We start from the raw sequence: 144,179 nt of genomic DNA, 5'->3' as shown, positions 1-144,179 counted from the left end.
AGAAGTACCAGCCAGTACTTACTTGTAAGTAGTAGTAGCAGCAGCAGCAGGACACAGTTGAAAGTAAGAGGTGAAAACATTAGTACTTGGCAGGGAAAATCAAAGGCAGCTCTGTGTAGTCTCAGCTTTAGCTCTCCAGTTAAAGTGCTACTTCCTCTAACTTCTGCCTACCCCAGAATCATGAGTGCTGACCACACCCACTGAGGGGCAGCCTACTTCCCAGGGTGTCTGACCACCAGTGATTCCCCAGTTAGTACTGCTAATCTAGTTACATCAGAGAATGTTCCTGTTCTGTGTCATGTCACACTAGACACATCCTGCAGGCACTCTGACGATTATCACATGAAATCAACAAAGAGGAAGCAGTATTTCAGAGAAAGACAAGTGTTAGTCATGACAAGAGGAGAGAGTCTTCTAATATCTCAGATAAAATAGCCTGAGATGGTCCATGTACAAACCCAGCTGGTTACCAGGGAACAAAAATATAAACATGTCACTCATGTATTCATGCACTCAGCTCAGTCTCCATCAATCAAGCCTGTGACTAATGTTCTTGAAGCACGTGCTTTGAGCTATGCACTGGACTGGGAGCTAAAGCAATGAAGCTGGGCATAGTGATGCACACCTTTAATCTTAGCTGCTGGAAGGCAGAGGCAGGAGGATCTCTGACTTTAAGGCCAGCCTGGTCACAGAGCAAGCCCCAGGACAGTCTACACAGAGAAACCTGGCCTGGCTAAACAAACAAACAATAAATAAATAAATAAAGCTGTGAATTTATATTCCTTATTTTTATATTTATAGATTACTTCGATACCACTTAAGAGCCCAGTTATCATCCTTGGTCTAATATACTTTATAATCTATAAGCTCATTGTATCTAACTTTCCTTGTCTATAATGGTATTATGAGGCAAGGAAATTATCAAGAAACCATTACAAGTGGTGCATGCTTATAATTCCAGCACTCAGGAGGCTGAGTTAGGAAGATTACTAAGTATGGGGCCAGCCTGGGCAGCATAGCATGCCCTCTGTTAATGATACCAAAGAAGTTGTGTCAGTAATATATGCAAAGCTTGGCAATCATTCTGACTTTGACCTTCAAACTTTCAAAATCTTCCATTAGGTAAACACATACTTCTTTGAGCAATGTTTCTTGCCCACTATGTGGACAGAGCTGAGTAGACCTCAATATTCCATCCTATCTCTGTTCCCCTGGAGGAAAGGGGAACTTTGAACGTGAATTGTCATAATGTGTTACATTCCAGCCATGTTGTTTATGACCAAGGTACCAAGTCACACACCAGCATGCTCAGCCATTGAAGAGTGGCGTTTATCTAGACACCTTCAAAACCAAAGCTTTCCAACAGAGAAAAGTCAGCTCACAGACTTGGTGATTTCGGAAAGCCCTGTGCATTTTTGCTGCATTAGCCCTTCCTGGCCCTGTCACTCACCTTTGTGCCTTAGATGCATTTAATCTAAATCTCTAACTTGTTCAGTGTGTGAAGTTCCACAGCAGCATGGGATGAGGACTACTCAAGGGATGCTGCTTACTCTCTCATGTTATAGACAAAAGAGACTCAAGGAGAATGACTGGTCCCAAGGCACGTGTTTAGCAATTTAGAGTAAGAACAAGCCCCCCCCACACACACACACACAGCCCTAGACTTGCACTGTAAACTATGTTACATGAATTTAATGTCTTTACTATCAACTGCTACTAACAACTTACAAAATGCATTCCTGTATAATGAAGAGAGGATTACCTGAGGCTGAGGGCCATATTACTATGCAAGGCCTTGGGGGAAGGCTCCCAGATCACCAGCCTGCAGTTCTGTGTCCTCCATTCAGTGGCAGTCCCTAGAGCTGAGACCAACTTGTACTGCTTTGTCTTGCTTAGCTTTGTTTTCTTTGACATGAGGTCTGATATAATCTAGGATGACCTGGAACTCTCTATGTAGCCCAGGCTGGCCTCAAACGTCTCATCCTCCTTGTCTCTACTGCCCAAGTACTAGTGTTATACATACATTCCATCATGCCCATTTCTGTGAGTAGCTCTGTAAAACACTGCTGTGTGTGTGTGTGTGTGTGTGTGTGTGTGTGTGTGTGTGTGTTTTTTAATTTGTTGAAGTGCAGACATGAAAGAGTCTGTAAAGGTCCACCTAATCCTTTTTCTGTTTGTGAGTAAGGGACTCATTTCTGAATTTTTTTAAACTTCTTAATGGGTTTCTTCGTTATGTTAAAATACAAAATCAGCATCATAAATGACTATATTTAGCAATAAACAACACGAGGGTGGAAAAAACATAAATACAATAAAGCTCTCTGTGGAGATACTTTATAGTTTCCACAGAACAGAAACTGAAATAATCTGTTAAACAACTAGTCAAAATTACAATCCTTGAGGGCGTTTGCCTAAAGCAGATACTCAATACTTTATTGAGTTATTTATTAAAAAAAAAAAAACGTAAATAATATTTACTTCCTTTTCTTTTTGGTGTTGTTTTCAATTTTATTCACTTATTTTTTTGGTACTGAGTGCGGACATGAAGATCAGAGGATGGCCTGTGGAGTCAGTTCTCTCCTTCCGCCATGTGAGTCCCAGCGATCCAACTCAGGTCTTTTGGCTTGGTGGTAATTTACCCAGTGAGCTATCTCCCAGACCCTAGTCCATTTTACTGTAATGATACTCAGACGAAGCAACGTAAAGAAAATAGTTATACCTAGGACAGTTTGGAGGCTCAAAGTCATGGCGTCAGTATTGGCTCAGCTCTGGGAGGACCTCACGGAGATTGGCATCTTGATGGTGGGAAGGTGTGCAAGAGGGAGAGATCACGTGGTGAAGCAGCAAGCCAGGCGAGGAGGCTGGCTTGCTCTCTGTGTAACAGTCACCTCTCAAGAGCTAAGTCAAGTTCCTGTAATAACTACTTTCAGTCCCCCTAAGGATGGTGTCCTCCCTGGGACCTGCTCAGTTTCTCCTTGGCTTCCTCTGCTGAAGGGCCTCATCATCTTTCAAATATGTAAACTACGGAAGAACAAACAGCATCCAAGCCAGCTACATGTTCAAGTGGATAAAAGTTACAGGAATATGAAAATTTTACATTAGGAGCTTTGTTCTCACCCCACCCCCCATGCCTAGCAACCCTTTAGACTCATAATTTCCTCAAGTCTCTGGAAACATACAAAAAAGGGAAAACATATTCTTACCCCTTTTCATTTTAAAATTTTGTTAAGTGTGTGTGTGAGAGAGAGATAAAGCGACAGCAAGAAAGAGAGAGATACAGGGGACACACAGAGAGAAAGAGAGAAGGGGAGGGAGTGTCAGACAGAGGTGGTGGAGGGGACATCAGCAGCTTGTCAATGTCCAGAGGTCAGAGGACACTCCCAGGAGTTGGTTATCTGCTTCCACTCTGGGTTCCAGGGACTGAACCTGGATTGTCAGGGTCGCACAGAAGTCACTTTGAACCACTGAACTGCCTCACCCTTTGCTCATTTAGACAAAATGGTATATCACAGACTTCTTATTCCTTGTATCTTTTGTCTTTTATTTGCTAAAGTAATTTTTAAAAGTCATAGTCATGTTATGCCACCCTCTCAGACTTCAATGTGCATCTACTTCCAAAGGAAATCTTTCTGTGTAACCATGATACCACTGCTACTCAAAATGAATAAAATCGTTGATGATTTTCTACACCTCATATATTAGACTATAACCAATTCTCCTATCTCAAAAATATTACTTAATTGTGTTTTGATCCAGACTCAGACACAGTGTCCACATGCAGCCAGGTGCTGTACTGAAGTCTCTTTTAATTGACAGGCTTCCCTTCAGTTCCCAGTCACTGGCTGGTTCTCTAAACCGGTTCTCTGTGAAATGCTCTGCATTCTGGGCTTGTCTGCTCCCTTGTGCTATCATGTACTCTAGTTCCTGTTTCTGTTACAATTCCTGCAAGGGAGATTTAGCTCTAGAGGTTTGCTGAGCTTCAGGTTGATTTTTTTTTTAATGCTTTACACTTGCTCTGCATTTGATATTGCAACACAACTACCTGGTTGCTGCACATCTGGAGATGCCGCATGGGTCAGTCCACAGCTTTCAGTTTTAGCACTAGGTTCTGAAAACCTCTGTCTCCTGTAGTGCAGTCTCATCTCTTGCTACAGACACATAGATTCCACTGAATGAAAATAAACTGAGCATGGTGGTTCATGCCATGAGTTTAAGATCACCTTGGGCTACATCATGAATTCTAAACCAGCATGAGGTACTGAATGAAATCCTGCCTCAAACAGGGGAAAGGAGAGAAGAGAGACACAGCTCAGTGCTAGAGTGCTGTCCTACTTGATCCCACTATTATATGATGAATGGTGGCCTACAGATGTAAAGCTGTAATCCTAGCTGGGCAGTGGTGGCGCACGCCTTTAATCCCTGCACTCGGGAGGCAGAGGCAGGTGGATCTCTGTGAGTTTGAGGCCAGCCTTATGTACAGAGTGAGTTCCAGAACAGAGGGTTGCACAGAGAAATACTGAGCTTGGGGGGAAAAAACCCAACCTGTAATTCCAGCACTCAGAAAGGTAAAGGAGGATCAGAAGTTCAAGGTCACCCTCTGCTACATAGTAAGTTCAAGGCCAGCTTGAACTACATGAAACCTGTCTAAAAATAAAAGATTTAATTTTTTGAAATTCATACTTCAAATCTGTCTTCATTTGTAGAGGAAATCAGAAAAGACCCACTCATAAACAATGATTCTGTAACTATGGGCTGTGTATGGGAGTTGTTGTTTTGAAAACAGTCTTTGGCCGGGCGGTGGTGGCCTTTAATTCCAGCACTCGGGAGGCAGAGCCAGGCAGATCTCTGTGAGTTCGAGGCCAGCCTGGGCTACCAAGTGAGTAGGAAAGGTGCAAAGCTACACAGAGAAACCCTGTCTCGAAAAACCAAAAAAAAAAAAAAAAAAAAAAAAGAAAACAGTCTTTGAATGGGTGTTGGATACTTAAGCCTTTTATAATTTATATATTCTAAATTGTGTCATAAACTGGGCAAGATAGATTGTGGACTCAAGGCTAGCCTCCGCTACATAGTGAAGCCCTGTCTCAAAAAGCTGAAAGAAAGGAATGCTGTGTCATTAATGTTGAGAGTCAGCTGGTGCATGCTGGCTATAATTAGATGAAGGATAGGGACTCTGCTACAGATTAAGTATGAGTTTCTGTTTACCTCTTAATTACCAGGGAAATGGGCAGAAAACCTCAGACTTCTGAAATAGCCTCCAAACTTCAAATGAAAATACTAGAGTATCTATAGTTTGGATTACACAATAATAAATAAGTGCCACTTGATAGAATTCATAAGGTGGATGTTACAGAATTTTACCCAGTTCAGGAGACAGGGAAACAGATCTAAAATGACACATCTCAAGAGAAAAACATATAAAGGACCAACAGATAAATGAAAGAAAAATGTTCAACACCATTGATGAGAGAAATGCCAGTCAAAATCACAAAGAGATGGCATCTCATTATAGCTATTTAAAAACTACTAAGTGAATGCTGAGAAGAGTGGAGAGAAGGAAACCTTTGCAAACTGTTGGTGGGAAAGTAAGTTAGTATAGTCATACAGAAGGAAGTGTGCAGGTTCCTCAAAAACTTAAAGAGAACTACTGCATGATCCAGCTATTCCACTATGGGGTATACACTCAAAGGAAATGTAATAGATATTTCAGAGAGAAATCTGCACACCCTTGTTATTCTAAAACTTGTCACAATAACTAAGAAATGGAAACAGGCTAAATATCTATTAACTGATGGATGAAGAAAATTACATTTGTATACACCATGGAATGCTAAGTCCTTGCCATTTGCAGCACTGTGGATGGGATTGGAGATCATTGTGCTAAGTGAAATAAACCAGGTACAGAATGGCAAATACTGCATCTCTCTCTCTAGGTAGAATCTAACAATGCTGACAGTAGAAGCTGAGAATAGAGTGGGGGTTACCAGAAGCTACAGAGAGAAAGGGGAGAGGCTGGCCAGTAGGTCCTATGTTATGGTTGGGCAGGAGTAAGAAGCTTGGGTGTGTTGCTGCACATAGGCTGGCTGGAGATGATGGAGATGTACAGTATATCTCAAAAGTTAGAAGGGAAGATTGTTTAATGTCTTCACCATAAAGAAATGATAAATGACCTAGGCATGGTGGTGTATACATATAACACCAGAACTTCAGAAGCTAAGGCAGGAGAATTCAAGTCTAGTATGGCTACATAACAAAAACTTGTCTCAAAGGAGGCATGAAAAAAGAGAGAGAAAATTAAAATCAAAACCAAACCAAACTTTATAATCAACAACAGCAAAATGAATATTTGAACACTGAGAGAGAGAGAGGAAAAAAGAGAGACAGACAGAGACAGAAAGACAGAAACAGAGAGACAGAGAACAAAATGAAAAAGGGGGAAAGGAAGCCAGACATGACAGTGCAGGTCTGAAATCCTAGTTACTTGGGAGGTGAAAATTGCAAGTTCAAGGCCAGCATGAGTAATTTAGTGAGACCCTGTCTCAAAATAAAGAGTTTAAAAAGAAAAAGAGGTCTAGTGGAGAGCTCAGTGGTAGAGTGCTTGCCTAGCATACATGAGGACCAAGGTTCAATCATCTAATTCATAATACCACCACTTCCCCCACGCCCCAAAGATGAAATTATGTGTGAAGAGTGATATTTTGATTTAAATATTAAAATATCTTAAGGCATACCATAAATATGTAGGGCTCTTATGTGTCAGTTTAAAAAAAGTAGAAGTTTTAAAGTGTCTTTTTTTTTTAATTGCAGGACAAGACTAGGGATGTAGCTTGGTGGCAAAGTGTTTGCCTAAGGCAAACCAAAGACCATGAGTTTGCTCCTCAGCATCATCAAAAAGTAAGTGAATGAATAAATAGAAGTACATAAATAAATGTAAATTTCAGGAACAGTGGATGCTGGGAAGCAAAAAAAAAAAAAAAAAAAAAAAAAAAAAAAAAAAAAAAAAAATCTCCTAAAGAACCAGAAAGGAAGAAGGCTTTGAGATTCAGGAACCTGCTGTGATGGTTATTTTTTATTGCCAACATGATGGGATTTAGAAGTACCATAGAAACAAACCTTTGAGTGTTCTGTAAGAGAACACTTAGATTAGAATAACAGAGGTGGGAGGATGCATCATAAATGTAGGCAGCACTATGCCATGGATGGGATCCCATACCGGACAAAAAGAAGAATGCAATCTGAGCACCAGCATTCACTTCTCTCTGCTTCCTGTGAATGTAATGAGACAAGCTGCCATGATTTCCCTGCAGTGCTGGACTGTACCCTCAGAAGGAGCTAAAATAAACATTTTCCTCTTTAGGTTGTGTTTTGTCAGGTATTTTATTGCACCACCACCACCCCAGACACTAATGTGACCGTCTTGCCAAATCAATGTGGATATTGGAGTAGAGCTGTAGCGAGGTTGGTAAAGTGCTTGCCTGGCATGGATGAAGTCCTGGGTTTTATCCCAAGTGTCCAATAAACCAAGAACATGCTTGAAATTCCAGCACTTAGGAAGTAGAGGAAGGAGTATAAGAATTCTAGGCTAGTCTAGTATACACGAGACCATGTCTCAAATAACAAAAAATAAAACAAAAAAAAAAACAAAATGAATTATGTATTCTTGTTCTTAAAAGAGGAAGAAGTGTTGTGTGCTTCACAAGGATTTGAATGTCACAACATTAAGGAGATGATAAAGAGCTTTTGTATTTGTAGTTTTTATATCTGGTAATTATGAATGGATGATAGAGGGATTAAGCTTTAGGTCATATACAAGAGTACTTAGCACCCTCTCCAGTGCCCTTTACCCAGAAGCACAGAAAACAGAGGCCCAATTGTCTTCTTAGCCGTCATATTCACTGGTCAAGAAGCTTGAACGAGAAGAAAATCCTATCTGTTAAAGCAAATTCCTCATCACGGAGATGAGAGGGCTGTGGACAAAAAACCTCTCACCAGCTCACTCAGACTCCAGCCATTCAGCTACAAAGGATGAAAAGTGTCCACTGGTGAGAACATTCTGATGAGCTGTGACTCACTGTGGGAAATCCTGTTTATCATCTCATCTTGAAAATGGAGGTCCCACTGTTGCCCACAGAGGCTGTGCAGACGGGAAGTGGTATGGCTTGTTCTTTATACTGTTCTCTAGTACATCTCTCTTCTTTCTGCCAACTTACTAACAGTTTTATAGGTTCAGATAGCTAAGTTCTCATTCTCTTCAGTTCACAGACACACTCACCATCAGTCAGTCCTGTTGAGGTAACTTTTATGCTTCTACTACTACTTCTGGTCTTCATTCCTGCCCTGTGTGCTCATTTTTCTCTGATCAAAGACATCGACTTTACAAGACCATGCTTAGGTGCTTTCCAGAGTACCTAATCCACTTTACATTGGCAGCAAGAATTCTTCTGATACTTCATGTCTTTGCCAAAATCTTCTCGTCAGACAATAGTTTTCCAATAAAAGGACTGGACAATGATTTCACAATAAGGCTTTAAGTTTTTAAATTTGTTTAACGAAAACTATAACAGAATGTTGCATAAATACAAATTTATGGACTATTCAATACCCATAAAGCAATATTCAAGTAATCTGGACTCAAAAATACGGCCACTCTGCTAAAGTACATTTGATGCCTCACTCCAAGTCATCTGTTCTTTCCTGACCATGACACTTTGCTTCTATGCGTAAGTATTATCCTTGATATTGCAATGCAATTTTCTAGTGATAAATTGGTTTGTTGGTTTTCTTTTTTTTGGCAGTCTTATATATCCCATCCAGGCTGGCCTCTAATGCCCTATGTACCCTAAGATGACCTTGAACTTCTCTTTCCTCCACCTCCCCAGTGCTTAGATTACAGATATGTGCCACCAAACCAGTGCTGGGGATCAAAGCCAGGGCTTTTAGCATGCTACACTATCACTCCACCAACTGTGCACCTCACCAGCCCTCAGTCTTTTTTCCAAGTTTCACTACTTACCTATGAATCTCAAGATTATGCATATAGTTCTTCGTGGTTTTCAGCAGTTTATGAATGAAATCATATGAACTGTGGTGTTTTGTCATCTATTTATCTGGACAGTGTATCTGTAAGATCCTCCCTGGCTCCTTGTAGGTTGTTTGTTATTGAAAGGTTTTTCTGGGAACAGATATACCTCATATTCTCTTGATTTTCTTCCTTTTTGAGAATTTCATTCCAGAATTTCATACAATGGAATATGACGATATCTGTTCCCCATTTTCCCTTTCCAACTTCCTCATATCTTCACCAAGCCTCCTTCACAACTTCACGGGGCTTTTATTTGATAACCCATTTAGTCCAGTTAGTGCTGTCCTTATCTGCAGGGGTATAAGGCCATCCACTGGAAAACGTACTCGTTCCATCCATGGAAAACTTACTAGTGGTCACATCTCCCAAAAAGTTGATAGTTCCTCTCTCAGTTATCAACTGCCAGAGACTACTGTAAGGAGTGGAAACTGAGGTCATCTGCCCCATCTATGGTGTGATTTTGGCTGACTTGATCTTGTGTAGGTCTTTTTACAGGTCCCCACTGATGCTGTAAATCCATGACTACACAGCCACCTCATGTCCAGAAGACAGCACCCCATACAACACTCCTCCCCGTCTTCCCACTGTTACATTCTTTCTGTCCCTTCTTCTGAAATGTTTCCTGATCCCTGGGTGGGGAGCAGTCGTTAATATAGATGTCATGCCAGGAATCCACAAGGATGACCCCACCTTAGACTGCTAGCAGTAGTCGAGAGGGTGTACTCCAGTAACCAGATTGGTGAATACCCTAAACTGTCATCATAGAGCCTTCATCCAGTTACTGATGGAAGCAGATGCAGAGATCCTTGGCCAGGTGCCAGGCCAAGCTCCAGGAGTCCAATCAATAGAAAGAGGAGGGGTTTTACGAGTAAGGGACATTGAGATCATGATGGGAAAACGTACAGAGATGGCCAGCCAAACCAGTGGAAACCCATGAACTGTGGACCAATAGCTGTGGAGCCCCACTGGACTAGGCCCTCTGGATACATGAACATGAGACAGTTGTTTAGCTTGAACTGTTTAGGGGTCCCCCAGGCAGTGGGATCAGGATCTGTCCCTGGTGCATAAGCTGGCTTTTTGGAGCCTAGTGCCTAAGGTGTAACACCTTGCACAGCCTTGGTGCAGCAGGGAGGGGCTTGGACCTGCCTCAACTGAATGTACCAGGCTCTGCTGACTCCCCATGGGAGTCCTTGCCTTGGAGGAGGTGGGAATGGGGGGAGGTTTGAGGAGGAAGGCTGGGGGGTGGGAAGAGGGAGGAGGTGGGGATCTGTGGTTGGTATGTAAAATGAATAGAAAATTTCATCATCATCATAATAATAATAATAATACAGACATCCTGTTTACAGCTGAGCACTCAGTCTCTCATTCTCATCATTCTGACCCTGTTATACATCTTTCCATTTGACCGCGGCCCACTGCAAAAACATGCTCCTCTGACCAAGGTTGAGAGCAGCCGGGGTCTGTCGGCACCAGGACCTAGGCTAGGCAGATGGGGCCACTCTATTTTTTTGAAGCACAGTTGGGAGTTTATTAAGAGGTTTTAATAGGTTTTAAGTGCTAGGGTTAAGATCTGAAAGGTGTTCAGGAAGAAACTAAGGCACACTCCTGAACATGGGTGTGGACTTCTCAAAAGAGTTGTCCCTTCTGTTTTAGAAGTTTCATTTTCATTTCAGTTACATGCACTGCCACTCTGGACATTCTCATAGATAAATGCTGATATTTGTGAGTTCTTGAAATGTTTTAATAAAAGAGTAAATAGATCAGAGGGCACAAAAACCTGGAATCTTGTTATCCAGTGTTCAGTTAGTTAGTTTCCAAGGTTCTCACCAATAGCATGTAGAATATATTTTGCTGGTGGCATAGTACACACCTGTAATCCAAACAGGGAAACTGAAGAAGGAACATAATTTGAGGACAGTCTGGGTTACAACACAATACACTGTCTCAAGAAAAAAAAAATTACAAATCTTTTTAAGCTGTGGTATTGCCAAGATTGGCTTTTCTATTTGTGGTTTCTATATATGGCTTTTCTCAAGCTGGTAAGGATGTGGGAACATGCCATGTGACTTTAACTTGTATGTACCTAGTTACTAACAAGCACCTCTTGTTTATACAGCATTTGAATTTAATTTTAGAGAAATACTTGTTCAAGTCCTTTACCCACTCTGTTGAGTTTCTGTGTGTTTCATACTAATAAAAATAATTTATAACTTTTCGATGTTAGTCCTCTACTGATTTCATCTGTTGTTTCCCCCATGCTGTAGCATTTGACTGTATCATTTGTGAACACAATCTCTCTCTCTCTCTCTCTCTCTCTCTCTCTCTCTCTCTCTCTCTCTCTCTCTCTCTCCCTCCCTCCCTCCCTCCCTCCCTCCCTCCCTCCCTCCCTCTCTCTCTCTCTCTCTCTCTCTCTCTCTCTCAATTGTATATTAGTGGTTTGCCTGCACATATGTATGTACACTTTGTACATGCCTAGTACCTGTAGAGGTCAGAAGGTATCCGACGCCCTGGAACTAGAGTTACTAACGGTTGTCAGCCACCATGTTGGTGCTGGGAACAGAACCAGGATCATCTAGTGCAAAAAGTGCTTTTAACGGCTGAGACATCTCTCCATCTTCTGAACACAATTTAACTTTGTTGTAATGAAATGGACCAATCTTTCCTCTTGTAAATAGTACATTTTTGTATTTTATTTTAGTATTTCTTCCCTTATTCAGAGGTCTTAAAAAATATTTGCCTATATTAGTTCAAAAACTTGGCTGATATGAGAAGGAGCAAGGATGGTGGCCTGAAGCATCCTAAGACCAGCTGGCTTCTCAGTCCAGTTGAGCTGACCCCACACGTTAAGTCTGAGGACAACTTTTAGGAGTTAGTTCTCTCTTTCCACCGTCTGGGGCCCAGGTACTGAATTCAGGTAGTCAGGTTAGTGGAAAGCACCTTTTCCTGCTGAGTCACCTATCCCAACTGTGACTTTTTTATATATAAAAGTGTAAATTACATTTGCTTCAATAAAAAAAAAATAAAAACATGTTTTGACTCTATTTATATTTAGGTTGATTTTTTAAAATATTAGGAAAATGTATTCTCTATAAAATTTAACTGTTTCTAGGTATTTTTCTAGGTCTCCCATATTATTGAAGCTATTTTACGTAGTATGATATTTACACTTTTGTATTTTGGTTGATGGAAAGCTGTAATAGTATTTTTTTTTAACATTTCTGCGACAATTGGTCAATGTTTACTAATCCATTATCTTTAGAATACATAAAATTGTTTATGCTGAGGATTATTTTCTGTTATGTAGTGATAACTTAGTTTCTTCTTTTTCAGTATTTTATTTCTTATACTTTGCTGGTTAGGGAATCTAATACACACTTGAAGCTTTGATAGCAGGCATCCTTATTTTATTTCTGTTCTCAAAACAAAGGTCTCAGGATTTCACCTTGAATGTAAAACATACTACACATTTTTGTTTTATTTTGCTTTTTTTTTTTTTCAGAGCTGAGGACTGAACCCAGGGCCTTGCGCTTGCTAGGCAAGCGTTCTACCACTGAGCTAAATCCCCAACCCCTTTGTTTTTGTTTTTAAGAGCTACTGTTTATTAAGGAAATTTCCTTCTGTTCTTGATATGTGAGTTGTTTTTCTTTTTTATCAATGGATACTAAATTTCACAGATGCCTTTCACATTTATTGTGAAAAGTGGTTTTTCTTCCAAAATCCATTATTTGGCAGGTTACATTAATTCTCTATTCTACATTGTTTAGGTAAGGGCAAATTGGCCATAAAAGTTCTTTTTGAAAAAAACGTATTACTGGTTTCAGTTTAATATTTTACTTATACTAGCTTTATAAGAATTGGGAAATGTTTTGCTTTTCTACCCTCTTGACAGTCTACAAAAAAATTAAAACTGTTTTATTCTTTGTGTATATACACACAAGCACATGTTGAGGTCTGTTTATACTGGCAATGTTTATCAGGCTCATTTGGCACAGAAGCTATCTGAACTTGAAGGATTCTTTCTAAGATCTTCACTTCTGGTTCATTTTTCTTAATCCTTAAAGAACTGTTGGGATTTCCTATCAGTACTGATAATTTCCTAAGAATCTGCCCACTTTTTCTAAATTTTCAAATGCATTAGGATAAAGTTGTCTAACTTTTGTTATTACTACCTATAATAATGTCCCCTCTTTTGTTTCTATTATTTGTGCGTCCCTTCTATTTTTATTTATTTATTTTTTTTTTTTTTTGCCCATCCTCAAAAATATTGCCTTCAGGCCCCATGCACAAGCCCCACCTAGCCGCTGGAGCACCCACAAGCCCTTTCAGATCAAATGCTCTGCACACAGGCCGAGTTTGCCTGAAGCCTGGGTTACTGCTTGGGGCCAAATGGGTTTCAAAAGGAATTAGGGTGAGTGCTGTCTTTCACTGTCGGCATTGTACTCTGGGATAACTACTGTGATTACCTGGGTTAATGAAAATGAGCTTCCAAGGACACTAATAAAACAAATCAATAACACACAGCTGACAAGTAGTAGGGCCCAAATTCTAAAACTCAAAGTTGTTTTTGTGTGCTATACTTTGTTTTTTGAGGTAATGTCTTGCAAGGCAGGCCACCTTAGTCTGGAAATGCACCCTCTTACCCACGTCACCCTCCAGAATCTGAGGTCTCAGGTGTTAGCCACTACTCCCAGCTGCAGGATGGGTGTGTTTCAAGAGTCATCCTGACTCAACAGATATCAACCAGATGTGTAAAGACCAAATTCAGTTCTGAATAAGTGAGCAGCAGTTCATAAGCTGTGCCTCTAGGTTTCATTTTGGCCCTCACTACAGCTGGCCCTACACTTAAGTAAGACTGCCACTTATTGGTAGAATCATCACATTACAGTCTGAAGCCAGTTCTTAAATCTTTAATTTGAAGAAAACAAATGATAGAGAAATTATACTTGCGTGGAAGTATACTCTCCCCCATAAATATATCCAAGCACTTGCAAATGAAAAACATAAACAGAAGCTGAGTGTGGTGACATCTGCCTGGAAGGCAAACACTCGGGAGGCTGAAGCAGCAGGATCACCGAAAGGTTGAGGCCAGTCTTGTCTACCATGTGTACCAGGCCAGCCAGGGCTACACAGGAAGACCCTGTCTCAAAATACCAAAAAAATAAACACAGCAAAACTTTGAAAAAGAGAGTGTGGGAAGGATATTAGCTGACATCCAGAGCTTTCTAAGTACTACTGTGTATTACACTGTAGGTATAAAGATTTTGTCTTTTTTTTTTTTTTTTCTTTTGGTTGTTGTTGTTTTCCAAGACAGGGTTTCTCCGTGTAACCTTAGCTGGCCTGGAACTCGCTCTGTAGACCAGGGTGGCCTTGAACTCAGATTTGCCTGCCTCTACCTCCCCTCTGAGCGCTGGGATTAAAGGTATCTACCACTACCACCTAACTTTTTTTTTTCTTTTTGATTCTTATTTCTGTAGCATATTTATTACTATTATCAGTGTGTGTGATGTATGTAGAAGTCAAAGGACAACTTTCGGAGCCCATTCTTTCCCTCTACAAGAATTCTGTGCAAGCACCTTTATGAACTGAGTCATCCTACTGCCCCTACATTAGTATCTCTGTGATAACACTTTGGGATTTAAAATAAGCCCTGTGGCCCACTAGCCAAATCGAATCTACTGTCTGATTTTAAACCCCCCTCCCCACCTCAGTGTACTTTTATGTTCAAGTGGTTCAAAAACTCAAAATACTTCATAAAATGCTTGAATAAATGAAATTCAAATTTTACTATCTGTATTTTATTCCTACTGTTCATATATAAAAGTCGGATTAGAACATAGTGTTTTCATTTACCTATTGTCTGACTACTGTCAAGCTATAGGACCCAAGTATATGAAACAGAAATTGTATGGTCCTCAATGCCTAGAAACTGGATTTACAGTAAAAGTTTGCCACCACATGGAGAAAACAAGGAAGCAGTAAAAAGAACAGTACAAAACCACTTTGCCAATTTCTTACCCCACATAGATTCCAACCCAAGCAAACCATAAACTTTAAGCTTCAATTTTTAATGAGTCTTAAGAACACTATCTACCAAGAAGGGTTTTTAGATACAAACACCAACATCTTCTCAAGATACAGATGTCTTAACCAACACATCATGTCTTAGTATGTTCAAAAGAAGCTATTCTTTGAATCCACAAATGCTTCCTCTTTAGTCTAGGGTCATGTGGTATTTCCAAGCAGGGATTTCAGGTTTAAAAATTGGAATAGCTCTATTGACATACATGATTTAATATTATGACAGATTAGAGGACTGAGAATGAAGTTCAGAGCTTTGACTGTAAAACAGAATACCTACTTCCTTTTTTGTTTTGTTTTCCAAGACAAGGTTTCTCTTTGTAACAGCCCTGGCTGCCCTGGTACTTGCTTTGTAGACTAGGCTGGCTTCAAACTCAGAGATTCCCCTGCCTCTGCCTCCTGAGTGATGGGATTAAAGGTGTGCATGTGGTAGTTTGAATGTTAATTGGCCCCCATAATCTCATAGGGAGTGGCACTATTAGGAGGTCTGGTTTTGTTGGAGTGCATATGGCCTTGTTGGGTTAAGTGTGTCACTGCAGGGGGGTGCTGAGGTTTCCTAAACTCAGGATACTGCCCAGTGTCTCAGATCACTCCTATTGCTTGCAAGATGTAGGACTCTCAGCTACTTCTCCAGCACTATGTCTGCCTGCATGCCATGTCCCACTATGATAATGGACTGAACCTCTGAATTGTAAGTGAACCACCCCAATTAAATGTTTTCATTTGAGTTGCCTGGTCATGGTGTCTCTTCATAGCAACAGAAAACCCAAGACAGTGTGCCACCACCACCCGGCATGAAATACCTCTTTTCTAACCTGATCTTATTTTGTCACTTATTAGTTGCATGACCTTGGTTAAGTCAAGCTCTCTGAACCTCTACTTCTTCGTCTTAAATGAGTGAAAATGGGTTGAGTTGTGGATAACTTTGTCATCAGAACAGTGCTACAAACATATGTGTTTGCAAAAGACAATGTGGGCAAAGTGTTCTGAGCTTCCAAGGCTATGTTGGAAGCAAGACCCTTCTAGGGTGCTACAAAGGCTAAGTGACTAAGATACAATCTTACCAAACACATACCAGAAAAAAAAAAAAAAAAAAAAAAGGTTGAGACGGAACAGCTGCTCAATAGCAGTATCTACTTGAGGAAAGCCTATATTCATTTGTGAAGGCAAAAAATGTACATTTCTCATAGCATTGGACCATAACCATTTCAAATTGAGCTCTGCCAGCTCCAGGGCTAATACAACCTTGACAGAATATTTTTGCTCAAACCAGAGGCCAAGAGAGAAATTTTAAGTGGTTACGTGGAAAACCAAATGTATTATATCTATGGATGTGTTTTAATTTGAGGTTATGTCAGAATCACATCTTGTTCATATTTCAAGAGTTTTTGGTTCAGGTATGGCATGAGAAACTTCGAATTTCTAATAGGTCCCCAAGAGAAGTTATGTTACAGATCCAGTTAGATTTTGAAAGTAACATTAAGACAGTAACAGGCAGGCAGCCTTTGATAACAAAGCTACCTTTTAAGACCTTGGTTCAAGAGGGAAGAGTTAGAAGAGAGTGCAAAAATAAAAATCAGCTCTCCAAAGAATTCTCTTGTTTATATAAAATCAAATTAGCTAAGAAATAGAGCTCATGAAAGACCTACCCCTCACTGTCATTCAAAGCAAGGACTCAAACTTAACTTTTGTCATCTTAAGTAGAACATAGACACATGGCCTCACAAAGCTGCATGGCACTGTTTGGGGAAATGTGGTATATGGCTGGCCAGCTACATCTCAGCAACATATCCCAAAAGAAAACAAGACTATTTGGTAAACATTTAGCAGTTTCTATTACTAAACCTTTTTTCTGCAAGCTTCCAGATTTAAGACTAAGCTGAGATCAGCTCTAAAGGAGTAATGTAGGGGCTGGACAGTTGGCTCAGTGGTTCAAAGTATGTACTGCTCTTGTACAGGACCTGTTCGCTTTTCAGCACCCACAGAAATGGCTTACAAGCGCCTTCACTCCAGCTCCAGAGAAGCCAACACCCCTTTAGCCTCTGCAGGTACTGCACTCACAGTCACAAAGACAGATGGGAATGGGGAGTTAAAAACAAAAGAAACGTATAGTTAGCACATAGATATCTTAATGACTAAAATGAAAGAATAAACTTAAGTCACCAAAGACTGATTACCTGACTTGGGGGAGGGAGAGCCCCTAACAAATATTCTATGGAAGATAAGGAGGAAAAGAGCTGTGATACTGAGTGTGCAGGAACAGTCATCAGGAAAATAAAGTTCCTGTGTGTTTTGATATGTCTAAATATTCTATAATTTCACATGTACAGTTTAGTTTGATGGCCTTTATTAGTCTTAAAGCAAATAACTTTTTTCCCAAGAATAACAGTTCAATATTACTTCAAATCTTTATTCCAACTCCAAAAATAAGACTATCCCATACAATAGCAAACATTCTGCTTTTTCATGGTCATTACTCAAATATACTTTGCCTATGCTTACTGTTAAATTGCCACGTACAGCATTTCAATTGAAAAAAGTCCCTTTATATTTTTAGTTATACCTCTTAAGATTGCCCAAGAGAAAATAAACTAATATATGATGCTACTCACTAAAAGAAAAAAAGAAATACTCTTCACGGTCTTTCATTCATTTCATCAACTAGGACACATAAGGCAGCATCTTTTTCTATAATCTGGTCCCTCCTGTGACCTGAGTTTTCTCTTTGTTGTTCATTCTGTCCAGTACAATTGCTGTTATCATCAGTGTCCATTGGCTCAGTTTTAACTCTCATCCCTGCTTCCGAATGGGGCAAATCATCAGGCAAAGAAGCCAAGCAATTTTGAATCATTTCAATTACTCGTTCCAGGTGTTTCTGAAACCTCTCAGCTGTTTCAAGACGTTGACGTTTCTGGACCTCCATCATGACTCTCAAGGTCTCTCTTGCTTGGTGGGGTCGATATTCGTTTATAAGATGATGCACATGCACGAAAAGCAGCTTAAGATCTTCTAGCTTCTCTTCTCGTTTTATACTCCCAGGGCTCCTTATTAAGATATCTAAAAGGTCCAAGAAATTAATCAGTATAGACATATTGAGTTTTCTCAGTTCTTTCTTGTGATCAAATTGCATAGGATGAAGCCGTTCAATGCCCTGACTTTCCAAAGGGCGAATGATAAGATCATCACATTGGAACTGGTTGCCAAACATCATGTAACTGTCTTTAATTGGAGGAGGAGGCTTGGGAGCTAAGCCTTCTTGAATATTTTCATCTGTATATTCCTTGATGTACTGCATTGGAGGTGGGGGAAGTGCGCTCACTTGCTGTGGTTCACCCATCGTAGACAATCAGGAACCTAAAGAAACAGAGCACAGATTCAGAACAGAATATAAAACCCCACCCCGACCCCATTAGTGACTTCAGGGCATGTTCTTCCTTCTGACAGGACAGGATCCAGAACAAGATGATTTTAGATTTTAAAATTAACATTTACAAAAGGGAATGGCTATCAATTATTTTCTAATTAAGGATTATGTTAACACATATACTTTCCTTTATCTCCTTGATGCTTTCAATAGCAGTTAAATAAACAAAAGTCACATTTTTTTTTGTCTATAAAGAAAACCTGAGGGAACTGGAAGCTGGGGCAGCCCCCCATCAGCTGGGTGTCTGCTGAGGTAAAAGATAACATCCTACAGAAAGATGTGCAGGGTCTTGTTTCTGCTTTGTGCCTAGAATCTGTTGCCACCGCTCCCTGCCCAGGGGTGGGGGGGTTTGTTGGTGTAGCAGAGACATCCAGAGAGGCCACACCATTCCAGCAGAAGGCAGGCACCCATGACTACTGTAATGGTATTGGAAAAAAAGAACTTCCAGAGTACGAAAGACTGCCAACACCTGTCAATTTCTTAAAGATAGACCTGGGCAAAGTATACTGAAAATAAAGGGGTAGTGTGGGAAGGGGAGGCTCTTGTGGCGTTTGTCACTGTATCATGAAGCTTCACTGATGAGGAAAAAAAATTACCAACCTATGACCAGGGCGGCCTGGTCAACACCAACTTCGATGTTCAGAAGTTCACTGTGAATTCAGACCATATTATCTTCAAGCTTCCTGATGATGAGTATGGCTTGAAAATTGAGAACTTGCTGGCCAGTCAAGACAACAGGTATGCTAATTTCACCCTAAAGGGACAAGTGATCCTGGCAGAGGAGGAGGAAGTAAAGAGGAAAAAAAAGCAAAGCTATGGCTTTGTGGAAAAAGTAACAAGAAAAACTCCTAGTTAGGCTCACGGAACAGGGCAAAGAAAAGTGCAGAAAGCTACATTCCAAAGACTTCTGTCTTCCAGAAAGGTTTGCCCTAATGAGAGCACCAGGGTTACGATTCTAAAGGTTTCCAGTATGAAGGCAGGTTCTGTAACTGATAGTGGACACTGGCGAGTTCATTTTTACTGCAGAATCACCTTACATCATCCCATTTAAACCTCCTTAGTCACTGACTCCTCAGGTACTACATCCTCTTCACAATACCTGCTCTGGTCCCATGGCCTGCTGTCTCCTAGCTCTTGATTCTCTATTCACCCAAAGGACTGCAGGCTTTCATCAGATAGCCTGTTGCTTACCTGAGTCCAACTTAACTGCTGCAGTCCTCATGTTCACCGCAATGAAGATGACCACAAAGAGAGCCAGGAAACAACCTCTAGCATCTAGCAGACCCCAAGTCGAGGTATGCAAACTTCCTCTATGAAGGAAATTCTGAGAACACGGAGCAGTGTCACTTGGAAATCTTAATCTCTTCAAGTCTTTCTCATCTGTTAAAGGACACTCTTGTCTGCTAGATGTCATGTGATTACGAGTAAGGACATCTGTTCTGCTTGTTTAGAAAAGAGGGATGCTAGGGATAAGGACTCATGTGTTCTATGTAAGCTGACAAATGTAAAATATTGGAAGAAGGAATCGGCCAGCAGAGTCCACTACAGGTTTGGCAGAGGACTTTATTTACTGTTATTTTTAGATGTTTTTTGCTATTTTGAAAAAGGACCTAAACTGTGTAGGCACGGTGGTTTACGATATAACCCTAGTGATTGAGAAACGAGATAGCTGTGAGTTCAAGGCCAGTTTAGGGTACATAATGAGTTTTGAGTCAGCCTGTGCTAAAAATACTACCTTTAAAAACTAGTAAATATTTTAGAAGTATATGAAGTTGGGAGTGAGATATGGTGATTCAAGTGTGCAAGATATTAGAGGGGAAGGAGTGGGTATGACCAAAACACTGTGTGTGTGTGTGTGTGTGTGTGTGTGAGAGAGAGAGAGAGATAAAATTCTCAAAGAACAAAATATATACTCTAAAAACTAAGTGAAAGGGGTCTAGATTTGGGTTGCTTTTGTATGGCACATGATACATTATTTTTCATGTCTGGTTTTTTTTGGGTAGATATATATTGGAACCTACTCTGGGAAAGAGGACATTTATATGCAAATGTCATATGCCTCATTTACTACTCTTTCCCACAGTGAAACTACTTAATGGTGTTTATCAATCTCGTATCACAATCACTTTTGCTTTCTATTGTACACTAGTTTCCCAAACCAAACACCTAAAAACTATAAACTACCCTGTCTTGAAAAACCAAAAAAAAAAAAAAAAAAAAAACTCTAAACATTTTGACAAAAACAAAAAAACACCCAACATTGTTAAATTTCATAATTGTGTTACTATCGAAGGTTTCTGGAGGAAGCCCCATCTTAAGAATATGGTAGTTTTATTAACACATTAGCACTTTATATCCTTTCTAAATAATTTAAAACATAAACCCCAACACTGCAACATACATGGTCAAAATAACCTCTGCTTATTCCAATTTGATTTAAGTGTATTATCCTATGAGGAGATTCCTGAGTGTTTTTTCACACTAATAATCTGAGATCTGAGTTTCAAGCTACACCACCTTCCAACATCAACCAGGGCAAGTTCTGTACCATCAGTATTACACTTGGAGTATGTTAAATCTGAGGGCAGCCACTTCAAATTCTTCAGATTTTTAACTGTTTGGACATACCCTCACCCTATTTGCTTTTTCCCCCCCCCCCCCCTTTCTTTCCTCTTCCCTTAAGAATTTCAGTATGTACCTAAAACACTAATGTCCTCTTGCAACCACAGCCAAGTAGACACGGGGCCTAAATTTCATCCAGGGAGGGCTTTTGAAATTGAGGATCTGTGCTTCCCTTCCCCACGCCCACACTAACCCCGCCGTTTCCCAAAAGCTTCTAGTAAGTGACCCGCACGGCCATTTACACCGCCATTTACTTTTCATAACGACACAACTATTCCCAACTTAATTTTAGAGACAAGAAGCCAATTCCCAAAGTGCACAACTGGGTGCAGTAGATCAAAATGCTGGCAAATGGTACAACGGGAATTCTCACTCCGGGCTTTTTGTCTCTTTTGCGCCAAAGCACAAATCCCCGGACTTCACTTAGTCGGAAGCATCCCGGGAACAGCCCGCCACAGGGCGGGATCCGCCCATCACCGGTTTAAACCGAACTTTCCAAAGCCGCTGGAGGTCGTAATTTACGAACACTAGCAAAACCCGCACTTTCTAGTGCTCGCTTTCGGGGGTTGGGGGGGGATAAGGGGGGTGCGTCGCCAGCTCAGACACATGGTTCACGTGGTCCCCTGGAACTGGGGACGCCCTCCGAAAGCCGGCAAGACGGGAGACCCGGGTCCGCTCGAGTTTTCTCCCGCCTCCCCCCGGCCCCGCGCCCCCAGGTGGCTAGTCTCACTTTACCAGTGGCGCCGGGGCACGGTCCCGGCTAAGGCCACGGCAGTGTAAAAGCCGTCGGCGTGGGGACGAGACCTCGGGCCTCCCAACCTCCGGTCCCGCCCGTCCCGCTCGCGGGAAGCCCGGCGAGGGAGCGCTCGGCTCACCTTCGGCCTCCGGCCGGCTCCGCCGAGGGACGCGGGGGGCGGGAAAGGCGAGCCCGGGTTTCCCAGGCTGCACCGCGCGGGGCCTCGGCGCCCCACGCCCGGAGAGACGCAGCCGCGGGGGCGGAGAGAGACGCTCAGGCTGCGGTCGCCGCCCGCGGCCGCCCGCTCACCTCACCTCTTGCTTTTCCGGTAGCGACTTTTCCTCGGCGCAGCGGAAGCCCAAGTTCCGGTTGCCTTCTCAGGAAGAAGCCCCTGACGAGGGCTTTTAATTGGCTACCAAGGCTGTCCTATAACAGGTCTTGCTCCCGCCCTAAAGATAGTGCGCCTGCGCACTTCCGCGGCTCCCGCTTCCCGCGGGGTTATCTCAGGCATCTCCACCCCCCCACCCCCACCCCCACCCCCACCCCCAGGATTCCTAGGTCAGGTCGGCAGAGTTCCTCTTCGCACATTTTGTCAGTAAGAGAAAGTGCTACCTAATAATTCCATTCCTCGCCGCCCCCACTTTTAAATTAAAATTAAAAAGGAATCCACTTGCCGTATGTAAAAGTCAGAAAATACGGGTAAGCAGTATATTAAAATATCCCAGCAATGCCTACCTCACCATCAAAAATGCTTTTTAATTAAGATTAGACTCCATGATATACATATATATGTATATAAATATTTGCAAATATATGGAGATAATTGCGAAGCTGATTAAGAATAAAACCCTAAACCTCTGTTTCCCCTCTCCATTCACTTTTCATTTAGGAATTCAAAGATGTCTGTTACAGTTCTTCCACAAATTGACAAGTGAAAAAAATTAATTTGATGTAATTTTTTTAAATGGAGGGAGAGGGGGTTTTTCACTGTGTAGCCCAGGCTGGCCTCACACGTCCCTTCCCAGCCTCAGGAACGTACAGAAATGCACCATCAGGCCCAGCAAGAAAACTTTCCATTTAAGGTTTTGGTTTTGGCGTTTTCTGTCTGTTTTCTTCCCCCACAAGAATTGTTAACAAATGTCCAAATTCATGGGAGTCTTAAGGATGCACACTGCGTATTAAAAGTAAGATAAGAATGTTCTTCTGATAAAAACAGCTCTGCTTCACAAACAGGAATCTCCCAGTTTCTTTCTTTAAATATATGGAGAATTGCAGGCATAAAAGTAAAAGTGCAGTCTACTCGCCATCAACTTCAACAGTTACATGCTGAACATCATTTCATCTCTAGTCCAGTGTGCAGCTCCAGAAGGTAAGGGCTCTTTATTTCTTCATCCACTCATAGAATCATTATCTTCTTGAAAGTATATTCAGGGTCATTAAAGGAACGAAACTGATAGAATGAATGTATATATGATTTATTAGAGTGTCTCACAGGATGCAGTTCAAGTTATTATAACAATGGCTGTCTCATGCCTGAAAGGCTGAGAATCCTGCAGCTTCTCAAGTCCAAGAGGCGGGACATCTCAGCAGCCCTCGTCTGGCGCTGGAGGCCTGGAGGATACCTGGAGAGCTGCTGGTCTTCAAACTATGTGGGAATCCTAAAGAAATTTGGTTCTAATACTGGCAAAGGAATGATTCAACAGGATAGATAAAGTTGCCATTGAGAGTGAGGGCAAGCAACCAAAACACAGTTTCCTTTCTTCTTGTCCTTTTTATCTGGGCAGCTGCCAGAAAGTGCCATGCAGGCTTCCTGCTTCTGAAAATCTGATTAAGGAAATTCCTCACAGGAGTTTGGGTTTTAGTTGGTTTCAGATGCAATCAAGTTAATCACCAAGATTACCCATAACCCAACGATAAGTTAATAGGACTGGGGATGTAGCTCAGTTAGTAGGGAAATTGCTTAGAATACATGAAACTGTGGGGTCTGTCCCCAGCACTACATAAGCCAGACATGATGGCCCATGCCTGTAACCTCAGCACCTAGGGGGTCAAAACAGAAGGATCCAAAGTTCAGAAATTCAAGGTTATCTTCAGCTACATAGTTCAAAGCCAGCTTAGGCTGTGTGAGAACTTGTCTCAGAAAAGAAAGAAGGAAAAGAAAGAGAAAGAAAGAAAAAAGATTTTTCCAGTTTTTATAATCAACTACCACATCAATATTTTGATTCAGATTGTCTCTGGTTCCAATTAAGAGCTACCCTTTTCAAACTACTAATGCCTTTTAATTGGCTTGTAATCTTTACATTCTCCCCGCCCCATCTTGCCCCTCCATTAATAATTTGTTGAAGAAATTCATCCGTTGTTAGCATGCCTGAATCAAGTTTTTCTCCTGACACCGACATGTTCTGCACCAGAGACTTCCAGTGTTATTTCCAGTCCTCACTGTACTTCGTCTGTCAGCAGTACTTAGCATATTTGATCATTTAGATTACCCTAGGACTCAGTTGTGAAGACACTTCTCAGAAGCCATCCACGTGATGGTACATAGGTAATACCATGAAGACCCTGGAACCCCCTCCCCTCTATACGTCAGACCCTAGCAGACAGCTTGCCCCGATTGTATTGGATCTGTTTCCAAAAAGCTCCTCTTTTTTCCTCCAGTACACCACTGAAACCACCATACCAGCCTCTTGCATTAGTTTTATTTTAGTGTGTTTCAAATATGAGAAATTGTTACAGCTCCTGTGACTGTTGTCATTCTTTTTTTTTTTTTTTTTTTCTCGAGACAGGGTTTCTCTGTGTAGCTTTTGAAGCCTGTCCTCGAACTCATTTTGTAGACCAGGCTGGCCTCGAACTCACAGAGATCTGCCTGCCTCTACCTCCTGAGTGCTGGGATTAAAGGTGTGCGCCACCACCGCCCAGCTGCTGTTGTCATTCTTCATTACCTTGATTTCTGTAATAGCCTCCCAAATGATTTCTTTGCTTCCACTTTTTCCTTCCCCTATTCTGCTCCCCACACTGTTCTAAAGTAGAAGATTGAGCTTGTTCAAAATTCTCCAAGGAAGTTTTTTGTTTTGTTTTGTTTTGTTTTGTTTTTTGGTTTTTTTGAGACAGGGTTTCTCCGTGTAGTTTTGGTGCCTGTCCTGGACCTTGCTCTGTAGACCAGGCTGGCCTCACACTCACAGAGATCCTCCTGGCTCTGCCTCCTGAGTGCTGGGATTAAAGGCATACACCCGGGCCGCCCGGCTCCAAGGAAGTTTCTATAACATATAAAATGAAATCTAATGCCCCTACCATGGCCCAAACATTTTAAAATGTACTAAACATCCTTCCTAGGGCTTGCCATCAACTGAAATCATCTTTATGTGGCATATTTGTTTATTTTATTGTCTTCATCAGAATACAAGTTTATGAGCATAGAAACTTTTCCTGTTTCATTCACTGTTATATTGTCAGCACCTAGAACAATGTCTGAGATGGGTAAGTACTCAAGAAATATTTATTGAATAAATAACAAAATGACTCTGTCTCCTGTAACTTCAGGGGATCTATTCCATGATCACTAGTGAGTATCTGAAAGCACAGATAGTTCCTAACCCTGTATATACTATACAGTTTTATTATACCCACCGATAATAAAGTTTAATTTATAAATAAGTACAGTAAAATGAACCACAATAAAAGTACAGTAAAATGAACCACAATAACTAATGATGGAATAAAATAATTATAACAACATATATAATAAAATTTTGTGAATGTAGTCTCTATCATATCACTAATTCATCTATAGGAAATACTTTATGACTTCCCATTGACATATGTGAATAGCAAGATTGATTCCTCTTGCACTTTGGGGTCATTATTAAGTAAAGGAAAGGTTACTTGAGCACAAATGCAACAATAATGTAACAGAAAATCTGGTAACTGATGGTATCTACTGAGAGACGACAGGGCAGGTAGCATATATAGCATCTATACTCTGGACAAGGCGATAATTCACAACTCTAGCAGGCCAAAAGTGGACACTCTGTACCATTCTGTTCAAACTGGTGCACACTTTAAAACGTAAGTTTATGTCTGGAATTTTCCACTTAGTATCTTTATGTCATATTTGTCCATGAGCAATTGAAAGAAAACCTTAGATAAATGAGGACTGCTCTATGGACATCAGTTTCAAGTGAAGCTATAGTGATTTAACAGATAGACCACAGTCTACATAGCCATAGCTCTGCTGTGTGACATTACTTTCCTTCCAGTTTTTGCTATCATAATCACTGGACTATGTGCATCTCAGTTCACACTTGTTTTTGCACTCATTTTTTCCCCCACTGAGATAAATTTCTGGAAGTGGCCCAAAGTGCAAATGTCATACAGCTAGTGACATAACCAAGGTACACTGTTGGCCTCTTGATTCTCATGTTGGTGTTCTTTCCAGTAAAATACGAATGAGTAGTGGCTACAAAATCCATGTCATGAGAGAAGCTGGTGGAAATACGGGTGTAATAAACACTTATTTTAATCTGTGGTTGACTGAATTTGCAAGATCTGAATGGAAAATTTATGCCTTAAGTTTAACAAGGAATACAGTTATTCAACACATCTTTATGGTGTGTCCGTTATGCCAGGCACTGTTCTAGAAGGTGAAAGACATGTATCCAACCTTCTAATGGAGAGACAACAGGATGCAAACATAGGAACCTCAAATAGTGATAAGGGCTGTGGGGACACAGTAATGCAGACTAGTGCAATCATAGTGTGGGCTGAGGCCAGCTAGCTGCTTGGCAGAGGGTACTTAGGGGAGTGACAGATGGTGACCTTGGAAATCAGCGATGAATAGTGGAAAGAGGTGAATGTTGCAGAGGTAATGGAAACAGCAATTGGAACAACACTGAGGTCTCCATGATGGTCTTCAGTTGGAGTTTGAAAGGAACCTATCGAAACCTCTTGTAGCATGCACATTCCCCCCAACCACCCCCCATCACAGAGATAAGTGAATGTAATATACAAACCTTTGGGCTGTAATTGCTCTGCATCTTCAGTGTGCCCTTGTTAATTGTGGTTTTGCTTTGCCATTCCAATAGGTGAGCAGTGGTTTAATCTGCCATCATTTGGTGTTAGGAATCTTTTCATTCGTTATTTGTCAAATGCATCTTTTCTCCAGTGAGCTGCTTGAGTTTTTCTATCCTTTTTAAAAATTGGCTTGTCTTCTCTGTTGAGTTGTGTGAGTACACACACACACACACACACACACACACACACACACACACGGTATAATAAGTTGTTTATTGCATTTATGTCTCATAAATATTTTCTTAGAACTTATGACTGATCTTTTAACCTTCCTCATAGCTATCTTTTAAACGGCAAGAGTTCTTAGCTTCAGTGAAGTCCTAGCAATTCTTAGTTTTTAGATTTACTTATTTCATTATTTATATGTATGCGTGTTTTGCCTACATGTACGTGATGCACAACACATGCATGCCTGGTGCCCACAGAGGCCAGAAGAGGGTTTTGGACCCCCTGGGACTAGAGATACAGATGGTTGTGAGTCACCATGTGGGAGCTGGAAACCCAGCCCATATCATCTGCAAGAACAATAGACACTCTTAACAGCTGAGCCAACTCTCCAGCCCTGTCAATTATTTTCTTTCAAGGCTCATACTTTGTGCATCCTGTCCAAGAATCTTTGCTTAACCAAACATTGTGAGGGATTGTTCTTTATGATTTTAAGTGTTGCGTTGAGATTTCTAACTTTGGGCAGATTTATTTTCGTGTATAGTTTAGGTAAGAATCAAAGGTTCCATTTGTTTATTATTTTTGTGTATAAAAACCTAACTTTTCCAGCACTTCACTGACTTTGCTGGTATTATAGTACCATTGTTAGAAAGATGGGTTCATAAATAATAATCTGTGGGTTGTCAGTCAGTTACATTGTATTTTCAGCCTGCTAATCAGTCTCTGTAGAAGAATTGGAAGCTAGTAAATGAAAATAGTTGTTTTCAGTATCTGCTTGTTCATATCATGTACTGTATAGTATATATAGTACCATGTAGTATGTACATATGTATGCATATGCATTTGTATATATACATACATTCATATATATAACCTGAAAAATCATTGCTAATGAACTTTCCTCTGAGGTCTAAAGTATGGCTTCAGTCCCTAATAACCATTTGTTTTTGTTCCTGTTGCTGTTGCCTTATTGGTGTTAACAAACATCACTAACCACCTCAGCAAGCCAGACCTGGTACAGCCGTGGATGGGAAGGGCAGTTTGCTTTGCTCCTTACAGTTTTCTTACCAGCAGGGGGCAGCAGTAACAGCTCAGCTAAATTCCGGCTGCTGAGGGCTTCTGTTGCTAATCTCCTCTACTGTCTCCCACTTTCCATCTGTTACACACAGCACTGCCAGGCTGCTGTGTGCTTGGTGTTGATGTGCTATTCCTCACCCTCTGTTTGGATAACCAGGCTCTCTGGGTCTGTCCGCTGTCTGTCCTATAATAAACTTCAGTGAATCCCGAGTCGCCCATCTCACAGAGAAGTTGTTTTCTGGCTCTTCGGTTCCAAATGCAGGGAAACTGGAAAAGCTGGAAGTGCTTCTATACCACCACCATGGCCCCTGTGTTGTCTTCCGTCTCACTGCCCTTGTTTTTATTAAGTTGTGATTGTGCACCAGTTTTATTTCTACAGCTGGGGGTAAGTGGCTGGCCTACCTGGGCATGAATTAGCTCAGACAATCTTGGATGTAGCCACATAGCGTAGATAGCCAGTGTAGAATATTGTTTTGTTTTGAGATGGATATGGATAAAAGCGAAAGTAAGAAGAAAACACTTCCACGTGTCCCAGATAGGAGGTGCATACAAAGACGAGCTACCTGGACTCAGGGGAGGCAGAATTCGGATGTAGCTTGTTGATCACCATTCTTGAGGTTCTTGATTTAATCTCCAGCACAACCAAAAAGGGGGGCAAGGGACAATATTAAGACAAGTAATATTTTAATTAAAAATTCAAAAAGTAAAATTTAAGACAAAAACACTCATGATAGCCAAAATATGATCATTTTAAATAAGGGCGGGTTCCCTATATAGTCCAATGCCACCATTGAAAGGGAGCCTACACGACCCTTCCCATTTGAAGACTGGCATTATTCCCCAGATGGCAGGGGTGGCAGGGCTCTTAGGCTTTCAGAGTTTATGTACTGATCTTCTAGTGTTGAGTCATCAAGTATGTATCGCTCACCAAGTAAACAGAAGCCACTGTCCAGACCCGGTGATCCACCCACCACGAGGCCAGTGTTACCTCTCTGCAGTTCTCGGGAATCTTTACCCCTTTGATCCACTCTGCTTCAGGTCTTCAATGCAAGTTTTCAGAACCTGGTGTCTTGTGGACAAGGACAGATTTTATGATACAGACCCTTCAGTCTGTTTAGTCAATTCAGACTGTAGTCAGACTTTTCTTTGGGCCACCAGCTCACAAAAAAACGACATGGAGACTTATTATTAATTATGAAGACTCAGCCTATAGCTTAGGCTTGTTTCTAACTAGCTCTTATAATTTAATTAACCCATTTCTGTTCATCTACATGTTGCCATATGTCTCGTAGCTTTTACCTGTCTACCTGCATGTTCATTTCCCCTGCATCAGCTGGTGACTCCTTTCCTTCTGTATCTGCTTTTCTTTGTCTCCGTATTTTCCACCAACTGATTACCAGTTTGACCTCCTATGTCTATTAATGTGGATTGAGAAATTTCCTATTCAGTCAGGGTGGGGCAAAGTATGGAAAGTCCTGGCCTGAGATTCAGGAGACCAGAGTTTGGCTAATGTGATGGGCAACTTCAGGTGAGCCGTATCTCCTCTCGGTGAAATGAGACTGTCAGGCAAAGCCAGTCACCTGTAAGTCCAGGTGTCAACGGGGGCTTCCGATGCTCACCTCCTGCCTACTTTGAGCACTAGGAGCCTTACTTTCTCATTGAGATTTCATGATTTTAAAAGTCCTCTGATCACTAAAAGTCCTTGAGATTTGGTGTTGGCTCATTCCATTAGAACCTCCCTGTGTATGTGTTATTAATAACGGAAATACCGCAGTCTCAGAAACTTCATAGAGCCCTTGGAGAGTCACATCTGAAGGAGAGAAAAGCTGGCCTTCCCAGGATCCAAGGAAAAGGCACTGCAATTCTCTAACCAGCCTTCTCCTTGAATTGTATTTATTTATTTGTCCATTAATTTATTTATTAGCTATTTTCTCGGTGTTGAGGATTGAAGTCAGGGCCTTGCACATACTCAGTGAGCTAGCTATCTACCACGAAGCACATCCCTTACCTTAGACCAGAGGTTCTCAGCCTTTAATCCGGTTCCTCATGTTGTGGTGACCCCCAACCGTACAATTACTTCGTTGCTACTTCATAACTGTAATTTTGCTACTTTTATGAATCATAATGTAAAAAATCTAATATGCACTATATATGATATGTGACCTTCAAAAGGGGTCATGACCCACAGCTTGAAAACCGCTACCCTAGACTGTTTTGTGAAATAGTGTTAGGCTAACAACAAAACTGAGTAGAAAATGCCAAGTTCTACCAAATTCCTTCCTGGCACAAACAGAGAGCCTCCCCACCATCAGCATCCCGCCTCAGAATGGTACAGTTGATGCTAGTGAAGCAGCATATGTACATCATCATCAGCACTTAAAGTCCATAGTCCACTTCAGGTTCACACTTGGTGTTGGACATTCTGTGGGTTTTGACAAAATGTATAATGGCATATACCTACCCTAATACTCTAGAAAATAGTTTCCCTGTCCTAAAAATCCCCTGAACTCTACCAGTCATCCTTCCCTCCCCCCAAGTCCTTGGAATTCACTGACCTTTTTACTATCTGATTGATTTCCCCTTTCCTAAAATGTCATGTAGTTGGAGTCATTTTTAGTATTTTCTGGTAGTTTTCTTCTGCTTAATTTAAAATTCTTCCTCTTTTTTTTTTCTTTTTTACCATTTAATAAAGTTGCATCTTGGACCTACCTCATTACCCATTCAGCTGTGGGAGAGCATCCTACTTGCTTTCGGGTTTTAGAAATTATGGATGTGACTTCTGTAAGCCTCAGTCTCCAAGTTGTTATGCCAATCTAAGTTTTCATTTTGGTAAATACTAGTGAGTGTGATTGTTGGATCTCATGGCAAGAGTATCTTTAGCTTTTTAAAAAACAGCAACAACAACCACAAACCCCTGAACTGTCTTTCACAGTAACTGTACAATTTTAGCAACTCCAGTAGAACCACAGTCATATCTCCTTATTGTAACTTGATAATGCTGTAGACATTGACCATCTTTCCCTCTGCTTCTTTGTCTCCTGTGAATCTTTTTTGTTCGGGCATGTGGTCATTCTTTAGTCAGTGTGCTTAGTTTTTATTGTTCACTTATTTATTCAACTTTATTTATTGATAAACATGTGTATATGATGTGCGGGCGGGTGATTGCTCAGATACCACCGAGCACACATGGAGGTCAGAGGACAGCTTTGTGGAGTTGGGTCTCCTTCTGTGTTTCTGTGGGCTGCAGGGATGGAACTCAGGCCGGCAGACTTGCAGAGCAAACACCTTTACCTTTACCTGCTGAGCCATGTCACCCATCCTTACTGTTTGCTTTGAAGAGGTCTTTGAATATTTGAGGTAGCAACCTTTATCAGGTAAGTTTTTTTGCAAATTATTTATCCCACTCTGTAGCTTATCTTCATCTTTCAATGGTGTCTTTCATAGAACAGATGGGGTAGTTATTGTTGTTTTAATCAACACTGGCTCGTGTTTTCTGTGGGAGCCCACAAAGGTTTCCTAGTGAGATCTGAGCTTGCTTTACATAGCAGGGCTGCATTAGGGGATGGCTTGCCCACGAGTGTGGTTACCAGGTGTTTGGAATGTTCTGCACTTGGCTGTGCTGGGAGGAGGTCTTTTGCTCCACCCCTTAGCATTCCTTTACAATTCCTTTAGCAGAAACAGAAGAAACCAGTGGGTTTTGATCCAGGCCCTCATAAGGCTATCCTTTGTTTCTGTCTCTCTCCCTCTATATTTCTAGCTAAGTATTTCTCACTTCTCCCTCCTCAAGAGTACCTTGGGAGAAAAAGTGGGAGCAGGTGTCCCACAGTTTTCATGGATTATGTGTTTGTTGGTGATACACTTTCACATTTTACAGGCAGGGCTATGACTTGTTTTGCTCGGTTTTGTGATGGGTCAAGGTCTTTGGATGTCGAGTTGCTTCCGTTCATTGATAAGAGTATCCTGCCTCCAGTGAACTGCTTTTGCTTCTTTACCCAAGTTAGTCTTTTTCTGGGTTTGTTAACTGTTTCAACAATGATGCTTTGTGCTATTCCAATAATTGGTGATAAATCTTGAAATCTGGTACTGTTAACTGTTCAGCTTTACTTTCTCCCAGTATTGCATTGGATGCATTCTAGATTTTCTGGCCTTATCAACTTTAGAATCAGTTTGTCAGTATCCACACAGAAACCCCTAAATAAACTAGTTATTAAAATTGGAGACAATTGTAAGTAATTACATGAAGCCATTGCAGAAAGGTCCCTTGTATACCTTGTCCGATTTATCCTAAAGGCACATCTTGCAGAATGATAGTAGAGCACAATTATTACAGCCAGTGATATATTACAGTCAAGGTCCCTTTGCATCCCCTTTCATAGTGCCCTTTCATATTTCCATTTCCCACAGCTCCTGGCAACCACTAGCCTATTGGCCATTCCATAACATTGTATTTTGGGAACGTAGCATAAGTAGAACCAATCAGTATGTAACCTTTGGGGCTAGCTTTTCCAATGAGAACCGTTATCTGGAGAGTCAGGTAGGTTGTTTGATAGCATATTTCTTTGTGGCTGGGTATTATTTTATGACATGGATGTTAAGCGGATATTTTAACCACTGAAAGGTGTTATTCAGGGCTATTTTTTATTATGTGGAAAGCTGCCATAAACATTTGTATATAGATTTTCATATTGAGATACATTTTCATTTCTCAGGGAAAAATACCGAGGGGTGAAATTGCTATAAAACATTTACGTATTTGGTATTTAAGAAACTACTAAACCAGCCAGGCGGCGGTGGTGCCGCACACCTTTAATCCCAGCACTCAGGAGGCAGAGCCAGATGGATCTCTGGGAGTTTGAGGCCAGCCTGGTCTACAGAGCGAGATCCAGGACAGGCACCAAAAATACACAGAGAAACCCTGTCTCGAAAAAACAAAGACAAAAACAAAAACTACTAAACTGTTTTTCACAATGACTGTGCCTCTTTATATGCCCACTGTGAACAAATACAGATAACTGACATAATTTCTCCTGCTCTGCATCACTCTTTTGTATTTTTCCTACTTATTTATTATGTTTTACTTTAACTATTTTCATAGATACACAGAGTTATAACATTGTGGTTTTAATTAGCATTTCCCTAGAGGATTTTATGGATTTGTTTAATTTTTTTATTTATTCTTTGTGAACTTTTTTTTTTTTTTTTTTTTTTTTTTTTACCTTTTGCCCGTTTTTTGACTGGACTGTTTATTTTTAAAATACTTTTGTTTTTGATTGTGTAAGGGGATTGTGCATATGAGTGCAGTGCCCACAGAGGCCAGAAGAGGGCATCAGATCCCTTGAAGCTGGAGTTGGTGGTGGCTGTGAGCCATCTGATGTGAGTGCTGGGACCCAAACTCAGATTTCTCTCTTTGATCAGTGTGTGCTCTTAACTGATGAGCCATCTCTACAACCCCAAGCTGTTTTCTTAGTGCTGACATTTGATGGTTTTAAAATATAGAAACTGTTCCTCTGTGGGCTATTTGATTTACAATTATTATTATTTTTTGAGTTTTCCACTTGTTTTTATTTGGTTAATAAGATCATTCAAAGGACTAGTGTTTTTAATATTGAGGAAGTGCAGATGACTAGTTTGTTTTCCTTTATGGACTACAATTTTAACATCTCCTATGGTTTCTTCTTACATTTCTTATAATTTTGTTTTAAGTAAATCTTGAATAAGTCTTTGACTCACTTTGAGTGCCTTTTAATAAGGTTCGAGACTAAATCAGAATTTACATGTTCTTAGTTTGTTGCTATCCAGTACCATATGTTGAAAGGGCTCTTGAATTCCCATTGAATTGCTTTGGCACCTTTGTAAGAAATATGCCAGTCGTCTCTACATTAACATACTTCAGAGTTTTCCATTGTGTTCCATTCAGCATGGTGTGTATTCTTCCACTTAGGCCTTGGTGACTACCACTGTACAGTGTTTGAAATTCGGTAGACGTATCCCTAATACTTGGTTATTTTTATAGTTATTCTGCATAGTTGTGTTTATTTCTCATACATACACATTTTTTCATAATTTTGTCTCTACAAAATATCTTATTAGGGTTTTAACTAGTAGCACGTTATACCTGGAAATCACATTGGTAAAGACAGAAATGTTGAAACTTTGAATTCATAAACTGCATGTATCTGTCCATTGACTTAGAGCTTTTTCATTTTTTCCCTCAATGCTGTGTACAGGTTTTTTGATTTACAGGTAAATCTCTGTGTTTTATATTCCGTGAACTCAGTCAACTCACTTATCAGTTCTTGGAACTGTATTGTAAATACCTAGGGAGTTCCTGTATAGTGCTCGTGTTATCTCCACCTAAGGACAGTTCTGTTTCTTCCTTTTTCATCTGTATGTTTTTGATTTTATGTTATTAGAGCACTACCCACGACTCCTGACACTCTGCTGTGTAAATGTAATGAGTGGACATTCTTACTTTGCTCTTGATCTTAGAGAAGCATGGGCCTTCATCACTAAGTAAAATGTGAGCTCAAGTGTTTTGTGCTGTTTCATATTGAAGTTTTATTTCTGTTACATGGGATGTTTCATCGTGAAAAGGTGTTGAATTTTGTCATTTACTCTTTTTCACAGATTAATGTGACTATGGGGTTTTTTTTTCCCCGTAGCCTTTCTTTTTTTTTTTTTTTTTTTGTTTTGTTTTTTTTGAGACAGGGTTTCTCTGTGTAGCTTTGCAACTTTCCTGGATCTCGCTCTGTAGACCAGGCTGGCCTTGAACTCACAAAGATCCACCTGCCTCTGCCTCCCGAGTGCTGGGATTAAAGGCATGCGCCACCACCGCCTGTCTCCCGTAGCCTTTCCATGTGGTGATTATATCCATTGATTTAAGATATTTTTGGAATAAAACCCACTTGGTTGTAGTATATAATTATTTTATGCACGGTTGAATCCTATTTGCTACTATTTTGCTGGAGATCTGTGTCTGTACTCATGAGGGACATTAGTCCACAGTTCTCTTCTTTCTCCTCCTTTTTTCATCTTTAAAAATATTGTTTTACCTTTTTAGAAAAAATTTTTAATTTCATATGTATGAGTGTTTTGCCCACATGTATGTGTGTGCATCACATGCATCTCTATTGCCTGCAGAGGTCAGAAGAGGTGTCATATCCCCTGATACTGGAATTATGGATGGTTGTGAGCTGCCATGTGGATGCTGGAAACCAAACCCAGGTCTTCTACTAGAGCAACAAGAGCTTTTAACCACCGAGGCATCTCTCCAGCTCCTTTTCTACTTATTTGAGACAAGGTCTCACTGTGTATCTCTGTCCTTTAATTCAATGTCTTGATGCTCAGTCCCCGTGATGCCGTGCTTACATGTATGCATAACCGTGCCCAGCCCTTCTTATTAGTTTCTTTGGTTTTGGAATCAGAACATTACTAGCTTTATGAGATAAATGAACAAGTATTCTATCTTCTAGAAGACATTGTGTTAAGTTGCTCTTCCTCCCTTCTCTCCCCTCCATTCCTTCTCCCTTCTCCCTTAGCCTCCAGAGTATAGTGAGAAATCCATGGAGTCTATTTAAAGGGCAAAGAGATTTATTAAGAAAGGAAAACCCACAAGACTGAACAGAGGAATTGTTGCAGAGTCCTGGAAAATGAGAAGCAAGGTCCCATGCTGTTCTTCTGTGCCTAAGACTGTCCCAGCATCCAAGTGCCACGAGGGAGCAAAGAGAGCGTGCCTACGTGCATCTCAGGTCTTAAGGGTGGCCATGAGGCCACGCCCCAAGGGCATGTACTTCAAGGTCATATGCAAGTAGAGCAGTTACCTGCTGCATCTCTAGAGGTGGTGCTTCAAGATCATAGACAGAACAGCTATCCAATACATCTCCCCCTTTTGTCTGAATAAGAATAACTTAATATAAAACTATATACAATAGGAACAATTATCAAGTATTCCAGGAGAGGGGAAAGGTAATAACCTAAACAAAATTAGAAATACAACCAGCAAGAACAACATCAAACAAGAGACATATGCTAAAATCCATGATGTCCAGAACATAGGTAAATGGCATGTTACAGAGATTATTCCAATAGCTGTCCTATTCTAAAAAAAAATCTAACTTTAGTATCTGAAATGTTCTTAGCTAAGATATGAGAGGATCATAACTGTAATTATCTAGTCTTCAACACCATCAAAGATCTGAGAAGAAACATAATAATACCTGAGAAAACAGAAAAATGCAAGCAAGCAATTCCTCAAAATTTTGCAATAATAGACAGAGACAGCTGGCAGCCTGGACAGTCGCCTGAAGTTCTCAGCACCATTGGGGCATCTGTTTTGGCTGTAGGCCTAGAATATTTTCAGAAGCAGGAATTTTGAAAGACCATCTTACCCTGTCTTGGCAAAGTTCAGTAGTCACTTTTCCTTGTGTCCTGCTCATCCAGAAAGGACAACATTCATATTATTAGCATTTGAGGCAAGGGCAGTTCTTTGCCCAGTAGGCCATTTTGTGCCAGAAAGAAGACAAACTTCCAAATGGAGTGTCTTACAAGCCCAACATTCTCTCGATAGTGGATCTGTAAACAGATGTACGCTCAGGGTTTATTTCTTTTAGCTGGAGGTAGAATTCTCCATTGAAACCATCTTGATTAGGTTTGTTTTAGAGGGAGTTAAATTAAAATACCAGTTTAATATCTATCTTGTGTTTGTACATGTGTGAGAGTTTTTGTTCTTTGCAAAGACTGGTACACTTTATGGAAGTTCTGGAGCATCTGTGGGCTCTGCTTATAGAGTCCCCTTGGTATCTTTTTCATGTCCCCAGGGTCTGTGTGAGCATTTTTGGTTTCATCTGTGATACTAGCCATGTGAGTCTTTCTGGTTCTCTCTGTTCATTTCACTATAGGTTTGTCAATTTTACTTTCAAACAACCATCTCTTTAATCTGTTTTCTCATTTTCAATTTCATTGACTTTCTGCTTTTGTCATATTTCTTCTCTGTTTCAGCTTGTTTTTAATTTGATTGCTTTGGGGTTTTCTCTTAACCATTTTAGTCTCTGGATGAGAGCTTAAGTCACTTAATTGAGACTTCTGTCTTCTTTTGTATATGCAAAAGATGTGTACATTTGTCTCTACACTGGTTTAGCTATATTCCACAACTTTCAATATTATTTTTATTTTTAGATCTATGTATTTCTTATTTCCCTTTGGACTTCATGAAGACTGAAGATACAGCTCAGTTGTAGAATAAATTCAGTCTCTAGCACTAAAACAAACACACACAAAAACTGTACTTTAGACCTCCTTTAAGATTTTGGAGGGTTAGAACTGTACTGTTGTGATTTTTAATATTAGGAGTGTCTGGTTCCTATTAGCTTTCTGTTTGGTGTCTGACTTGGTTTCATTACAATCAGATAATATACAGTATAATTTCAACTCTCTTAGGTCCATTGAGGTTGTCTCTAAGGCTTAGAATATGAATATTTTAATATATGTTTTGTAACAACTTGAAAATAATGCATTTCTGCCAATGGTGAGTAGAGTGTTCAGAAAACACTACCTGGATCCTCTTGGTGGATAGTATCATTGATGTATCCTGTATACTTACCAATCTTTGTCTGGTTGTTCATTATATTGTTGAGAGAGCAATGTGGCACTACGGTTCTATATTCAACTACAACTGTGAATTTGTTTCTTTCAGTTCAATCAATGTTTCCTTCCCATTTTTGATACCTCTTCTGTTCGGTGAATACACTTGTATGATTGCTTTTTTTCATGGTCCCTTTAATGTCCCTCTGCCTTTTTTCCTCCTACCGTGTCTCACGATGTATCCCAATATGGCTTTGAACTCATGATTCCTTGTAACCTCAGCTTCCTGAATGCTGGAATCACAGGCACACATCACAATTTGATGTCTTTTTTTTTTGTTGTTTTTGTTTTTCGAGACAGGGTTTCTCTGTGTAGCTTTGTGCCTTTCCTGGAACTCACTTTGGAGACCAGGCTGGCCTCGAACTCACAGAGATCCGCCTGCCTCTGCCTCCCGAGTGCTGGGATTAAAGGCGTGCGCCACCACCGCCCGGCTGTTCTTTAATGTTTTCATAATATGGTTTTCATTCTTTTACCTTTAATATTTCTATGTCATCAGAAGTGAAGTGAGGGGTTTTTATAGACAGCATATACTTGGATCATGCTTTTTAAATAGGTATATGTAGAGTATTTATATTTGATAGAATTATTAATATGCCAGAACTTACATATGCCATTTTGTTTTTTTGTTTTCTGTGTTTTGTTTATAGTGTCTTTTTTCTGTTTTCCTGTGGATTATGTTAACATTTTCTAGAGTTTCATTTTGCTTTACCTATAATGTTTTAAATATATCTCTTTTGTAAGGAGTTGGTTTTTTTTCTTTTATTTATGTGCATGGCTGGGTTGGGGGTGTGTGTCTGTGAGTGCAGGTGCCTGTCAAGGCCAGAGGCACTTGACCTCACACGAGCTGGAGTTGTAGGGGTGTGAGCCACCTGACATGGGTTCCGAGAACAGAAGTCCAGCCATCGAGAAGGGCAGTAAGTGCTCCAGCTCAGCCATCCTGCCAGCCCCGGATTGACCTCTTTTCAAGCTCTTTTATGCTAGGAATGACGTGTATACATGTCTTTTCACAGTCTACTGGTGTCATTTCAATGGTTTAAGTAAAATATAGAGATCTTATGTCTTTTTATATCCCTCTTCTCTTCTTCACTTTACTATAATGACCTTAGATATTTCCTTTATAAACATTTAGAACCAATCAGAAAGTAAAATATTTTTTCCTGAAGGTGTCAAACACAATTTAGAAAAATCTTACAGAAGGAAAACCTATGTGTATTTTCCTTTGTTTTTGCTTACTGTAGTCTTCCATCTTCAAATATCTAGCCCCAAATATTTAAATAAATCATTTTGATCCCCTCAAACTCACTGTGTGTCTTAGTGTTCTGTCACTGTGAAGAGACATCATTTCCAAGGCAGCTTACAAAAGAAAGCATTTTTTTCCTTTTTTAAATTATTATTATTATTTTACATCCCGACTGCAGTTTCCCCTCCCTCCCCTCCTCACAGTCTCTCCCCCCACCTCCTCTCTGCCCCCCCCATCTACTACTCCTTTTCTCCATTTCTCTTCTGAAAAGGATAGGTCTGTCATGGATATCAAGCAAATATGGATATCAAGTTGCAGTAAGACCAGGCACCTCCCCTCCTATCAAGGCTTGACAAGGTGACCCAGGAAGAGGAAAGGGTCTCAAAAGCAGGCAAAAGAGTCAAAGACAGCCCCTGCTCCAGCTGTTAGGAGTCCCACAAGACCAAGCTACACAACTGTCACATATATGCAGAGGCCCTAGGTCAGTCCCGTGCAGGTTCCCTGGTTGTTGGTTCAGTCTCTGTGAACCCCTGTGAGCCCATATTAGTTGATTCTGTGAGTTTTCCTGTGGTGTCCTTGACCCCACAGAAGAAAGCATTTAATTAGCAGCTTGCTTCCAGTTTCAGAGGGCTAGTCCCTTATCATCATGGTGGGGAGCATGGTGGCAGACAGGAGGCATGGTGCTGGAGAAGTAGCTGAGAGCCCTACTTCCTGATCCACAAATGGAGAGAGGGAGAAACTGGATTTGGTGTGGCTTTTAAAACCTCAAAGCCACCTCTAGTGACACAGCTCCTCCAACAAAGCCACACACCTCCTAGTCCTTCTCAAATAAGTTCACCAACTGGAGACTAAGCATGAAAATATATACCTGTAGGGCCAGTCTCATTCAAACCACCTACTGTGTTCAAGTAGGATGACCTTGAACTTCTGATCTTCCTGTTTCTACCTCCCAGGTGTTGAGATTATTGGCCTGTGTCACCATCTTTCTGGATGAGTCTCTTCTCTCCTCCCTTCCCCTCCCTTCCCCTCCCCTCCCCTCCCTTCCCCTCCCCTCCCCTCCCCTCCCCTCTCTCTCTCTCTCTCTCTCTCTCTCTCTCTCTCTCTCTCTCTCTCTCTCCCTCTTTCTCTCTCTGTCTCTCCCACTCCCTCTCCCTCTCCTCCTCTCTCTCCCTCCCCCACCCTCCGCCACCTGGGGTGTGTGTCTGTGTGGTTTCCTTCAATTTAGAATGTCTTGCTGGGCAGCGGTGGTGCATGCCTTTTGTCCAAGCACTCAGGAGGCAGAGGCGGGTGAATCTCTTGAGGCCAGCTTGGTCTGCAGAAGTGAATTCCAGGACAGCCAGGGCTGCACAGAGAAACCTGTCTGGAAAAACAAAATAGAACAAAACAGAGAGGGGTGAGGAAGAGGAGGAGGAGGAGGAGGAGGAGGAGGAGGAGGAGGAGATGTCTTGATTTCATGTTCATTTCTGAGGGACAAATTTCTTGCAAAAAAGGTTGGATATTTTCAGTTGTTTTATTTCAGCATTTGAAAAATGTGTCACTTGTTTGTGTCTTCCACTGTTCCAGATGAGAAATTCATGACATGTGAATTTCTTTCTCTGTATGTGTATTGTCATTTTTCTCTAGCGGTATTCATTATTTTTATTTGTTTTTCAGAGCCTATGATTTGTCTGCATATATATATTATATTATATTATATTATATTATATTATATTATATTAATTATATTAACCCATTTTTATTCACTTAGCTAACCGGATCTGTAGATTCCTCTTTTATTACAGTTTAGAACTTTCAGCTGTTATTTCTTCTAGTATTTCTATAGCCTTCCCCTCTGCTCCCATTTCAGAACTCAGTGGCACAATGTTAGGTCTTCTGTTCCAGTTTCACAGGATCCTGAGGTCCTGCTCATGTTTCCAGTTTTCTCTGATTGTTCAGTCACATTATGTCTATTACTTTTTCTTTCGGTTCACTAATTATTCCCTCTCCTTTATTTGGTCTACTATGGAGCCCAGTGACAGCTTTTTTTTCAGCTATGGAATTTTTTACTATTTTAAAAATTGTGTGTGTGTGTGTGTGTGTGTGTGTGTGTGTGTGTGTGTGTGTGCTTGTAGGTAAACTTGGGTTCTCTGCAAGAGCAGTGAACTCTCTTAGCTGCTTGGCCTTCTCCCCAGCCTCCTTCACTGCTGTCATACTCCCACTTCTAAAGCTTCCACTTGGTTCTTCTCCTTTTCATATTTTATTTCTTTGCTGGAGATTTCTGTTTTTTCATTTGTCTCAAGAACTTTCCCAATTGCTTTGTTAAGGATACTTTAAAACACTTGTCAAACAATCTGACATCTCTGTCCTCTGGGTATTTTATAGATCTTTTCTTCATTTATCTATGGGCCTTCCCATTTCTTGGTTAAGATGTGTGATTTTTGGTTAAGACTGGGCATTATTGCACTGTGCTATGATACTGTAGATTTTATTCATACATCCTTTTAATGGACTTCCTGTGACACTATTCCAACAGGAAACTGGGAAGACCTCCTTATATTGCTGCACAAATCTCTATCTCCTCTTGGCCTCCGTTCACATTCCCAGATGTTGGGGCTTTTCATCACTGCTTGATGAAAGGCAAAGTTTCATATCCACAGTGATATGCTTTGTGTTTTTGGGAGTATAAGTCTAACTTGTCCATTTTTTTCTGGATGCCAATAGGATATTTGTTTCCTTCCTGTTTATATGTCTTTATGTTCTAAATTTTCCAAAGTACACATTATTTTGTAATAATAAAGTATAATTCGTTTTAAGATGTTTAAAACCAAAACCATGCAATTGATACTATATGTTTTCTAGCTATTTATTGGATTTCACAAGGTTAGTAGAGTTGAAAGGAGATGATTCCAACATGTTGCACTAATACAATATCAAAGGTTGCATTTGTAGGATGAATTGCTAAATAGTCTTATTAATAAAAGAACCTGGAGCCAGATATTGGGGCGAAAAACTGAGAGATCAGAGGAATAGGACAAGCCACAGCCAACCTCACCTCACCAACTCCTCAGCTTCCAAAGAGAGCTACTTCCTGTATACCCACACCTATATGCCTTTCTGTTCTGCCATCTCACTTCCTCTCTCCAACCAGCTACATCACTTCCTATCTATCTGTACAGACCGCCAGACCTCTATAGTTAGTGCTGGGATTAAAGGCGTGTTTCACCATGCCTGGACCTGTTCTCCAGTATGGCTTTGGACTCGCAGAGATCCTGGTAGATCTCTGCCTCATGAATGCTGGGATTAAAGGCTTGTGCTACCATTGCCTGACTTCTATGTTTAATATAGTGGTTGACCTTTTTCTCTGATCTTCAGATAAGCTTTATTGGGGTGCACAAAGAAAATATCACCATATGTATTCTCCAGGAAGCAGATTTGAGATGGAACTACAGGAAGGAAGTGCCATAGGACTAGTATCTCTGAAGGGGAAGTAGGTGTCAGTGCATCTTTGGAGGAATCTCTGGTAAGAGTAGAGCTTCTGTGGTTAGTCTCTGTGCATTCTCAATGCCCAAAGCTTCGTGCTTTATATCTTTAGTTCTTGATGCAAGCTCTAGGAAGACTTGGACTTTGGGTGAAGGAGTTCATGACAGCTGAAGCAGTTCCCAGACTTAGTGGAGGCTGATGGCTGTCACTGAGCAGTACTTATCTGCCACCAGCACAGGACCTTCACCGAAGGACTGTCTGGGTGCTGTGTGCATCCTTGTGTCCACCCCACATGGACACTTCTAATTATCTTTCAGAACATCCCTTGTACCTCCTCATTTTATATGCCCTACTGTGAGAGACAGAATGTGACACAGGCCAAGAATGAACTCCTTTCCCAATTGTTTCTCCTTACAACCACCATTGGTGGCCTTTATGAAGTGCAAATCCAATCAAGTCTCCCCAGTTTATAATGGATAGGTCAGTGGCTTCCCTTACATGGATCTTGAAGTTTTACATTGCCTGTCGCCTGCTTCTTTCTCCCCTCAGCATCTCTCCCAGTATTCTTACCCTGATAGCCGCCATGGCTCCCCTTCTGTACCTTGCCTGTGCAATGTTTTTAGCATGTTTCCTCTGCTTTAAGCATTCCATTCCATAGTTGGATATAGTGGTACATGCTTAAAATCTCAGCATTTAAGAGGCTGAGGTAAGACATTCATGACTTCCCAGCCACCCTGAACTACATAACAAGTTCCTGACCAGCTTGGTCAACACAGTGAGAACTGTCACAAAAAAACCATAGAAAAAGTAAATAAGGAGACACCTCTCCAACAGAACAGGTAAGTGATGTGATTGCTCTTGGCAAGAGATTGTGGTCCCGGCACTGGTGTGAGTATGCACTGTAAGTTTGGAACACTGCTCGGTATCAAGCTGCCTGTAGCCTCACTGCGCTTGCAGCAGAATTGCTGCCATGGTGATGCATACTGCCGCTGAGAATATCAGCCTTTATCTGATGGGGATTTAACTGATGGCCCCTTTGATATCTCTCTCCAGAGGAAGAGACCTGTTGCTTTGAAATACGTAGACGTTTGTGCATGTTTCTTGTGATGGCATACCAAGATAGAAGGGGAGATGCATAGAGGATAGGGACATGGCAGAACACGCTGTGGTGGGCAAGTCCCTGCCTCCATTTCACTTTGGTGGCATGCGTGTTACTTGTGGGCCTGCTTGGCATCCCTGCATACTGGGTAAAATACAGTCATGTTAAAGCAGCCCCACCCAAAAGCAGGAGCACCCAAAGCCAGAGGAGGACAAGGAGAAGAGACGGAGTCAGAGACCAAACTTTTGTCGCTAAGAAAGGTTAGCCTCTGTGGATCCGGGCCGTGAACTGAAGACTTGGAACAGACTCTCACTTTATCTTCTCCCTTTCCCTGTGTACCAGCCTCTGTTATTCCCCAGTGGCTCCTCCAAAGGCTTGCTCAGACCTTTAAAGTATGCCTCTCTCTTTCCATCTGTACCCGTTGTTGAAGGATCAACTCCAAAGCCACCTAGGTTTCCAGAATCTGTTGGCCTTTGAATGGTGAAAATCATGAGGAGGAACTTTTTGCAAGAACCCCCCAGTGCAGCCACTAAAGGCTCCCTGTATTTACTGCACAACTACCACTTCCCTTAGAATGCCTTGTCTCTCTCTACCTCCGTCTTTTAAAATTTAGATTTATTTTATTGTATGTGTGTATGAATCAGTAGTTCTCAACCTTCCTCATGCTGCAACCTTTTAATAATGCTGTGATGACTCCCCCAACCATAACATTATTTTGTTGCTACTTCATAACTGTAGTTTTGCTACTGTTATGAATCGTGATGTAAATATCTGTGTTTTCTGGTGGTCCAAGGTGACCCCTATGAAAGGGTCGTTTGAATCCCAAGGGTTTATGACTCACAGATTGAGAAGCGCTGCATTTGTACAGATGTGTATCTGTGTACCATGTAATGCCTTCAGAGGTCAGAAGAGGGTGTTAGAGCCACTAGAACTTGAGTTACAGATAGTCGTGAGCTGCTGTGTGAGTGCTTAGAGTCAAACCCAGGTCCACTTCAAGAACAAGTACTCCCAAAGCCATTTCTCCAGCCTCAACACATTTACTCTTCAGAGAAGATCCCCAGGTTTCCCTGGAAACCCAACTTCAACATGCAAACAATATGAGCACGCATGGGTTCCAAAATTTTTTCTCAAGTTCAGCTTTTATCGTCTTTTGTTAAGTATCTGATTTCATGTGGAATTCTGAGTATATCATTTGTTTAAAAATTAACAAAGCAGTTCTGTAGTGCATGTTTAAATTTTATAATGTTTGAATTTTATAATTTCATATATAACACAGCACTAAACTTTTGGAATTATTTGTATTGTATACGTAGTTTATATAGTTAATTAGTATACATTATTGTGGAGTATCCTGGTTCCTTTTTCTTTTCTTTCCTCTTTTTTTTTTCAATGCTATGGATTGATCCCAGGACTTCATTCATGCTAGACAAATGCCATACCTCTGAGCTATACTCTCAGGCCCATCTCGTCCCTTATAAATATATTGAAATAGTTTTCACCATATTATGACCATCCCTTTTTAATGTCACTGAAATTTTTTGTTTTATATGTATGAAAGAGAGATTTTGAAATAGTGTGTTTTGTCACAAAGCTGTCTACTACATTTACAAAGGGGATAAGTTTACATGGGTTCATCCTCTTGCTTAAGAGCTAGGATATTCTGTTGCTGAAAACTTCTGCATGTCTGTATCCTGAATTTTGTGTTTATCTTTTCTTTGTTTTTCCATATGTTTTCAGCACATCAGCTCCTCCAGGCATTGTTTGCTCTTTTTTTTTTTTATTTTAAAATGTATTTTATTTTATGTATATGGGTGTTTTGCCTGCATGTATGTCTGTGTATCACATGCATGCCTGGTGCCTACAGAGGTCAGAAGAGGGCATCAGATCACCTTGAACTAGAGTTACAAATGGTTGTGAGCTGCCATGTGGGTGCTGGGAATTGAACCCAAGTCTTCTGAAAGAGCAGCCAGTGCTCTTCACAGCTGGACCATCTCTCCAGCCTCTGCTCCTATTTTTAACTGTTCTACAGATGGAATCCCCTGTAAGCGATCTGTCTGAATTGTATTAGTCCACATTGTATAAAATTCATTCATGCTAGCATGAGTAGCTGCCATTTGTTTTCACTGTTGAAAAACAGGGCCCTGCAGCCATATAGCATGATTTATGAATCTTCCTGTTGATGAATGTTTGGGCTGTGTCCAGGGTCTTGTTATTACAGAGTGTTTTTCTACAAGCGTTTTTTTGGCTGGCTCCTGCTAAGTGTTTCTTAGAGTTTCTCCAGAGTGTGTATACATCAGAGGAAGGAGAACTGTTAACATCTCTTAGAGCAGGGGACAACAAGCTTTTTTCTCTAAAGGGCAAGATGGTAAATATTTAAACCCTGCAGTCTGTAGAGTCACTATGGAGCAACTCGGATCTTGCATGTTAACATGAAAACTGCCATAGAGAACACTGGCAATTCGTGTGTTCCAAACATTATTCAAGGCCAGGGAGATGACTCAGTCACTAAAGTGCTTGCTACACGAGCATGAGGAACTGAGTTTGGATCCCTAGCAAACACATTAAAATCTAGGCACTGAGACATGGGGATCCCTGAAGTCCATTGGCCTGCTAGTGTAGCTGAACAGATGAGCTTCAGTTTCAGTGTGACACACTATCTCAGAAAATAAGGTGGAGGAAGATTGAGGAAGACATCAAACTTCAGCACACACGCACGTGGACACACACACACACACACACACACACGCACGCACGCACGCACACACGCATGCACAAACTTGGTTCTTTTTAATAAAAAAAATCCAGTGCTCTGTGTTAGGTCTCAAACCCCAGGACGAATGGCTGAGGTGCCTATTTAGCATATCAAAGTGGACCTGGCTGCCAACTTTCTCCCAGCATCCCTCAGTCCCTACCTGTTATAGGATATGGCTGGCATACTGTACCCCTCACCTTAAACTTCTCCAGGCCAGCGGCTGGGCTGCCCTTCCCCTATATAATGCAGTCATTTTGGTTACCTGTCCTTTTTCTACCCTTTACCCTCTTGGCCTCTTGCTCCTGGCTCTCCCCTTTCTCCTCCTGCTTCTTACATGGCTCAGGGTCATGTTCACTCTGGACTCTCCCAGGTGACTCTGCCTCTTGCTATGCTCTCTCATATCCACAATAAACCCGCTCCTCCACCACACCTAGGAGCCGTCATGTCCTTCCTTTTTATTTCTTTTTTTCATTCAGTCTGCAAGGTTAACTCATCTGAACATGGCCTGCCAGTCCTACTCTAGATGAAACCTTAACTTTTCCTGCATTTTGCCCAAAAAATTCTTATGAGACTTCATGTATATAGGTTTTAAATGGGTATACCAATAAAAATTTTGCTAAAAATAATTTTTAAGCAAAATTTATTTTAGTTGTGGGTAGGTATGGTGTGTTGATGGAGAAATTTCCCTCAAAGGCTCATGCATTTGAACATTGGGTCTCTCATTGGTAGTGCTGTTTGGGAAGGTTGTAAAACTTGTAAGATAAGAGGTAGAGCGCTGCTTGAGAAAGTACATCACCAGGAGTGGGGATTTAAGAGGTCACAGCCTTGCCTCACTTTCTGCTCTCCCTCTCTTTGCTTCCTGTATGCAGATGAAGGAAGTGAACAGCTCCTGCTTCTGGTCCTACCACCTTCCTCTACCACCACCTGCTTCTTTGCCTTGATGGACTATCCTTCTGGAAAGATAAGCCAAAATAAACTCTCTTCTATAAGTTGGTTTCAGTCATGGTATTTCATCACAGCAACAGAAAAGTAACTAATACAGCATGTGAAACAAAACTAAGGATGTATGAAACACCTTCTGGAAACCTATGAGTTAGTAAGATCTTTTCCAAATGTAACTTTAAAAGGTATGAGTGGAATTGCCCTGCATCCGTGGACAATGTTGCTCCTAGAAGACAAAGGCTTTTTAATGTAAATCATAGGACAAGGCATAAAACTCTCTCCCTTCATGTCATTGGTCAGGGAAGTCCCAGAGGTCTCCTAAGTAACAGACTCTCACCATGGCCCTCAGTTGTCTTTCATAACTACGAGGTAAGACACCCTACTGCTCGCCACACTTTGGTTACAGGACATAGAGAAATCATTCTCAAAACTTCCTCCGTGCTGGCCATCTTTTCTAGCAGAAGGTGCTATACAGCAGCCTTGCTGGGAAAGAAAAGACACCCAGCACTGGATCCTGCATGCTACAGTAACTCACTTTCCAGGCAAGATGTGCACACTGCTGCAGTAGTTTCACCTAGGTTACAGAGTGACTAATTAATTCCTTTTTGGTTGGATTTGAGGCCTGATGCACAGGAGAGCTGTGGTAATTTGAGTGAGAATGGCCCCCATAGGCTCTTATGTTTGAATACTAAGTCCACAACTGGTAGAACTGTTGGGAAGAATTAGGAGGTGTGACCTTGTTGAAAGTATGTCCCGGCTTCAGGTTTCTAAAGACTCACGCCATCCGCAGTGTGCTTTCTCTTTCTTGTTTGTGGATCAGGACGTCACTGACTCAGCTGCTGTTCCAGGGCTGTGCTGCCTGTCTGTTGCCGTGCTCCCCACCATGACAGTGATGGACTCCTATCCCTCTGAAACTGTAAGTCCCACATAATCCCTTCCTTCTACAACTTTCCATGGTCATGGTGTTTTATGACAACAATAGACAAGTAACTATTCTCTCAAGAGTTTGGGAAATTGCTTGCTTGCATTTTCTGTTTTCTCAGATATTATTATTTTCCTTCTCAGATCTTTGATGGAGTTGAAGACTAGATAGTTACAGTTACAACCTTCTTGTATCTTAGCTAGAACGTATTAATACTAGAGTTAGAATCTTCAAGATAGAACAGCTTTTGGAGTAATCTTGGTAATTTGCCATTTACCTGTGTCCTGCACATTTCTGGACATTTAGCATGTCTTTCTTGTTTGATGTTATTCTTGTTGGTTGTAGTTCCATTTTTGTTTATGTTATTACCCTTTGTTTGATACTTGATACAAATACTTGATAATCACTGTACATAGTATGCATCAAGTTTAGAACCTTCTTATTTAGACAAAAAAAAGGAAAATGCCATGGTATTTGTTTTGCCCATGACCTTGGGCTACAGGGCTACTACAAACACAGAACTAGACCCAGTGCTCTATCTGCTGCAGAACATGTGTGCTTCTGGACATGGTTGAAGTTCCTAGCTCACACACCATGTGAGCTGCCTGGCCTACAGACTCCCCACACAGCTGCTGTGTGCAGGTGGTCACCCGAGCAGGAGTCAGGCAGTTCCTGGGGGGTTCTCGTGGGCTCTGCAGGGTGGAGAAACTCACCAGCAGCTGCCTCTGTGTGTGTGTGTGTGTGTGTGTGTGTGTGTGTGTGTGTGTGTGTGTGTTAGGGTTTAGTCACAAGAGTAGCCCCAGTGGCAGGTGGGGCTCAGATCCACATGGTTGGAACCAGGCGGCTCGGGGTGCTAGTGAGCACACATGCCTCTGAGCAGACCTGCTGCGGAGGCTGTGGGTAGGAGCCACAGGGAATGTGGGGTCTTAAAACGGAGAGGAAGAAGGGCCACATGCCCCTTCTCTTGATCATTTTAAGAGGTCACGTACAACAGCAGGAAGCACTGCCTCCTTTGGTCCCTATAGCTCAAGGTCGTGGGCTGAGTAAATACCACTACAGGTCCTAGGTCCTAGGGTAGAACCATGGCTGTTCACGCTGCTAAATAGCCTTCTCTATATTTATGTTCGTACCCGTAGACCGGGCCTTCTTTCAGAGGGCCTTCTCTGTCAGAGAAGCTTCTTTGTGCAGTGGGCAGCAGTCACTGCAGAGCTGCCCAGCTAGTTAAAATGCTCAGAATAGCAGACTGAGTGCTTAGCCCCAGATAGGACATCTATATCCAAGCCACCACTAGTGCTCAGGGAGCACTGTGTATGGAGAAGAGGAAACAATGTAGGATCTGGAGGATGAGGAAGAGTGCTGTGAAAGAGTGCTGTCTTCTGTCTTTACATTTGGAAACTCACAACAGCTGCGGTTACCTGCATAAGATCAAGCCACCCAACCTAAGGCATAGGTGGGTGATCTCCAGGCCTCATTCCTTGTTGAGGGGCTATGGGCGGCCGATAGGTGCTTGGAGAGGGAAGATTATTATGGTTGGAGGACGTGGCCACTGGTAGGTTTCCCATGCTCTAGGGGAGGATGGCCCCACACCCACACAGATATGGGCAGAACTAACTAAACTTCCCAGATTATATATTTTTTTTTAAAAAAGGTAAAGTTGAGAAAGTGACCTGTTGGGGAAGATATGGGGGACGTTGAAGATATTAGGGGCTAGATGTCATATTTCATTATTGTATAAATAGAAAACTCTCAGGAGAAAGGAAAAATTAAAACATTTAAAAAGTCCTTTGGAATACATTTAGTTTTACTGTTTATTAGAGAGTAAAGCAAATTTGCCTATCAATGAGATGCATGTAATACTTATTTTTACATAGAAATTAAATATTGGGCCTGGAGAGATGGCACAGTGCTTAAACTTGCCCTGCTTTTGCAAAAGACCTCTGTTTGGACCCCAGCACTCATGTTGGGTAGCTCACAACTGCACGAAACTCCATCTAGGAGGATTCAGTGCCTCTAGCCACCAAGTGTACCTGCACACATATGCACATACCTACACGTAGACACGCATGATTTAACATAATGAAAATGAATCTCTGAAAAGTCAAATCTTGACTGAATATTTGATACTGCAGGATATGGAACATTTTCAACATTTTTCAGACTCTACCAGTACTTTGATTTTATATGATCATTGCTCACATTGACACTTCACATAAATATATACTACAAAATGACAGAAATAAGTTCAGGGCTGTTTCAGAAATCATGGGAAATTGGTCCTGATCTCAAGCCAAAATACATTTAACAATTTTTTTTATATAAAACTCTTATCAGCAACTCAAATAGCACTTTTCAAAATCCTGCATGCTCACACAGTCCAGTCCTTATACACTGCTGCCTAAGGGTAGGAAATGACTAAAGGTCTTTGTTTTCTGTAATTAAACCGTTGTTATGAGAGCAGAAAATTGTCATAAAACCTCTTCAGTTCCTAGCTTACAGTAACCTTTAATCTGAGAGGTGTTTCAGATGCCTTTGACTGGTGTGGTGTGCTGTGACAGTGTGTGCACATTGTGGAATGTGTGAGTTGTGTGTTCAGAACCAAGGCTGCCCTGCCAAAGTCATCTCTGGTTCATGAATTCTGATTTTGAATTTTTGTTTTTGCAAATTCAGAAAAATCTAACTGTTGCCAATGATTTTGTTTGTTTGCTGCCCTGCATTTAGGATTTGCACCCACAGTTTAAGAAGCTTTGATTTAGATCATAGACTTCCCTATGCCAATTGCCTGGTAAGGCCACTGCATCTTCTTGCCCTGTCTTTCCTCAAATATGGACTAGACCAAATGTTCCCACTCACAAAGGGCCTTTTGGGAAGGCGAGGAGAATGGGTACATAGTTCCCCCAGAGGCCCATGAGACCAAAGACAGAAAGGGCCTAACGCTCTTGCTTCAGCCTTGGCTCATCTGAACCTGCAGATGGGAGGCTCTACCTCACTGGGAGCAGAAAATGTCAGTCACAGAAGCCACTGGGAAGTCTCCACCAGGGTGTGCAACAGGGAAGTGCAAACAGAAGACAGAATTCTTTTAGAATTATGTGACCTTTATTATTGAAACTGCCATTAGGGAAGCTGGTATTGGTTCCCTGGTACTGCTCTCCTGAGTCCTGATCTCTGTCGCAGCTTCCTGCTCTGGGATCTCATTAAACGCACTTGGCTTCAAAGATGATCCTCTCCATTGTCTCGGCGGTTACAGTACTGCTATACTCTACCTCCTTGCCTTTCTCCATCTTCGCCTCTACGTTGTGCTTCTCCACTTTCTTTGACACAATGCCTACCCCTCCTCTATTACGTGAGGAGATTGCTGTTTTTGAAGTAGGCCTTATTAGGAAGCTCTTCAAAAAAGAGCTAATCTTACTGGATTTCTTATTCCCAGACCCCGAGCTAGTTGTAGATTGGCTCTTCCTGGGTTTTTGAGCAGTCCTGGACTCACTCTTGTGAGTGGAGCCATGTCTCTTGCCCTTTAAGTTGCTGTGTGCTTTTCCTTTTTTGCTTTCTCTTTTTTTCCCGGGGCTGGAGACGGACCGGTGGGAAGATGATTTCCGGGTGGTCTTGTCCTTGCCTGTGCTTCGGTCCTTGCCTGTGCTTCGGTCCTTGCCTGTGCTTCGGTGACTTGTCCTGCGGTGATGGGAACTTTTCCTGCTGGGATTTCTGTCCTTCTTTTCTCGTCTCTCCCGTTTCTCCTTCTGGGGTTCAGAGCCAATGTGTGGAACCTTCTGGCTTCCATCCCTTTCGCACATGTAGCCTTCACTCTGCAAGGTCGACACCAGGGGAGCTTCGGGTTTGTCTGCAGCAGGCCCCTTGGTCGTCATGGTGCCTGCAAACACCACACTCAGGCTGCCCTCTGGGGTGACACTGGTAGCACCCCCTGCGGAAGTGGACTCTGAGGAGGAGCTGGCAGCTCCTGCCAAGACCAGGTCTGTACCTTCTGAGGATATGTTTGCCACAGCCGCTAAGGCCTTGCTGGATCCACTTCCTCCCGAATCTTTGCTGCCTGTGCCTGCCAGAGCTGTGGCTACCTGGCTTGAGGCCGGAGACCTGGTTGTTGCTATGCTTAAAGCACCCGAGGTCGAGCTTGCAGCTGTCCCTGCTTTTGCCGCACCTGCTGAGGGGCCTGTTATTACTCCTGCAGCCACTGTGCCGCCTACCGCCCCTGCTGCTGCCCCTTTGGCAGGTCCTCGTATACCAGCGGCTGCAGCAGCTGTCCTAGCTGGTGGTGTTCCCTCTCCTCCTGCAAATGCAGCAGAGGTGGCTCCTGACACATCTCGGAGCTTTTGACGCACAGAATCCTGATCCCCTTCTCCGTGGATGTCTGAGCCCTGTGCCGAGGGGAGGATAAACAGTGAAATAGAGGTGACGGAGAGGCCGGAATGCTCAGGTCCTCTCTCACCCTGAAGCTCGGTAACCCAAGGGCTTCTTATTAAAATCATCGTGTCTGAATTCCCATTTATTACAAGATCCCTTCCATTGCACTTTAGTCAATGGGCACTCAGTTTCACCTCAGCAATTCTAGGGCAAAAGGAAACACTTTCATAAAATGTATTTTCCACATTTGTGTTTGTCTTTGCAGGGCACGTTTCTACAAATGGAATTGTTGGGTCAGGGATACGCTAGACATGTTGATGGCCTTGGAACCAATTGTGCAAGTACACACATGGGGATTGTGCATATTTTTAAAAAAATCACATAATAGGCACAGGGTGACAGATCATGGCTCAAGGGAAGGGAGTTAAAAGTGTTCTGCACTAAAAAGCTGATCTCAGAAGTAGATTAGTGGTCCCCAGGACCTGGAAGGGCTACTGGGGAGCAGGAATGCAGAGAATATGGCTAATAGGTACAGTTAGATAAGAGGAGTAACTTCCTATGTCTTACATTCCTGAAGGATAACTGTAATTGACAACCATTAATCTTACTATCTCAATAACGAGTAGAGAAGATTTTTTTCCATATTCCTAGCACAAGGAAATGAGCAATATCTGGGGTGATAGACATGCCAACCACCCAAGTTTTATCAACACATATTAAATACAAGTATCAATATGCCACAGTATACCATATTAATATGTATAATTAATATATATCAATCAAAATTAAAAATGTAATTTGGTCAAGTATGATGGCACCGGCCAGCAATCTCAACACTTGAGAGGCTGAGGCAGGAGAATAGCTAATTCAAGGCCAGTCTAAGTTGGTTGAGTTCCAGGTCAGGCTGGGATACATCTCGAGATCTTGCATCCAAAATAAGAGAACATATATAATACATCCCCTTCATTTTATATATTATATAATTATATAATATTCCATAACAAATGAGGCTGAGTTGGTGTATAAAGAGTTTAAGACTGAAACATCAGGAAGTTGTAAGGTTCCCCTACAGTCTTGGATGTGAGGCAGAGTAATTGATAGTTCAGGTTTCTGACATTAAGCCTTATGAGACATTTCGGAGAAGTAGTCCAGCCTCCCAGAGTGATAGTTAAGTCTCTAGTGGTGGCACAGGACCTTTTCAAATATAGCACATTTCCCAGGTGGGCCTAAGAAAGCACCTACGTCTCTGCGGGACCTGCTCTGAAGCTCCCCACTCAGTTTGAGTCTTTAGAAGCTTACGAGTAGGCTTTTGTTGTCTCCAGGATAGATGTGTTACCAGTGTGAAGGGCCGGGCTACTGCTGCCGCTGTCTGTTGGTGGCCTCAGGAGATAGACAAGTTTTTCCCAGTAGCAAAAGAGGTCTTCTCGTGCATCAGAAGAGGGACACAGCTGCAGGTAAAAAGTCCGGCCTGTGGCGAGCTTCAGGCGCAGCTGCTGTTTCTCACGGTCATGAATGGAGATCTTGACAAACTTCAAAGGAAGCAGCCTGGTGAGCTCCAAAGTCTTTGAAGGCTTGCGACCTCTCCCCTTGATGAACCGGGCCCGTCTAGCATGTTCTTCACAGACTTTAGCTGGTCGGGCCAGCAGCATAACGTCAGGAAGTGGGAGGACTGGGCTGGTGGACGCGATGCACACAGTCACCATTCGGACGCGGTTATGGACATCAATCACCTCTCCTTTCTTGCTAATCTGGATAAAGTCACTTTCAAACATTGGTGCATACTTGAAAATATCATACTCTCCTCCCTTGTATAGTTGTCGCTGTAGGTTTCCCATGGAGGTGTTGAACACGCCCATGGATCGGTAGCTGTGGGCAGTGTAATAAGGTAACAAACATTCACTGCTCATGGTTCTCTTCATTCCAGGCATCGCTGCCAGCCACAAATCGTGTCCCCAAGAGAGGGAGAGAGTGAAGGCAATTGCCCATCTCCCAGCAAGGTTTCTGCCCACATCTCCTCACACCTCCACAGTTATGCTCTGCTGTCCTTTGTGACCTGTCACCAGCACACACCCCTTTGTCCTGGCCTCCAAGCAGTCATCATCTGCTCAAAGCAAGATCAGCAGCCTCCTCCGACCCCAGCCGCACCACCACCTTCACAGGGACCAGGCTGCACCCTGCCAGTGTACCTGTGGGTGCGCGGGACATTTTTAAAACTCAGACTGTCAGATGCTTCAGTTAAAAGCCAGTCTGCTTTAGTCAACATCGAGGACGTACATCTCCAGTTGTGTTGTTGGTCCTGTTATGACACTCTTCTAAGGACTGTCCCCCTTTTTCTTTGACTGAATGACTTCCTGGGGATGCAATCATAGTGGTGGGATGTAGTTTGCTAATGGCAGAACCCCATCTGGATTCTGATTCACCAAGGCCTCAGTGTATACCCACACAATCCTGGCAGGCTTTCAGGGATTGTTAAAGGAAGGGTCCCCAGCTACTCCTGTGACCTGTCAGAACCCGAGTTTTATCAATACAGCTTTCTTGACCACTTTCTTATTTGGGGAAAGTTAATTTTTCAAAGCCATAAGTTGCAGTGAGGAAACAAGGCTACAGATGATCTTGCTTGGGGTCAGAGTTCAGGGCTGGATTCTAAGCCAGTCTGGTAACTGCTATGAGAGCTTTCTCCATGTCAGGCTGTGAACCTGTCAGACTCCTGCTGTGCACACACAGAGAGGCATGGTGGTCAGCAGTGTGGGGGGTTGGGTCTCACTGGGGACCACAGGGATTCACAGGTACTTGAATCACAGATTTCCCGAAATGGTGTGCCTGCCCCTTCACCTTGATGCCTGCCTGATAAACCACTGGTGTTTGGGTTCTTTGAATGGTTTTTCAGAGAAATGGTAGCAAACATAGCTTTCTGGAGTTTCTTCTTTACTTGGCAGAAGGTGATGAAGCTAAAATCCCCCTCCTCCAGTTAGAAAAATACTTCTGAAATAAACCCACCCCACCCCCCACAGACAGCGATTACTGTGTAAAGATCTTGAAGTAAACTCAAGCCACAGAAAAGCCTTTGTTCTGTCCTACGTTCTCCTCAGTGCAGAGTGCACCGTAGCTTTTTAGTGACTGTGGACCTGGGTCTACTGAGGCTCACGCTTCCATGCACTTATGCAACAACAAAAAGTAATCAACAAGCATTTTGTTCATTATCAACAAGGGAAGGACATTAGAAAAAAATAAAGTTCTTTACCACAGAAGAACTAAAATGTGCTTTTTTCTAAAGATATTGAGTTACTTCTCCAAAAAGAGCAGCACAATGGCTTGTAAGGGAATAATGATTAAAAGTCAATAATACTGGATCTATTGACTAAGAAATAGTTTCTCTCCCCCTCCTCACACACTTTCTCCTACTTGGCCCCATCCCCATATGACGTACATTGTGTATTATACTATTACACATTATAAAATAAATACATACTCTCATAAGTACATCACAGATGACTTACTAAAATGAGAGATTTGTCTAGCATGTTTGAAACTCTGAGTTGGATCTCTAGCACTGAGAATTTTTATTATTTTTTAATTGAGACAGCTGGTCAGATCACTCAGTAGGTAAATGCCTCTGTTGCTAAACCCGGTGATCTGAGTTTGAACCAACTCCCAAAAGTTGCCCTCTGACCTCCACAGGTTTGTCATGATGTCCATGCACACATAACTAATGAGAGTAGGCAATTCAAAGACTGAGGCCAACGGTCGTATTATTGAGAACTTGCCATAAGCCAAGCGTGATCCTAATCAGTTTATGTTAGGAAAAGATTTTTCTTCAGAATATCCCTATAAAATGTAGGTCTGACTGTCATCCATATTGTGCAAGGGGGGAAATCAAGGCTCAAAGAAATTGGACAGCTTCACTAAGGTCACAAGAGGATGAAGGAAATGCTAGTCCCCAAACGTACAACTGTGAAAATTATGCTCGATTGGGTTACACTAGTGGAAGGTAAGTATATAAGCACTGTGCGGCATAAACTTACCCAGTTTAACTTCATTAGTGGCATACTGTGTACTGCACCCTGTCTGAGAAAACAGCAAGGGATGGAATAGACAATTGTAGTGGTCTTATGGAGCCTTGTAGAGACTGTAGTGAGTGTGTGATACAGAACGTCCAGTGCTGGGAGGAACTGTGGGAAAAAACAAGCAGGTGGGGTAGGAGTGCTGGCAGGGAGAGCGGGAGCAGGGGACTAAGGAGGGTGCGGCAAGAACAGGCTTTGGGTTGTCATGGGATCCCCGACATATGTGTGTGTGTCTCAGCACCTATATGCATTTCTTGTGCTTTTTTTCTTTGGCTCTTTTTCTTGTTTGATGGTTTTGTCATATTCTGATTTGTCTTTTTATTTATCTTATTTTATTATTGTTCTTTAGATGCCTGTTTGTGTTCTAATGAGAGACAGAAAGGGCTGAGTCCAGATGGCAGGAGAGGTGGGAGGAGCTGGGAGGAGTAGAGGATGAGAAACCATAGTCAAACTATATTATATGAAAAAAAGATACGTTTTTACTAAAAGAAGAAAAAGAGATGAAGGAGAAAGAGGAGGAGGAGGAGGAGGAAGAGGAGGAGGAGGAGGAGGAGGAGGAGGAGGAAGACAAGGAGGAAGAGGAGGAGGAGGAGAAAGAGGAGGAGGAGAAATGGCCTTTGAGCAAAGGCATAAAGAGGGTCAGGGGAAGCATGCAGCAGTCAAGCTTGATGAAGAGCCTCTTGGAGGGCATAGCAGGAAACCATAGCCCTGCAGCCGGAACATGCTTGACATGGTTAAGGAAACTCCAAGCAAGCGCGGGGCCAGAGACAGAGTGAAGCTGGAGAAGAGGGGTTGGAGTTGAGGCCAGGAGGCAGATCGTCAAAAGACAGATTACCAGGAGGGTTGTTGGCGGCTACTGCAACCCGCATGCCTCCCTCCCCACTCAAATAAAGCTGGGTCACTGACACAGAAAGTATTTGGGATGAGCCATAGTGAAGCAAAGTTAGTGGGTTTAGTAAGTCACGGAGTCACCTAGGAAAAGGACAGCACACAACCTGACACATGGGTGCAGGCTTCTCAAGAGAGAGTCATGCTTAGGTGCCATTGCAGTCACTATACCTGTGATCTGGTGGCTTGCTTTTCTTTTTCTTTCTTTCTTTTTTTTTTTAATTTTTTGAGACAGGGTTTCTCTCTGTAGCTTTGTACCTTTCCTGGAACTCACTCTGTAGCCCAGGCTGGCCTCAATCTCACAGAGATCCTCCTGCCTCTGCCTCCTGAGTGCTGCGGTTAAAGGCATGCGCCACCACCTCCTGTAGGACAGATCCGTTGGCTTTCTAAGTTGAATTCCCAAAGCATGTAATTACAAGACTGAAGAATTAAGCCAAGCTTAATACTTAAGTAAAGCAAAGCTTTATATTTAAAAATTAAAAATGCAGGAGCTGGTTCAGACCTTTTAAAGGACTATTCATTTACTTATTTATTTGTTTTTGTTTACTTATGTGAGTATGCCCATTTGCCACATTGTGCATGTAGAGGTCAGAGAATAACTTGCAGGAGTCAGCTCCCTCCTTTCATTGTGTGATGTCAAATTCAGGTCATCAGGCTTAGCAGCAAGTGCTCTTACCTACCCTGCCATCTCTCTGGCCCTACTTTATTAATTTTTTTATCTTAATGGATTTCCTTTTTAAAATGAAATCATAAGGTTTTTTTAAAGGGCATTGTTAAGATTTAGGGATGAGAGAGGAGGCCTAACACGACAAACTCAAGGTTAGGAGACATTCTGGCACTGGGTGACTGGTTTCTAACATTCTTATTTGCAGTGTTTTAGGACACTAAGTGTTGTCTCTGCCAGCAACTTCAGTTGCATTTGTTGCATTAAAGTTTCAGACTCCCATCCAGCCTCCAGAGGGAGGGGCTCCTTTCTCCTCCCATGCCCTCCTAATTTTCCCTTCTTTTTATCCTGCCTCAGAGTTTGACTTGTAGACCGAGGTTAGGTGAATGAGGTTTTGTTCCACTGCACCTGGAACCTACACAAAAGGAAGTAACACTTCCGGTTTACAGATTTTCAAGAATATTATGCCAGTAAAACTACATTCTTAGAATAGCAATGATTCAAGCCTGGATACAAGAAATAGCTTTATTCAGATCTAGCTAAGGCACAGAATTCTATAACCTGAGAATGAAAACCCAAAATCATACTTAAATTAACTTCCTAATTTTTTTATTTTATTAAGAAATTTTCTGTTCATTTTACATACCAACCACAGGTGCCTCTCTCCTCCCTCCTCTCGCCCTCCCACCCTTCCCCCTCCCCACCTGCTCTCCATTCCCACCTCCTCCAAGGCAAGGACTCCCATGGTGAGTTAGCAGAGCCTGGTACATTCAATTGAGGCAGGTCCAAGCCCCTGCCCCTGAACCAAGGCTGTGCAAGGTGTCCCACCATAGGCACTGGGCTCCAAAAAGTCTGCTCATGCAGCAGGGATGGATCCTGATCCCACTGCCAGGGGCACCTTAAGCAGGTCAAGCTAAACAACTGTCTTGCCTAGGCAGAGGGCCTAGTCCAGTCCCATGGGGGCTCTACAGCTATTGATCCACAGTTCCATGAGTTCCCAGTAGTTTGGTTTGGTTGTCTCTGTAGGTTTCCCCATCATGATCTTGATGCCCCTTGCTCAAAGATTCCCTCTTCTCTCTCTTAGACTGGACTCCTGGACTCAGCCTGGTGCTTGGCTTGTGGATCTCTGCATCTGCTTCCATCAGTTACTGGATGAAGGCTCTATGATGAGAGTTAGGGTATTCACCAAACTGATTACCAGAATAGGCCAGTTCAGGTACCTTCTCCACTATTGCTAGTAGTCTAAGGTAGGGTCATCCTTGTGGATTCCTGGGAACTTCCCTAGTACCCTGTTTCTCCCTGTTCCCTTGATGTCACCCTCTATCATTATATCACTTTCCTTGCTCTCCCACTCTATCCCTGTTCTAGCTCGACCATCCCATTCCCTTATGTTCTCATCCCCCATCCCTTGCCCTCCATTACCCCCACTCACCCCCAGTTTGCTCATGTGGATCTCATCTATTTCTTCTTTTCTGGGCAATCTATGCATGCCTCTCAGAGTCTTCCTTGTTAGCTAGCTTCTCTGGAGCTGTTGGTTGTAGTCTGATTATCCTTTGCTTTACATCTAGTATCCACTTATGAGTGGGTACATACCATTTTTGTCCTTCTGAGTCTGGATTATCTCACTCAGGATGATATTTTCTAGTTCCATCCATTTGCCTGCAAATCTCATGATATCATTGTTTTTTACTGCTGAGTAGTACTCTATTGTGTATATGTGTCACATTTTCTTTATCCATTCTTCAGTTGAGGGGCATCCAGGTTGTTCCCAGGTTCTTGCTATTACGAATAATGCTGATATGAACATAGTTGAGCATGTGTCCTTGTGGTGTAATTGAGCATTCCTTCAGTATATGCCCAAGAGTGGTATAGCTGGGTCTTGAGGGAGATTGATTCCCAATTTTCTGAGAAACTGCCGTACTGATTTCCAAAGTGGCTGTACCAGTTTGCACTCCCACCAACAGTGGAGGAGTGTTCCCCTTGCTCCGCATCCTCTCCAACCTGTCATCAGTGTTTTTGATCATAGCCATTCTGACAGGTGTAGGATGGTATCTCAGAGTCATTTTGATTTGCATTTCCCAGATGACTAAGGGTGTTGAGCAATTCCTTAAATATCTTTAGCCATTTGAGATTCTTCTGTTGGGAATTCTCTGTTCAGCTCTGTAGCCCATTTTTTAATTGGATTGTTTGTTATCTTGGTGTCTAGTTTCTTGAATTCTTTATATATTTTGGAGATCAGACCTATGTCAGATGTGGGGTTAGTGAAGACCTTTTCCCATTCTATAGGCTGTCATTTAGTCTTATTGACCATGTCCTTTGCCCTACAAAAGCTTCTCAGTTTCAGGAAGTCCCATTTATTAATTGTTCTCAGTGTCTGTGCTATTAGTGTTATATTTAGGAAGTGGTCTCCTGTGCCAATGCGTTCAAGACCACTTTTTCTTCTGTCAAGTTTAGTTTAACTGGATTTATGTTGAGGTCTTTGATCCACTTGGATTTGAGTTTTGTGCATGGCAATAGATATGAATCTATTTGCAGTCTTGTACATGTTGACATCCAGTTATGCCAGCACCATTTTTTGAAGATGCTTCTTTTTTCCATGGTACAGTTTTGGCTTCTTTTTAAAAAATCAGGTGTTCATAGGTGTGCGGTTTAATGTCATGGTCTTCAATTCAATTCCATTGGTACATATGTTGGTTTTTGTGCCAATACCAAGCTGTTTTTATTACTATAGCTCTATGGTAGAGCTTGAGGTCAGGGAGGGTGATACCTCCAGAGGTGGCTTTATTGTACAGGATTGTTTTAGCTATCCTGGGATTTTGTTTTTCCACATGAATTTCAGTATTGTTCTTTGAGGTCTGTGAAGAATTGTGTTGGGATTTTGATGGGGATTACATTGAATCTGTAGATTGCTTTTGGTAAGATTGCCATCTTTACTATGTTAATCCTACCTATCCATGAGCATGGGAGATCTTTCCATTTTCTGATATCTTCTTCAATTTCTTTCTTCAGAGACTTAAAGTTCTTGTCATACAGGTCTTTCACTTGCTTAGTTAGAGTTACCCCCAAGGTATTTTATATTGTTTGTGGCTGTTGTAAAGGGTGATGTTTCTCTGATTGATTTTCTCAGCCCATTTATCATTTGTATATAGGAGGGCTACTGATTTTTTTGAGTTAATCTTGTATCCTGCCACATTACTGAAGGTGTTTATCAGCTGTAGGAGTTCCCTGGTAGAAATTTTGGGGTCACTTATGTATACTATCATATCATCTGCAAATAGTGAAAATTTGGCTTCTTCCTTTCCAATTTCTATCCCTTTGATAGCTTTTTGTTGTCTTATTGCTCTAGCTAGAACTTCAAGTACTATATTGAATAAATATGGAGAGAGTGGACAGCCTTGTCTTGTTCTTGATTTTAGTAGAATTGCTTTGAATTTCTCTCCATTTAGTTTGATGTTGGTTGTCAGCTTGCTGTAAATTGCCTTTATTATGTTTGGGTACGTTCCCTGTATTCCTGATCTCTGCAAGACCTTTATCATGAAGGGTCGTTGGATTTTGTCAAAGGCTTTTACAGCGTCTAATGAGATGATCATGTGGTTTTTCTCTTTCAGTTTGTTTATGTGGTGTATTACACTGACAGATTTTTGTATTTTGAACCATACTTGTATCCCTGGGATAAAGCCTACTTGGTCATGGTGGATAATTTTTTTGATGTGTTCTTGGATTCAGTTTGCCAATATTTTATTGAGTATTTTTGCATCATTGTTCATGAGGGAGATTGGTCTGTAATTCTCCTTCTTTGTTGCATCTTTGTGTGGTTTGGGTGTCAGGGTAACTGTAGCCTCATAAAAGGAGTTTGGTAATGTTCCTTCTGTTTCTATTGTGTGGAACAATTTGAAGATTATTGGTATTTTCTCTTCTTTGAAAAATCTGGTAGAATTCTGCACCAAAACCATCTGGTCCCGGGCCTTTTTTTTTTGGTTGGGAGATTTTAATGAATGCTTCTATTTTCTTAGGGATTATTGGTCTATTTAAATTGTTTATCTGGTCTTGAATTAACGTTGCTATGTGGTACTTATCCAGAAAATTTTCCATTTCTTTTAGATTTTTCAGTTTTGTGGAGTACAGGTTTTTGAAGTATGACCTGATGATTGATTCTCTGGATTTCCTCATTGTCTGTTGTTATGTCTCCCTTTACATTTCAGATTTTGTTCATTTTGATGCCTTCTCTCTGCCTTTTGGTTAGTTTGGATAAGGGCTTATCTATCTTGTTGATTTTCTCAAAGGACCAACTCTTTGTTTCATTGATTCTTTGTATTGTTCTCTTTGTTTCTATTTTATTGATTTCAGCCCTCAGTTTGATTATCTACTGGCATCTATTCCTCCTGGGTGAGTTTGCTTCTTTTTGTTCTAGAGCTTTCAGGTGTGCTGTTAAGTCACTAGTGTGAGATTTCTCCAACTTCTTTATGTGGGCATTTAGTGCTATGAATTTTCTTCTTAACACTGCTTTCATAGTGTCCTGTAAGTTTGGGTATGTTGTACGTTCATTTTCATTGAAATTTAAGAAATCTTTAATTTCTTTCTTTATTTCTTCCTTGACCCAGTGGTAATTCAGTTGAGCATTATTCAGTTTTCATGAGATTGTAGGCTTTCTGTAATTTTTGTTGCTGTTGAAATCTAACTTTAAGCCATGGTAGTCTGATAAAATACAGGAGGTTATTTCAGTTTTTTTTTTTTATCTATTGAGATTTGCTTTATGACCGAGTATGTGGTCAATTTTAGAGAAGGTTTCATGGGGTGCTGAGAAGAAGGTATATTCTTTTTTGTTAGGGTGGAATGTTCTGTAGATATCTATTAAGTCCATTTGAATCATAATATCTTTTAGTTCCCTTATTTCTCTGTTAAGTTTCTGTCTGACAGATCTGTCCATTGGTGAGAGTGGGGTGTTGAAGTCTCCCACTACTAGCATGTGGGGGTTGAGGTGCAATTTAAGGTTTAATAATGTTTCCTTTACAAATATGGGTGCCTTTGTATTTGGGGCATAAATGTTCAGAATTGAGACTTCATCTTAGTGGATTTTTTCTGTGATGAATATATAATGTCCTTCCCAATCTCTGTTGATTGATTTTAGCTTGAAGTCTATTTTGTTAAATATTAAGATAGCTACAACAGCTTGCTTCTTGAGTCCATTTGATTGGATGTCTTTTCCCAGCCTTTTACTCTGAGGTGGTGTCTATCTTTGAAGTTGAGGTGTGTTTTTTGTATGCAGCAGAAGGATGGATCCTGTTTTTTTATCCATTCTGTTAGCCTGTGCCTTTTTATAGGCAAATTGAGTACATTGATATTAAGGGATATTAATAACCAGTGATTGTTAATTCCTGTTATTTTTTGCTGGTAGTGTTGTGTGTTTTCCTTCTTTAGTATTTGTTGGTGTGGGGTTATCTATTGCTTGTGTTTTCATGGGTGTATCTAACTTCCTTAGGTTGGCTTTTTTTTTTTTTTTTTTTTTTTTTTTTTTTTTTTTTGGTTTTTTGAGACAGGGTTTCTCTGTGTAGCTTTGCGCCTTTCCTGGGACTCACTTGGTAGCCCAGGCTGGCCTCGAACTCACAGAGATCCGCCTGGCTCTGCCTCCCGAGTGCTGGGATTAAAGGCGTGCGCCACCACCACCCGGCCTTAGGTTGGCTTTTTCCTTCTAAATTCTTTCTGTAGGGCTGGATTTGTGGATAGGTATTGTTTAATTCTGGTTTTATCATGGAATATTTTGTTTACTCCATCTATGGTAATTGACAGTTTTGCTGGGTATAATAGTGTAGGTTGGCATCCATGGTCTCTTAGTGTCTGCATTTCTGTCCAGGACCTTCTGGCTTTCAGAGTCTCCATTCAGAAGTTAGGTGTTATTCTAATGGTTCTGCCTTTATATGTTACTTGGCCATTTTCCTTGCAGCTCTTAATATTTTTTCTTTATTCTGTATGTTTATTGGTTTGATTATTATGTGCTGAGTGGACCTTTTTGGGGATCCAGTCTATTTGGTGTTCTGTAACCTTCTTGCATTTTTATAGGCATTTATTTCATTGTTGGGAAAGTTTTCTTCTATGATTTTGTTGAATATATTCTCTGTGCCTTTGAGCTGGTATTCTTCTCCTTCTTCTATCCCTATTATTCTTAGATTTGGTCTTTTCATGGTGTCCCAGATTTCCTGAATGCTTTGTGTTATGACTTTGTTGACTATAATGTTTTCTTTGACTGATGAATCTATTTCCTCTATCATATCTTCAATGCCACAGATTCTCTCTTCCATCTTTTGCATTCTGTTTGTTATTCTTGCATCTGTAGTTCCTGTTCGTTTATTCGGATTTTCCATTTCCAGATTTCCCTCAGTTTGTGTCTTCTTTATTGCCTCTATTTCAGTTTTCAAGTCTTGTACTGTTTCCTTCACATGTTTGATTGTTTTTTTCTTGGTTTTCTTGGCTTTCTTTAAGGGATTTATTGATTTCTTCCAATTTTTTGTTTGTCTTTTCCTCAATTTCTTTAAGGGAATTTTTCATTTCCTCGTTAAAGACCTCTATTATCTTCTTAAAGTCATTTTTAAGGTCAATTTCTTCTGCTTCATCTGCATTGGGTTTTTCAGGTCTTGCTGATGTACAACCACTAGGTTCTAGTGGTACCATATTGCTCTTTATGTCGTTGAATGTATTTTTGCACTGTTGTCTACCCATCTCTTCTTCCAATCGGTGCAAACAGTGTCTGAGTCTGAGGGAGCCTCCTTAGGTCAATGGGCACTCTTGTTCCAATGTGAGCTCTTTGTCTGATTGGAGCTCTTGGTCCACTCAGAGCTGGCAGAGCTTTTTGGTCCACTTGGAGCTCCTGGTCTACTCAGAGCTGGCGGAGAGTCTGTGTCTCAGGGAGCAGCTGTGATCTTGAAGGATGGTTGTGTTTGGGGAATGTGTGTGTCTGAGTATGTATGTATGCATATACTATGTGTGTATGTAGTGTGTATGTGCATTCATGTAAGTAAATGCAGGCACACACATGCCATGGCATGCACATGGAGGTCAGAGGACAACTCAGGTCTCCAAACTTAGACAACAAGCACCTTTACCTGCTGAACCATCTCCTTGGCCCCCATTGTTATTCTTATAATCATGTTATTCTGAAAAAATGATAATAGAATTCAATATTTAATTCTTAAATAATCAGTGCAATCATATTTTCATTTCTTCTATGGGATAATTAAACAACTCTTAGGTGGGAATGTTAAAGCTTTAATAAGATATAAAAAGTGCAAATTGTCTGTTCTACATGTTTTTATGTACTTTTCCTTTAAAAGGAATGTTGTGGAGCATGTATGCACTATGATCTATGCTCAGAGAGTCTATGAACTGCAGAATATTCTTAAAAGACACAGAGAAAACGGGGAGACAAATAGATAGATGGTAAAATAATGGTGGATGGGTTGACCAGGAGGTACATCTAATATTTATCACTGTATTTACAATCAGCAATAACTTTTTGTAAGGAGGAATACCATCAAAAATGGATACTAAAGTTACTTGTCTATATATTTTAAATCAGGCTAAGGGACAAAAGAGGTGATCACGCATGAGCGTACAAAATCATATGCAGCATATTAAGTATAGACAGGCATGGTTACAGACAACTGGGATCTGAACGTTTACTGCGAAAAGAGGTTACAAGGCAATAGAGTTTGTTTCCCATTATTATTTTGAACAGCAGGGTGGAGGGGCTGCTATATATAGCCTTTTTCAATGAGTCTGCAGCCTGGGGAGGGGATGTTGTGTGCTAGGCAGGATGTGAGGGTGGGGAGATTTCCATACTCTACACAGCACACGCACCTACTGGGTAATTCCCCAGGCCTAAAATATAATCCACAGTACTGTCATGTTGGGTGCTGCGCGGTGGGTGGCGTGGGATGAGCTGTGGTTTGCCTTGGGCACTAGGACTTGAGGAAGCCAACTTGATTTCAACATCACGGTCTTGCTGTCTGGAAAGACCACAGGTACCTGAATCTTCCCCAAGGGTCAGCATGCAAATCAGCTCGCTCTTGCCTGGGGGCTGAAAGGAAAGAAGCTAGTATACAAGACAGCTGCAGCTGATCAAAAGAATTGTGTAGCTTAATATTATGCTCCAACTGTCTCCCTCCTCTTCCTTCCTTCTGCCCTGCTCAGCTGGACTCAGCTGGACTCTCAACCAAAATTCTTCCCCACGCATCTGAGTCTTAGGACTCTTCCCCAAATTTCCTACTCGGCTCTAATCATGCAATGTGAGATATCCCACCACAAGTCTTATGTTTATTTATTTGGTGTTAACACTGACGAAGACTGCATCTAAACACACACACACACACACACACACACACACACACACACACACAATCACATTAGAGATAAAACAAGCTACTGAGAGGTAGAGATGTGAGCAATCCAGGATCTGGTATAAAATGACGATTGCAAGTAAATAATTTAACTCTTGAAAAAAAAAATCAGAAAGTGTAAAACATTAACATTGATTAGAAGTGATTTTAAATTTCATTTACTGACTTGATTTTTATACCAAAAATATGAAACACATTTATAACTAGATTTGTATTTGTTTAGATTTTGTTTTTTACCTTTATTTTTATTTTATGTGTATAGGTGTTTTGCCTGCCTGTACGTCTGTGCAGCACATGATTCCAGTGCCCTCAGACACCAATAGAGGGCAATGAATTCCCTGAGACTGTTGTGAGCTACTATGTAGGTACTGGGAATTGAACCTGGGTTCTCTGGAAAAGCAGCTATTGCTCTTAATAGATAAGCCAGCTCTCTGGTCCCAGTTAGATTTGTATGGTACAAATGCCCTTAGTTCCAGCATTCGGGAGGCAGAAGCTGGAGGATCTTTGTGAGTTTGAAGCCAGCCTGGTCTACATAGCAAGTTCCAGAACAGTCAGGATTACATACTGAAACCCTGTCTCAAAAAAATAAAATAAATAAATAAAATAAAATAAAACAAATAATTTTTTTAATTAAAAAAGAAAACAACTTAGCACTAAGCTCCCTGGCCATTTCTGTTAACACTAACAATAACTTCTCCTTCTCTTCTTCTTTCTCTTTTTCCTCCTCCTCCTCCCCTTCCCCCTTTCTTCCTTCTTCGTCTCTTATGTGTATGTGTGTATACCTGTGTGAAAGTATGCCACATGTGTGTGGGTACCCGTGGAGGCCAGAAGATGGTACTGGATCCCCTGGAGCTGGAGTTACAAGTGGTTGTGAACTGCCTGATGCATGTGCTGGGAAGGGAAGTCAGGTCTTCTGGAGAGTAACAAGTACTGTTAATCAGTGAACCATCTCTCCTGCCCCTACCACTGACTTCTGATCAAACTGAAGATTTCTGTTAAGGGATACTTTATTCTTTTACTTTAAATTAGAAATTTAAATACTTTAACAATATTACTTTTCCTATATGTGTGTGTGTGTGTTTGTGTGTGTGTGTTTGTGTGTGTGTGTGTGTGTGTGTGTGTGTGTGTGTGTGTGTGTGTTTTCCCTCTGCTGGTATTCCTTAGAGAATCACCCCTCTCCACCCTCAATCCTACCCCACCCCAAATCCAGGAAGATCTCGAATTTCACAACCAAATTCCACTGTCTTGGCTGTATTGACTCTGGTCTGTATGAGCACCTCCCCAAGCTAAGCCGATGACTGAAGATACTGATGTTACCAAACCAGCTGGGTAGGGTCCTTTTGCTCCACCCAGATAGAAATCACAGGTAGTCATGGAGAAGCACTCAAGCTCAGGTCCTCAGCAGCTCTTGTGTCCCTAAGCATTTGACAGCAGCAAGCAGGTGGGAGCAGCAGCAGGTGGCACCCTCTAGTGTCACAGCTCCCATGCTGGCCTCTGGTAGTGGGACCCTTTGCTCTACAGGTGTTACAGCTCTTGTCTGTGCCATAGAAGTTGGAATTCCTCAGCTCTTAGAAGTGACCAGTATTACCATTTCCAGGCCTGGTCTATCTGAGACACTGGCCCTAAAGGCTTGAGAGTTCTCTGGAATTCTTCCAGTAACTAGGGCCTGCAGTGTCTCTCCTCTGGCTCTCTGCCCTGCTGACACTTCTTCCATCCCTCTTATTCCTTCTCAGGAAGGTCTCTCCAAATGTCCAGCCTCCTCCTGTCACTATAGTTCCCGTCACAGTTGCTGCCGTCTAGGAGGCAGCTACGGCTGCTCCTTCACTCTGCTCTTGCTGTCCGTCAGTCTTGTGACTCTGCCCCTTCTTCATCAGTTGTGCAACTCAGCGTGGAAGCTACTCTGATGTCCTGGGCGCTATTGCTCTGCAGCCTTCCCCATTGCCACTCCACTGTCTGTGACTCTTTCCCTACTACTAGCTCAGCTCAGTGCACTCCCAGAAGTGGTCAAGAATGGACCACTGCAGAGAAACCATTGTGGGGCCTAGTGCTGCATCACTAGGGAATACAGCCCAACGGGTATTTATCAGTCCACTCTCCAAATGAGGTTAAGAGCTTGCTTACATAGCTCAAGAAGGGTATTAGCACCAATCACAGCTAATTTCCCAGGCAAAGGAAGGCTTGTATCTGCACCAATCACAGCACCATCCCCTTTGTGCGAGCTGCAGCCCTAAGCCACTGTGGTCAGTGCTTTCCCTTTCTTGCCTAGGTGGAAAGGGTTAAAAACCATCTAGCATTCACCAAGGTTTGTGATAGCAAAAGGAACGGTACAAATTGAACAGCCCTGGCAGGAGCTACACCCCCAAGAACCAGAGCAAGCAGCTACGACTGCTGTGTGGTTTCCTCACGGCATCTGAACAGTGTTCAGAACAGCTGGTGCCGGCATAAGGGCAGAGCAGGTGGCTATGTAAGTAACAGTTTCTTTTGCTCAAGGCAACTAAGAGAAGAGCACCAGTTGCAAATTAGGAAGTTAAGTTGCTCTATAGTCCCTGTGATAATGAATGTAGAAGGGCTTACAGTGAGAACTTCAGAAAGCGTGATTAACATGAGCAATGATGTTAACGTAGTCCCTACCCAGTGTCCCACAGAGATGAAGGTCCTCCTCATCTGATCACTGGGACTCTTCTTCTTTAATTAAAAATTAGTTTTCCAACTTAATATACAAAGCAGTGGTCTCATTGTATGCCTGCTCTGTCCTTATTCATCTCCTCCAATCCTCCTGCTCTCCTCTGCTTCTTGCTGGTCCCTTTCCCCACCTCCCCGATAGCCCCTTCTCCCTCAGGTCACGTGTGTTCATTAACCTCCTCCTTCTTCTTTTAGAGCTCTTCTCTCATGGTTCCTCTCCTAGTTTCATGACCTGCATCTCTCACACCTCCCCACATATACAGATTTAAATCTAGGATTCACTTATGAGAAAAAAAATATGTGGCATTTGTCACATATTTTCTGAATCTGACTCATTTTTATACCATAGTGATTTCCAGTTCCATCAATTTTTCTGTAAATGTCATTTTTCTTTACTGCTAAGTAAAATCCCATTATATGTATTATATACACATTTCTTTATCCATTCATCTGTTAATGGACATCCAGGCTTTTTCCACTTTGTCTCTCTGAGATGCTTTCTGGAACTATTGGAAAAAAAATCCTGTTCCCATGATAAAATGTCAGACAATTACTCCTGGCAACCATTTTCGTGCCATAGAAGGCAGTTCTGATAAGCAGAAGCCAACACAGAACTAAGGAATAGCAAGCAAAATTACAGATGTTTTTGTGGAGTACCTGGACCCCACAGAATTACTTTGAATTGTTTTTTTTCCCTCTGCCTCTATTGAAATGCATTAAGTAAGACTTTCTCAAGTCATCTGTGGTTCCAAAGGCTCATAAAATTATAATTAAAGTGAAATATTTCTATATTCTACATAGGGGTGCTGTCTCATCCACTAAGACATAGGAAGAGGCAAAACCAGTTCTGATGGTAAATGTCCACCCACTTCCAGCCTTCAGAAGCCAAAGCTTAAAGAATCAGGGGACTGAGTTCTTGAGGTACTATAAATGTCTTCTTACACCAGTCAGAGGGAAGAGTCCTGCATGCTTGTATTCCCAAGAAGGCAAGTAACAGGGGCTTTAAAGGCCAACTCATTGGGTCTTGGAAATGTGAAAACTGTATCTAAATCTCAGTAAGACAATAGCAAAAGCTTGTGGGAGAACTGTTTGTCATCAGAGAGAAGGGGTGTTGTAAGTGCAGTGGCAAGGCGGGACTCTTGGAGTTGTGGGCAGAGATGTACAAGTCAGTAAACAGCAGGGAGTGGGACCAGTGGACTCCCAAATGGCCCTCAGCTGGAAAATCTAGAAAACAACAAAATTTGGGACTTGAGTTTTCCACCAAGAAAAGAAACATTGTATGTCTACATCACATCCCAAGGGTGCCAGCCCTGGATTACCAGTGTCATCATATTGGTCCCTGCCTTTGCTCCTCTTTCTTCTTCCCTCCAGAGTGAGCCTGAAGGGGTGCAGCAGAAATCTAGCTGGTACCTGAGGGAGCAGGAGGAGGAGGAGGAGGAGGAGGAGGAGGAGGAGGAGGAGGAGGAGGAGGAGGAGGAGAAGAAGGAGGTAGAGCACAGTGGGAAAGTCAGTGTGTTTGCCAAAGCAAGCCCAGCTGATGTTGAGGAAAAGCAGTATGTGGGATATGTGCACAGAGTTTTCTGTTGCCATTTATTTTAGTGCATGCCTGCCTGCCCCTCACCTCTCCCTCTCTCTCCTCTCCTCTTCTCTCTCTCTCTCTCTCTCTCTCTCTCTCTCTCTCTCTCTCTCTCTCCCTCTCCCTCTCCCTCTCCCTCTCCCTCTCCCTCTCCCTCTCCCTCTCCCTCTCCCTCTCCCTCTCCCTCTCCCTCCCCCCCCCCCTCTCTCTCTCTCACACACACACACCTTTGTATGTGTATGTGTGTACACATGTGTGCACATGTGTCTTAGTGTGGATATGTGAATGTAAGTGCAGATGCCTGTGGAGGGCCAGAAAAGGTTGCCTGATGCCTTGGTGTTGGAGTTGTGGGCCACCTATCCTGGATCCTGGAAACCAGACCTGGTCCTCTTCAAGAACAGTGCATGCCTTTAAGTGCTGAGCCATTTCTCCAGCCCTGTGCTTAGAGTTTTGATCATCAACAGTAACTGGACTGGCTCTTTTGAAGTGTTCGTTATAGAAACTTTCAAACAGATGCTAGCATAAGGAATACAATAACAAACTGGTACCCATCACCCCGCCATAGCAATTTTCAGTTCAAGAACATCATTTCTCTCCCTATTTCTCCTCCCTGGCCTCCATTGCATTATAATAAAACAGATCTCAGACATTTGGCCATTTTATCAATCATTTAGTACACACCTGTGAAAAGTACTCTCTTAATAGTGTCATTAGCCTCCTTAAAATTTCATAACAGTTCCTTGGTTTCTTCACGGTGTTTAAATGCCTCAAGTGGCTCATAATTCCTTTATACAGTTGATTTGTTTGGCTCTGAATCCAAATTCCTCCCACATTGGAAACATCTCCTAAGGTCTTTTTCTAGTCTATAGGTTCCCACTCACTTTATTTGTTGGGGACCCTGGGTCATTGCCCTTAGCATTTGATATAGTCTAGACTTGCCCAGTGACATCTCTTCCTGTTCTTTGCCACGTTCCTTCATCTCTTGAGCTTCCTGGCAGCTCAGATTTAGATCTGGAGCTCCGACCAGACTCATATGTGACGCTTCTCTCTACACAAGGCATCTGTGTGGGTAGTTTGTTTGCTTCCTGTCACATCACACAGAAGCCACATAGTGTCTGCTTGTCTCTCTGTCATGTGAGGAGTGGTCAGCCTGTCACATTGCTGTCAGCTTCTCACTGTTGTTCATTTCCCTACTGACTTTTGATATGGTGAGCTTAACAGCCGCCTAGGGTCATCGTCTACATTCATTGTTGTATTCAGATTGTGAAATGGTGATGCTCGGTCATTCCTTCTTCACTTACTTTATATTACTAAATGTTTGTTGACTAAACTGAAATGCAATCCTTCATGAGAAGCAGAAGGTTATAGTTGGCTTTTGTTTTCAGTTTCCAGAATAGTAAGTTGATTATTCACCATCCTCTGAAAGTAGTCATTGGGATGGACTTGGCTAGTAGGAGCTCTTTTGTATTGTTGGGATTTTAGTTGTTGCTCATTTATTTGTTGGTTTGCCCTGTATGTGTGTGTGTGTGTGTGTGTGTGTGTGTGTGTGTGGTATGTGCACATGCATAAGCCAGATGAAGGCTTCAGATGTCCTTGTCTGTCACTCTCTGTGTTCTTCATTTGCAGCAAGGTTTCTCCTTGAAGCTGGAGCTCATATTTTTCAGTCAGGTTGGCAGCCAGCAAGCCCTAGGAATCTGCCTGTCTGCACCCTTCACAATGCTGAGGTTCCAGGCATCCAGTAGACCATGCCTGGCTGGTTATGTGGAAGCTAGTATCTGAACCACAGTCCTTAGGTTGGAAAGCAAGTGCTCCCAACTGCTGAGCCATCTCCCCAGCATTTTTGCATTTTTGTGAAATTTTGCATTTTTGTTTGCTCTTCTTTGAGACAGGGTAACGCCATGTAACCTAGTGCTGCTTATAGGCACCAGTATGGAATTTGTCTCCTATAAACCAAACTTTTAAAACCAAAATATAAATAAAGAGACTGTTTATCTTAACATGATGGAGAAAATACTGGGGGCTCTAACTATATATACACACACAAACACACACACACGTAATAGACTAGTCCCAGTAAATGCTTTGGAGTGTTCTGTGTGGTAGAAAATAAAATTATTTTTTAATGAACTGCTTGGCAAATGGAAGGCAGGTGAAAGTGCTTTCCCAGGTGAAAGTGCTATGTAAAGTCTGTAAATCATTGTACCCGAATCAGTCTGGCATAAGTCTACCCTTTCCAAAGTCATTTACAATATAGCTGGGAAGGTAGTACATGATACTACATAATGTTAGAGTTGGGTATGGTACCAGTAACAGAAACTAAAATAACAGGGTCCTAGAAAATATTAATGGTATATTTCTTCTTACAGTAAAAAAATAAGGGGGAGGGGAGATAATCCACTGCTTCTCAGCCTTTTGTCTAAGATGGAATGTGGAACAGGTGTTCCACAGCTCTTGTGAATGACCCAGTTTATAGTCATTATAACCCCAGACTCCACTTATCATGTGATCAATCATTCTCAACATGTAACCTCCACATCATATAGTATAATATAGTTCTTCCAGCTCCAGCAATCAAGTCATAAGAAACAGGATGAGAAATGGAGGAGATGGGGGGTTCCCATTAAGGAACCCCCTTCTCTTCTTGAGACAGACTCCCAAGAGCTGAGATTACAGGTGTAGACCACCACATCCTGACAAGACACTTCCATTTCTGCCGTATGCTTTTGTTCAGAAAAGAGTTACATGGCTCTGCCAAGTTACTGGGAAGGCTAAAAATAAAGTATTCTTTACTCAGGTTGACCAGATGTCCAGATAATCTTCAGGGAATCAGTTACCCCAGAAAAAGGAAGAAGAAGGAAAATAGTAATCTTTGCTGCAAGCTATAGTTTGAAAAGTCTACCTCTTTTGTACATTATATTTTCATGTCTTAAAATCTCAGAATATCTCCCTTTCCAGCCCTTCTCTTCCCTCCTTATCCTTTCCTTTCCCTTTCCTACCCTTCTCCTCCCTTCCCTTTGCCTTCATTATTCAACAGCATCCAATACATTATGTGCAAGGAGGCTGTAATTAGCAATTTACATCTAAAAATAAACTGGAGAATTGTGCTCCCACACTTTGTCTCATCCTTTGTCCCTCTCTAATCTGTGCTGTCCCTGCTTGCATGGGGACTTCTTGGTTATTAACTTCCTGGTCACAGTGAACCTCACAGAAGTATTACATCTTAACATTGTCTTGAGTCTAGGCTAGACTCAAGAGTAACGTGCATTATTGACAGAGCAGATGAGGTTTTGTTCCCAAAGACCCTCACAAGGAGGTAGCTTGTTATTTGTCTGTGCGTGCTGCTTTCTTGTAAGGGTCCTTATATGTGGGGGGAGGGGGGAAAGGGTTATAAGATTCCATGTGGGAAAGTCTGCAAGGCTTCCCAGAGGAAGCTGCTTGTTGGCTGAGGCTGGCAATATCACTAAAGACTTAACCAGAAAAGAAAGAGACAAAGAGGATACATTTAGACCCAGCATTCAGGATTTGTGCAGTGGCATACACAGAAGGCTAATGTGACACCCTTAAAGCCAGGCATACTGTGAGGCTGACAGAGGAGTCAAAAAGGAGCCCTTCAGTGCCTCATACAAGGCCCCCATTGCTTCCTTTCACAGACAAAGGAACTAAAATTCCAAGCCATCGTGTTAAGTGGTAGCGAAGGCATTCAAACTTATAAGTAGAATAACAGCCCTGTGCAAATCTTTCCATGTCCTAATGCCTACAAACCTGTGACTGTATGAAGTTGAGTGACAAAGGGAAATTACAATACCAAGTGGAGTTACAGTGCCCATCTTCTGACCTTAAAATGGGGTACCTGTCCTAGACGATCATTGTGGGATGGGTGGCTCTCCACCTTGGTGGTTCTCAGGATCCTTAAATGTCACAGAGGTAGGAGGAAGAGGTTCCAGCAATATGGAGGAAGCAGTACTGGGCCTGTAGTTGTCGAGTTTGAAGTTGGAGAAAGAGTCCAGAGCAAGGCCACTAGGACAGTCACAGAGGTAATGTCCCTCAGAGACCTGCCAGAAAGGAGCATAGATCCACTGTCACCATGATTTTCACTCAGTGAGACACATTTCAGACTTCTAAATTAGAGAATTGTGAGGGAAATCCAAGAAGCCTGTGGCAATCCATGGTAGCGACGGGAAACTTATACACGAGCTGTGCTCCACTCACCCCTGGACCCCTGTTCTTTCCCCCTTTTCTACATGTCTTAAGTGTTGCAGAGGCTAAACCAGGAACTCTAAAAATTAAAATTGAATTCCTTTTATAAAGTCTGAGTTTCTTCAACCTCATTTCCAAACCATATAGCAAAGGGTACACATATTTTTGCATGTGCTTCTTAACTTGGTGAATTTTGAAAGGATGTGGTCATGGCCTTTGACATCAGAGGAGGAGCTCAGCGGTAAGGCTGGCTGGTGTTGATAGAAAAGATAAGGTTAGAGGCAAGTTGCCTTTGAACAACTCTCTAAAGATCAACTGTATCCTGCTGCATTCCCAGCTGTTTCTCTCCTTTGGTTGCACTGAGAGGTGATGCCCAAGACGCATCACTTTTCAGAACTGGACCATGAACAACTTCATTCTCCTGGAAGAGCAGCTGATCAAGAAGTCCCAGCAGAAGAGAAGGACTTCTCCCTCGAATTTCAAAGTCCGTTTCTTTGTTTTAACGAAAGCCAGCCTGGCATACTTCGAGGATCGCCATGGGGTATGAAAACACTTGCTCTTGGCTTTGTTTATTTACTCTTTTGTGTTTGGATTGAGTTGATTTGTGGGATAAACTTGAACACCTGGAATACAAGCATGTTGTGTTTAACAGCCACAAAGTACCGAGAGATCGAAGCAAAATCGGAGAGATCGGGAAGTTGGGTGTAGATTTGTCTATTTCAGTTTTAAAATCCGTAGGTTTAACACTCATCCATTTTTCTTCTCCACAAAGTTGTTTAATTGTTAAGCATAGAAATATTTTATGTGTTAAGTTTTGAGCTTTGATGATCACATGACATCAAGTTTGTGATTTTGTGAATGAAACATTAACTTGAAGTTAATGTGAAGTATATGGTATTTTACAGGCTATAAGGCAGTAAGATATTAATTATTAATTAATTATTGTTCATTAGGACATAAGGGGCAGCCTGGCCCAACTTCTCTGTTTTACCAAAGATGTGGTTCTCAGAATGGTGAAGGGGAGGTCATATGTCAAACTTTTATGACTTGAACTCTCCTCGTCTCAATGATCATCTCTCTCCTGAGGCCATGAGGTCATACTTCCATGTAATATTCTAAAATATTCTGTATTTCATGTGCATGTGTGTGTGCAGAACATTCATGTACTATTCGGGAAGTTGTAAGACATGTGGCAACCCTCTTCATCCGTGGCAAACTGTCTCAGGAGACTATAGGGGTATGGAAATGGAACACAAAGTATCTGCCTGTAGACAAGGGCTCTTCCAGAGTGGCTGCTTAGCTAGATGTGTCTAAAGACTTCTTCCTGTTGTACAGCAGCAGTGAGAGCAAAAGCAAATAAGTCCATGTTAATAATAAAGTTGGGTAGAAGCACTGGGTCAGGGGTCAGGAAGCCACTCTGCTTCCCACTGGGTGAATGGACCTGGGCAAATGTCCTTCTCCATCAGACTCTTTCTCTTTGTAAATGAAAGGACTAGATATCACCCTAGGTTCCATTCTGCCTTTCTGAAGCCTTTGGCTGTACACAGTGCCTCTTGGTTAGTCTTCCTCCACCACTTTTCAAAGCGTGTTTGATTTCCTATCATATCTTGGTATTATTTTTACATTATTAGAGAGGTAGGGCACAGACCAGTACTTAGGTTTTAGATGTGCTCACTGAGTCAAAGATGCTTCTGTTCCTTGGTGATATCTCACTAGAAGATACAGATATGTGTGGCAGTGGGGCAGGGGGTGGGGGTGGGGCAATCTTTAAAGATTTTCATGAACTCGGAGCAGACCACTTGGAGGGGGGAATACCTAGCCTTTTTAGTTTTGGGTAAAATAATGCTGCTTCTCTCTCTGCTTTTGCAGTGAAGAGAATCACTTGTCTTCAGCGGGGCCTCACTGACAATTTACCAATAGATTAGATGTCATAGAGAACTACATATGTGCAGACCCCATCGGTCAATGGCCAGGTGCCAAGCTTTGAGCCTGGAGGATTCACCATGTAGAACTAATACATCACATGACATCAAATTTGTGATTTTGTGAATGAAACATGAAGCTCACCTTTCATAATGAAAGCAGAGTCATGCAAATTATTTTTCACAAAATGGATTTTACACTTTCACCAGTTTTTTAAAATATTTTTTCATTTTTGAGATTATAATTACATCACTTCCTCCTTCTTCTTTCTTCCTCCTGTCTTCCATGTACCCTCCTTGCTCTCTTTCAAATTCATGGTCCAATTTTCTTTAATTGTTGTTGTTGGTGGTGGTGGTGGTGGTGGTGGTGGTGGGGTGTGTGTGTGTGTGTGTGTGTGTGTGTGTGTGTGTGTGTGTGGTATATGTCTGTGTGTGATAATGTCACTATATAACCCAAGCTTGAACTTGAAATCTTAGAGCCTCAGCCTCCAGAATGTCTTAATTATAAGTAGGTGCCACCATACCCGCTTTCCTTCTTAAGAATCATAAAAGAATTATAACACAAGCTGCATATGGTAGTGTGTGCTTATAATCCCAGCATAAGGAGACCAAGGCAAGAGAATCAATATAAGTTCAAGGTCAGCCTAGGCTATATGGTGAATTCCAGGCCAGCCTGGGCTACATAGGAAGACTTGACCTCAAAAAAAAAAAAATAAACAGAAAAGGAACTAAAAAGAGAAATAAAAGTTTCATAACAAATAATTCATTCTGTAGCCTTTAGCTGGAGTATCTAATGTTTCCCTGATGGATAAATTATACATACATACACACACACACACACACACACACACACACACATATATATATGTAACATCGAATTCCTTGTTTTCTAATACCAATGATTTATATTTAACATTTCAAAACTTTTCTTTAAGCATTATAGAAATTTATTAGTTAGTTATTCATGGTCACTGACTTATTATTGTACATGCCCTCCCTGCCTATAGTCCATTGCCCAGGGCCATCAATGAGCACAAACCAATGCATCATGTAGAAGTATATAACTTGCACTTGTGTGAAGAACTTTTTTGTGTTTTCAATAAAAGCTTCAGTACTCCCCCATCTGTGAAGTAGGTATTATGATAGCACCCATCTCATGAGAACATGGCCCAGACACAGATAATGTGTGTGAGCTGAGATATTGAAATTACCATTTGGCAAATAGAAAAAAAATGTTGGCAAGTTCACGCAGTTCAATTTAAGGCATAGCATACTGTTACCCTATCAGCATATAGTAAACTTTAGCCGTTATATATGTTGTGTTCTCATCTCTGAGGGAACTATGAGGCTGGCATAACAGGTCTTCATCTTCAAGTGATGGGAAAGGGTAGAGGGAGGGATTAAAGCCAGATAAGAGGAGGGCCCTTGATGGGAGATACATACCCATGGTGAGTTACACCAGCCGGGATCACTCCTCTTAAGCTCTTAGCTTCTTTTTCCCTTTTCTGCATCTGTAAAATGGTGTTTCTAATAGTTCAAATCTCTTTCAAATTGTTACACCACGTGAAAAATACTCAAGAACAAATTCTAGCCTTTTACAAACCAAGTGTTCAGTCCAACTATAAATATCCATACCCACTGTCTTACACTCTGAATGGAGTGAACTTCTGGGGAGGTTGTTGACCACTGAACCATAGGAGAAAGAGAAAAATCAGAGGGCCCCGAGCATGAGATAAAAGGGTCAGCATAGGCCGGGCAGTGGTGGCGCACGCCTTTAATCCCAGCACTCGGGAGGCAGAGGCAGGCGGATCTCTGTGAGTTCGAGGCCAGCCTGGGCTACCAAGTGAGTTCCAGGAAAGGCGCAAAGCTACACAGAGAAACCCTGTCTCGAAAAAACAAAAAAAAACCAAACAAACAAACAAAAAAGGGTCAGCATAGATGATGACAAACATTACAGGCTGGAAAAACCAGCATAGCTGATAAGAGCTGCATTTAAATCCTACCTCTCTCACTTTCCAGGTCTGAAATCTCAGGTAAGACATTCCATCTATTTAAGGCATTTTCCTATTTAGTCAGTACCCTCATGATTCTCCCTGTTTCACAAGATGCTGAGTACATTCTAAGAAAAGTGTATTGCAAGCTTCATGCTCATTTTGAGACATGGCAAGATGGCTATTACCCACCAAGCACCATCATGATCTTCCGACAGGATTCCTTATTCTAATGACTCTTTGCATCATAACGATCAAGCTTGCTATGCTTCCCATGGTGTGGGATAGAGTACCACCTAATGAGGGACAGAATGAACAGTCAAGATCGTTGGCACTCCAGTTATTGTCCAGATGAGGGTCTCCTCTCCCTGAGCTGCAGTCTGATCTAGCAGCAGAATCAGCTCTCCCAGCATGCAGCCTTCCTAAATGAAAGAGGACAGGCGGGGAGATGGTTCCTTCCTTCCCTTTGGAACCATTTTGTAGCATCTTCAAAAACACACTTTCTGGTATCAGACAGGTCTGGGTCAAAGATCAGGTCTACCACTTGAGCTGTGTGACTTGCTATAAACCGTATAATGCTGCAAGTTCTCAAAACTGCCATGGTTTTGAAAGATTGAATGTTCCTTTTTTGTTTTCTTTTTAACGAGATGGAGATCACCATTATTCTGATAATAAGCAATGACTAACATTGACTGAGCATGGCCTATGTGTCAGTGTGTTCATATGAATTGTTTTTGGATAAACAGTATAATCATTCTATAAGTAGGAACTGTTATTCCCTCCTTTATAAATCAGAGAATAAAGGGAAGAGAATTTAAATAACTTCCCCGAGGTCCCTTACGTCTTCAGAGCTGACACAGTTCTGTGATAAATGGTGCTTCTTATGATTAGCAGTGTTACTGTCTGGTTATTATAAAATGGCATGTGCTCTTGCTCTGTAAAGGATTCTGAACATCAACACCTCCTGTTCTCTGGGTCTGTCATGGTGAAGTACAGCATGAGCTCTGTCCCTTCTATACGTACTCCAGGACAAATCCCGCCCTCCCCCCCCCCTCACTTTCTGGAGCTCTGTTCCATGCGAAAACAATTTGAATGCATTCCTCACCTTTTCTACTAAAGTTGCTGCAGTCCACCTGCATTTCCTCAGTCACTTTGCCAGTAAGAGTCCACATGTCTCATCTGGCACTGCTGCTCTTGTGATGTGTCGCCCCACCACACTCCCCACAGCAGCCTAGGTGAGCACTCACATGGTGACTGTGATCAGTTGACATGGTCCTCATTGTAAGCAGGCATGTTGCTTATGACAGTGTTATCCCACTGGCCTGAGCCACCAGAATCTAGCACACATGTCCCTTTTCGTCGTCTCTCTGGGCTCTAGTCATACTACACTATTCATCTCTAAGTGTCCCTTCCTTAGAGGAGCCTTCCTTGACTTCTTTAGACTGAGTCAACCTCCTGTTATATTCTGCCATAGTGACATGTGCCCTTCCTTCAGGGTCCATGTCGAAGTCATAATTGCCCATTTCCTAATGTAAGGCTTCAATAGCCTGGAGCTGTGTAAGGACAGGTATCTGATGATACCATCAGTTTCTACAATGCTTTCTGCCTCTTAGTATTCATTAGTTTTTTGTTTGTTTGTTTTCATCTTTGTTTTTTTTTTCTTGTGGAGGAAGAAAGGAAGAGAAGAAGGGAAGAAAATATAGATCCAGGGTGGGATAGTATAGCACAGATGAGCCTCGTTAGAAAAGGGCGCAATACTAAAAGAGTAAACACATGACATAGAAGAACCAAAGGGAGGGTTCAGGATAGAAAAATAAGAGTCCCTGGGGGAAACAGGCATGGCCATGTCTTAACAAGAGTCCCTGGGGGAAACAGGCATGGCCATGTCTTAACAAGAGTCCCTGGGAGAAACAGGCATGGCCATGTCTAAACAAGAGTCCCTAAGGGAAACAGACATGGCCATGTCTTAACAAGAATCCCTGGAGGAAACAGGCATGGCCATGTCTTAACAAGAGTCCCTGGGGGAAACAGGCACGGGCATGTCTTAACAAGAGTCCCTGGGGGAAACAGGCACGGGCATGTCTTAACGAGAGTCCCTGAGAGAAACAGACATGGCCATGTCTTAAGCAAGAAAGAGTTGGGTAGTTAGAATTCTCAGCTGTGTCAGAGAGACACCTATAGAAGCCTCCAGGTTCAGGAGAACCATCAACTCTGCCCTCTTTCCCTCTTTGCCCTAACTGTATTTCCTTCTGTCATGTTTACAGCTAGACCCTCTGTGGATAATATTCTTAAAACTACCTGAGCATTTCTGCTGGAGACTTTCACCAGTCATGATCCCTCCCCGTTTTGTTCTGATGTGATTTCATTGGTGCTAGCTGGGGTCCCATGGACAATTGAGCTTCCATATCAATCTGTCATCTCCCATAACACCAAGAGTCAAGTTTTAAAATTACAACTCACATGCCCCTCTCTATCTCAAAACTCTATGTGACTGTTTAGAATACTTAATTCACAGCTATGGCCGCCAAGACCCTTCATTGCCCATCTTTCTGATTCCACTTGACACTGCACTTTCTCTGTGTGCCTCAAGCACATCTGCCTTCTTTCTGAACCTTCAGTGTTTCAAGTTCACATTCTTTTTGGGGCCCTTGCACTCAGGACTAGAGCGAGGCAGTTGAAACACGTACTATGGGAGTACTGTTTCTCGTACAGACGATCCAGTGGCTTTTCGGAACATCCAAGATTGCAGAAGGATCGATTTTTCTTCTTTCTGCCTGGCCTCTTCCCTCTCTCCTATTTTCCCCTTTCAGCTTTAAAAAGCTTACAGATAAGCTGGGCATGATGGCACATGCTGTTAATCCCAGTACTCAGGAGACAGAGGCAGGAGGATCTCTGTGAGTTTGAGAGAGGCACACACTTTCATTATTCCCTGCAGTAGAAATCAGTCTCATTGAAATACTTTCAAGGAGAGAACTTACTGTATATGAAAGGATTAACTGGAAAGCACAAGAGCGTGGTTTCCACAGGGTCCAAACAAGACTCACATGTTGAGATCCAAACAAGACACACATTTGAGTCCTAAGGAAGTTTGCTTAATGCTCTTCTCAAGTCTTCGTAGGTCACCTGCTACATCTTTATCTAATTTCATTAACTAATAATAAATTTTCCTATCTGTCAGTGACTTATTAGGATACCAGAAAAAGTAGGTCTTCTGGGATGTGATTTTCGTCAAGAGGCAGGTTGGGGGTTGCCCTCATGATACCCAGGAATCTCACGAAAGGGATCCAGAGGAGGAAACTGCTCTGAAATATTTTTAAATGCACATAAAATTCCCCTTGTAGACTGCCTGTCTGTCCTTGAAAGTCAATACAAGTTTTTATAGATTTAATAGAATGAGAGCTTGGCACAAGATGTCATGTCTCCACATAATTTCCATCAATTGAACGTTCCTCATAAACTGTTATTTACAAGTTTATGTTGTCATCTAAAAATGGATTTGTATTGATGGGTGGTGGTGGCTCATGCCTTTAATCCCAGCACTCAGGAGGCAGAGGCAGAGGCAGGTGGAACTCTGTGAGTTCCAGGACAGCCAGGACTGTTATACAGAGACCTGTCTCCAAAAACTGAAGAGGGAGAGAGGGAAAGAGAGAGAGAAGAAAGGAGAAAGGAGAGAGATTTGTATACAGACTAGTTAAAAAACTTAAAAACTTTAACTGTAAAACAGTTTAATTTGGAAATCCTTAAAGGATAAAAATAGATCCTTCTCAAAAGACTAAATCAAAATGACCAACAAGTTTATGGAGAAAATGCTCAGCTTCATTAGCCATCAGGAAAATGTAAATCAAAAACACATTAAAATATGATTGCATCCCAGCTTCATGTCCTTTTTTATTGAATTATTATTTTGAGAACTTCATCCCTGAGCACTGTGTCTACATCACTCCCACCCTTCTCTGCCTTCTCCAACTCCTCCTGTGCCCTGCCCCCACATAACCTCTTCTTCTTTAATTATTATTATTACATACAAATTACTGAGTCCACTTAGCATCCCTCCTAGGTACATGTGTTCAGGGCTGACCACTTGGGATTAGACAACCTAAAGAGGAACTCAACCCTGGAGGAAACTGATTTTCACTCTTTCAGCAGCCATTTATCACCAGTAACTCTTCATCTAGAAGTAGAACCTTGAGGAATTTCCCCTGTCCGTGCTGGCATGTCAACTGGTTTGTCATTATGCCTGTCTTGTTCAGACAGTCATATTGTTGAGAGATCATGAATGTATTTTCCCTGTCATGTCTAGGGGACATTACCTAACAGCTGGCATACTGGTCCTCTGGCTCTTAAATTATTTCTGCTGCCTCTTTGGTGATATTCCCTGAGCCTTAGCTGTAGGGTTGTGTTGCCAATGGGGGTTGAGTAGCCCACTGACACCTATTCTCTACATTTTGACCAATTGTGGATCTCTATAATAGTGTCTGTAGCTAAAAAATAAGCTTTTTTTGATGAAGGATGAAAGCTACACTTATCTATGGGCATAAAGAGAAGCATTTAGAAAACAGCTAGAAATTACGTCTTAAAAAAAACAAGGCAGTAGTGGGCTCTCCTCTAGGGTCTATGACTTCTCCAGCTGGGTAGTTGGCTAGGTTTACAATACTAAACATGAATTCTCTCCCGTCAAGTGGGCCTTAAGTTCAACTAAGCAGGTGCTGGTTACTCCTAAGATAGAAGTGCCACTACTGCACAATGGGAATTATCATGCTGGGCCAGTCATTGTTGTGATTTGTAGGCTTAACAACTGGGTAGGACTACCAATTGCTCCTCTCCCTTGGCAGCTTACATAGCACCTTCTGAAACCTCTTTTTATTTTTTATTGTTAATCATTTATTAAATGCCTACTATGCCACAACCAATGATGTGGGTGTGAAGAATATAGTGTTAAACAACATGAATGAGGTGTTCGCCCTCATACGCAGGTAGAGGAGATAGCCCATAGTGAAGTACATAACAGTACATGGTAGATACAGATTGGCAGGTTCTAAGACAGACCTCAGCAGCAACTGGGGCAGAGTTGGAAGGAAGTGTGGTTAGAGAGGGAATCTGTATCTAGGCCAGAGTCAGAGTTTGAGGGAAGATGGATGTACCAGCCAAGTAAAAAACAAACAGACAAAAAACAAAACAAAACAAAACAACAAAAAAAAAAAAAAAAGAAAGAAAAGAAACAAAACCAGAATGGCATTCCGGGAAGAGGAACTGCAAGCTTGAGGACCCTGAGGTAAATAAAAGCTTGGCCCCTGTGAGGAGAGAATCTTGAACATAGTTCAAGAGAAGCCTGCAATTTGAGAATGCAGAAGCCCGACTGTGTGAGCCATCATGGGCCATGGCAAAGAGTTTGAACTTCATTCAAACAGCAAGAAGCTACCAAATGGTGGAACCAGCCATGGGACACCATCTGTTTTATATTTGGAAATGGTTGTTCTGACTGCTGTGGTGCTGGCAGATTAGACACAGGGCAGGCCAGGAAGCCAGGAAGCCAGGTCGTGGCTACTGACCCAACACATAGTATCTCATCCCACGGGTTGTTCTGTAGTTATTTCATGTTTTAACTTTTCTTGTGTCCTTCAGAGAGCTTGTCTGGAACCAAAGATGGTGGAAATTGGCCCATTTTATAACCTGTGTCAGGACCAGATATCCTCTAGCAAGGAAGACAGAAAACAAGGTAGAATTAAATTAAATCAATATTAATACCACAAAATAGAATAGAAAGCCTTCAGATTATTATACTGCTAAAAGTAGTTAATAAAACAACTAGAACCAACAAATTTTGTATAACTTCTTGTCTAAAACTACCAAATTACTGTGCAGATATAGTTTCAAATACTTAAAATTATAATGCATGGCAATTTTATATTCTACTTCCCCATTCATTCTTTTAAATAAATATACTTCTGTATGTCTATATGGCCTTGAAAATAATCACTTTCTCATATATCTGAATTTTTAATGTTTTGATCCATTCTTTGCAAAGACAAACTTCTCTGTTTTATGTTTACGCATGTATGGATGAACATGTCTATCATCTATGGCTCAACACTCAAGTTGTTTCCAGGTATTATGAAAACACATATATAATAGGAGACTGATGCTTTTCAAAAGTTTTTTTAGGATGGATTTCTTTGTAAAATAACTATATCATAGGATAATAATATTTTACATTTATTTATTTAGTATAAAAGTAGATGCATGTATGCCACGGTCCACAAGTGAAGCCAGAGAACAACCTTTGAAAGTTAGTTCTCTCCTGCCGTGTAGGTTCTGGGGATCAAACTCAGATCGTCAGCTTGGTAGCAAGTGCCTCTACCTGCTGAGGCATCGCACCTGCTCAGGATAAGAACATGTCCTGGGCTCAAGCATTTATTGCTGTATCATTTTCCAAAGAGCTAAAGCAATATACAAGCCACCAAAAGTAGTCCCGTGTTAGTTACAGAACCATTCATATTTTCTGAGAACCATTTATCTTTCTAAAAAGGAATTAATAAAAAAATTCCATTGCTGTGATTTTCAAATACTTTTTTTATAGGCACCATTTTGTGTTTGTGGGTTTTTTTTTATGTGAATGAAATAATTTGACTTTAAGTCAATTGTGTATATGTACCTGTACAATAAGATTGAAGGAATACCCAAAAGCATGCTGTCTGCACCATCCAAGTGTCACTAACAGTTAGTGGCTAGCTAACTGGTCATCCCAGGGGCTCCACCGAGAGGTTCATGTGGATGAGCTCATGAGCTAGATCAGCCAGCGCCTAGTCAAGGAATGAATAAAATTCAGGAAGATGTCACTTAAGCCACTCTGACTGTTCTGTAGCAGTGGCCTGTCACATTCGGCCGAGTTTAAAGCACAGACAGTGGCCAGCAGGCTATAATCCTAGGTAAGGAACAGAGGTAGGGAGCAACAACATGGCTACTTAACAGGGATGAGGGACCAGCATCTGGTCACTTCCTCACTGTGTCTGGGGTTTACCTTTGTTGCTAGAAAATCAAGGATTTCAATTAGACCAGTGGGGTCCCAAACTTTTTAAAACATAGAGCTCTCCTCCACACCTTTAATTCATTGCAGTTTCTATAAGGAATGACTCTTTTAAATTGAGGAAGGTGATTTCAGATTTCCTTTGGAGTAAGTCTGTTTATGTGTGTAGAGTCTGGGTGTGTGTGTCAGTTTATAAAATGCCACCAAGTATCCAGTCCTGTTTAAGGGGATGAAAGAACACTTCAAGAAATCAAGGCCTGGAGGAAAGAGTTCAGCAACCAACGGCAGGAATCACAATACCTATGTCTGTTGAAGGAGTTCAGGGCCCAGGACACTAAGATGTATAAGGACAGGTTCAGGGAAGATGGGGGAGTGGTATGCCTTACCCACCTTCAACTCTATAGATGCCTGAGCCCCAGAATGCAGTGAGCAGGTAAACTGCTGCCCCAAACTGACCTCAGACCTTTCTCAAGAAAGGCAAGTCTAATGGAAAAGGGAAAGGATCTTCTCACTTTGTCAGCACGAAACATTGAAACAGTGCGGAAGGTAAGCCTGGCCCATGCACCAGGAAGCATCTCTTAGATCTTATCGATCCTAGCATAGCATACTGAAAATGTAAAATCCTTGAACCCTATGAATAAAACGATCCACTTCAAATCGCAGGGACAATAGGCCAAGACTTGTCTCAGTGCTCTTTTGCCTGTGTTTCAAATTGATCTAGTTGGATCATGTAGTGGATCTGATGGTTGGGGCGTGTGTGGGCCCTGCCTCGTCCTCTGTACCTGTCAGAACTCTCACCTGAGGACTCATCACCTACATCTCCACGCAGAGACGGACAGAAGCAGAAATGTTCTGGTGATGGGCCATTTACAAATCTTCTTTTGTACATAATATATCTTCATTTTTAAATTTCTATTTATTTATTTATTTTTGGTTTTTTGAGACAGGATTTCTCCATGTAACCCTGCCTGGTCTGGATCTAGTTCTTTGTAGACCAGGCTGGCTCGAACTCATAGAGATCTGTCTGCCTCTGCCTCCCAAGTGCTGGGATTAAAGGGAGACATTACCACTGTCTGGCCCATATTTTTGAAAGTTACCAAATGCTACACAGTAACAAAATTTCCAATCCTTGTCCCAAACTCCATTTCTCCAACCCCCACATCAACCAACATGAGCCAGCAAGGTGGCTCAGCAGATAAGGGCACTTGCTGCCAAGCCTGGTGATGTGATTTCAACCCCTAGGACAGATAAGGTAGAGGGAGAGAATTCTCTGTCTACATATGCACACACACACACACACACACACACACACACACACACACACATACAAACACACACACACACATAATAAGTAAATGTAAAAAGTTAACAAATATAGTCAGTTTCTTACATACTTTCCAATGATGCTTTATTCATCTACATGTAATACAACCAGAAAAGCCTCTTTTGTTTGTTTTTTATACAGCAGTAGCATAATCTACACACACTACTTTACCTTTTTTTTTTCTTTCTATTGGTTAACACCCTAGTTTAGAGATCAGTCCATAATGGATACACACAGAGCTTCTTCATCTTTTACAAATGTAAAAATAACTCATTGTGTAGATAAAACCTTTCCATTGTATGTTTAGTGTGCTTCCGACTGTTTTGTTTTTGCAAGCAACAGGGAATGAATAACCTCACCACGTATGTCACTTTAATGAATATAACTGTGATTGTTAGTCGGAGGCAACTTTGCCACCCTGTGGACATTTGGTCTCGCTGGAGATGTGGAGAGGTAGTTGCTACTGGCGTCCAGTGGGTAGAATCAGAACCAAAGGGTCAACAGTACAGAGACTGAGAAGCCCCAGTGCATAGAAAACATGTCCAGATGTGGAGTTGCTGAGTTAAAGGATATTTACAGTTGCTGTTTAGTGACCCAGTCACTCGCCACAGAAGTTGCTCTTTCTCCAGAGCCATGTGTTCGAGCTTATTCTCAAAACCTCAACAACACCCTTGTCTGATGCTTTGATCTTTGCTGCTCTGATAGGTTTAAAGTAATCTAAGTGGAATTTATTTGTATTCCTGTTGTCACAGTAACTGAGCATCTCTTCGTATGTTTTAAGAAACATTTACATTCCCTTCTCTAGAAGCCTGTTCATAACTCGCAGGAGTGCTTGGTGCGTTTCCATGTAGTCTAGTGTTAACTTACCTTTCTACCCCCAAAAGATTCTTACCCATCCTCCAGTTACTCTGGAGCTCATATCCTAGTTTATTTCCATTGAGAGTTCCACACATACTGTCGTGGGGTCCACACATTCCACTTTCTGCTACAACACTCTGGCCTGCTGTTCCTCCGTCAGTCAATTAACAAATACGATTTAGACATTGCCTCTGTCAAGTGATTTTCTGAAATGCAGTCAAACTGTTCACTATCTCCTTTAGCTACAGACTCTTTGGGGCTTAAAAAGAGGATAAAATAATATGTTTTCCAAGCACACTAAACATCTCCTATGCCCTCTCCTGGAAAGATGGGGAAGGGAGCTTTGGAAGAGAGCTCACAGGCTAGAGATACTGAGACAGTGCGTGGGACCTGGAGGACTGATGCTTACCGTGTGGCACTTTGTTCTTTCAGAGACCAGGTCCTGCTTTGGAGCCCCAGGTAGCCTGGAATCAGTGATCCTTCCTACCAAATGCTGGGATCATAGACACACACCAGCATGCCCAGCAACACATACTTCTTGTAAACAAATCTAAACTAACATTTCTGTTCCATTCTCTGTTTTATTTCGTTTTGTTTTTTAATCTAACATGATTTGGGCTTATAAATTATTGCCTCACTTACAAGGTACACATGTCCACACAAAAACTCAGTGATTTTCCTTGAACAAAAATGAAGGAAGAAAATGGCCGTCCCTTGAGAACAGGAGAGGAACTGCCATGAACTTGAACCTCCAAGAATATACAGAAGGGCAGGTGGCAGATGCTGCCTGGTTCCAGCTTCTTGCTAATGGGGTTATGAGGTCACCAGGGCAGAGATCATTTTACACTCCCAAGCTTTTCATTTGGAATCCCTTACCTTCTCCCTCTGTCCATCTGTCACTGTTGTATTACAGTGTGGTGTTTTTGGAATGCTTCTGTCTGCTTTAAAATACCCTCCAGTTTTGCTCCCCTCTTCCTTTTTCATGCTTACTGTCTTAAAGACACCTCAAGTCTCATGGGAACGTATTACTTCCGCTACGAAACTATTCTGTTTGACACGTGGGAAAACCAGCATTAGCAGCTTGGAATCTTTTTCCCTCCTGTATTACTTTTTTGGATATTGTCTATATTAATATCTATTTCATCTTTTTCAAAAAAATGAGAGGATTCAGCTATTGCTTTAAATCTGCTTTTTGAATTTAACATATATTCTTGTTCCTTTATATAGACCATCTCTCTTCTTTATTAATGACTACAGGGTAGTCACAGGATGAGTAACGCATTAATTCAACCATTTATCTTGTTTTTTTTCTAGTGCAATAAGTAACACTGTTGCAAGCATCCTCTCTCATATCTTTATACATTTTGAGATATATATATATATTTCTGCCCCTTATTTTCAAACCTCAGCTATGCCCCACTGATCTGTGTTTTTAATATTATTATGAGAAAATATGTTCATAATTTGAGTAAGAGAACCGCAGCAGTTGCCCTCTGAAAGTTAAATGAGAGTATAGTTCTCTTTCTTTTCTCTTGTAAAATTCTCACCTTTTGCCTAGTCAGGGTGCTACTGTTGAAAAGATGGCCGACCTTAAAAGAAGCCAGATGCTTTTCCCCACAGCCAGCCTGGTAGTAAACCACAGAGTGAAACACGGCTGTCGTGAAAGCCGGAGACTACACCTTGTGTCTGAGTGAGAGAGAGGTCTTGTGGAAACAAGGAAAGAAAAGCAAGCAGATGGGGGATGGGCTGCAATTTCCCAGCTTACAATTGGCACCCCCTGCATCAGTCAATTAAGTTTTATTTCCTATGACTTCAGGCTTAATGCCGTGGACCACTGCGCATTTTCAGATGGAACAATAGGTAAACTAGACCCAGAAGGGGTGTTGAGCAGACACTTGAGATGCCTTGTTAAGATCCGATGGCATCCAAGCGTTGAGGGTGCTGTGGGTGGTTCCTCTCACACTCTGAGCCCAGGGAGGGCCGGCAGGTAGCCACACGCAGAGGAGGCCGGGAAGCCACCCTTTTCATGATTTCGTCCTCATTTTACAAGTTACTAGGAAAACAAACGGCCCCGGCTGTCAGAGTTGTCATTCTCACGGCCAAGTGTGACTATTGTCCTCCCCGGTGGTGGTTCCTGATTACATATGCCCCCCCCCCTTTTTTTTTTTTTTGGTTTTTCGAGACAGGGTTTCTCTGTGTAGCTTTGCGCCTTTCCTGGGACTCACTCTGTAGACCAGGCTGGCCTCGAACTCACAAAGATCCACCTGCCTCTGCCTCCCAAGCGCTGGGATTAAAGGCGTGCGCCATCACCGCCCCGCGATTACATATGTCCTAAAAGAACATTTGAGCAAAGAAAATATGAATGCATAAAGACAAAAAGGGCACAGGCTTCATTTGTGGACAGGAAAAGGAAAGGAGGAAGAGGAAGTGAGGAGCATGTGACAGTTCATCACTCAATGCCTTTAATTCGACAGTGTTTTTAAGTAGTTGTTTCAGGTCCTCTGAGTTAGCACAGTGAATGAGGAACCATTTTTTGCCACTTTCATGAAAACAAGTTATATCAGATCTGGAAAGGTGGGATAGCAGTTAAGAGCATTTTTTTGCTCTTGCAGAGGATCCAGGTTCAGTTCTTAGTACCCAAATGGTGGCTCCCAAATCCTAACTCCCTCCAGTCCCAGGGAATCTGATGCCCTCTCCTGACCTCCACAGCACTGCACACATGGGGTGCACGTGCATACATACATGCAGGCAAAACAGCCATACACATAAAATAAATACATCTTTAAAATATTTTTAATACAAAGTTATTAAGAGGTTGAAACCTTGGCCGAAAGATGTGCAGCTAGTAAGGAATGAGTCAGAGTTTGAACCCTAGTCTGCCTGATTGGAAGCATCCCTTCTCCATTCTGCTCTGCCAAAGTATAAAGCAGTAATTTTGCTGTTTTTCACACTCAGAAATGTCCTCTTGAGGGTGTTTGACATGTAACTTCTTTTTGATGTATCCACTGGGCAAGCAGTGATGGATCCAAGGAACTGCCATGCTGTGTGTGTGTTCCCAGGGAACACACCTGAAACCCAGCGTAAGTGCTGAACAGGCCTGTGCAGCAGAAACAGTGCTCCACTGAGCCATGGCTGGAGGAAATAGGCTATGCAACTAACATACACCGAGTTTGGGTCATGAAAGCTTCCTGTCAGCATCGAAGCAAGAACGATAGTCAAAGATGTCTCCTCGCTATGAATTAAGGAAGCTGGCCTCCCTGGGCCCCAGTTTCCTCATCTGTGTCATGGAGAAACAGTACTTTGTTGGGTCACATTGAATACAATGGAGAAAGAAGTTAAAAATATTGTTGACTTTTCATTGTTCCCCTGTCTCTCTCTGAAACTCACAATCTCACTCTATTTCGTATAAATTATTGATTCAAAAGAGGGTGTAAAAGCCACTTGCATAGTCTTTTGCAGTTTTGTGCATAAACCAGTTTATGGGCTTGACACATAAACTATCTATATTAATCTGTGGCAACAATGTAGCACTTTTTAAAAATTTATGTTCTTGTGTTTTTATTATGACTTTTAAAATTTCATTATTTATTGTACATTGTATTTTGTTATGAGAATATTTTCATACAAGTATATATTGTGTGCTGCCTATGCACTTCCCCCCTCCCCTCCTCCCCCTCCTCCTCCTCCTCCCCCTCCTCCTCCTCCTCCCCCTCCTCCTCCTCCTCCCCCTCCTCCTCCTCCCCAAGTCCCCTTTGTTCTCAACACTTTCACTTCTACTTTCATTTCATATATGCATACATGATTTTATGTATCTATAAAATCTAGGAATCGAATATGAAAGAAAACATGTAATAATTATCTTTCTGAGCTGCCTTCCTAGGGTTGTCTCCATCTGCATCCGTTTCTCTACAAATTACATGACTTTGTTTTTCTTTGTAGCTGAAAAAAGTTCTGTTGTGTATCTATCCAGCCTTGTCTTGACCCTCCCCTCTGTTGATGGACACCTTGGCTGAGTCCATAACATAGCTGTTGTGAATAATGCTGCAGAGTTTCTCTGAGATGTAGTGACTGGGAGTCCTTCGAGTAAACACCCAGGTACTGCTGGCTCACGGAGTAGATCGACTTGTAGTTTTTAGGGAACCCACTGTGTTGACTTCCATCATGGCTGGACTAGTGTATACCCTACCAGCAGTATATAAGGCTTTCCTTATTCCACATCCTCACCTACATTTCCCTTATTTGTTTTCCTAATGACTGAGATTCTAACTGGGGTGAGATAGAATCCTGACATAGTTTTAATTTCGACTTCGGTGAGAGTTAGTGAAGCTGAACTCTTTTTTATGTGTTTAACGGCATTTGAGTTTCTCTTCCAGGAACTAAATGTTCATCTCATGATCCCGTGTATTGGTTGGGTTGTTTGCATTCCTGTGGTTGAGGTTGTTTTTTTTTTTTTTATAGTACTTGATACATTTTATATATCCATCTTCTGTTAGATGTATGGCTAGCCAAGATGGTCTCTCAGACTGTTTCTTCACTCCGTTAACCATAGCCTTGACTGTGCAGAATCTTCTTAATTTCGCAAGGTTCCATTTGTTGACTGCTGGTGTTATTTCCTGAGACAGTGTAGCTCTGAACATGGCAACAAAAGAGATACTGCTACCCAAAATCGTGTGACCTTGTGTGGTGCAGACAGTTAGAATTACAGGGAAGAGTGCAGACAGGCTGTCACGGTCTCTCCCTCTTCTGGTAGCTTTTGTGTGATTTTCTTGGCAGGCCTTCCCCTGATGTTTTTCAGAAATAGCTTGGGAGTTTAGGAAGATTGCAGACAACCATCATTTCCCAGAGACTGAACGGTGTTTAGCTCCTGACCCGCTGCTCCCATTGACCGGCTGGGTAGGGAACATCTATGCCTACTGTTTCCCAGATCAAATTGTGTGGAATTCTGGGAGCCTGACAGGACAGATGGATGGGAGGTGGGGACCCAAGCAGTTTCTAGGGACCAAGAGTGAGGTTAACGGTGGACAATCAGATCTCTCTGACTGAAAAGGCTCATCTGTCTGACAGTTAAGGAACAAATGTCTCTTCAAGTCCATGTGTGGAACAAATGGATACTAGGAATCATCTGAACAGAAAGGTAGAATCCTCCTTGGAAACTGTGTGAGCACTTAAATGTGGCTAGTTCAAGGTGAGGTGTGTAAAAAATAGAGGATTTCAAAGGTTAGAACTAACGAGGAATTGATCAATTTTTATGCTTAGTTTGAAATGATAATAATTGAGATGCTTGGGGTTAAATAACAGTTATCAAATTAATTTTATTTGTTGCTATTGCTTTTCTGAATATACTTATAGGAAAGAAATTATTTTGAGAAAGGGTAGCCCTTGGCTATGTAGTCAAGGCTGGATCCAAACTTGTGGAAATTCCCCTGCCTCAACCTCGTAAGTGATAGAATTATAGATATAAGCTATGATGCCTAACTGAAAAACTTTAAACTCCATGTACAGTTCACATTCTGTTTTGGTTTTTATTGGGCACTGCAGCTTCTGAACTTCACACAGAATTTTCTTCCGCCCCGTCTTTTTGACTGCAGAAATTATTTCTCCCTCCACGCCGTGGCATAACTGGAAGGGGAGGATTGATTAGCACTTTTCTGCCCAGGCATTTTGCTCTGGGGCAGTGGTTCTCAACCTTCCTAATGCTGTGACCCCTTAACATAGTCCTCCATGTTGTGGTGACCCCCAACCCTAAAGTTATATTCATTGCTACTTCATAACTGTAGTTTTGCTACTCTGACTCATAATGTAAATATCTGTGTTTTCCAATGGCCTTAGGTAATCCCTGTAAAAAGATCATTGGACCCCAAAGTGGTCATGACCCACAGACTGAGATTTGGTGTCAAACAACCCACAGATTGAGAACCATTGCTCTAGTGACTCACTTAGCGCTCACCCCTACCTGGTCACCGACAGCCCCTGTTGGACTTCCTGGTCTGTCTCAAAGGCCCTCTCTCCAGAGGCCTGTCCTGATGACATCTACCTATCCCATGGTCTTTTCAGCTCTTGCTTCTTCTTTCTGAGCTCCCAACCTTAAGAAGGGGTTACATCCTTATAAACTTACTGTGAGCTGAACCCCAGCATACCAAACACCACAACTTAGCAGTGCAGCTCACTGCAGAGAGCCTGGTGCCCACTCTCATGATCCGTGGCTACCCAGTGGCTGTGGCCTTCTGCCCAGCAGTATGACAAGACTATCGTATGAGATATCACTGGCCTAGAAGAAGATTAAAATTCAAATGTTGAAGTTTAAGTTTCTTTTCTTGATGGATAATTGATTTAGTTTTTAGAGGTATGAGCTTGCTGTATAGGCCAGGCTGGCTTAGAATTCATTATGTAGAGAAGTCTCCTCCTTCTTCTCCTTAAGTGTTGGCATTACTACAATATTCAACTATTTGTTTATTTTTGAGGCAAGGTCTTGCCATGTAGCCCAGACTGGCCTGGAACTCTCAATCCTCCTGCTTCAGCCTGCATAATGCTGTGATTATAAGTATGTAGCACTATGCCTGCCCATGAAGTTTGGTTTTTATACCATTACGGAGTCAAAAACTATAAGTGAAACCATTGTAAGTGAGGGCTGTATATGACCTCTATGAGAGAATGGACAGTGTTCATTGTTGTGGAATATTATTTTAATATGTGTTACATTTGTTTATACTATGGAACATTTGTTTAATGTTGCAAAGATGTGTAGCATTCTTTTGTGTTGCATTTGCTTAACTCTGTGAAGCTGTGTTACTTTGCCTGTCTAAAATACCTGATGGTCTAATAAAGAGCTGAACAGCCAATAGCAAGGCAAGAGAAAGGATAGGCAGGCAGAGAGAATAAATAGGGAGAGAAATCTAGGAAGAGAAGATAGAGGAGCAAGAAAAAGGAGAAGGAGAGGAGGACAGAAGGGGCCAGCCACCCTGCTACATACACAGCAAGCCTTGGAGTAAGAAGTAAAGAAAGGTGTATAGAATAGAGAAAGATAAAAGCTCAGAGGCAAAAGGTAGATAGGATAATTTAAGAAAAGCTGGCTAGAAACTAGTCAAGCTAAGGCCGGGCATTCGTAAGTAATAATAAGTCTTCGTTTGTGTAATTATTTGGGATCTGGGTGGCAGGCCTGCAAAGAGTAAAAAGAAGAAGAAAAAAAACCTGACTACAGTTCATTGCTTTGTTTACTGAACTCAGAGCAATGCCTTGTTCATTGTAGGTCTTCAGTAAAAATTTCCAGAATAGCCAAACATATTAGCTTTAAATCTGATTGAGATTGTTTAAACTGGGTCCAGTATGATGCCCTAGCCAAGGAAGATAAAGAATCAACCACTGTGCTAGGCATTGAGCATACAGGACAGAACTCGGTACTTTGCGAAGAGAGAGGAGTTGTTAGCCAGAGCTGTCCTGATACTGATGTGGGTCTTCTGTCAGGCTCACCCTGAAGAAGTAGCCAACACGCAGCGGCCTGAGCTCACCAGTGGCCAGGGAACGCAGACAGTTATGGGACAGGAAGGCCTCTGTGCACCTCTGCTTCTTCAGTGCAAACTGGCAGTGCCTGAGGGCTTTGAGGATGGGCCACATTGGGACTCTTTTCTAGCTATGGAAGCTAGAGTCCGCAGGGCGGGCCTCTTAACAGGACTAGATTACCAACGCAGCCGTGAGGCCACTATGTAAATCGGATGCTCACTTTTTGTGTATATATGCCCTGCGTTGTACAGGGGTAAAACAAATGCCTTGGGGAGATGGCAGGATCAGTAAAGTGCTTGCCATGAAGACCTGAGTTCCAATCCCCTGGCAGCTATATATGAAGAGCCGGTGGTGGCAGCATGGACCTGTAATCCCAGCACTGGGGAGATGGCAAGAGGAGGGGTTCACAGGCTAGTTAATCTGCTCACTTGGGAACTCTAGGTTCAGAAAGAGAGTCCACCTAAGAATGTGAGGTCGAGAGCAATTGAGGAAGACATCTCATGTCCACCTCTGGCTTTACACACACACACACACACACACACACACACACACACACACACACACACACGCACGCACAAACTCCCAAAATAAACATATAAACAAACAAAGTGTTAATCTTGGCTGCCTCAGGATCACGAAGAGAGGTGGAATAATGCAGCCCTGTAGATATTAACTTCACATGTAATTTTCCATATTGTTTTGCTTGTAACTATGAATAGATTTGTTTTTGTATTTTAAAAAATGAATAAAGCAGTTTTGCGAAGAAAATTTGAAAAGAAACTCTACAAAGCTTCCCTGTATTCATTGGGGTCTGATTCGCACATCTTAACTATTTTCATCAGTTCTGTGCCTCAGCTGGTAATGAAGATTGGTTTCCAGTTAGAAGATCAAAAGACAAAGACTGATTTCTGTTCTAGAGAATCTGATGGTGTATAACTCCCAGTGCTAACCAAGTCTACCCAAGAGTAGTCACAATTCTCTTGGAATAGTTGGCCTTCCTTAACCTCTTTATAAGATGACCTTTATTAAAGCCCCTGTTACAGTTTATTTAAATCACCCTTCCTTATTCTCTAACCAACCCCATGAGGCAGGAACTGTCCTCATAAGCTATAAATAAAAAGATTCTTGGAAGTTGGATGAACTGCCCAAGTTTGTGGTGCTAATAAGAGGCAAAGCCGAACCTCAACCCCACCCACTCCTCCACTCTGGTGCTGGTTTTCCATCTTCAGAGAGGATGACATCTAATGACGTGTTCCACAGATGACTCCATAGTTGACTGAAACTAGTCTCAGTGGCAGCCACATTCTAGGCCCCTGAGAAAGGCCCTGCCGTCCAAAAGCCTTTCCCAACTCGCCTTCCCTAGAGCCTGATAGTTCCACTAATGGAATGTCTCACTGGATAAGGTGACCCATCTCCTAGGATCCATTTCCTGAGAACAGTGACATTTAGGTAACATTGAACATCATTGTCAAACAAGATACTGTCAGTTCTTCAGACAACACATCTAACAAGCTTCCAAAGGACTGAGGCATGGGACCGGTACGATTTTACAGGGAGGGCGAAGTGGGTGTCTGCAGGAGTATGCCGCAGGCGTGTTACTGTGGAACTTTGAATAACTAAGAGACACGGGAAAGCCAGATGTGACAAAGGCATGACTATAGTGTACCTCACTACCCTGTCAGGCCTGAGCACAATTTCTAATGAGGTCATAGATAGCCCAGAGCATGAAATGTCGTCACATGTGCAGCTCTTTCCCCACTGAGTACACAACCCATCTCAACCATGAGTCCTACAAACATGGCATGTATCAACAGGACCATGGTGTGTATCACTGTGGCTGACTGAATAGAAAATCAGTCCCCATCATGACCCTTCAGAGGCCCTTCCCCACAAGAGTCTGCTCAGAGTCCCTCTCAGACTGAGGTAGGAGGCAGCTCCAGGATATCTGATTAGAAGCCCTACAACTGGCTTCCAAAGGGAGGGGAAATTTCCTAATAGTAAATTTCTGGAAACAATCAGAATGAAAACATTGTCTCCTTTCTCACTTAAACGGATGTTATGTCTCCTCACAGAAAAAGCGCACGTTGAAAGGCTCCATCGAACTTTCCAGAATCAAGTGTGTGGAGATCGTCAAGAGTGACATTAGCATCCCTTGCCACTATAAATACCCTTTTCAGGTAAGCCCAGCAGGACTACAGTGGATAGCTTTCTGTCCCTGGGCCGTGGTTAGAATCCTCAGCCCTTGTAAAAGAAGATGGGGGAAAGATGGCTGTCACCCGTGCTGAGAGCTTAGACCAAGGCCACAGAAAGGGTTGTGTGTTGTTCTTCCAATCAGGGACATTCATTCATTCACTCCAAAAAGACTCTTAGAAAGGTTCTTGCTTTCCTGTAGTGCTGAGGATGGGCCTATGGTGGGTCCCCACTTCGGGATGCCCCGCTCATCATGGACTCCTGTGTGTTTCTAGGTCGTGCATGACAACTACCTCCTGTATGTGTTTGCTCCAGACTGTGAGAGCCGGCAGCGCTGGGTGCTCACCCTTAAAGAAGGTAAGTAAACTCCAGTGCTCTTGAGTCACTGGGACCTCAGGCCTGTGCTGGGCTTGGGCTCCATGAAGGAGCACAGTGATATCTGTGAGCAACTGGAGTTTAGAATTTATCCCATTTGCTGTCAGTCAATACCTTGCGTTTTTAAAACGGGCCCATGAGCAGCAACAAGGGTAATGTAAGGATTGGCCCAATCCAGCCCACTACCTGATCATGTAAGGCTCCAAGATAAAAACAGCTCCTGTGTTTTGAATCATTTAAAAGGAATATATAAGCATCCACATGAGACCATTTTGCCTCTTGGCCATTCAAACCAAAAACCTAAAAACTTTACTATCTGGCATTTTAAAAATGTTTGCTTACTCTAGTAGAGCAAGAAAGGTTAGAGTGGGAACCCTTCCGCTTAGATCCCAAGGATTGGCATCCTGGCTCTTCCTTGTGCTTTTGGGCAAGCTCTTAACCTCAGTTTCCCTGGCTGTTAAACTGGAGAGGGGAGGGGAGTAATAGAATCCCTCCACAGAGCCACAATGGGTAAAATTCTTAGGAGCTAGCAGCTGTGGCCAGTGCCCAGGAAGCATTAGCTTGTTTGTTTGTTTGTTTGTTTGTTTGTTTGTTTGTTTTGAGACAGAGGATCATGAAACCTAGTCTGACTTCCAATTTTCTAAGTAGCCAAGGCTGACCTTGAACCCTGACCTTCCTGCCTCCATTTCACAAGTACTACAATTACAGGTGTACACCACCATGCCCAGTCATCCAGCATTTCTTTATTCACTCTTTCCTGGCAGCACAGTTAGAGCCCGCACAGTGCTTAAGTCCATGAGATATGCAGACAGGGTTCTTTAGTGAAAGTCCAGAAACTGCCAGGTGTTAGTGTGTCACCTGGACCTCTGTGCATCCCTGTTTCCTTGGCTATAAAAGACACCCAAGCACAGCCATAGGCTGTTGTGAGAATCAAATGAGTTAGGACGCAAAAGGTGCATTTGAAAATTCTCCCCCCCACACAGTACTGGATCAACATTACTGTTCTTTAGCCTGAAGCCCCCTGTGTATCAGGAGACCTGTCTCTAAGGAGCTGTGAGGAGTAAGGAAGCAAGGCCCTTCCTACGTCTGGAACCACAGTACTTCTGTCTGAAAAATAAGGCTAAAGTGATGTTATAGGCTTCAGGGTCAGATGAATTTCAAATGGGACAGGAACCAGCAATAGGCGAACTAGAAAGTGCTGTCAGAAGTCCAGTTGCAGTTAAGTGGAAGACAGACACTAAGCCAAAACTAATCAAGAGCCCCAGCTACAATCATCTTCCTGTATCTTTTGTTGTTATTGTTGTTGTTTTGTTTTGTTTTGTTTTGTTTTGTTTTTCAAGACAGGGTTTCTCTTTGTAGCCCTAGCTCTCTTGGAACTCACTTTGTAGACCAGGCTGGCCTCAAACTCACAGAGATCCACCTGCCTCTGCCACCCAAGTGCTAGAATTAAAGGCATGTGCCACCACCGCCTGGCATTTTCCTGTATCTTATACCAGGTTTTTTTTTTTTTAATCCAAATGTTAAAACTGGAAGGAGCTCTAGAGATTAACTAATGTTGGAGTTTTTCTTGCTTTTTACTAGCACTATTATTTCACTTTTATTCCTAAGAAATTATACTTCAAAGCCATAGCCTAAAGGGAATAAAAGCAAATTTATAAGTCCTCAGAGCAGCTCGGTTGGTGGAGAGCTAACCTACCATGCATGAAGCCCTGGGTTCTAACGCCAGCACATACGCACTTGACATACTGGTGCTCACCTGGGATCCCAGCACAGGGGAGGTAGAGGCAAGAAGATCTGGAGTGTAAGGACATTCTCAGTTACATGAGACCTTCCCTGCAAAAATAAAATAAAATAGCAAATTTGATGTCATACAAAGTGAGAGAGATGGAAATTCCACCCTCTCAACTTTCTCCTTAACCCCTGAAGGCTTCATTGTAGAGCACATTCATCCAGTTGAGGACATAGCAGGGAAATCTGGGGAAAGTGAGACTTATATGAGAGTTCCCCAGCCTAGAGACACACAGCCAAAGGGAAGCAGATCCAGAAAAGAAACTAGATCTGCTGCTGACTGATTTAACCCAAGCTCCCTCAATAAACAACACAATAAATTGCCTGACTAATCTGGTTAGCACTCAGGACTCGCCTGCCTCAGGGTCCTGTCTTAGTGAATTAAAAGATTGGTAATGCTTGATAAACTGGCCAGGAAATGATCCCCCTGTTGGTACAAACTTTTACAGAAACAAGGAATAACAACAGCCTGGTGTCCAAGTATCACCCCAATTTCTGGATGGATGGGCGGTGGAGGTGCTGTTCCCAGTTGGAGAAGCTTGCAGTAGGCTGTGCCCCCTATGACCCAACCAAGAACGGTAAGACATGGGGAAAGAGACAAAGAGCCTCCCGTCAACAGGGTGTCAGAGACCGAAGGCAAAATTCTCTAATTCCAGAATTTTCACTGGGGCACCTGTGTCTACCATCTCTTTCATGCTTTTCCGTGTCAAAGCTCATGCACTCCGAAGTGTGGTCCTTGGTCAACCATCTATGCTACCTAGGAGCTAATTATAAGTATTAAAAAAAAAAAAAAAAAAAAAAAACTCTGGTCCTGCCCAATCTACTAGATGAAAGTGTCTGTGCGGCACTGGTAGACAACAGTAAAATCTGAGAAGTACTGCAGTTGGGAAATTTGGACAGTCCTCTTAGACCTTAAATTATGGAGACAGCCTTAAATACACAATATTTCCTTATTGCTTTTAGTGACGTCACACCATGCATATGTCTAATTATATAAATTCAACTCCAGATGCTTGAGGGAGAGAGAAGACTTCTCTTAATTTTAACCTTGGCTTCTTCCTGCCTGGTCTCCAGACTTGCCCTTGACCTGCTCAGTCTCAGAGGAAAGGAATCCGTAGTCTAAATGCAAAGTAAAAAAAAAAAAAAAGTAAGCCCAGTCTCAGGGATTGGAGTGTGTCTTAATTTTTATCTAATGTCACAGTGACTTGGGGACACCTCCAACGAACTGTAGCTCTACTCAAATGCACTTCCATAACACCATAACACTGTGCTTTGGTTCTTCACGGCTGTCTTGGGTAGAGAGTGATGTCAAAGAAATGGCGGCCTCGAGCAGTTCAAGGTCACACAGTTAGGGAGGGATAGAAACAATTAATTCTCTCACTTCCAGCTTTCTCATCTCTCAGCCTCTCCTACCACAGGTACTGTTTCTCATCCTGTGGTTTTTGCTGTCCTAACACAAGGCGGATATAACACACAGTTGGGTTTTCCATGGTTTCCTGACTCACAGCCTCTCACAGCCATTTTAAAAACCACTGCTTCTCACCTTGCACTTGGGAAAGAAAGAATCAAGGTCATCAGTCTGTGGGCCTTCATGAATAATATTTAGCATTGTGGAGGTCAGTGCCCACTCCTTCGTGCTGTTGGTTCTGCTTGCTGTACCTGAACAGGCAGCACAGAAGTTTGATTATGGATTGCCTGGAGGGGTTGGCAGATGCCTGGCTCCTGAGAGGGACCCTGCCCAGAGGCAGAGCTGGTCTCTGATTCCTACCAATACACTTCTGTGGACCCTTGTAGGGATCACCTGGCAACCTGGGGCCCTAATGTCCTCTGTTCTAAAGTGGTACCAGAGGTCTCAGAACCCTAAGGTGATGTCATCACCTGCTTCCCTTCGAATCTGCTTCCATTTTGCAGGTTTCCCCATGTAGGCTGCAGGGTTCCTCAGCAGGGTTCACAGATCTTCCCTCACCCCGAGACATGTGACTGAGGTGTGAGGAGCGGTTTGAGTAAGTTGACTGCACTTGGGAAGGGCTGGTCTTCAGCAGCTCCTCCAGGCTGACCCCAGTAGCTGAACAGCTCTCAGCCATGGCCATGAGTGTGAGGTGCAGCCATTTGGCTGATAACTTTGCTTTTGCACAGCAACCCACTGCCTTCTCTTCTGACTTAATTAGCATCACTCACTATGGTTTGGGCAGGGTTGCAAGCAGTTTGGAGAAGCATACTTCACTGTGCACACAGCACATCATATTCCTGGGGTAAAGGCTCACAGGGTTTCTTGTGTTAAATATATTGACAGCGCAAGGTCTATGAACCTAGGGCTTTGGAGTTAAAAAAAAAAAAGGTCCCAGCCACATCCTTTTCTTATTGTGTAACTTTATGTTCCTTTAACCTCTCTGTCTCTCTGAGCCTCTCAGGTGATTTCTTCCTAAATGGATAGAATAATAGGCAGCTACTTCAAGTGACTGTTGGAAGACTCATCAGGGCAGTAGAAAGATCTTAGCACATTACCCAGCCCTTAACGAGCTCTCAGTAACTGGTAACCATGTCTGTTAGCCTTTCTTTTTGTGATGGGAGTATCCAAGTCTGAACTGCTGCAGCATCTGAGAAACAGCAGAATGCTTGAGAGGAAATGACCTAGCAACACATATCTGCCACCATAGCCAGCCCTAACTACATCCCATCCCCACAGTACGCACAATAGAATAGGGGCCAAAAGAGCAAGATCACCAGAGAAAGTGACCAGTCACAAGATCACCGGGCATAGAAGGGGCTCATTCTAGTTAATCCAGTATCCTGGTCCAGGTCCCATGCTAAATAGAAACCAGACTCTGTGTGTGTGTGTGTGTGTGTGTGTGTGTGTGTGTGTGTGTGTGTGTGTGTTACTGACCTGTGATATAAGGAACATGGTCCATAGATCAACTGAGAGATAGAGATGAAGATAAGGAAAGCAGAGAGGGATAAGAAGAGAGAAGAGAGGCAAGACAGAGGAGAGATGAGAGCTAAATGAAAGGAGGGATGAAGACACAAAGGAATAGGAGAGAGGGAGGGAGAGAGGTTGATTTTGAAGTAGAGAGGTTGATTTTGAAGTGAGGCATCCAGAATATATATTGAAATGCCTCAAGGCAGCTAAAAGCAGACTTCAGCCCACTCAGAAAGCACAATGCCCTCCCACCTCATCAAGCCCACAGTGGATCAGGAAGGTAGTGAGTGACTCACTGTATGAGTCACCTATTCCCACTCCTGAGCTCAGAAGGTGACTTGTACTCATGGAAGTCTCTCTACCTGCAGAGAAGAGCCCAAATCTTGGCCCCTTCCCAGGCAGGGGATACAGAAGGAAATCCAAAATACTGGCTTCTGGAAGTCTCTAGTATCTTCTAGAAAGGGGAATTGGAAACTAGCAAGTATGAGAGATTAAAGACAGGTTCTGGCAAGGTTGATTCCGGTGTCTCTGTATTTCATCATCTCCTTCTGCCCCTTTTCTTCGCTCCTCTCCTTGGGCCTCTTTTCTCTGAAAGGCTGGGGTTTCATGCTCATTTTCTTTTTCTCTTGTTCTTATTTCAGCTTCAAAGAAGCCTCTTCCTCCTACTCCTGAAGACAACAGGGTAAGTGAGGTGGGCTCCCATGTTGTAAGCTCAACTATGATCTCTGTGTTTCTCAGATCTGTGTGCATAGGGTAGACAGTTGCAGTTGAGGTATATTTAACACTTTGGATTTGGGGGCTATTTAGTGTAGTAGCTCTCGATCTTCCTAATGCTGAGACTCTTTAATACAGTTCCTCATGTGGTGACCCCCAACCATGAAATTATTTTCATTGCTACTTCATAACTGTAATTTTGCTACTGTTATGAATTGTAATGTAAATATCTGATATGCGACCCCCATGAAAGAGTCATTTGACGCCCCTGTAGGAGTCATGACCCACAGGTTGAGAAATGCTTATTTAGTGGGTCTGTCCACTTAAAGGACCACTCAGGTCCTGAACTGCCACCTTGCAGTACACAGTCTACAAGCACTGGTACCAAGCTGTCTTTATGCCTCAATATAGAGCACTCCAGAGACAAATGCCTGATAACACTTGATATATCCCAAAGCACCTCCACACTTTTGCTATATAGGATAAAACTGTGTCTTCCATCCACTTTGAAGGGTTATAAATTTATATCCTTGCTTTTAAACTTAGCAAACTAAGTACCAAGAAATCTTGAGGTTTTCTCCAAGGCTATTCAGGTACTAACAGGACTTAAGAGTTTCTGGTGTATGGGTTTTGGAACAGTTGTTCTCCAGACATAGCCCATAAACCTCAAGCATCAGCCCCACGGGAGAGCATGTGAGACTGCAGAGTCCTAAGAACACACCAAGATCCTCTGCAGCCATAACTCTGGAGGAGAGGCCCTTCATCTGCATATCAATTCTTTCCTGTCATTCTGAGATATACTCAAGTTTGAGACACACTGCTCTGTGGTAGACTGATTGACAAGACCACCAACTCTGGAGAAAAAGAAGAAATAAGGAAAGGATGAGCCCCCGCCGTCTGGTCAGGTTAAGATGGGTGCCCACATCTGGGTACTTGCTCTGGGAAAGTTATAGTTTGGCTTCCTCATGCTTCTTCCTGAAGAAGGAGCTCTCTTTGTCTCTTCCAGCCAACACAGTGATGCCTCAAAACTGGCAGCATCCTCAGAAGGGAAACTAAATCCTCCAGCCTCAGGTTAACTTTGAGATCTCTTCCCAGCTGACCTTCCAACACCACAGCAGAGACACACTCCCATTGTTGCAGAGAACCAGTTGTGTGCTTACACTCTTTGACCTTCTGAGCACGACTCCAGCAGCCTCCTTGCAGGTGTGGCTTGGAAGCCCACTGCCCTCTCTTTTCCCCTGTAGCAGGCCCACCCAAACCTACAGCTCTCTCTGAAGTCTTGCCCTCCTCAGTGTTGGTGAGGGTGAAGCCAGAATGCACTGCTTGCCCGTCACTTCTTGAATTGCACCATTGGGACTTTAAGGCTCCTTGGAAATGCAGCGCCTGTGGTGTTGTGAGCACTTTCCTGCAAAGGCTTGGGGCCCGCGTCAGTCATATGTCTAGAACCATTGCAGGGTTTCTCTTGCTCCTTGCCACTTGAAGTCGTTTATTTCTCTCCTCCCCTTCTCTATCTCCTACCTGCAGGGCAATGGCATCTCAGCTTGGCCTATAGAGAAACAGTATTTTACACGACGTTTTCAGGCCTTATGCTATGTTCTAGTTTAATTTCTCTTGCTGTTGTAAAATAACCTGGACAAAAGCCCCTTAGGGGAGGAAATGGTTTATTTGGCTTAAATTCCAAATCATAGTGTATCATTGAAGGAAGTTCAGGCAGGCACTCAAGGCAAGAACTTGAAGGCAGGCTTGCTTACTGTTCCACACAGCCTGACCTCCAACCAAGGAACCCATTGCCCAAGCCAAGGCAGAAGCCACAGGTATTTCTTGTTGCCTAGCTAGCTTTCTTAAGTTTTTCAGGCCTACCCAACTAGGGAATGGTGTTGCCCACAGTGAGCTGGGCCCTCCTACATCGATTACAAGACAGTTTCCCACAGACATACCCCTAAGCCAATCTGATGTATGCAGTTCCTCAACTGAGATGCTCTTCCAAGATAATTCTTAGTTGTTATCAAATTGACAGTTAAGGCTAGCCAGGATCTACTTGAGGAAGACTGTGGAGTTACCCTTCAGAGGGACAGGGTAGCTACTCAGGAGCAGCTGCCTGAAACTCCAGCTCCTAGGGATCCAATGCTTTCTCCTGGCTTCTGAGGGCACCAACACTAAAAACAATGTGCCATGCACACACATACACACACAGACACATGAATAAAGAAAAGGAAAAATATTTTAAAAAATTGTAAACAGCACAGTTTATGTAAACAAATACTTTTTAAGAGAACCAATCAATATGCTCATTGTAATATTGAAAAAAATAGAATAACTTGTATTTATAAATGTAAATATGGGGTGATGAGTATAAGAAAACACGATGCAATAAGCCAGTGCCCAAGCCCATAGACAGAACCCATTGAATTTGGCAATTCAAGTGCAGTAGATACAGGAATGTCTTATTGATGGCTCAGCTCTAGTGTTTCGATGAGTGATATGATTTTCCAAAATGGCGAACAATTCCCAAAAGAATTCTAAATTAAAACAAGGGTAAGCACTCTCAGTGCACAGGTAGTGCAGTCCTGGAAAACCCAGTCCTTTTTATTGGGTAGAGGAGGAATCTAGCCTTTGGGCCTTCTTGTATATTATAAAAGTCCATTGTGCAACAGAGGCCTCCTGTATATCATAATTATATGCAGGGTCTTCACCATGTTGATGTCTATTAGGACATTCAGAAGCTGGAAAGTCTGTGAGATACTGCAGAACATTTTGTGTTCTTGGACCTCACCTAGTAAATACCTGTAGTACCCCTCAAACTTGGTACTATCTGATTATCCCACTATGTGCTCTACATGACCCCTGTGGAAATGCACCACCATCATCTAAACCTCTGTACTAACCTTTTTCCTTTAAGGGTTAATCAGGGAGTTGGATCTACAGTAACATGGACAACATATTACATCTATACCTTCTTTGGGTGCCTTGAACAGTTTCTCCATCCATTAGTTCTATGCAAAGCCTCAGGTCCACAGACTCTTAGCTATCTGTATGACCCAACCAACCACCTATTTCAAGCTCCATAAATACCCAGAATTCAATGTACTCAGAGAATTTGTAACTTCCCAACACTACATCACCTTCCAGCCAGTAACTCAATCTGTTCCCATATTTTCTTTGTTTCCAAATCTGCCACTCAGTCTCATGTGTGCTCATCTTGACCTCTGGTGGTTGTTTGCCTTATGAGCTGTTCTTCATGTCATTAATATCTCATCCTATTTGAAATATGGTATGTGTCTTAGTTAGGGTTTCTATTGCTGTGAAGAGACACCTTGGCCATGGCAACTCTTTGTTGTTGTTGTTGTTGTTGTTTGTTTGTTTTTTCAAGACAGGGTTTCTCTGTGTAGTTTTGGTGCCTATCCTGGATCTCGCTCTGTAGACCAGGCTGGCCTCAACCTCACAGAAGTCTACCTGGCTCTGCCTCCCGAGTGCTGGGATTAAAGGCGTGTGCCACCACTGCCTGGCCATGGCAACTCGTATAAAGGAAAATATTTAATTAGGGCTGGCTTACAGTTTCAGAAGTTTAGTCCACTATCATCCAGGTAGGAAGCATGGCATTGTTCAGGCAGACATGGTGCTGGAGAAGGAGCTGAGAGTTCTACATCTTGTTCTGCAGGAAGCAGAAGGAGACACACTCAGTCACACTGGATGTAGCTTGAGCATATGAAGGCCTCAAAGCCCGTCCCCACAGTGATACACTTCCCCCAACAAGGCCACACCTCCTACTAGTGCCACTCCCTATGGGCCAAACATTCAAACACATAAGTCTGTGGGGGCCATTTCTATTAAAATCACTACAGTGTGGGGCAGAGGTATAGGTCAAGGTTTCTGCAAGAAGAAGAAAGGAGCCATGTGTTACTGTAGAGGGAGAATTGAGATGAATTCTCTGGGAGTTGGCTATGTCCATTCCCTGCCATGGGATCTGATTCCCCATTCTAATGAAAACATGGGTAAAATGGGCTCTCGAGGTACTTCCAGCCCTGGTAGCCTCTGATTTGGTGGATTTGGGCAAACCAGATGAGCCAATATAGAAATCAGTAGATTTCTATGAAAAGCATGTGGCTTCTTGGAATTCATTGGGATCAGAATTTACCTCACAGAATGAAAGAAGTGCATACTGCTGCTGTTTGTACCTATTCAGCCCCATAACCCAAACTCATAAAGAGTGCCAGCTTGAAGAAGGTAGCTGCCTCTACAAATGACCTCAGTGGGTGGAGGAAGCTGCCATGTTGGTCTAGTCTAAATCCAGGATCCCAGGAACTTGTCCCCTTCTTATGTCTTTGCTTCATTTTGTTGTCTCTTCCCCAGCGGTCACTTCAGGAACCTGAAGAAACCCTGGTCATTGCCTTGTACGACTACCAAACCAATGACCCCCAGGAGCTTGCGCTGCAGTGTGATGAAGAGTACTACCTGCTGGACAGCTCCGAGGTCCACTGGTGGAGGGTTCAAGACAAGAACGGGTAAGACAAGTATACGGCTGCTGTGGGAATGAGGCGAACATGGGAGGAATGCCCACGTCCTTCAGCCGTCCTGAGGCTGAATTAGGAAAGCAGAGCTGAGCACCGTGGAAGGGAGAGAGGAGTGAGCTCTTCATTCCTCTTCTCAGAACTAACAGAGAGGCTTCCACTTGCCATATGGAATCCCTGTGCCTCATCTTAACCCTTCCCTGTCCTCAACTCACCTAAAAGCCCCTGGATTTCCACTGGTAGTGACAGTTGGTCGGCTTGGCAACTTGCTCTGTGATGTTCTTAAGTTTTTAAATACATCTCATTGTGAAGTAAGTGGAAAGAAAAGGTGTGTGAAGATGGCACAGAGTGGCAGTTAGGTTAGAAAGTCTCAGGTGGCACCAGAGATTTCATTATGAGAGCAATCATTAAATGCTGATGAAGACAATAAGTTTCTTCAGATACTAACGGCCTTCTCTGGGGTTTGGAATGAAAAACGTCTCATGAGCCCTTCTTTAATGTGGAATAATTACTGTGACCAATATTCTTCTATATTGGTAGCAAGTGTTAATGTTATGAAATTATTGTTAATTTTGAAACCAGAAAAAGAAAATATTCTGGCACTGAAACATCACTACTCCATGCCAATATTTCATTAATACAACAACAACAACAAAAACCACCCCAGGGTCCGGGAGCAGAGCTCAGTGCTAGTGTGTGTATCTACCATGCATGATGCCCTTGGTTCAGTCTGCTACAATTAAGAAAAAAAGAATTTTAGAAAGTACATTCACTGTAGACAGAAGTATACATGAAAAGCCATCAAGTCCATAATCACTGCTAATTCTTCCTTGTGCTAATACTTCTTTGTGTGCCTAGACACGAGAGTTGGTCATAACAAGTGCATTTTGTGTATTTTACTCAAATGATCCATTCTCTGCCTTTATCTTTGTATGATAATCTCTTAGCAATCTTTTCATATCAATACATACAAACTCACCCCTTTTTAATATGTGTGAGTGTTCTGCCTGGATGTATATATGTGTATCATGTGCATGATTGATACCCAAGGAGGACAGAAGAGGGTATTGGATCCCCTCAAACTGGAGTTACAGGTGATTGTGAACTACCATGTTGTTGCTTATAGGAGTCAAACCTAGGTCCTCTGCAAGAGCAACAAGTGCTCTTAACCACTAAGCCATTTCTGCAGCCCCTTCTGTACTGTTTTGAATGAAGCTTGAGTGAAGACCTGGCAATATTTATGTAGCATGACAAGCTTTTGGATACATACATATATATACACACATATATCTCAGTTCTAACTATGGGAATGTTGAGTTATGTTAAGTCAGAGTGTATGGTGTTTTAATTTTAACAGATAATGTCTCCTAAAATTTTACCAAATTTGTACACCCCCAACAGGATATAGAAAAGCCAACACTGGCTAGTATTAAGCTTTGAAAGGGTGTAAGAAGGCTGTATTTTTCTTCATCTTTTTGTACATAGGCAGAATCTGGAGATATTTTAGATATAGTCAAGTTTAAATCTCTCATTTCACTGGTAAGAACTGGAAGCCAAGAGAGTTGAAGGGGCTGTTTACCTGCTTTCTGGTGCTCAGGGGTGAATACAAAGTGATTTCAAGATCTACAGAGCTATACACAATGTAAAAAGTGTTCATAATGTTTATAAACTTTTTATCATTTTTTTCATTTCTCTATTATTAATTCCAGTTCAAATGTGACATTTCACCTTGGAATCCAGCTTGACCTTGACCTTTTTTTTGTCTTATACAGGGTCTCACGCTGTACCTCGGGCTGGCCTCGAACTCACTGTGTAACCCAGGCTGACCTCAGATTCACAGCTATCCTCCTGCTTCAGCCTCCTGAGTACTAAGATCACAAACTTGGGCCATCTGCTCAGTTTTTCTCATGGTTTTTATCTGAAGATGCTCAACTAGGGAGTTTTTAAATTTTAAAGTGTACAACATTAGCTGGGAATGGTTTTTAAGGACCTGTGTTGTAAAGTTGGGTTCTTGTACCTTAATTACTTCAATTTCCTTACTGGAAAATGATGGCATAAAGTGGAAAAATACTGATTATCACAAAAATTAATTATAGAAAATAAAGATTGAAAGGTATTTTTTCCAGTAGAGGAAAGTTTATGATAGAGTAGCAAGCAGAGCCTTTGAAGTAAATACCCATTTGTTCTTTATTATATTCTATATTCTGTGGTGGGGTATGTTGCTCTCAACTGAGCATACCTTTGTTAATTTTATCAGCTGTTCTATTTCAAAATTTGTAAATGTCTTATCACAAATGCCAAATAACATGAGATTTTGAATTCTTACATGACTTTAATGGGTTAACTTTGTTAAATCAAGATGTAAAAACCAGTTCTCTGCGAGTCTAAACACTTGTTTTTCATTTTACAGGCATGAGGGATATGCACCAAGCAGTTACCTCGTGGAAAAATCTCCAAATAACCTTGAAACCTATGAGTAAGATACTTTTATTTTTTTGAATCACTAACTTATTTATTTGTTCTTTTTTTTGAGGCAGGTCTTATTGTGTAGCCCTTGTTGATCTGAAATTCACTAGAGACAAGGCTGGCCTAAAGCTCAGAGATTGGCCTGCCACTGCTTCCTAAGTGCTGAGGTTAAAGGCGTGTGCCAGCACGCCCTGCTTCAATTAGTATTTTAGAACTATGGTACTAAAGTTTTCTCCCTAGGTCAAGCTGTTGGTTGGCTATAAAAGTTCTAAACTGTTCCTTTTTTTAGAAGTCTGCTTTATTTTCTCCTTTCTCTGATGACTAAAACAGTAAGGATTTAGCCCAAATAGGAGAAAAAGGAGTGTGGTCAGTACACTGCCTTCCCCTTTTATTAAGGAATGGTTCTCGGGGCCTTGAAAAGATTCTGTAGAAGAGAAATCTTTTACTGTGAATCCCAAGTATAGGTCACTTGAGAAAGAAAATCCTTATGAATATAGGATAAAATATCAACTGACTTAAAACATCATTAAACACAATTTGCCAATATCAGGACAACATTCAAACCCACGGGGAGTAAGTATCTGCTTAGGCTATGCTAAGTGTTTATCAATAAGTTATCACTATCAATTTTAGTGGAAATGTTCAATGTTTCTTTGATATAATTTGATATAGTGTACAAAGTACCCACCATGCATGTGTACTCCCTATCTTGGAGACTGGAAGATCTACACCTCCCACTTAGATCTTGTTTCTGAATGGTATCCCCACTAAAGAGAATTGTGGCTTCTGGAGGCAGTGGAGCATGAAGACTCCAGGGTTGAGGCAGGGAAAGAATAAGATAGAATTGGGATGTCTTGTTGCTGTAGAAAGTAAAGAACTAATATTTTTTGAAAAATTATTTCAGTGATTGAATCATGTCAAGCAGGCACAGAAGTGAGTTTTTTAAAGCTCCTGTTGACTAGACTGGGACAATTTGAGTATCAAAATAAGTAAGGATAGTAATGGACTGTAATTCATTGAATAAAATAATAATTCATAATAAATTGATTGATTGTAAGTAACTAAATAAATAAGACAAAGTTCTTTGTAGAAGGCTGACAAAGCTTAAAAACCACCATTTGTATCTCAAAATATTAGTTAGTTCTGGCAAAATCAATGCATGTCACAACCAAGGAGTGAAATGTAATAAATGTAACAAAGGTTTTTTATGGGCTCAAAGTTACCCCTTCCTAAAGCAGTTGTAACTACAAAATAGAGATAGATGACTGGTAGACATTCATCTCAATGTGGCTCCAAAATATTGCCTGTCATCCCTGCTCCAAAACATACACAGCATGAATTTAAACACGAGGATACAGTAGCAAGTCCAAATTAAGGAATAGTCTATAAAATAAATGGCCTTTAATCTTCAAAAACAATTAAGTATGATGAAAACCACAAAAAGCTGAAAAATTGGTCCCTGTTAAAGGAAATTAAGGAATTTAGTAACTAAATGCATGTTTTGTTCCCAACACAGTATTGGGAAAAGTAATACAATTTTGATAAAGTCTGAAATTAGACAATATATATGGATATTAAAATTCATTATTAAATTGACATTGATATAATGGTAAACAGCTCACTGAGTACTTAGGAGTAAAAGTCTACTCTCAAGAAGTACAGGAAAAATGTACCAAGGCTGATGAGACGGCTTAATGTATAAAGTGGGGGCTGTGCACTGAAGACTGAGTTTGATTCCCAAATGTGCATAAAGGTGAGAGGACAGAAGTAGCTCCACAAAGATGTCCTCTGACCTACACACACACACACACACACACACACACACACACCATGGCAAGTGTGTACTACACACATATTCTATATACACAATAATAAATAAATAAAATAATTAAATATACCCATCCATATGCCTAAATTATCTAGAGAGAATAGTAAATATATACACTTTCAGCCTAGGAAAAGAGTCAATGGGAGTTCCTTTATACTATTTTATAACTTTTCTATAAGTTGGAAATTTTTGAAATTTTGTTATTATTGTGTGTGTGAGAGAGTGTGCTTGCATGTGCCGTGAAGGACGTGTGGAGGTCAGGGACGACTTTCTGGAGTTGGCTCTCTCCTTCCACCTCTGTGTTCCAGGGATGAACTGTCACAGCAATCGCTTTTACTAGCTGGGCCGTCTTGCCTGCCCTGAAATGCAGAGGTGTGGACCCCAGTCCCTCCCAATGGGTACATCTCCCCTACCTAAGGTTCAGGGAATGTTGTAGGAGATGGGACAGAAAGATGGTAAGAGCCAGAGGATTGGGGCTGGGGTGCTTTGAGATTGTGTCTCCTAATAATGTCAGAAGCCACACCCATAAAGTCCTCCCTACACAACTGCCCAACTGTGAGGTGGACAAGGATGCCATGGACATGCCAAGCTGGATGGAGAGAAGCCCACGAGGCCTTAACCCTATACAAAGAACTACAGGCAACCAAAGAAAGGACACACCAATTGGTTGTCCAGTGCCAAAGGGTCCACCCTGAAAGCACACATACAGGTAGCATTATACAGACGGAACAGGTTATGTTTAGGATTCAGTGCAATAACAATTAGTGAAAAAGAGACTTTGAATTTGAAAGAGATCAGGGAGGGGTATGTGGAAGGGTTCAGACGAAGGAAAGGGAAGAGAGGAATGTTTTAATTATATTCTCAAATATAACAAAAAAGAAAGGGGAAGAAAAAAGAAGATAGCTAACTGTGATCCTGGGAATAAGCTAGTAAGCAGTGTTCCTCTATCGTTTCTGCTTCAAGCTCCTCCCTAGAGGTCCTGCCTTGGCTTCCCTTGATGATAGCCTGTAACCTGAAGATGAAATAAACACCCCAATAAAAAATGAATAAATCAATTAGTACTCGCTAAATGTGAAACTCCTTAGAAGAGTATAAGATAACCAGAAATTCCACTAGCCCATTAGGATTCTTGCTAGTTCAGTGTGACCAAGGTAATGGTCTGAATAAAGTACTATGGTTTTCTTAAATGTGTCTCTCAGCACGTTGATCAAATATGTGTGAATAGCCCTTCCCTGGGCTGAGAGATGATTCATCCTTTCCAAGAATGTTTGTGCTGAGATGAAATAGATGAGAGATGCTTAGCTGAAATAATTGCTTTATAGCCAATGCCTTTGAAGGAAAAAATTAGTTATTTCAAAGGACTACGTGGCTGTATTTGTTTTGGCATTTAACCAAAATCCCTTTGTTTATGATTCAAGAAGCAAATTCAAAGCCTCAACCAAATAAACAGCAGTAGGGAATTGATGGAACCCTGGGGACAAGTAAAAATGTATATCTCTAACCTAATGGAATTTTCAGTCATTTTCTTTATAAAAACCACATGGTCTATGAACCAGTTTGTACCATGCACTGTCAGCTTGTATCTCCTGGGTTGTGGAATTCCACCTAGAAAATAATATAACATAAGAAAACATTCTGATATTTAATATATGGCTACACATAAAAGAGCTAGCCAGAGTTTTTATTCTTTAACTTAATTTTTACTACTTTCATGTGACTTTTGCATAACAGCTCAAAAATATGCCACTTGGTAAGAGAATCATGGGTTAGTAGCCTAACTGGATTCAGGGGTCCTGCCTTGCTTTAGAGGCAGGACTTTGGACAAGTTGCAGTAGCCTACTATTCCTGGGGGTGTGTTCCATGACCTACAGTGTATTCTGAAATTGAAGGTAGTTCTGAACTCAGTATATACTATGCTTTTCCCTCTATATACAGCCTATGGTAGGGTTTACTTTAAATTAGATACATTGAGAGATTAACACTAATGGCCAGTGATGGGACAGAACTGATAACAATATACTATAATAGAATTGCCATCATAACCACTCTTAAGTAAGAGCCACTTAACACAGACACAGCAATATGTGGCAGTCTATCTGGTAACCCACACAGCTACCAAATGACTAATAGGTAGTGTATGTAAGCAGATATGTTGTCACTTAGATGACTTATATCCTAGATGATCACCATGAGATTACATCATGCTACTCATAACTTATGGTAGTTAATTTCTAGAATTGTCCATTTAGCATTTTGTGGGACCATGGGTTGACTGTGGCAACTGAAATCACAGAACAGCAGAACTGAAGAAGAGAGGCTACTCGCCCCGTTTGAACTCTGATCCCTCCTCCGGCTAAGGAAGAAACAGACAAGACTGAGGCAGGCAAAACACTGCACTGCAGACATTCCTCTTCACTCCCTGTGCACTGAACTCAGTAGACCTCACTCTGTGACAGTGACACTGTTGTCCACTGAACCCGGACTTGTTTCACACTTTACATGCACAGATCCAGTAACCCATACGCATTGCTCGGGCCTTGGATGGGATGAAGCATGCTTGCCAGCCATCAGCTTATCTCTGGGAGCCCATGGACGGGTACAGTCTGCTCCTCCATACTGTGTTTTAAAAGCTCAAAGGAATCCCCTGGTTCACTTATTTTTGGATGTGCTCAAACAAGTTTCATAGATACTATTCCTTCCCACCTGGAGCCTCTCTCATGTTTATTAATTTCCAAAACAAATTGTCAAACGATGATCCTTCTACTTTTGTTGTAGGCTTTTTGGTCCAGAAATGAATCCCTGTAGGCTCCCTTTACCAGGAAGCAGTTTATTATACTGTCCTTCAGGCGTCTAGGGAATTATTATCCAAGTGCTAGAGAGCTCTGAATGTTAGAGGACTGAGACTTTTCTTCATTTTGGGCTTCTTTGTATCTTATATGTGGTTGCATATATTTGATTGGATACTTTAAACTACTGTTAATGACTAGAATGAGAAGGGATGGGCAAGGAAGGGAGCTGAAGGAGAGACATGGTCAGTCTGCACACCACACGAGACTATTGACCAACTTGCATGTCTGCATATCCACATGAGCTACTGACCATCCTGCACGTACACAAATGTGTGACCATTGACTAGCCTGCATGGCCATTTCCTGTCTTTCTTCTTTTTAACCCCCCTTCCTCCCCCACCACACTTTATCTTATCTAAGTGATTAGGATGGTCAGGATATGTCTCAGCATGGTAGTAACATTCAAAAACTTCATTCTTAAAAATTATTCCTGTTTTTTTCTATTAATTAATTACATTCATCAATTACAAAAACTTCGCAAAGTCTAGAGGTCCAGTCTTAAGGAGAAAATATGGCAACTGTTTTCAAAGGGTATTTGCTAAGCTTGCAAATTAGTAATAACGTCTTTTATGACTGCCTAACACCCTCCTACTTACAGCCACCCACTGACATATGAAATGGGGGAGATGAATGTTTCCTACAACACTCATGGAAATTTCCCAACTTTTACAGAAGTAGAGAGCAGAGCATAAAGAAAGCCCTGAAACTCCACTTTAACAACTACCAGTATTGTGCTAACTCTTGCTTCATTTTTTTTTTTCTTCTCCTGGAAATAACCATGGCTTTTCTTTTGAGTTCGAAGGCACTGATAGAAACAGAAAGCGAACACATGATTTTCAAGCATTACCTTTTATAAATAAGCAATGGAGTTTTCAAACTGTGACACAGGACTTGTTTTTGGCTTTCAGGTGGTACAATAAAAACATCAGCCGAGACAAAGCTGAAAAACTTCTCTTGGACACGGTGAGTCTCCTTCATCTGTCTAGTGACTAAAAAGAAATTGTGTGCTTTCCAGCCATGTTGTGGTTATGCTGATGGGGTAGGTTCCTGCGTTGGTTTAGCAATGGCTTTCCAGTCTGAGGACAAATATTCTGGGGACTATAAGGGTTAGAAGACACAGGAGAGGAAAACTGGGGAGGCCACGGGCCTCTGCTAACGGTTGCTGCTGCTGTGTCTTGACCCTGAGTGGCCTCAGGGCTGCTCTGCTTTGCCTGTCTCTGCAGGCTGAGATCAGGTTCTGCCTGAAGGGGCTGTCATTTACAGGAATGTGACAGTTCTCTCCTTTCTTGTTGGAAGCCAGGCAATCTGGCAGATGGACTGACCTCACCCGGGAATCTCAGAGTTAGGGAAAGAAGAATGAGAAGAAAGGAAGCATAATGGGATGGGATGGGTACCTCTGTTCTGCCATCAACTGAGCAGTGACTGTAGGCATTTGTCCTCTGCCTTCTGGGCCCCCATGTGTCAGTAAGGACAAATTGAACATCAGATTATATCAGGATGCCAATGATCTGTTACCTCATGGATGCTGCCCCTGTGTGTTCCTGGCCCTGTGCGCACAGTCACTGCCATTGCAGCTGGACCCCGCTGGAAACCAAGACTCAGTAAAGAGTTAGAGGCGAGTTGAAGGGAGGCCAAGATCAAAGGACCTGGGAAGTGTACTCGGAGGGAGAGGAAAGGCGAGTCCTTCTGGGATGCTTGTTTTTCCTTGGTTCTCAGCAATTAACCATTTCCTGTGGTTCCCAACAGACCTCATATCCGAATTGCTACAGGTGTTTAAAATGCAGATTCTCAGGGCTGCGGGATGGCTTAGTGGGTATAGAATCTTGCCATCAAGACTGACAACCTGAGTTAAGTACCCAGAACCTCTTGGTAGGAGAGACCTGGACCCCCATGGTTGTCCTCTGACCTCCATATGCATACCATGGTACATACATCCCACCCCTCACAAACAATAAATAAATACAACACAAATACAGATTCTAAGAGTCCATGGTAGATCTGCAGAAACGGGTGTTCTAAAAGTAATTCTTGGGAACCTTTGTTTGTTTGTTTGTTTTTGTTTTTGGAGACTGAGTTTCTCTGTATAACTGCCCTGGCTGTCCTGGAACTCACTCTGTAGACCAGGCTGGCCTCAAACTCACAGAGATCCATCTGCTTCTGCCTCCTAAGTGCTGGGCTTAAAGGTGTGTACCACCTTGTCTGGCTCCTATATTTTTTTGAACTGAGCTTAGGATGCATATGTAGCCAGCTCATCTCATTCCTCAGCCAGTATTGCTGGTAAACAATAAAACTTGAGTCATAAGAACTAGCTACAAAGAGCACACAACTAAGCCCCTGCATTATGCTTTTTAAACGAGGGCGTTACATTCTGTTGCTTCCATAGTAAAGTCAGTGGGGAGCTTTAAACAGCCCACATTAATGACACACGAAAGCAATTCTTGTTGTTGAACAGATTTTATTTTATTTTTTTTGAGGTAATAAAAAATATTTGCTTGCTTAGGCTAATGAGACATTCTTTCTTGCTAATATTTTAAATTCACTTACCAAATAACTCTCTTCCTTCTTAAGTAAGTCTGAAGTCAAACTTCAGAGGGACCCTACATACTTTAGTCTGGGTTCTCTAAAGTTAGAATGGAATAAGGTGGGGTTTTGTTGTTGTTGTTGTTGTTGTTTTGTTTTGTTTTTGTTTTTGTTTTTTGTATGCTTGCTGTCTGACTCAATAGTGTTCTTTCTCCGGTGTCCTCAGAGTCGTCTTGTCTAACAAGTATATGACTCTTAAGATGTGCATTGTGTTCATTTCTCCTGTTATTAACTATAGCTTCTAGGTCATGGCCTATGTATATTTCTCCATTTTACCTTGTCCCTACTATGCTTAGATACCCCAAACTGTATCTAGCACAAAGTAGTTATGCAAAGTCTTCTCGCTGCATCAGTGAGTTCACCAAATGCTTACTCTGTGTTTTTAAGTTACCATCCACATCTAGGAACCTAGCTGATCATGTGTATCCTTGGGGAAACTTTGAAAACACAAACTCAGGCCTAAAGATATGACTTCATGGCTAAGAATGCTTATTGTTCTTGCAGAGGACCCAGGTTCAATTCCCAGCACCCAAATGGCAGATCACAGGGGATCTAGTTCCCTCTTCTGGTCTCTGCAGGCTCCTATATATAAACTCATGAAAGAGCATGCACATAAACATAAAATACATTAACACACCGCCAAATAAAGCTCCTGAACTCCAGGCCTATCCAATCAGAACCTCTCCAGGGGGCACTCAAGTGATTATGTGTCTTAAATTAGTTTAGGAACATGGGAAAGAATCTTCTGTCAGTTCTTCAGCTGACAGCTCCTTTAATAATCCAGACCTCGGCGAGCGATGGTGGCACATGCCTTTAATCCCAGCACTCGGGAGGCAGAGCCAGGCAGATCTCTGTGAGTTCGAGGCCAGCCTGGGCTACCAAGTGAGTTCCAGGAAAGGCACAAAGCTACACAGAGAAACCCTGTCTCGAAAAAACAAACAAACAAAAAAAAAATCCAGCCCTCTGCCTACCCAGGAGATGTGATTTTTTTCTCTTGATTGAACATTAAGATGCAATATCAGCTCTCCAGTGGCTCTCTCTGCCTTCAGTCTCGGCACTTCCCCTCAGCCTTAGCGCCGAGAGAGAGAGAGAGAGAGAGAGAGAGAGAGAGAGAGAGAGAGAGAGAGAGAGAGAGAGAGAGAGAGAGAGAGAGTCCATTCCTTGTGAGCAGGTATTCCATAATCATCTTCATGCCTGCGGCAGAACCTCACACTTTAGACAGGAGCCTAACCTAGGTTTATCTGTGACTACAGGATGTCATCAAAGATACGATGTTGACTTCATAATGGGTTTGTTTTGAGGGAAGAGCCTCCTACAGAATGAAAGATATATGTCAGAGACATTCTTAAAGCATATTTCAGCATGACAAGACCACAAAGCATCAGACCATCTTTGACAATAACATAACTTCGTTTTAAGATTGTCTTCCACAAAGTCACTTTCAAACCATATGGACAGAAAGATAGACATGCTGACACGTGTCTCAGATGAAGACAAACAATGTAATTCATGCTTCCGACAGATGCTACAGCACAGCATGTGATAATCATGGGCACTAATAACCCTAATAGTCCATGTGCTGGGATTGTATCCCAGGAACTTTTCTGTGCTTGTTACTCAAGTCTCTCAACAACCTTGCAAAGGTCATTTTGCAGATGAGGAAGCTGACACATATACTTTTAATAAGAAACATCTGGAATTAACAATACTACAAGCTGTTGTAGCTAGAATGCCCTTCAAAGACCACCTGGTCCATCTCCTTTGTATTGAAGGCTGATAAACTGCAGCCACATTCAGAAACTGAATCAGCAGCATCGCCTTAAGACAGCAGGGATGTATCTTCAAACAGACAGATAGTAGAAGGAAGTACCTGAGTTACTCTTTTCTCCCCATCCCACCAGGATCATACACATACTTCACCTCTTGACATAATCTTCTCTATTGTTGCCTCTGTATTTCTCTAAGCGAAGCAATAAAGAGCAAACTGAGATCTTGGCTATTGAGAGGAAGTGAAGCCCCGTCTGGCAACATTACCCAAGTCGGTGCCCCCTGCAACACTCTTTGGTGGTTGTGTGTGGCTGTGGCTACCTCCCAGCTCCCTGCAGGAAGTGTGTGGTAAGGCACATGCTTTCCTCAGAACTCTTAACTGCTTCATCCTCAAATGAGAGGCCATATCACTTTCACCAAATGCCACCCGCAGCACCTACCATGGAGAAAGAGCATTTGAAGGACGTGGAGCCGTCCATGCTCTGCAGACCTGACCATGACCCTCCCCTCTCCTTCACCTGGTATTTATAGAGTACTTACTCTCCACAACAGCTGAGGACTGCTACCATCACAACTTGTTTACAGAAAAACAGTCACTGCTTTGAAAGAGGAACACCAACACAAACAGCCAGATATTAATTAGATCAAAGAGATGTGTACACTTTTCAGACAGTTGGTGAGCTTCTGCTCTTGGGGTCTATGTTTCTTCCTTTAGCATAAATGACATAACCAGATAAAATCTGCCTCTGCTTGAAGTCTGTTTCTTCCTGTCTCAAGTTTAACCCATCACATTCCAACCAGCCATAACCCAAAGCTGCATTATTAGGCAAACGGTCAAAACTGAATACATTTATCCTGCCTGCCATGTGTGATAATACCATAAACAACCTGTTGAGCAAAACCATCCAGACATAAAGCCTCTCCTCCCAGCAGCCAGAAGGTGCCTATCAGCTGATGAATGGAAACAAGTGTGGTCTGTCCCTACAGTGGAATGTCACTCACTCAGCCACAAGTAGGAGTGAAGTCTTTATACCTATCACCACCTAGGTGGTCCTTGGAAACAATATTATAAATAAAAGGACTCTCTCTCTCTCTCCTCTCTCTCTCCCTCTCTCTCTCTCTCTCTCTCTCTCTCTCTCTCTCTCTCTCTCTCTCTCTCTCTCTCTCTCTCTCTCTCTCTCTGTGTGTGTGTGTGTGTGTATTCACGTGTCCATGCAGAAACATTTTTGAGACTGAAGGATGAAAGGGATTCGGCTAGTCCAGTTTCCTTGTGTATATAAACCATATGAGTTCCATGTAAGGTTCCTGTCTAATTCTGATCTTCACTTGTGGCCCTCAAGATGTCTAACTTAAGTAAGTCATGATTACGAAGCTCCACAGATGTTTATGACTGGTAGGAGAAGAGCTGGGACTGCGGTTCTTAAAACAGTTCAGGTTTTACAGTTCCCACCAGGAGTGTATGAACTAGCACGCCCATTTGCTTCTGCTGATTCCATCAGGATGGGCAAAACTGTCAGGTACTCCCCTCTCCCCACCTCTCTCCCAGCACTAGCTTCCCACCCTTTTCTCCTCCTGTCCTTCAGTGAAATCAGCATTGTGGGAAGGGTCTGAGAAATAAAGCTCCACCCAGGAACTCAGCAAGCTTTCAGGATAAGTTGTGTGCCCCTGAGCAGGTGTAGATGCTGGAGCATCATGGAGCAAGAAAAGGTCATGGAATTTGTTCCGATGCCAAAGTTCCAACTCCAGCCCCACTGCTCACTAGCTGTAGACCCCGAGGAAGCCACTTACTCCCTCTGGCACTCACTCTTCTGTCCTTGTTGTCAAAAGGGATAATGGTGTCCAGACTCAGGCATTGTAGGGAGGGTTGGAAAATGTCTGATGAGGCTGGTGCCTGGTGAATGGTCAGGGGGAGGGCCTGTGTCTGCCTATCTGTGTAGGACTTCACATGAACAACTGCCGAAAATGTCATTGAAACGGTGGCTGTCACAACTGAAAGCCTGCTCTGTGATCCTCAGTGCTTCCTCCTTCTAAGAGCAAGAAGATGGAGCCAGGTGCAGGAGCCTCGTTTTTGAGATCACTAAATTTTCACGCTTTCTACCCTATCCAGGGTAAAGAAGGAGCATTCCTGGTCCGTGATTCCAGGACACCCGGGACATACACAGTCTCTGTGTTCACCAAGGCCATCATAAGGTATGACACTCACTTGGCTCAGAGGAACAGGGACAGCTGCTTTTCTGTGACTACTTAGGTACATCAAGGTCCACCCTTGCATCATGCAGACCCTCATTAGCAGTGGTGTGGCTTCTGCCAGTGCCCTTGTGAAAATAAAGCCCAGAGGTCAAGGACAGAACTGAAGAGATTTAATAAAAGACAGAGCTAGGTGGACACTGGGTCCTCTTCTTGGCTATGGCCAGGCCCAATGGCAGAGCTCTGAAGACATCAAATACTTGGTCATGTATTTGGTGAGCATGTCAGTTAACATACAGAGTGAAAGAAAATACTGTAATCTAGAAGAGGAAACAGACAAATGCCAATTCTTGGTCTGCTAATAAAACTACCTACCACATTGAGAGCCGAGATCCCTGTGTGCCAGAGACACACTCTCTCTCTCTCTCTCTCTCTCTCTCTCTCTCTCTCTCTCTCTCTCTCTCTCTCTCTCTCTCTCTCTGTGTGTGTGTGTGTGTGTGTGTGTGTGTGTGTGTGATATAGATTACACATATGAAAGAAAGCACTCAGTGCTTGTCTTGCTGAGTCTGGTTTATTTTGTTTAACATAATAATTTCCATTCTATATATTTACTTGTGAATATTCTAATTTCTTCTTTTTTACAGCTAAATAAAATTCCAGTGTATATACGGACCACATTCTTTATCAGTTCCTCATTTGAGAGGTGTCTATGCTGTCTCTGTATCTTGACTATTGTAAAAAGTGCAGCCATAAACGTGTGTGGTCAAAAATTTCTATGCTATTCTGGCTCAGTGTCCTAGTACGCACCCAAGAGTGGTGTATGGAGCACATGGTAGCTCTATCTTTAGTTTTTGAGAAACCTCCATGCTAATTTTCATAGCAGCTGCACTAGTTTGCGTTCCCATCAGCGGGTTCTCCCAAACACACACACACACACACACACACACACACACACACAAGTACACACACACGCACATGCACACACATGTACACGCTCACACACGCACGCACACACATGCACACTCACTCCTCACCAGCATTTGTCATCAATTTGCTTGACGACAGCCATTCAGTCTGGGGTGGGATGGAGGACCCCAGTGTGGTTTCTGTTAGCACTCATACACATACAGTGCTGTTCCCACATTTTATGACTGTGGATGAAGCATTACCAACACCAACACATCTCAGCACTGGCCTCTTCTGTCCAGAAGCAGCCTTAAAGTGCTTCTTAATACAACACCGGCACCAGGGCCAACCTGCTGAAACACACACTGAAATACTGTGTGCCTGTCCTCCTGGCAAGAGCTTCCATCCCAAGACGGTGAGAAGCTGATGCCAATAGATGTTTTTATGCGTCAGTTTTGCTTCTTGGTAATGACTGTGTGTTCATTTGTTTCAAGTGAGAACCCCTGTATAAAACATTATCATATCAAGGAAACAAATGACAACCCCAAGCGGTACTATGTGGCTGAGAAGTATGTGTTTGACTCCATCCCTCTCCTCATCAAGTATCACCAGTACAATGGAGGAGGTAAGTTCTAGGGGACAAAGGCAGAAGGGGATCCTCACAAGGAGACTAGGGAGGAAATGACATAGTCCCCACCTGGTTCTTCATGCTGCACAAACTGGCCGTAAATAGTATCTCAAGATGCAAACAAAAAACAAAAACAAAAACAAACGAAGTTCCAAATCCCTAGGATCTCCCTTGCTTCCCACCAGAAACATCTGCTCTGCAGATCGCCGAGGTCTCTGTCTACCATATGCTTAAGAATCCTCTCAAGGGCTGTGTGAAAACAGCGGTGGAACTTTGGAATTTGAAAGTAGCTATTTCACATATTATCCTAGACGGTTGCTATGGCAAAGCCCTAACCACAGCCTTTGGCTTTTCTGTCAACCTAGGTTTGGTCACTCGACTCCGGCATCCAGTGTGCTCCTGGAGGCAGAAAGCCCCGGTGACAGCAGGGCTAAGATATGGTAAGCAGCAAATGTTGGGCACTTGAGCAAAAACGCCCATACCTGAATGTCTAGGGCAAATCCTGCCATTAGACCAACTGTTCTCCAGGCTTCTGATGACTTGGAGAGATGGTAGGATAATGAGCATATGCAACTGTGTAAGAAATGTGTATCTATACACATCTATGAAGACCAAACCAATGTCCTCTGGCTTTAAAGGAAGGTTCATTAATGAAGCATTTATTGAGCACCTACTTTATACAGAGTACTCTCCTAAATGCTATTGGAAAATGTCAGAAAACAAACCCTTAGCACTGTGTTTTATCTACCTTTTGGAACTTTTGTTATAATCTAACTTGATGGGTTTGGGTCTTCTGCAGGGGCTATGAGCTATCAGCATCTAGAAGTGTTTACATAGTATAATGTTAGGTTTTAAGAGTTGGGCCTTTAATTCAGTGGCAGGGCACTTGTCTAGCATGAGTCAGGTCCTAAGTTCAGTCTCCAGCACCAGAAAAAAATGCTTGCTTAATGCCTTTAAGTAGGACCTGTACCTCCAGGGCCATGGGTTCTACTATGATATCTGTCCTCCACAATGGCTTCCCTCCTTGACTATCTACCTAGAACCTAAAGGCATTTCCGTTCACATCCCTTGGTCCAAAGTGTGCTTTTGAAGAGAGGACTAATCTAATCTTCATTTTGTATCCTTTGGTGGTTCTCAAACTTCAGTGTGCATCAAAATCTTTCCAAACACTTATCAAAAATGCTGGTTCCAGGACATGCCCTGCTGCTTACCAAAACACTCCCTGAGAGTGTGGCCGTAGGGTCTGCACTATAAACAAGTGGTCTGGTAGTTTCAACCCAGGTGGGCAGGGAACTACTTGGGGAAACACTGATGTGGACTCTTCCTATCCAGCCAGCAGCATGTGTAGTGCACAGCAGATACTCAAATACTGTTTGCTTCTGGGTCTATACCTCAGATTGATAGGCACATGGCTGTTTCTAGGCCATGCATCAGGAAAGCATAATGTATTGTTATCCTTCTAAAAGTAGAGCTACTCCAGGATTGTTGAATCCTAACATGTCCTACTGCATGGGATCCCAGAGATTATTTAGTCAGCCCATGTATTTTATCAGTGGGAAATGGAGGCCTAGGTCCTTGTTTATTAAACACTTAGCAAGAGCCTGCCCTGGGGCTGGAGAAATGGCTGGGAAGTTACTAGTACTTACTGTTCTTCCAGAGGAGCCAGGTGCATGTCCTAGCACCCACATCTGGTGGCTCACAACCACTTCTAACTCCACTCCAGGAAATCCAGTACCCTTTTCAGGCCTCTGGTGGTACATGCATTTGTGTGCCTTTCACTCATACACACATACACATAAATAAAAAAATAATAATAAAAAGAAATCTTTAAGAAAAAAAAGACCTGCTAGAAACCACTCGCTTGTGCCTCTGTGCAAGTCCCCTCTGAACCCACCTCTTCAAGCCCCATGCTCATCAAAGCCTGGCAGAGCAAAGCCTGGCAGAGCGCTGTGAGCACAGAGGGACTGTGATGAAGCCTGGGCAACATAATAAGACTCAGTAAGACTCTGTCTCAAGAGAAAAAAATATGCTTAAAAAATTAAATTAAATTAAAAAGGTTGGGACCTTATAATGATCCTTTTATTTACATTCTTTATCATACTTTACCTCATCTTCCTTTTCTTTCCATGCTCCCCTCCCACATTATGACTGTTTCAAAAACATATCCTATGTTACAGTAATTGCCTATAATAGTCTAAGCCATTTTTGAGTTCTGGTAACCCTAGGCTAGATAGGACTATATATGTTTCTGAGAGTCCTCTACCTTATTGATTGTCCACTCCCTTCTGCCCTTTCTCTGTTCCAGGGAAGTGGGTGATCCACCCCTCAGAGCTAACTTTTGTGCAGGAGATTGGCAGCGGGCAGTTTGGGCTGGTGCACCTTGGCTACTGGCTCACCAAGGACAAGGTGGCCATCAAGACCATTCAGGAAGGGGCGATGTCAGAGGAGGACTTTATTGAGGAGGCCGAAGTCATGATGTGAGTTCAAGCAGGGGTGTGCAGGCATCCCGGGGAGGGGGCCCTGGGCTGTGTTCGTGAAACTCCGTTCTCATGTTTGTCATGCCCCAGTAGTAGAATCCTACCACACAGGGGTGGGGGGAAGGAACCTTGTTAGGGGTCAGTTGGTGAAGTGCTGGCTGGATAAGTACCAAGACCTGAGTTCAATCTACAGAAACCATGTTATACAAAAGAAAAAGAAGAAAAAGAAAAAGCTGGGCATGGTATGGATGGTATGGTGGCTTGTACTTGGAGTCCCAGTGTTGGGGAGATGGAGTCAGGCAGATGCTGGGCTTGCTGGCCAGCCCAGCCTACTTGGCTAGCTCCAGGCCAGTGAGATCCTTTTTCAAAAAATAAAAAGGTGGGGGATGGAGAGAGGACTCGGTGGTTAAGAGCACTTGTAGCTCACAACCGTCTGTAACTACAGTTCCAAGAGATCGGCACAGCACACACGTGGTACACATGTATACTGCTGCCATACAAAGCAAACAAGGCCCTCTGAATCAGCGTGAGCAAAGCTCATGGGAGATCACAGAGACTGAGGCAGCTAGCACAGGTCCTGCCTGAGTCTGTGCCACCTCCTCTACGTACATACTGTGGCTTCCACTTGAGCGTTTTTATGGGATTCCAGGGTGTGTGGACGAGTGGTCTCTGATTCTTGTGCCTTTGCTTGGGCCCTTTCCTCTCTGTTTCTGTCATGTCCAACTCTAATGTTAGTTTTCGTTTATCCTGTTGTATTTTATTATTATCCCTTAGAAGCCTCTCTGTTTTCTATTAAAGACAGAAAGGGAGTGGACCCAGATGGGAGGAGAGGTGGGAAAGAATGGGAGGGAGAAGAGGCAGGGGAAACTGTAATCAGGATACATTATGTGAAGGAAAATGTTTTAAAAAAAGAAAAAAAATTAAAAAGAGAAGGTTGACAGTACCACAAGAACACCCATGGTTGACCTTTGGTCTATACACACACACACACACACACACACACATTCAGCTAGAGGACCTGCTATATGGTCTAGCCCTCCAGTCTCCTCTCTCATCCATCTCTCCTCCGGCCCACACTGGCCTCTGTCCATTCGTACCAGCAGCCTCCCTGCTATCCTCAGGCTCCATGACCATCTTTGGTTTGGGTTTGGGGTTTGCTTCTGTTTTCAAAACCATGAGCTGGGACAAGTGACTTTATCTGCCTTAGTGCCACATATGTGCAGTACTTTTGGAAGACTGAATTTAGGTCATCTTATCTCTTGCCTTTTTTTTTTTCCCCAGGAAACTCTCTCACCCCAAACTGGTCCAGCTCTATGGGGTGTGCCTGGAACAAGCCCCCATCTGCCTGGTGTTTGAGTTCATGGAACACGGCTGTCTGTCAGATTACCTGCGAAGTCAGCGGGGACTCTTTGCTGCAGAGACCCTTTTGGGCATGTGCCTGGATGTGTGTGAGGGCATGGCCTACCTGGAAAAGGCGTGCGTCATCCACAGAGACCTGGTATGAGCAGGGGCATGGGGCCAACACCTGCAAGTACAGGACAAAGGAGCATATTCCCCTGAAATGTAGCACTACCAAGACTCAGAGAGCATCACTAAGTGACATGCCCATGTGGCCTTCCCTCCTCTCAGCTTCTGCTTACTCCAGTCACTTCAGGAGGTCCCTAGTAAGGAAGTGTTTCAGAAGTGCTCAGACCCGAACTACACCCCAGCCCTTCTTCTGACATGCGCTCTGAGTTTCAGTTCACATTCTTCCAAAGTGAAACTTACAACCACTACTTATTAACTTCCCTGTGCCTCAGTTTCCCCCTGGAAAAATGAAAGACATGGGCGAGGACAGTTTTGCTTTGTAAAACATATTATTTACATTTGTTAATTGTACGAAGTAATGGATTCCCTTCTGACTTTTCCTATGCTTTGATCATATTCCGCTCTCCTGTACCGTCTTTTGTCCATGATCTCACCAGCTCCCTTCTTCTTCACAAAGAGTTCCACTTCTACCTGCACATTTTATTTATTTATTTCTTAATCTAGATCCCATATATGAGATTAAAAAAAAAAACAGCCATGCTATTTGTCCTTAAGGGTCGCTATTCCACTTAACCTGATGATCCCCAGTTCCAGCCCACTTTCCAGGAACTCATGGCATTTCATCCTCCTTATGGCTGGATAACCGCCACCCCGCCACCCCTCACCCCCATGCCTATACACACCACCTTTTCTTTACCCCTCTCTCTGATGGGCACTTGACCTGAAGCACAGTTTTGCACTAGATAGCCTGAGAGACAGCCTGGGAACCTCTGATGGTGGGGGATCATGAATATTCATTTAAGTCCCCTTGGGAACAAGTGTGAGACCCACCTAGTCTCTTGTCTCCCAGGGCTCTTCCAAGACTACCTTCTGGGATACTGAGAGTGGCCGGCACTCCCCCTGTTTAGGGTAATTTTAAGAGCATGAGCTTCTGAACGCTTTCATACCAGTCACTTGGGAGACGCTGCAGTCGGCCCCAGTGTCAGCACTGCCTACCACATAGGTGGCATTCCAGTGAATCACTGGCTGGACAACACTGGATTTCCCTAAGTTAGGAGTGAAGATAAACTCCTCATCCTGGTAAAGGGGCTTGCACATCCAGCGAGCTAGCTGAATTCCCTGCTAGCTCAGTAAGGTTTGGGTGATGCTTGACCTCTGAAGGGCTCTGCAGTGCCTTTGTACAGCTACAGAAAACATGATGGGAGACTTCCACTGCTGGCTATTTACCCACAGCTTCATTTCTCTTTTGCCTACCTGTTCCTACTCCAGGCCGCCAGAAACTGTTTGGTGGGAGAAAACCAAGTCATCAAGGTGTCCGACTTTGGGATGACAAGGTAACACAGAGATGTGGTTTCAGCAGACTCTCAGGAATGACACGCAGCCCTGAAGTGTCCTGACCTCTTCCTCACCTCTTCCCAGGTTCGTCCTTGATGATCAGTATACCAGCTCCACAGGCACCAAATTCCCAGTGAAGTGGGCATCCCCAGAAGTGTTCTCTTTCAGTCGCTATAGCAGCAAGTCGGATGTGTGGTCTTTTGGTGAGTGTCATCCTTAGCCCACCCCTGTGTGATCTGGAACTGTGGACCAGCTATTTCTTTCTCAAATGCAAACAATTCTACTTTGTTCTGGCCCCTGTATGGAGAAAGAACCCACTGCAAGCCTGTGTGAGATCAGCTTGAAATGTTCAAGTGGGGCTGTTATTATTGCATTTGTTTCTAGAAATCTTTGAAACAGCGAAAAAATTAAAGGTAATAGTGGGGAAAGAGTCTTGTAGTGGCTTCTGTGGGCTGGAAAGCTGGAGGAGTCTGGAGATTAGAATATGAAGCCTTGGAAGGCAGGACCATCCTGTGTCCAACATTGCATTCTCATGCTTAATCCTCAGTAAGCATTTGTTACTCAACAATGGTTTCCTGGGTGTCTGTTATATTCCAGGGCTACTCATGGTGCTGAGGAGCAAGAGTTCTGCCCTCCTGAAGCTAAACTTTTCAGGAGAGGAGACAGACAGCTATCACACAAGCTAGCAGATAGAAGATTCAGTCAAGTTTGGGTCTGTTGGTGCTAGGAATCCAATAAAAGAGCAACAGTACAGAGCGCATTTAGTGTGGAAGAAGGGTCTGTCTTAACTGGCATGGTCTGGAAAGGCCTTCCTAGGAGTAACTCTTGAACAAATGTCTCCATTCAAACACTCATGAAGCTGTGTCCCTGACAGGGACCAGAAAGTGTAAAAACTCAGCTATGCCCAGAGAAGAGGAGTTACTAAGTTAGGAACTGTTCTAAAGGCAGTTATGGTTGGTGGGCTCTACTGAATGAATGGATGGATGGATCGATGATGTCAGCACGTGGAAAAGGCTAAGTGACTTGCTGGGTCTGATGTCAGCCTAAGTCATAATTTCTGCACGTAACAGTGTGCATGAAACAGTACCAAATAAGCTCTGTGATATGATGGCAGCTGTAAAGAGGGAACTTTGGGGAGAAATTGCTTCAGGTTGACCTTGCCATTCTGTATGAAAGGTTTACTGGGGCACAAACCTCAGTGGCACAAGAGAGATGCTGGCTACTCAGCTATCCCGGGATAAGAACCAGTGATGGGATTTTCTTCACACTTTAGAACGCCCGTTCCCAAGAGCCCAGAACTTATTAATTATGAATCTTTCTATCTATTCCGTAATTCAGCCCCATCTCTGGGCTTGGCTCTTACTCTGTTAGCTGGGTAGAAGTTACAGAATCAACTCGGGAGGAAACTGTTCTGCCGTCATCCTCCCACAACTGTCCACAAGTACAGAGGACAGCTAGGGCCCGTGTGTGGCTGTCTCTCCACGGGTGATGGGGCTAATGACCCTGCCAAGGCAGGACCTCACAAAGATGCTCAGAGAGCTAGCCTTACCTGTACCTCCACCTGCAGAGTCTGTGACATCATAGCGTATCAGCCAGGGGATGGTCTGCTGTTCTCCAGAAGATTAGTCTAAAATGCATCCCTTCCCGAGATGCATGATTTGAAGGAAGTCTAGGAATGAGGTTGAGAGATATAGGTGAAGAGCAGGAACAGATAGCAGCACCCGAGCATGGTGGCGCACGTCTTTAGTCCCAGCTCCTTGGAGGCAGAGACAGGTGGATCTCTGAGTTCAAGACCAGCTTGGCCTACAGAGTGAGTTCTAGGACAGCCAGGGTCACACAGAGAACCAGTTTCGAGGGAGGGAGGAAGGAAGGAAAGGAGGGAGGGAAGAAAAAAGAAAGAAAAGAAATCAGTAGCAGCATGTGCAAACCACAGCAACCCTACAGCCTGAGAGCCTCCTGCCTGCCTCAACACAAGGGGCTTTGCCATATATAAAGTCTGTGCTTTTTACCCTAATTGGTTCTAGAACTAGTCAGTAGCCTGTATGAACTCTGCCTCATCCATGCTTCAGAAGATTCATTTTAAAGCATTCACCCCCAAACTGAGCTTCAGCAGCAACAACTCACTTTCAAAAGACATCTCACTAGAAGTCCTGGCATCTTGGAATACTGAGCAGTCTTCCTCATAGTCAGATTCTGAATTTCCAGGTCCTCAGGTGCCTCTGAGGAGCCTGCAGAATAGTGACCCTGGGAGAGGGTTTTGGGGATGGGGTTCAGAAGTCTGCCACTTGAACAAGTTTAGGAGCCGAATTTTATTTGGGTGTTTGGAGATCAGACTCTGGGAAACCCCGTCCCACAGTCCTCTGGACTTACCCCTTGCAAAGCTCTGGTTAGGGCATCAGCAACCTCCCTTCCTTCCTGGGAGGCCATGATCTGTCAGTACATGATAAAGACAAAGCCGGGACAGCCGGCCTGTGAATGGCAGAGGTGGGTAACATACCACCAGAAGGTACGCTCTCCTCGGTCTCTACAGTCCAAGATTCCGCTTATAAAATGCATGACAGCAAAAATGGTTTAGACTTTAGATTCTGGGATATTTGCATAGATGTTATGTATTTATAGCTATGGAGAGAGGGGGTGGGGTAGAGGGAGAGAGCTTGGAAATGAAACCCAAGTCTAGATATAAATTCATTTGTTTCATATACACCTCACAACCTCTCCAGAAGATCTGGTGGTCTCTTCTAGAATCTTTAAGCACCTAACACACATGGCATATGTTCATATAAACACACACACATACACACAAGTAAAAAATAAATCCTTTAAAATAGACAATAAGAGAAGTCCCGAAAAGCCTCAAGTGGGCTGGATACTGTACTTCTGGATGTCTACAGGGTGAACTTGAATGCTAACTCCAAGGACTCCGTCTCTTCTGGTGAGTCTCTTTGGTACTTGTGCACTTTGCCCTTAGCTGTTGCTCTGCTCACTGTTGCTTCCAGGTGTGCTCATGTGGGAAGTCTTCAGTGAAGGTAAAATCCCGTATGAAAACCGAAGCAACTCAGAGGTCGTGGAAGACATCAGCACTGGCTTTCGGTTGTACAAGCCCCGCCTGGCCTCCTCTCACATCTACCAGATCATGAATCAGTGCTGGAAGGAGGTCAGTATCCGAAGTGGTCCACCCTGTATCATCGCACACATTTTCAGGGCCTCTATCACAAGGGAAAGAACATGTCCTAGGAGGATGAGGACCAAGGATGACCATAATAAACAGGCAGGACTTTGTATCTGTGTGGATGTATAATTAGGTTTTTATTTACATCCGTATGGAGTACAGTACGATACTTTAATATGTGGTGATCAACGTGTACTGAACACGGGGGTGACAGAGTCCAAGTCATCTGTTATCATCATTATGTCATGCTTGGAGCCTGTGAGACCCTCTCTTCTCACCACTCAGACAGTGAGGGTAGGGACTGCAGCCTCCCACTGGGCTGTCCAACACGAGAACTTCCTCCTTTATCTGACAGCAGTTTAGTGCTTATTACCTGCCTTTCCCAGCCTCCTTCCTCCCGGCCTCCCAGCCTCTGGGAATCACTGTTCTGCTTTCACGTTGACTTTTCTTACTTCTGCATATAATAGAGAATACGAACTTCTTGTGTCTGACCTTTCACTCAGTGTAATAGCCTCCAGTTTTCACCCACATTGCAACGAATGACAAGAATTTGTCCTTTTTACCAAATAAAATTCCATCATATATATATGTGTGTATATATATGTATATTTATATATATGTAAATATTTATATATAATATATATAAATATTTATATATACACATATATAATCATATATAAGTATATATGTATGTATATACACACACATGTATATAATTAACTTATCTGTTCATTTTGCTGACTAAAGCTCTGCTGATGGGTACCTAAGTTGATACTCTCTATCTTAGCTATTGTGAAATGTGCTACCAAAAACATTAGCAAGCATATATTTCTTTACTATACTGACATCATTTTCTTTGACTGTGTAGCCATAAATGGGATAATCTTTTTTAAAGACCCTCAGATTCTTGAAGAACAAAAAGCAGAATCTCAAAAAGTCTCAATCTCAGTCCTAACCATTTCTTACCATTAACCTCTGACATTCCTCCAAACCTCCTTTCTTTGACTTACAAGACAAATAATGCTTAATCTATAAGTTCACAGAGAATTTAAGACCAGAAACAAAGAAATAAAGATATAAACAGGAACACAAAACAAATCTTATTCATTGAAAGAAATCTTGAATACTGAAAGAATAATAGTAGCTGATATTTATTTGGCAATGAGTTTTTTTTTTTTTTCTTCTTTAGCTGTTTGTGGGCGTGCGGTTTCAAGACAGGGTTTCTCTATGTAGTCCTGGCTGTCCTGAAACTCTCTATGTAGCCCAGGCTGGCTTCAGACTCAGAGATCTGCCTGCCTCTGCCTCCCAAGTGCTGGGATTAAAGGCCTGTTTTAGCTATTTTTTTTATGAAGCAGAATTCATTAAAAGGCACCTTTACTGTAGATCTTATGCACACGTGTTACACGGAGGAGAGGACGCTCAGGAAGGGCGCACCCAAGAGTGTGGGTGTGGGTTGCTCTAAGAAAGAGTCACCTCAACTATCTTGGTTAATTTTTTCGAACAAATCTAAGAATTCTGTGTATCTAGAAAAATTGAGTACAAATAGTTTCCATATTTCCCCTCCGTCTCAGTTTACTTTGCTTATTAGTACTTTATAAGAATTTGGTTCATTCCAAACACTTTTAAAGAAACACTGCTGATACATTATTGTTGACCAAAGTTCATAGATTACATTAGGGTTCACTGTTGGTACTGCAGTGTTCAACAGATTTTGACAAACACGTAATGCCACATATCTGCCATTATAGGATCATATAAAAGAGTTCCACTGTCCTAAAACTCTTCTATGCTTCTGTTCGTCTCTGCCTTCGCTCCCCAAACCCTGGCAACTACTGATCCTTTATCTATCGCCATAGTTTTTGCCTTTTCCAGAAGATCCCATGGTTGGAATCATACAAATGTAGCCTTTTCAGACTAGCCTCTTTCCACTAGTAATATACACTTAATGTTGTTTTGTGTGTTTTCTTGGTTTTTATTGTTTATTTATTTGTTATTGTTGAATAATACTCCATGGTACGGACAAACCATAGTTTATTTGTTCATGTGCTTACTAAAGGAAATCTTAGTAGTTTTCGGTTTCCAGCAATTTTGCCTAAATCTGCTGTAAATGTTTACTGCAAAGGGATCCATTTATGTGAATCTACACATAGACATAAATCTTCAACTCAGTTGGGTAAATGCCTAGGAGTGGTCGCTGGATCAAATGGTAAGACGATTTAGTTTTGTGAAACACTGCCAGGTTATCTTCCTAAGTCCTTTTTTCATTCTTTCCAGTGATGAGTGTTTCTGGTGCGTTTGTTTCATTTTGTTTTGTTTGTTTGGCACTGTGTAGCCCTAGCTGTCCTAGAACTCACTATATAGACCCAGCTGACCTTGGATTCACAGAGATCTACTTGCCTCTGCTTCTGCCTTCTAAGTGAAGGGATTAAAGATGTCTGCCACCACACTCAGTCCTGAAGCTTCTTATATACATCAGTGCTGGTTGTGTTGGACATCCACCCTTTTTACAAAGGAAGGGTAGAGTTATATTTCCTATTGTCTTAATTGACATTTCTTAATGGCTTGTCATGTTGAACATATTTTCATGTTTATTTCCCACCTCTGATATTCTTAATGAAGTGCCTGCTCAGTTCTTTTGCCCACCATTCAGCAGGGTTATTTCTTATAGTTGGTTTTACAAGGTTCCTTATCATTATATGTTTTGCAAATATTTCTCCAGGCCTTTTATTTACAGTTTATTTTTCATTATCTTCATAATGTCTTTAATTTTTTATTTAAAAAAATATGTATATACCTACACATGTGCCTGTGCACCATGTATATACAGTTTCTATAGAGGACAGAAGTGGGCATCAGGTCCCCTGGAACTGCAGTTACAGATGATTGTGAGCAGCCATATGGGTGCTGGGAATCAAACCCAGATCCCATAAGTGCTGCTAACAGTTGATCCATCTCTTCAGCCCTTATTAATATCATTTAAATTAATTTTTTATTTTGTGTATATATGTATACAGGAATAGGGGAGGGGAACACACTGTTAATATTTTGCCTATGGAGGCCAGAGGACAATTGCAGGAGTGGGTTCTAACCTTGTACCTGTGGGTCCCAGGGATCGAACTCAGGTTGTCAGGCTTGGCGGCAAGTACCTTTGCCTGCTGAGCCATCTCGCTGGCCCTCTCAATGGTGTCTCTTACAGGACAGAAATTTTCCAATTTTAACAAAGTTCAGCATCATTTTTTCCATTAATTGTACTTTGAAGTTGTAGCTAACAACTCATCACAAAGCCCAGATTTCTTCTGAGATGATCTCATGGAAATTTAATTTTATTAATTTTGTATTTTTTAAATTGAAAAATAATTACATCATATTTCTTCTTCCTTTACCTCCCTCTGATCCCTTCCATACCTCCTTCTTTGCTCCCTCTCAAAATCATAGCCTATTTTTAATTGTGATTGCTAGCTACACTCACACACAAGTGTAGTGTACACAAACAATACACAAACAAAACCTACCCGGTCCACTTAATGTTACTTGTATATGTAAGGTTTCAGGGATGACCACTTGGTCTTGGAAAACCACTTACAGGGCTCCTCCCTGGGGAAGACCACTTCTCCCACTCTCAGCATCCTTTTATTGCTTGTGGTTCCCAGTCTAGGGGCAGGGTCCTGTGAGATTTCCCCCTTCCGTGTCTATTGGAATGTCTATTCCATGTCTACAGGTTTTATACTCCTTCAGGTCTTGTTTAGGCAGCCATATTGTTGAGGTATCATGGGTAAAGCTTCCCTGCCATCTCTAGAGACACGATTTCCTGGTCCTCTGGCTCTTACAAACATACTGATCCCCTACCACAATGTTTTTGAGTTGTGTTATGGGTGTGTCAGTTGGGGCTGTACACTTGTCCCCAGAATTTGACCACTTGTGGTTTTCTGTAATGGCCTCCATCTGTTGCAAACGGATGGTTTTGGTTTTGGCCTTGATGAGCAGTGAAAGCCACACACTTACCTGTGGGCATAAAGATAGATATTTAGAATGCAACTATGAATTATGTTGGTTCAATAAAGTGGTAGTAGTAGGTTCTTCCCTAGGAGCTATGCCCTCACTAGCCCCGGGCACTGGGTAAGTTTCCAGTACCAGGCATGGGTTTCCTCCTGTGGAGTAGTCTTGAAGTCTAATAGGAGAGCTGGTGGTGACGGCCAAGTGATGAGTGCCACTAGTGCATCCTTAGGGTCGCTGTGCTGTGCTCAAAGTCATTGTGGTCTAGAGGCATCCCAGCTGGGTAGGACCATCAGTTGCTTCCCTCCCTGGGAAGATCGCATAGCACCTTTCAGTATAATGAGAGCTAGGCCTAAGGGAGGAGGCCTTCAAGTCAGATCCAGCGTGGCTCCGCAAGGTCCTGTGTCCGAAGGGCATGGGGTCTTCAGCAGTAGGCATTTGGCTTTAACCCTCGGGAGGCAACCAAGGGCAACGGCAAGTCTATATTGTTTGTGGGGGTCTCTTGGACTCCCACAACCAACAGCTCTATAGGGAGTTTCTCATGCCTAGTGTTTGGGTTCTTGGTGGGGGTGGGGGGAGTGTTGTCAGCCCAAGTGGTATAACTTCCTTTGAACTATATATGTCTACACAGTCTTATATGTATTGAATATAATTTTAGTAAAATAAATACTGTGATTTCTGATGGCTTTTTCCAGACATCCTTAGTGTTACTCACTGTCGCTCTTCCTGTTATCGACCTCCTCTCCCATCCCCAATCAAGGCTGCCTCCCCCATTTCACCCATTTGCCCCTTCAAATCCCTTGTCTTGTAGTTTTGCCTTTTACCTTTAGGTCCATGATAGACCAGGGCCTGGTTTTTGTGAGCAGCCCACGATCTGTTCCTCAGATTGCTGGTTCCTGTGGGGCTGTGCCGTTACAGCACTGTGTTGTCTGCTTGCTGTGGTCAGGGTCTGTCCCCCTGACCCATTGCTCATCCTGTCACCAATGTCACTCTCATGAGTACTCTAACTTCAGAGTAAGCCCTGAGGTGGAGTGGTATCAGTCCCTCAATTTCGCTTTTCTTTGTCTTCCTTGTATTAGTTCTCTGAGACTGGCCTCTCCATTACGTTTCAGAATCAGGTCATTGACACCACAAAATCACTGGCCAGGAGGCTTGGTTCACATTGCATTGAATCTGCAGATCACGTTGTAAAGAAGTGAAAAGGCACTGGTGTGGAGCTCAATCATCTCTGATTTATCCGAGTTTTGTATTTTCCTCATATATATCCATGCATACTGTGTGAGCTTTAAACATCAATGTTGCCTTTTTTGTTATTTAGCGCTAATATTAGGATACATCTTATGCATGATTTACTTAATTCTCTGAGCAATCCTATGAGTTATATTTTATCTCCTTTCTACAGATGGCAAAACTGATGTTCAGAGAGGGTTAGTCATCTGTCCAGTTTCACACAACTAACGAGTGGGAGCATTGGGATTTAAGTGTCTAGGGATATAACTTGCATTATGTGTCAAGGCTCTAGGTTTGATCTCCGTTTTTTTTTTGTTTGTTTGTTTTTTGTTTTTTGTTTTTTTTTTTAAGGAGGTTGAGAATTTAAAACTAGGTCATCTGGTCTCAGACTATGGGCAGTAAGGGCATCCTGCCTCTAAGACAGCTTGTGTGGACAGATTTTAGAGAGGATGCTGCGATTGGATTTGGGTCTGCTTTGTACTTAGCCAGGACACACAGCTATGAGGAACTCACAGAGATCTCTTTGTTACTCTCCAGAAACCAGAAGACCGGCCACCCTTCTCCCAGCTGTTAAATCAGCTGGCTGAAATCGCAGAATCTGGACTTTAGCAGGGACTCACTGACCAGCTACAGCCGTGGATCCCGAGTGAAGGACAAACTTTTTCCAGAGCATTAAAAGCTGCCACCAGCCCACAGGTGCCTGGCCCGCGGTGCCAGCCCCTGTGCAGCTATGACTGCCGCGTCCTAAAAGAGGCTGGAGGACCAGCCACTGGGCCAAAGGCTGAATTACAACCGGAGCAGTGTCTGTGTGTCCACCCCCCACCCTAGCCTCTTGTCATATGCTAGCTCAAAGCTCCATCACCTGCTCCCGGAAGCAATAGGGAGAAGCAGGTGTAGGCCACATTCTTCTTTTTATTATTGTTTTCATCATAGGTCGAATATTCAAGGGACCTTTTATTTGACCCAACAAGACAATATCCCCATTTATGGATGGGAGAATGGGAAGCCTCATTCTTTTTCTAAGAAATACAAGAGGTGATTAACCAGAGGGTTCTGCTACTGTGGGGCTGCTAGCCACAACTTCCTGCCACACATGAGGTGGAGTGGCTGCTTGTGCCTGAGGCCGGATGTCACGAGGTTTCAAAGCACACTGCCACCTCTCTTTAATGGGGCATAGAGAGCTCCGTTGGATGGATAGAGTGGGATGACCCATTCAAACCCCATGGCTGGACCATTGTGTGTCTGAGATTGGCCTATGATGGTGGGGAATCAACAGGTAACAAGACAAGGTGTTGAGTTGTTACTGATCCAATGACCCTGTTTCATAGTGAGCCATGTGGGTGACTGGGTCTCCTGTTCCATGCAGAACGCTGAGGCAGTGACTGCAGCCTCTCAGGAGCAGCATCCACTCTGCACTACCTACCTGGACCAAGAGAAGGCAGCACTGTGCTGGTCCATGTGTCTTGAGACTTTGAGGTTCTCTTAGGCCCTGGGAGTTTAGCAATTTTAAGGTTGAGACTTCAAGACTTTCAAGATCTAGCAAAAGAAGGAGAATTTTTGCCCTTGTTCAGACTGTCTGGAAGGGAATAGAGTCGAGAACTGAGAGGTGCTTCCAAAATGCACAAGACGTCTATTGTTGGCTGGCACTTACAGGGGTCATATGCATATATATCCTGAGCTACAGACCATTCCTGGAGAATCACAGTTCCTACCAACCCGACGACACAATATTATTGATGTTTTACAGAAAGTGGAACTCAGTCTTTTCAAAAGGCCAGACAGCTGCCCCAAGTGACAGAACTGGGAGGGACAGAGATTGAAATACCACCCAAATAGAACTCCAGAGCAGCCTCATTTCTCTTCAACACTGCCTCCTACTGAGAATGGATTGCTGAGCAGATTAACACAAGAGAGGGAAGTCAGCCCTTAAGCAGTACAGCGCCACCCAGTGATGTTGCTCCTGCATAGACCACTGGGGGGCGCAGTGGGACCCTCCAAATTGAAATAAGCTCTCCTCTTTCTTCATCATCATCACCTGGATGTGAGTTCACAACTTCAAAGTCACCCAGAATTAACCCTTTCTTTCTCCCAGCCTTCCAGAGTCACACTGCCTCAGGCCATTCATACAAGAGCTTCAAAGGGGCTTTCAGTGGGTCGTGCCTGCCAAGTGTTTCCTGTAATTATCCCTCCAGCCTCCAGCTGGATCCCTTGTGAGCAGGACTATTCCCTGATGCCAGGCACACTTGATTCTCCTACAATGTTCAGATAAAGCTCCTAGAGAAATGATCAGAGTTGCCGATCCCTCTTTCTAAGTCGCATGGTATTCTGGCTCGCTTGAGACTCGAGTGTATCACTTCCAGCTGTAATTACTGTGTCCAGATAAAACTCTGTCATTCAGAAAACAATCTTCCTACACTGGCCCACAATCATCCCTGTTTACTTCTAAGCCTACTGTGCATTCTCTTTTTGGGAACCCTTAATTAAGAGACAGTTTCTGGGACATTTCAACCCGGAAGAAAAACACTGGCACTGAGAGATGTCTGTGGTGTGGTTTAGAAGACTGGCCCCCACATGGTGGTATTGTCTTCCTTAACCTCAGATCCACAGAAGCTTTGACAGACATAAGTGCACCTCTCCAGTGTCCTGCATGGGAAGATGGGATTCTCGTCTGCTGGTTTCTGTCTTACATTTTTGCAAATGGTGCTCTGTATTCACAGAGAATCCCTCTGATGAAAGGTTTGGGTTCCAGTTTGTACTTTGTAGATCTTGCAATTTGTAATGTTTAGGACTATATATTTATGCCTGGATCAGGAGAGTATTTATTGCTCATGTTGAAGATAAAAATACTGCATATATGTCTTATCCTCTGTGTCATTTATTAAGCGGTGCTGTTAACCGTGCGAGAAAAGCCACAAGGTATGACAAAACCTACTATAAGAGTTTATTAAGGGAATAGAGAGGGAGTGTGCATAGGCCTGTGGAATGACCGTGCAGAAAGAGAGGGAAGGAATAGATGGAACCCACTTTTATAGGTCCCCCCTACCCCCACCCCGCACATACACATATGGGTTTGCATAACTATACCACGCATGTGCATCGATTACATGATCACGCTGCTCGAAAATTATGTGGTCACACAGTGCATGGATTACATAGGACATAAGACCCTGGGATGACTAAGCATCTTGCCTGGCTACTGGACAGTGTATGTGCGGTCATGTAGCTGGGGGAGTGGCTAGGAATTCTAACACTCTAGAGGCTACAAGTCAACAGTTGCATATGGCAAAAATAAAGCTATGTGTTTTACAATTATAGGGTCTGTGGCTTGAGTTCCAAACTGCTGACACCTCAATGTTTGCTTAAATAGAAATAGTCACGTGGTTTCTGAATGAAAAAAGAAAGAAAGAAAAAGGAGGCCATGACTCCTCCTTAGTATGGTGAAGGAGAAGGTTTATTGTAGATATGAGGGATATGAGTAGAGAGGGGGGGGAAGCAGGGACATCTGGGAGAGTCCAGAGTGGACATGACCGTGAGCAGGGCCGTGTGAGGAGAGGGGGAGGGAGAGGGATGAACAAGGAGAATAAAGAGTAGATGAAAAAGGGCAGGGTAACCAAAATGGCTGGATTATACAGGAAAGGGCAGCTCAACCGCTGGGCTGGAGAAGTTTAGGGTAGGGGGCGGGGTATGCCAGCCATATTCTGTAGCAGGTAGAAACTGAGGGATGCTGGGAGAACCTGGTGACCAGGTCCTCTTTGGTATGTTGAATAGGCACCTCAGTTAGCCATTTGTTTTGAGACCTAACAGTTTTGTATTTCACAAGTAAAAACTACCTAATCCTCAGTGGCATGGCATATGCACCCAACACAGTATCAAGGTTTTTTTCAGTGCAGGGTACAGATGCTCACAGAGGGGTTGGGGATTTAGCTCAGTGGTAGAGCGCTTGCATAGCAAGCGCAAGGCCCTGGGTTCAGTCCTCAGCTCTGGAAAAAAAAAAAAAACCAGATGCTCACAGAAACTAAGAAGTCTAGAGGCTCCTAACTGAGAAGTCAGACACATAATCAAGTAAGATTAGAATACAGCAGTTAAGACAACAATGGAAGTGTTGTCTAGCAGAGAAGACTCTAGGGAAAAGTGATGAAATTGGTCTGAGCAAGGATGACCCGGGCGAAGTTTCCTGGCACCCCATCTCTCCAACTGTCGTCTAAGGGCCAGCAGCAACACTGCCAGGCCATGAGCAGAGTCTAAGGCTTCATCTCTACCTATTGAAAAAATCTTCATTTTAACCAGATCCAGGCAGTAGTAATGCACACTAACTTTAAGAGGCATTCCCATAGAGAATATAACATCTGGTTTAGTTTGGGAGATAAATTACAGGTATTTTTAAAAAGCAAGTAGGCAGAACTAATAGAAGTATTTTGCAAGTTGAGGGGATAGAATATTTTGGGAAGTTGTTTATTAGTTCATTATTTCTGGAGTAGTGTGTGTGTGTGTGTGTGTGTGTGTGTGTGTGTGTGTGTGTGTACAAACATTTGCAATCATATTTGCTATTGGAGGGTGAGAATGACCAGCAGTGGCTACATTGAAACAATAAAACCGGGCATATTTTAAAAGTCCAGGAGGGTGAAATTTCACTCTCTAGGTAAAAACTTCGTTGATCAGGAACAGAGGATCAAGTTTGCATTTAAAATACATTCTGATAGCAGTGGAATGAGTTGAATTGAGAAGGCAAAGTTGACGGAAGAGAAAAACTGGTACTTGCTCACAGTGCTAGGCCACTGGTCATACTCACTCATTGTCTGCTGTGTGGGTGACCTGCAGCTACTGTGAGTCAAAGTTCCTCTGTCATTGCTGACAGTAATAAGTGGTTACTCCTCTTAAAACTCCCCTGGATTGCAAGCTTGGCTATCAGGGTTTGGGTGTGTTGGGCATTTGATGTGTCTTGGCTCACAAATGCCCAAGTCCATCACAGGAATCAATTCCTGCTCTATGGGCCTCTAGGCATGGGGAGAAAAACATGGGACTCCACTGGGCTGTGTCTAGGACTCAGTTCTGGGCTTGGTCCCTGACTATGATATAATCATGTAGGAAAGTTCTAAAGGAGGTTGGACAAACAGATTTGTGTTCCTCGGGATTCTTCCTGCAGGGCCCCTTCTCCCTGAATCTCCCAACACACAGTCCCACCATTTTAAGGATGAGACAGAAGATATCCAGGAACTCTAATGAGGAATGTGGTTAGAGGAGGAAGCTGTATCTTCATGGGAAGCATGTGTTCTGAGATTAGAATTCATATTAATTTGCAGTGGCCTTGAAGGAGGTATTGCAGATTTAGTGCACCAAAGCCTACTCCCTAGACCCACCATATCAAGAGTGATGGGAGCACTATGTGGATGTGGGTGGGTGTCTGACTATTTAAACAATGGCATCAAGATCCAACCCCACCCCCCATCCAAGTCACCCTGCAGCTACTTGACAGGGACCCAGACCCATTCCCACCAGGAGCCCTCTAGCCTACCCACATGGTGCAGAGACATGTTAATGCATCTTCCAGCTCTCTTCGGAGCTTTCTCTTTGCAGTAGATGACTGTTAACACAGACACTCACAACCGGCCAAGGTACAAGGAATAAGAGACTGTGGGATGCTCGGGCCCCAAGTGGTCTGTCATGTTCCCTCCTCCCAAGACTCAGGGATCGCTGTGGAAGACGTGGTGGAAGGACGGTAAGAGCCAGAGGCCGGAGGCGACTAAGACACAACAGTAGCCTCTGGACACAGGACATAATAACAGCTAGCACATGAACTCACAGCACTTAGGACAGCATGCACAAGCCCCATGCAAGCTCATTCCAGACCAAAGCCCAGCACAGAGCAGGGAAGTAGACACGAAGTCCCACCCCGAGCTATTGGCCGTTGATAGCTGCTGGGAGAGGGAGAGTTTTAAACACTTTTATGCATTTTGCTCCTGTGTTCCAGGGGAAGGCCATACATCCAAGAGTGCATAGGTAGTAGAAATTGGTCTTGATGGGTGAAGACCAAAATGGGGGGGAGGAAAGGGGGTAGATCTGGGTGGAGTTGGTGGAAGGGTGATTATGATCAAAATCCATTATAGGAAATTCTCAAAGAACTGATAGAAAAGATAAAAAAAGATGCTTCCCAGGAGAGGGGCCTGCTTGGCATTCCCTGCGGAACTATGGGCTACCATTAGATGTTACCTTCAGTTATGTGCCCGTTAGGAAGTGCATGAGGGGCCAATGGACAGTTCCAAACCTGTGGTCACCCAGATAGCCCTGGTTCAACTCGGTGGGTCACAAAACAAAACAAAAAGACACGAATGTGGGGAAGAGACTTGTAGGGAAGGGGAGGAGTGGTGGACAGGAGGAGATAAAAGAGGGTGGTGACAGTAATTAGAATGCACCATGGACATGCATGAAATTGTCGGGAAAATAAATAAAAGCTCTTTAGAAAAGATTCTCCCCAAGAAATAATGCAGTTTTGGCTTATCGAACAACAGAATTATGCAGATACTGTTAGAAGCAGTGTAGAGATAATTCATTTCACACGTGTCTATTTGCCTACTGTGGTGGTTTGAATAAAAATGACCCCCATAGGCTCATATATTTGAATGCTTACTTAGGTACCAGGGAGTGGAATTCTTTTTTTTTTTTTTTTTTTTTTTTTGGTTTTTCGAGACAGGGTTTCTCTGTGTAGCTTTGCGCCTTTCCTGGGACTCATTTGGTAGCCCAGGCTGGCCTCGAACTCACAGAGATCCGCCTGGCTCTGCCTCCCGAGTGCTGGGATTAAAGGCGTGCGCCACCACCGCCCGGCCGGGAGTGGAATTCTTTAAAGGATTAGAGGTATTAGGAGGTATGGCCTTGAGTGGGTGTGGCCTTGTTGGAGAAGGTGTGTCACTGGGGGTGGGCCTTGAGGTGTCAAAAGCATATGCCAGATCCAGTCTCTACTGTTGCCTGCAGATCAGCTGCTGCTCCAGTGCCAGGCTTCCTGCCATGAGGACAAGGGCC

At 42.5% G+C, this 144,179-nt stretch overlaps 4 protein-coding genes and 1 long non-coding RNA gene across 13 annotated transcripts in view; 1 reads left to right on the top strand and 4 right to left on the bottom strand.

Moving 5' to 3' along the window:
* Havcr2 (hepatitis A virus cellular receptor 2) overlaps positions 1 to 127 on the bottom strand; it is a 21,830-nt gene extending 21,703 nt beyond the window's left edge. The window contains exon 1 of the mRNA XM_059269278.1: positions 23 to 127. Coding sequence (XP_059125261.1) covers positions 23 to 80 — 58 coding nt within the window. The 5' untranslated portion in view covers positions 81 to 127. The remainder of the gene's footprint in view (positions 1 to 22) is intronic.
* Positions 128 to 17,551: 17,424 nt separating this feature from the next.
* Med7 (mediator complex subunit 7) lies at positions 17,552 to 22,356 on the bottom strand. 8 transcript variants are annotated; one of them, XM_059269271.1, is made up of 4 exons: positions 21,939 to 22,058; positions 19,773 to 19,961; positions 19,182 to 19,353; positions 17,552 to 18,511 (listed from the first exon to the last, which is right to left on the bottom strand). In XM_059269271.1, the coding sequence occupies exon 4, from the start codon at positions 18,492 to 18,494 to the stop codon at positions 17,793 to 17,795; it is 702 nt and encodes a 233-aa protein (XP_059125254.1). In that variant the 5' UTR covers positions 18,495 to 18,511; positions 19,182 to 19,353; positions 19,773 to 19,961; positions 21,939 to 22,058; the 3' UTR covers positions 17,552 to 17,792. The 8 variants fall into 8 exon arrangements, with proteins under 8 accessions (XP_059125254.1, XP_059125256.1, XP_059125257.1 ...); XM_059269273.1 differs by having other exon boundaries at positions 19,773 to 19,905; positions 21,939 to 22,055; XM_059269274.1 differs by lacking the exons at positions 19,773 to 19,961; positions 21,939 to 22,058 and adding an exon at positions 22,079 to 22,351.
* A 29,019-nt stretch (positions 22,357 to 51,375) lies between these two features.
* Positions 51,376 to 54,689, bottom strand: Garin3 (golgi associated RAB2B interactor family member 3). Its single transcript, XM_059269269.1, is given in 3 exon segments — positions 51,376 to 52,671; positions 53,957 to 53,980; positions 53,983 to 54,689. Coding segments are annotated over 3 exon segments (1,803 nt in total). The 5' UTR covers positions 54,586 to 54,689; the 3' UTR covers positions 51,376 to 51,495.
* A 19,868-nt stretch (positions 54,690 to 74,557) lies between these two features.
* On the bottom strand, positions 74,558 to 108,428 carry LOC131916834 (uncharacterized). Of its 2 annotated transcripts, none has more exons than XR_009380604.1 (4): positions 108,168 to 108,428; positions 107,269 to 107,367; positions 100,053 to 100,129; positions 74,558 to 74,970 (listed from the first exon to the last, which is right to left on the bottom strand). It is a non-coding gene; the product is annotated as an uncharacterized LOC131916834 (long non-coding RNA). The 2 variants fall into 2 exon arrangements; XR_009380603.1 differs by lacking the exon at positions 74,558 to 74,970 and adding an exon at positions 93,662 to 93,853.
* Itk (IL2 inducible T cell kinase) lies at positions 75,446 to 137,957 on the top strand. The gene is made up of 17 exons (XM_059270394.1): positions 75,446 to 75,656; positions 97,804 to 97,908; positions 98,197 to 98,278; positions 100,534 to 100,662; positions 103,643 to 103,683; positions 108,066 to 108,217; positions 110,634 to 110,699; positions 116,275 to 116,329; positions 121,821 to 121,903; positions 123,301 to 123,431; positions 123,800 to 123,874; positions 125,740 to 125,911; positions 127,193 to 127,409; positions 128,708 to 128,772; positions 128,858 to 128,976; positions 131,770 to 131,927; positions 137,703 to 137,957. Exons 1-17 carry the CDS (start codon positions 75,519 to 75,521, stop codon positions 137,772 to 137,774), a joined length of 1,860 nt encoding a protein of 619 aa, XP_059126377.1. The 5' UTR covers positions 75,446 to 75,518; the 3' UTR covers positions 137,775 to 137,957.
* Positions 137,958 to 144,179: the final 6,222 nt, after the last annotated feature.

The sequence above is a fragment of the Peromyscus eremicus genome, chromosome 8a (genome assembly GCF_949786415.1).
Source record: "Peromyscus eremicus chromosome 8a, PerEre_H2_v1, whole genome shotgun sequence".
NCBI classification, from domain to species: domain Eukaryota; kingdom Metazoa; phylum Chordata; class Mammalia; order Rodentia; family Cricetidae; genus Peromyscus; species Peromyscus eremicus.
Note: the sequence above shows the minus strand (reverse complement) of the source record. Positions and strands in the feature narration are given on the sequence as shown.

Excerpts from the sequence above, each read along its gene's own strand:
- Med7 (XM_059269275.1), bottom strand. The coding sequence starts at position 18,494 with ATGGGTGAACCACAGCAAGTGAGCGCACTTCCCCCACCTCCAATGCAG.
- Itk (XM_059270394.1), top strand. The coding sequence starts at position 75,519 with ATGAACAACTTCATTCTCCTGGAAGAGCAGCTGATCAAGAAGTCCCAG. Across the intron at positions 108,218-110,633 it reads AGGGTTCAAGACAAGAACGG|GCATGAGGGATATGCACCAA; the intron begins GTAAGACAAGTA and ends TTCATTTTACAG. Across the intron at positions 116,330-121,820 it reads AAAAACTTCTCTTGGACACG|GGTAAAGAAGGAGCATTCCT; the intron begins GTGAGTCTCCTT and ends TACCCTATCCAG.